This window comes from Pempheris klunzingeri, chromosome 23 (genome assembly GCF_042242105.1).
Source record: "Pempheris klunzingeri isolate RE-2024b chromosome 23, fPemKlu1.hap1, whole genome shotgun sequence".
NCBI lineage: Eukaryota > Metazoa > Chordata > Actinopteri > Acropomatiformes > Pempheridae > Pempheris > Pempheris klunzingeri.
This window is the reverse complement of record NC_092034.1, coordinates 5,610,944-5,732,524: the sequence shown is the minus strand read 5'-3', so window position 1 is coordinate 5,732,524 and position 121,581 is coordinate 5,610,944. Positions and strand designations below refer to the sequence as shown.

Here is a 121,581-nt window from a genome sequence, read left to right as displayed (position 1 = left end):
ACCTCATTTCCAGTTGCAACAAAGCTCTGGTAAAGTAAACCCAGTGCGCTCTAACTGTGCAGCACCAAATGGGGGATTAGTGACAAGCTGGTGAACACATTATGGCAGGTAAAGAGTCAGGTATTATCCCCGGGAGTCCAAAAAGACCAGAACAGAGCTAACAGAAAGTAAATATTTGACTTGCCAGAACCATGACAGTAAATGAATGATGAATTGCTCTGTATGTGCAAATAAGCACCTGTTTCCTAACATGTCAGCTGAAAACATAATGTGTGTTTACAGCTTGTCCTGCTGCCCCTAAGTGGACAAAAAGTCAATTAAAGGTCCCATCTTCTGCTCAAGTTCATACCTGTATTTGGGGGTCTTCATGATTTAATATTCACACTCTGTCTTGTCTGAATGCTCCGTTTTAGAAAAGATTTGCACACTTTCCTCTTCGACATGTTCGTGTTACCGGAAGCTGGCGTTAGTGAGGTAACGGATCGTTCGTATTGTTGGGCCATCTCGCTTCCTTTTAGCCCTAAAATGATTTAATTGTGCTGCTCTTCTACACTTCCCAAATACTCTCAGACCAAATGGATCAAATTCTGAAGGTCATTTTGCTGCGGCTGTGACTCTCTGTGTGTCTTCTGATCTACAGCCGTCTCTTTCACAGACTCAGTTTATGGAAAAGAGTCTTTTTCCAACGCCGTTGTTGTAATTACACGGTTTTCTCCAAAGCCTGGCGCACTTCCTGGAGGCATGGTGTGTTGAGGTGCTGTAGGAGGTCACATGATCAACAGATCCCTCTGTGACATCACAAAGAGAGCCAAATATAAACGGAGTGTTTTCACACACATTTACTGAAAGCTGGAGCAGAAACAGGGAGAGGACAGTCTTTACTCATAGTTTGGCGGCCTGTGGGCACACAGGGGACACATTTATGTTTTAAAAAAAAGACATTAGGAAGTGCATTTTGCATAATATGGGAGCTCTAATGCAGCTTTAAAGCTGGGTGAGGACAGAACAGATATAGCAGCCTGTGAAAACAACATAATGATGGTGATAATTATATATTAACCACCTGCTCAGAGGGCAAATTAAATTAAATTTCCCTCAGTTGCCCCGAGGGCCGCCACTTTGGAGAGTTTACATGAATGCCACTACATTTTTAGCTATTTTAAATTAGATTTAATGGCATAAATTCTTGTCTTTGCAGCCGTTTATTAACCCACCTGCTCTGGCGGAGCAGCCCAGCCGATGTTTCCACCCAGAGGATCCGGAGTCTCCGCCACATAGCGGACGAGCAGCAGCGGTGGGAGGAGGATGATGGAGATGCCGCAGAACTAGCTAACAACAAAAAAAAACATCCACTCCGGTGTCTCCCACCAAACGGGCAATGATGTGAGTATGAAAAGTTGGATTTATCGGCGGGGAAATTGAGCATTTGCTCGGTTTTAGTCGACGTGTAGCAGCTAACGTCGACGCTGAGTTGGCCGTTGGCTGGACCGCTGGAGGCGACGTTAACGTTAGTGCATTTCCCGGCGTTAATCCGGTGCCTTAAACGCCTCTTTATCGATAATTTAACCGCAGTATTATCTGTAGTAATGTTTACCAACAGTGGCTGCACGTTAAATGTGATCTTGTGTCGATAAAATGAACGGGTGAGCTCACAGCCGCTGGTGAAACACTTCGCAGGGACACTTTTCTGGAACGGTCCCGTGATATACCAACCACCGTCCAGCACATAGCCGGATCCCACGCCCTTGTTATTTGATGTCTAGCGTCTAAATACCACAGTTAAGGCGACGAAATCCTCACAACACTGTGTGTATATGTCGCTGGTTTATACAGCAAATATCCACACGGCGTTACAAGGTCTTATTTGATTCACATTAGGTTGGTAACGATGCCGTCTTCGTGGGCTTTAGCCTTATGTTAGGCAATGAGCGAACTAGGAAATAGACGTAGCCCAGTCCTACCGGGCTCCGTTATGTTGTAGTGTGGCTTTGTGTTTATGTTAATTTGTCCCATAGGTGCTGCTTTAACACATGAGGAAGCTATTTGTCTAAACGAGAGGCTACAAATGACTCCTGTCTACGTGAATTCATTATATTTTCAGTGATTTTCGTGTGATGCAGCCGTGGACACATTAGCTAGATTAAACTTGACTAAAGGCTGATGTCTAATTATGAATAAACATGAATAAAATCAGTGTATAAGATCAGTTTTTTTGCAGGGCTGAGTGAGATTAGGTGTGTGAAAGCTACTTTTTACACATAAAGATAATAGGCAGCAGCTCTAGCAGTGTTTGTTATTATTATTATACAAAACTGAGAAAAAGCAAAGAGCTTTAGGTGTTTGTGAAGTTGCATTGATCAGATTGGTAGTATTCTTGCTTGATAATTAACTAAATCAGGATTGAAATCAGACGACTAAAGCTCTATGTAACAATAGTATTCATTAAGTGAGGATTATTCTGATCTCTGTGAAATAAACAGCCTCCTTATCAGTTTATTTCAGTCTTGTACAGGTTCATGTTGCTCTGTCCTGCTCTGTCTCTGATGAAAACATGCCAATGAGACTTTCTTGTTTTCCAGTGACATGTTTCAAGCCACAGAGCTGAATACCAAATTGCCTTCTTCTATCAAGAGATAGCCAGTCTGCTGGATGGAGACCCAGGAGGAATGACAGAGTCTTTTCCCCCTTGGGTGACACACCGACAGTCTGAGAAAATGCACTGGGCTGGTGGCTACGTTTCTCTGGTCCTGGTGTCCCTTATCGCCTCTCGCACCGCCGGGGCCTTATCAGTGGACACGGATGGAAACCGTACGGAAAACGGCACTGTGACAGACGGCGGATTTGTCCCAGTTGTGTTCACTAAAGTGAGCCAGATAATTGCCCGGGAGGGGAGCTGTGCGCTGATTGATTGCAATGTCACCGGAGACCCGTTCCCCAGTGTTCAGTGGTTCAACTCCCATGGAGACCGCCTGGACATGGAGACGAATGGTGAGGCAGATCCTACTGTTACTTTAAACCTGGTTTCCTGTTCTCTTTGTCACTCGCTCTGCACGTCACCCAATTATTAATTAATTAGCAGCAAATGCAGCAGGGTGTAAGATTTGTTATTCTGTACGTATAAGGCTTCTGAAAGTAGACAAGTAGACATTTAGGGGAATTTCCTCATCAGTACTTCTACGCTAACATACACACGATAGGGGTTTCCTCAGGAAATGACGTAGCAGACGTAGATTCTTTATTTAGTGAATGATGGTCTAAACAATTGCCAGACCTCTTAAATATATGGCATTTGGCTTGTGAAACGACAGCTTGTGTTAGTGGAGCTGGTCGTTAAGGCGGTAAAACACAGAGGAAGACTTTGCACTATAACCCACATACTGTAAATAAGCAGATTCAAGATACTCTTCCTCATTATGCTGTCAAATATCGCCCCCAGGTCCAGAAGCCCCCCTCGGTCAGCTGTCAAAATGTAAAGCGTTAGCTGGGAGGCAGTTCTAGGAAGTGGGTACACTTTATAAAGATAGTCACATCTATATTATCCACCCCTAAAGTCCTAAAGCAAATGGGTGAGAAGACTTGAAGCTTTTCTCAGTGACATTTCCAGTTAGCATAGATAGAGTCAACAGTTTGTGCTGCAGAAATGAACCTTGGACCCTCTAGTTTTAGGGAAGGCTTGCAGAATCTGCTCACTCCTCAATATTTAGTACTTTACAGATAGACATAGAAGAAAGTTAAAGGTTGAGAGGCTATTCATGGATAAAATAATCAGACTGGATTAGGTCATTTTAACAAATCCAGTGAATTAAATAACTGACAAATAAAGAAACTTCATCAAAATTATGCAAAATCTAACATTGCCATAAAGCAGTGCTGCTTAGGCAGTTGCTCCTAACGACTAAATACACCTAGAAATATTAAAAAGAAAGCTACCACAGTATAAACTGTATGTCCAGATCTGACAGCAGACACACTGCACACACACGAGTACAGTTTACAGGATGTTTTGATTTAAGGACCAGATGTGAAAAAATGCTGCGTTTCTGGAGCATTTACATGCTTTTGACACTGGACAGTGGTTCATCCTGATGCTTTGAAGCACATGAAAGCAGAGCCAGTGTGTGAGCTTACATAGAAAACAATAGTCGCAGGTGTTTTAATGCATGTTGGCCCTCAGTTACACAGAGCACCAGCACTCCTCCTAACCAGTGATATCTGCCTCTTTTAGGACAAAGAAGAAATGTTAGAGCTGCAGTTACAGTGTTCAGGATTATCATTACAAAACAGAGACTGATACTGTTGGTCAGCACATAGAAGCTGACTCTCCAGCTCATAACGAGTGTGTTCAAGGGCATTTGGATGTTGGATAATAATGGAAGTTAACACTCCCAACAAGAAACTGAAGACCTTGTGTAACGTACAGTGTTGATTATAAGTCCGGTTCCAGTCGGACATTTCTCCTTGAATCTTTAATCGGAGTCAAACCTGACCTCTGAACACGAGGACTGGACGGCCTTGGGGGAAATCTGGCTTAATTATTGCACATTTTGTGCAGCAGCAGTGATCATTTTCTTGTTGTGATGGCCGGCGTTTGCCAGATTAGATTCAGGAAATCATTTAGAAAGTAATATTTATTCCAAATGATTTCCATTCAAGCCGAGCTCCCTTCACCACAGAAGGAATGCAGACTCGTTGTTTTGACGCCTCTCCTGTGTCGACCTGTTAAAACCTGCCGCCAGAGAAGAGCCTGAACCACCACAGAGCATTTTTCCTGGGTTACACACAGGGACATAATGAGGCTGTAGTTCACTCAGTAATAAACAACAGCTCCTTACAGCAGTGTAACTAACCTCACTAGTTTCCCCTGTTGTCTGTCAGAACATCAATCACACCTCATGATCCGGTGGTGGAGGTAAAATTAGAAATGTTGCTCTTGCATGAAAAGGCGGATGGGCGGGAGGTTGTTGTGGGCCAGGCTACATTTCCTGATCCTCCATTCATGTCCTCCAGAGGATACCAGAGTGGGAATCTGATCGTGTTAGCAGTGTAGAAGGCAGCAAAGGTGTTTTTGTGGGCTCTTCCAGACTTCAGACTGCAGATGTACAGAAACCTTCTGCAATATCTGTCCGTCTTTACTCCCACACAGGAGAGACAGAGAGTAGTTAAGGAGGAGTTGCAGTTGAATTCATTAAAATGTTCTGCTTGTGGATGAATCGCCCTTGAAGGGCCAGTTTGGGGCTTGTTTGGAGTAATTTCCAGCCAGAGGTGGAAAATATTAACTGCTGACAGAGATGAATGTCGATTTAAGACAGGCTGCACTTTTGGTTTTAACAGGTAGTTTTTCGTTGCTTTGAGCACAATACATTTAATTGCATCCATGCTAGCTGTCCTTGTTTCCAGTCTTTGTGCTAAGAAAAGTGGCTGCTGGCCTCGGCTTTATATTCAACAGACAGACAAGAGAGTGGTATTTATCTTCTTATCTAACTCACCGACAGAAAGCAAATAAGCATATTTCACAAAATGTCAAACTGTTCCTTTCTGCAAATCAGCTACAGCTTGACATCCTACATACTTTGCATCAGCCCGCTTTTGTTTTTTAAGTAACATTGCATATATGTGTCGTCCGTGTCAAATAGGTAAAGTCAAATAAAATAAACCACACAAAGGCTGTCATCATCATCGTGCCGGCTGATCAGCTATCGGTTTAAACAGCTATCCTGTCTGCTTGATAAGAACTGATAACCAAAGCAAATAATGAGGGCAAACACACTACAGACAGGCTGCACACGCACACATAAACTGTACACATACTCGGATTGGTACATCTGAAGCTGTTCAAACAATAAATGAATGCAATCGACTATAAAGCACTTATAGTCACTCATAAAGCACAATCATAGACTTACTTACCTCCAGTATTCTCCTGATTTTACCTTTTATTAAAAACATTTTCCAAAGATCTGGTTGTTAAAGCAGAACTCTGGTATTTATTTGTACTTATTTGTAGCCTACATGTTTTGGAGTATGATTCATGAATAAGTGCAAATGCAATCCTCTAACGTAATCCTTTAGGGCAACTGCACCCATAGGTCCACTAAAAGTGCTTGTTTTTGCCACTGACAGGCTCAGAGTGGTGTTTCAAGTGTCTGACAACATTATGGAAAGGATCCCTGGAGAACCAGACCTGTAAGATCGTTTTTGTTTAACCAGAAAGAGCCGCTATACCACTCTCTTCAAAGACACCAGACTCTAGTAATTTTACCTCATAGAACATGGGACCTTGTGGGACTCTGGTGTCTTTAAGGGTTTTTGTAATGTTGTCAGACACATAGAATAACAATCTGAGCCTGCCAGTGGCAAAAACAAGCTCTTTCAGTGGGCGTACTTTGATGGGTGCAGTTGCCCCAAAAGATTACATTGCAGCCAACTGAGGTGATCTACTGGACCAACGCCAAGACTCTGTGCACCTTCTGCATCAGTCATTTAGACACCAAAATATGAACAAATAGGACCCATGTTTAAAAATACTAGAATTCTCCTTTAATGGACGAACGTTGTTGGCTAACTCACTTTGCAACAACAGCCTTTGTCTGAACGTTATACTGCGCTTATTACTTCCACTAGGTGATCTGAAATGATGTGTTTTACCGTCTGTGAACTTTATTAATATTCTGTAAATGTGATCACCCCTCTGTTTGATTTCCATGTGGATGCCAAAACTAATGAGTATCGACAGAATCACTCCCTTTATGACGAGCATCAATGGCCGCTGAGTGGGAAAACAAACTGGCCCTTTAAGAGTCTTAAACCTCATGATTTTTTTTCGGATTTTTCCACATTTGACTCCAATCATGAAAATCAAAGTGTTTGATTTAACATTGGAGTTTGTAATTTTGGTGATCTGACCTTTTCGTCGTGTTTTAGATGCTTGTTTAACTTAACCAGTCATGCAACATGCAAATAGACTCAAATGTCAGCACGCAGAGCAGTTACGCCACCTGTTTAAATATTAAAGGCATGGCAGGATTACCAAGGTCCTGTCTGAGTCCACAAACGCAGATGAAAACCATGTTCCCTTTGAAAACCAGCTGTTTTTATCTGATATCAAACATACAGTAGTATAGTGGCCAAAGGCCGAGATAAGCACAGATGTACGCTGCTGCTTTAAGGACTTCCATTAACAAATTGCTGGCAGGCTTTGAGGCATTTGTTTTCTTTTATTGAATATGTGTGCCAAAACAGTGTGTTCTCTTGAGCTGTCAAACTCCACAGAGAGAGAGAAAAAAAAAAAAAAGTCGGAAGCACAACGTAAGCAAAACCGAGTGAGCAAGTTCCTTTTTGGAAAGCAGCAAACATCAGCTGAAATGACGCTGCAGAGGAGAGTTCACTGCAGAGAAACACACGCATTAAGAGGATTTTCAGGGTTTAGACTTGGACCTCAGAGCGAGCTAATGGGCACGCTGCATATTTAGTGGGTTATTTGGTGTCAGTGAGTAATCATGTTGTTAAGAGCAGGTCAGCATGGTCCCATTTTTATACTGCAATTTATCACAACGTATGAATTGAAAGGTGTGTTAGTACTGCTTGATCACACAGATTCTGACTACTTGTTGAGTAGTAGTGGTTACCTCCTGTACTAAGGAGGAATAAAAGTGGCTCATCACAGCTTGGGTTTCATTTTCATAGCTTTTGCTTTCCTTTGTGAAAACACTGTATTCACTGTAGTAATTGCTAAAATCTTAGAATGTGACAGCAGAGAAAAAACTAGGGACAGGCCATGACTTAAGAATATTTGAATGGTTGTTCAGCGAAACGAACAATTTATGCATCTTGTACATTTTCTTTTGTTTTTAGCGGCACCTGGTGGGCAGGAGCACAAGATTGATGGAGCCGTTGGGCTGAGGCCAGGTCTCTGTAGACAAACAGGCACAAACAGTCTCTGATTTTTCGTCCCATTTCATCCAGCTGATCTTCCCGCGATCTGACATTAGCTTGAAGCAGCCTTAGGTACAAGCTGCTTTAAGATGAGGTAAAATAAAGAAGTAGGACATTCAATAAAACAAGAAATACTAAACTAGTGGACAGTGATATAAACAACATCTAAAAGGTATTGCACCTTAAAGTGAGGTTCTTCTGAATAAAGAATATTGTACAGTTCTGCCATAAGTAACACGTGTTTCAGCAATAAAGGTGAAAAAACTGGCAGATAATTGATTAAAAAAACGCCGTTAGACCAGGAGGTGAACATGACTAGACGGTGGTTTGCGTGTCCATAACTTGTCTCCGTCTCCGTCTGTAGGTGGGAAGTGGTGCCTGCTGGACTCTGGCGTCCTCAACATCACCAGCATCGAGTTTGCAGATCGTGGAAAGTACACCTGCATGGCGTCCAACGTGCACGGCAGCTCCAACTGCACCGTGACGCTGCGTGTGGTCTTCACCAACGGCGACATGGGCGTGTACTACATGGTGGTGTGTCTGGTCACCTTCACCATCATCATGGCCCTGAACGTCACGCGCCTCTGCATGATGAGCAGCCACCTGAAGAAGACCGAGAAAGCCATCAACGAATTCTTCCGCACCGAGGGCGCAGAGAAGCTGCAGAAGGCGTTTGAGATCGCCAAGCGAATTCCCATCATCACCTCCGCCAAGACGCTGGAGCTGGCCAAGGTGACGCAGTTCAAGACCATGGAGTTTGCGCGGTACATCGAGGAGCTGGCCCGCAGCATCCCGCTGCCGCCGCTCATCATGAACTGCCGCACCTTCATGGAGGAGATCCTGGAGGTGGTGGGGGTTGAGGAGATGAGGCACACCTTCGTCAGACAAGCTCCCGAGGGGTGCCGCGAGCCAACGGGCAGGGTCGCCTCCATCGCGGCGAGAGATGTCTTCACCATCCTGCAGGAGAGGGAGAGAGAGCGTGGGCGGGAGAGGGAGAGGGAGCGCAGCGAATCCCCCGCCGCCGACTCAGACAACTCCTCAGTTCACGATCAGCCGCAGCACATCGCCATCCAGGTGTCGGTCCATCCGCAGCTCGCCATCGGCGGTTACTGCAGCATCGAGGCTCCACCTCAGCCAGAGGCCCCACCCTCCTCCTGTTCGCCTCCCCCGTCCTCGCCCCCACCGCCCGACCCTCTTCATCACAAGGAGCCGCCTGAGGCGGAGGGAGAGCAGGACGCCGACCACGCCGCGCCCGATCCGACAGACGAAAATAAGACGCCTCCCTGCCAGGTGTTCTACGAGAGCCACGTGTGACGAAGCAAACCAACCCTGGAGGGGCGACGAGGCCTCCTGCTATGCATTTCCACTTGAAGACAAAAAAAAAGGTCAAAACTACATTTTTAATTTCACATTTTTAGAGAAACAATCACGTTTTTATTTATCTTTTCTGAACAGAACAATCTCCTGAAGCCTTCGGAGGCTCTGCGACTGAGAATAAATCCCGAGGTTTTTAGACACTTGAGCGTTTTTTTTCTCACTCTGGACTTTCATGCTTGAATGTACACAGGGGGGGTGTATGGGGGGGTAATCAATATTATTATTAATGTAATAAGCAGCGAATTGTAAAGGGACATTTCCTGTGTTGAGGTTTTCATAACTCAGACTATTATTTAAAGAATAAGGGTACTTCACTCCGGGGGAGGGGGATGGTTTTTCAGTCTTTAGGGTTTTTATTATGACTAACTCCAGAAATCTGCCTCAAGCTGCTCTTCATGCCGTTTTTTTCCAAACCATGAAAGCTAAGCTTCCTTCATCCGCTCAAGAATTCACATCCAGCTACGGTTACAGCTGATCCGCGGTCATTGTACAACGTCCTGCTCACCTAGAGATGCATGCTGGACTGAAAAAAGAATTGAGTTTGGTCACCATTTCACGATTGTATGGCCTACTGTATTTCTACAAAAAAACAAAGTAAGTAAGCCAGGTTAATCTGTGTGTACAGTATATTTCCTGATTGAGTCACATACCGCTGGGTAGAGTTTTTGTCAGTTTCCTTTGAAATGATTTTAAGAGTATTATTATTATTATTATTATTATTATTATTACTACCCATTGTGGTGTGATTTTGTTTCTCAGCTAGTTTTTCAAACAAGTCTTTTGTCATCTTTCTCCTCAGTAGAGAAGAGTAGCTTCTTTCCCTCCGCCATGTGCTGTTCCAGATTTTATTTTAATTTTCATTTCTGACCTGATCTCAGCATCGACTTGCTTCTGCAGAGGCTCTACAGTACAGTTGCGTTTCTGCTGCATGTGAAAGTGGACAGTGGAGAAGTTCGACATCTCTCTCTGGGTCTCTGGGACTAAACTGACTCTTTCTTCCTTCCGTTGCTTGGCTAACGGTCCAGTGCGTGGCGGAGATGAACTGGATGCTGTTTTGCTTTTACTGGTGCTCTTGAGATGCCTCTTTTTGTAGTGGAATAAAATGGAAGTGCTGTGTAAAAAAAAAAAAAAAGGTTTCCAGTTTGTTTTTTATCCATCATGTCTCATCATTAAACTACTTTTTCCTCTAATCAGCTAATGTCTCTTTTTAAAATCCCCGTCTGACTCTAAACACTGAAAACACTTTCTGAGTATATCATTAAACCTGTTTGGCCACGACACCACTCAGAAATCACACCAAGAAGACTTTGCTTATCACATTTTTAAGCTCCCTTCACTATTAAAGGATTATGGCGGCCTGTACAGACATGACTACATCACAGACAGGACCTGCTAACAGACTTTTATTGTCGCCGCTTTGCCAAAATGTAAACAAATAAAGGCTACTTGTTAGCTCACAGTTAACTCCATGGCAACATTTTACTTCTTGTATTCCACTTTCAAACCTTTCAAGGACACATTTCCCTCATGGCAGTCGCCATGGTTACGAGCCTTTCTCCTCAGATGTGTCACAAAGGTGGCGGAGAAACAGATCTGAGCTGGAAACCTTTAGCCAGCTGTCTCAGAGCGAAGGAGCTCGACAGGAGCAAAAGAGTGAAAAGGACAGAAATGTCTGATAAATGTCCTAAAATTGTAAACTGCTAAAAGTCATGTTGGATACAACATTAACTGGCGGCAGTGCTGGAGGAAGTATTCAGATCCTTTTAAGTAATCACTTCAATAAAAATACTAATACTACACTATACTTTATACTATACTTGTAACTCCTGAAGTAAAAAGTACAATATTTATGTAGCAGAACAGAGGTGGAACGTGTCATGAAAACACAAGTAAAATACAAATACCTCAAACTGGTATTGACGTACTTGAATAAAAGTAAGTTTCCACCTCTGCCTGATAACATCTGTGGCACCATAATGTCCACAGACAGTTTACACCCTGTTGGTGGATTATAAGAAAAGATTTGAAAAGTAAACGTTAATCTAAAAGCACCAGTTTCACCAAGACTTTGAATTCAGTGAATTTGGTGTAGAAATATTGTTTTTTAAGTGGAGGCTGCAGGTGAATTAAAATAAAACAACTGAAAAGGCGTCAGGTTGGTGACCAGCAGCCATGAATCATTGATATTCTGTAACAGGACTCGAGGAGAAGACGGAGAGCAAAGACCACACAGTGCACACGAGTACAGAAGGTGGAGACGACTCTTCCTTAATGTGCAGTATTTCCTTTTTAACAGGATGTCCGGCCAGCGAACAACACAATGAGGACTCTTTATTTGGGCTGTGTGCTAAAACTTAGAGCACAGACTAATAGTACCAACTGTGACGGATAAACTCATCTTCAAGCATAAAATTGTCTTTAAAACCTTGAAACTGTTTTAGGTAACAACTAAACTGGGTTTTTAGCGTAGAATCACTTTTATTTATTCTTCTGATCAAATGTTTGCCGATTTAAAATCATAATTTTGCTCATTTTTACTACATTTCTTTGAGCAAAGTTTGTGTGCGGCTGCTAAGAAGTTTTTATTTTGATTAATAGAAAATTTTATAAAAAACACGGGTTTAATGAGCCTTAGCAACAGCTGTTGACCATCTCCACTCCGGATCCACTTAATGGTTTCTTCTGGAGCTTTTGACCCTCACATGGTATGACATTTCTGTCCTTGAGCTTAGAAACAGCAGCAAGTGAAGCGAACTTTCTCTGCTGATGAAGATAAAGTCAAAAGCTCCGGAAAAAGCAAGCAGACCTTCACTGGAAACTGTTTTGAGATAAGAAAATTTATATTCCATAACATAAAAAAAGGCTAATTTTGGTGTAGTTATATTAAACTGTAACGTGTAACTGCGGAGAAACGATCTGTAAAAATCCCCAATCAAGCATCAAGAGTCGTCTTCTGCAATTTGAATCTTTTTTTTCCTTTTAATTTAAAACAAAATTTAATCTTTACATGTTTTGTTTTAAATGTACAATCAAACAATCAATGTAATCATACATAAAATTCTTCATAATAATGCACAACTCTATCGACACTACCCATAAATTAAAAAAAAAAAAAAAGAAGAAAAAAACAAAAAAGAAAAAAGGAGAAAACATTGAGATCAGTATGAAACACAATGTTAGGCAACACCACTGGTTAACACAGACGACGCCCTGCAGGAGCAGTCACTGCAACGGAAACACGTACACAGGGTCAGCTGACCTTCCTCACACACACACACACACACACTGCCGCCACTCAACAGGTAAGGTGCTACTGTTCGTCGGCCGTCTCTTCATCACTTCATCTCCCTTCATCCTTTGCACTGAACATGTTCTGAGGACGAAGAGGGGAAGTTGAAGAAGATGCAGGTGTTTGTTTTTGGGGTAAAAACGTGGCTGTGAAACGCATAAAAACCTTCGCCAGGCACTTGGCAGACGTAGCAGGACTGAAGCCGTGAGTTTGTTTTACACTGTGAGAGACTAACGGGATGGAACGTGGGAAATAAAAAGGAATGAACTCATTTTGAGTTTGACCTTAGAAACAGCAGTTCTCCACATCAAGGTCGTGTTACTCACTAATCTTTCAACAACATACTGACAACAACATCAGTATTTAATTGTTCTCAGCTCAGTAATGACCTGAGGGTTCATGTAGGCGCTGCTTTGTTTACAGAAGTCTGGTCTAATTGATCAGGTTTAATTCCAAATCTGTGCTGGTGGGTCTCCAGTTTGGAAGAAAGTTTAAGCTCCTCAGTGCCGAAATGATTCATCATTTATGAAAAGATGCCAAACATGAGCTGAACTGTCCTTCACGCTGGTTTATGTCATTATGTTTGTGTTCTGGCCTCAAACAAAACAAGAAATTTAGAGACGTTAACTTTGGCTGCTTTAACCCTAAGTGGGGTTATAATTGTAAACATTTTTCATATTAAAACTATTGTACAACTTTTTAAATCCCAGTATGTTTAAACATTTAATGATCCTTTGTGTTGGTTTTTGTTCAAATCTCGACTGTCTGATGGCGAAACTCCCACCCGGCTGGGACACAATGTAGGTTAAATCAAACACCATCAACTGTTGGGGAATAATATTTCTTCTCAGTTGAGATGTGCCAAACAGATCAACAGAAAAAGAGCTTATTGATTAATTATCAACTACTGAATGAATCGCCAGCTACTTTAAAATTCAGATAATCAGTTTGATTAATTTTTTAAGAAAGAAAAGTCAAAATTCTCTGATTACAGCTTTTAAAATGTGAATATGTTCTGGTTTACTGGCTCCTCTAACAATAAACCGTGTCTTTGGGGTTGTGGACAAACGAGACATTTGAGAACGTCGTTTCTGGCTTCAGGAAACACTGATCGAAGTTTTTTAGAAATTTACCAAACAATCAATCGATTAATCAAAAGAAATAAATCAACGGATTGATCAACCGTAACAAATAACCGTTAGTTGCAGCCTTAGTTTGAAATGGTTTCTTTTTAGAGTCTTTGCTCAGTTTCTTGTGTAAATTCAGAGGGTTGGAGTGTTGAACAGTATCTGGAGAGAAGACGCCCGCTCTGCCTTTCCTCTGATAAACTCGACAAAGAGAAACTGTTGTGTGAAAATATAAGACGGAAATCCCAAAGAGAAATAAAGGAAGAAGTCACCGCCAACGCCGTCCTCCTCCACCTTTAACCGACCACTTAGAAACAGCTCCAGTTTTTCTTTTGCTTCAAGCCGTGAAAAGTTAAGCCGAGGTCGAACTTCTAAAAGTAGCAAGAGTAATAGTTTGAGAGGAGTTTTTCTTAATTTACGTACACACTCAACCTGCCTCCACATCGAGTGAATCGACAGGAGTCACACACACACACACACACACGCAGCTCAAGCTGGCTCAGAAATTAAAACACACACTCACTCAGTTGCTTTTTCACTTTTTTCTTTCCTAAAGGGAACATTTTTGTTCTTGAAATACAGTACCCATCTTTGTCTTTACCTCCCTCTCACCCTCTCCCTCTCTATCTCTCTCCCTCTCACACACACACACACACACACACACACACACACACACACACACACACACACACAGTCATCTCATTCAGACAAACGTGCACCCAGGGGAGCAGCCATGTGCCATGCGATCATGAAATGCTGCCACGTTTGGGGGTGAGGAGCAGGAGCGTGTCCTCTTACTTCCCATGGTAACCTGGCTGGAATGTAGTGGCGCTAGACACACACACACACACACACACACACACACACACACACACACACTTAATTCACAGGTAAACAATGTGTTTCTCTGAAGGACGGACAGGTGTGGTGTGTGTGTGTGTGTGTGTGCAGGGTGGGGGTGAGGAAAGTGAGTTCATTTTAACAGAAGCCTGGAGGTTTTCAAGGTCCCTCATCGCGTCCCTCATCGGCGGTTCATTCTGACCTTTGACCCCTGCCAGGCGACGTCTACCACGACCTCAGCGGAGACGGGACAAAGGTGAGGCACGTGAAGAGTGCAAATGGGTGTGTCTTTACAGGTCAGGGGGTCGTATGTGTGTGAGGAGAGAGAGCATGCATGTTTGAGGTGTCTGCAAGTGCAAAAGTATGTGTGTGTGTGTTCTTTTGTGATTTTGTATGTGTTTGTGTAAAAAGTGCATTCCTCATGTGTGTGTTCCTCCAACCCGTCACCTCCTTGTGTCCTCAGCAGCCAGAATATAACAAAGTCTTATATGGTGTCTTTTCCCTCTCATGGCCGGTAAGTCTCTGGGGGCCACAGTCAGTCGAGGCTCAGGGTCTAACAAAGCTGAAAACTAAAACAAACCAAAAAAAAAAAGGGTCCAAATGTCAGAGGTTGGAGCCGTCCAGGAGGTGCACCTCCTCCTCCTCGCTGTCGTCTCCCCCTCCCCCCCGGCCGTCCTGGAAGGAGCGGATCAGTTGAACATGATGGACTCGGGGTCTTGGTTTGCCATTTGAGCCATGTGACGAAGGATATCTTTTTTTGTGATAATACCAAGAAGCCGCCTGCAGAGGGAGACAAAGCAGAGGAGGAGAGGGAGGGAAGAGGAGGAGGTTTAGAAAGGTGAGGAGGTGCTGGTGGTTTGTAGCCAAGAGAAGGACAGAAAACATCTTCATGTTTTTGTTGGCGGGTTTAAATAGCTAGAAAGGCTTCAATCAGGGAGGAGGACATGATTTAAACTGGATTCAATTTTGGTTTACTGGACACGAATCATAAGAATCAATGTGTGGCCACAGATTGGAAAAGCCAACAAAAACACAAGGTCCTGAGGAAGGAAAAGTCAGCAGGAGGAGAGGAAAGGGTCGAGCAACCAGAGGAAAAATGGATGCCAGCAGGTCTGAAACGGCACCCAGCTACCAGAGAGCGGGGCGTCATGTCAGGTGCCGCCTCAGCCGATTTATGTTATCGGTCCAAAAAGCTGGTGAGAAGGAAAAACTGGATCCTACGAGGACACAGGAGGTAGTGACCAGGACGAGGAGAAGAGTTAGAACGTCTGAGAGGGAGAGGAGGGGACGTCCTCGTCACAGGAGTCCCAAATCATTTAAGAGGCCCCACTTTTAATTCAAAGGGAACTTAATCAGTTTTCTAGATTCTTTTAATCTGCGTGAAACACACTGTGTGTAAATGTTTTTTTACAAGCTCTCTCATACAAATTTGTATTTCATTCATTTTCTGGTAAAATGTATGTAAAGTACAGAGTCTGTTTCATATCACAGGACATTTTCCCTTCATTAAATGTTAGTGTACATTAAACTTTGCTGTGGGAATAAACATCTACGTCTCACCTGCTTACATTAATGGCAAACCAGTGAAAGACCAGTAACATCAGCCCTGATGGGACAATGAGAGACATTTCTGACACCTGTGACGGCGCTGCCTCCTCCTCCTCTTCTCCCTCTACTACAAAGCACACTTACCTGATCGACCCAACTAACAACTAACCAACTAACCGACTTAGTAACAAGCTAGTCAGGATTACTCCTGCTGATTCAAGAGCACATTGCAGTCCGAGGTGATTGTGGTTATTTCTAATGTTTCGACAGCTGAAAAAAAATCAAAGCTATTTTACAAAGTATTGATGCTTGTGCTCTTGAATGCAGCCGTGAATGTAGTCTGAGGTCAAGTGAAGAGAAGCATCCGAAGCCGAACTAGCTGTGAGAAGAAGCTGTCGGTCTGTTACAGAGCTAGAGGAAAGCAGAGCTGGGTCCAAAAAAGAGCTCAGAGGCGCTTTGTTTAAATACAGTCAGAAGTGTTGGTGTTAGAAGATGTTCAGCTTCATTTGAACCCTGGAGAGGCGAATAAAGTGCAACCAAAATGAGTGAAGACACACATTTGAACCCAGGTCTGAGTGAAAGGAGTTGAGATGACCTGTCGGGGGGGGGGGGGTTTAGAGCTGCAGCTACTGAGCGGCAGGAGGCATGAAACGCTGGTGAGACGTCACGCAGATCAGTCCCGGGTCTCCCCAACAGCTGCTGAGATCTACGACTGGTCATTTTAAAACCAGTGACATAAACACAGACAGTCGTGGAGGCGTGGGGTACCGGGTACAGATCAGAGTGCGTGAAGGGTCGGGGGTGGGGGGGGGGGGGTGATGGCAACGCTCCCTGTAAGCCAGCTGTGTCCGGTGCTGTATCACCCCTCTATGGAAGAGGATTAGGGCCACAAAGAAAATTTATTTCAGTTCTGACTTTAAAGTCACAATTCTGATTTTAATGAGGTTCTCAGAATAATAATAATAATAATAATAATAATAATAATAATAATAATAATATCAGATTAAAGATCAGATCAGATCAAAGTCAGAACTCTGGCTTTTCACGTGGCCCTACCCCTCTTCCAAACCCCTCATTCATTTTAGACATTTTAAAAAATATTCAAAGTGCAAAAGTCAACTTCTACTGCAGCTAAAGCTTTGCTACATAAGTGGTTGAATGTCTGTATGTGTGAGTTGAGAGCAACAGTGTTTTGCCTTTTGATTGTGGCACACAAGTGAAAATTTAAAAAAAGTTTGTTATGTTTTAGATCAGTTTGACAAATATCACCTTTTTTCTGGTGAAACCATGATGAAAGTTTGGTTTTTGTTGTTTTAATGCATCTTTATCTTTTAAATAATTTGCATTGTTATATGAGGCAAAGACGTACTTCAGTTTTTTTAAAGAACATCAGTGTGTTTGCTCTGTTGTGAAGAGGACAGGACACAGCTGGCTGAGAGGAGACACTGGCGGGTTAAAGCATGGGATTAGTAATTACTTCATCAGGGGGTCGTCATCACACACTAACTAGCTCGGTCACTATTAGCACCAATCAGCACAACAACATCACTCCACCACAGCATTCACTACCTCTACAGAATGAGGGGACGTATGGGAATGAATCATATCACTAGAGATCTTTTCCCTCCCGTCTACTAACAATACCACCCTCTAAGAATATTAAAGTCCGCTTTCCCAAAGCGGCTAGCTACTCGCCAAGTGGTTGTTAAGGCGACGGGTCAGATGTCGTCGATCTGTGGAGACCCAGGGCGAAACGGTGCGGTCGGGAGGGGAGGGGTTTAAAAAACAAAACAAAAAACAGGAAAAAGAAGTTAATGAAGGTAGAAAACTGAGAGTGGGTGAATTCTGAATGTGAAGTGACTGACTACTGCTGTGAGAGAGGAAGATGGGAAACACAACAGGCATCATGGTTACATGACTGCAGACATGCTGAGAACTTAGACCTACTGTTGAATCTCTGACTGATTATACAGAATATAATCTGAATTACATCAAGCACATCCAAGCTATGAGCGACTATAAAATCAGAGAACAAAAAAAACATGTGAGAACATAAAGTCTTATTAAGGTGCTAGCGTGATGCAGGTGACACAACACTAAGCAGAGCTACAGCAAATGCAGTTCAATGGTGATGAGTGGCAAAGCTGCACTCTGGGAATCTACCGAGTCCCTTTCAGACATGGAAACAGTAAAACTGCTGGCAAGGAAAACCTAAATCACAGTCCCCTCTCATTCCCAAACGTGTCTGGCTTATTGTTACTTCAGTTGGAGGTCTGAGCTCAAGATGTGCAGAGTTTGACTCTAGTTTCTCTGTGCGCATCTTAAATCTGAGTTTAATGCGTCTAAGTACGAGCTAGGTTTGTGACATCACACACAGTTTGGATCCGATCCGGTAGGTGTGAGAGGAAAACTTGACACCTATGATGTACAGTGATAATTACAGATTTAATAACACACAAGCGCATTAGAGCCAAGCATAAGAGAATAAAATGAGAAGGTTATTTTCATATTTTTGCATATTGAAAATGAAGTCAAAATGAATGAGAATAAAGTCGACATGTAGAGTGTGTCAACTTATTATTCATTGCGATTTCGATGCCTAGTTGTTATGAGGGAGCAGTGAGTTGGACAACAATTATATGACAGCAGAAAAGCTCTCTTACCAGCAACATCAATGATTTATTCAAAAAGGCCATTAATCTATGTGGTCTAATTAATAACCATCGTTAACACAATGGATGTGCGGATTCTCACAAGTCCTATTAAACCAGATTTCCATTTACATTTTATCATCCGTGTCATCATTTATCAGACAAAATAAATTATTCAGCAGCCTATTTTTCTACAAAGTGACTCAAGCATATTAACAATGACAAAATGTGGGATTATGCTCACGTGCTGTACGTAAACCTTTTTACTGGATTCTGACACTGGAAGCAGTCGGCATGAAGTCAAGTTGAAAATGTTGAAAACTTTTTTGCCACATATTTTTCTTAAATGCTCCAACAATTATACTATTAAACTAACTAAATCACACATAAAATTTAGATTTTAAAAATATTCAAGGTGCAAAAATGAACTTCTAATCAACATTTTTTACTATTTTCTGGACCAAACAACTAATAAATGAGCAATAGATTAATCAATGACAAAAAGAATAGTTGCAGCCCTATGTGAAGGCATTCAATTGAGACCTGAGCTGTGTTAGAAACATTACAGGAACTTTTTGAGGTCCTAGTAATAACATCAACATGTTAATTGCCAGCACATTTACGTAACGAAGCTCATGTCTGAAAGGGGCTCTCGGCTGATGTGGGTGACAGTTCCCATACAGGTCCAACATTACAAGACCCAGAAAACATGACAAAGCTTTTCTATACGATGACTCCAAATCTGCAACTGCTACCAGCGATGAAGATGAGGCCAGAGAACGTCTATCTGCAGATGTTTCTCTAAGATGAACAACTTCATTAAAAAGGTGAATCCACACCAAACCAACTGACAAACACCAGAGTAAGTGAAAGTAAGAGAAGAAAAGGGAGGCTTAATGTTTAGCCGGGAACTGTCAACAGTTTTTCACACCAAGTTTCATGCATCCCTCTTAAGAGGCCGAGCCTAAGAGACAAGTGCGAGAGTGGGGAGGGGGGGTCACATGTGTAAAGGGGCGGGGCTAGTCACCAGGGGCTCCGTGTGCTGCTTGAGCTCCTCCAGATGCTCTAATATATTCTTCTTTGTGATGATGCCCAACACAATCCTGAAACACACACCTGTTACTCGGTAAACTGCCCAAAAACAACAACAGCAACAACAAATAAACAAAAACAACAAACAGAGGAGAGACAGAGAGAGAACAGACAGCAGAAGTACAAAACATACAGAACAGGTGCAACTTAAAATACTGAACAGATAACTCAACGTCAACAGAAAACAGAACTCAAAACTACACAACTCAATTAACAAAGACAACAGAACTTGATCAAACTTAATGTTATAAATTAATTTCACTCATGTGCAACTCGTCCAACTCACTGTTATGTAATCATGAGGTTTACAGTTTGAGGTCATTTTGTCATGTCCTCTTCTTCTGTCATTTTTCTGTTCAATGGCTCTTAACTGGAGAATTAACATTATCAACTGTTTATCTTGACGCGCCCGACTTTTAATATTCACATAACATTAACGGCCGTGGGTGTAAACACATGATCATTTGCATTTAATTTAGCTATTTGTTATAAAGTTGGATTGAAGCTCTTGGCAACTGTTAAAAATAAGTGATATCTTGTTTTTTTAATGTTAAATACAGCGTGTTCCTCTGTGCCACAGGCTCCATTTGTTTTCCAAAAACACATCCTTGAGGCACACTGGGCGACAACTGGCATCATTATAATAAACATCAGGCACTGTAGTTTATTTTAAGTTGCTCACATAAACTATCTTGCTGCTGTAAACCCTCACTAGTGCACTAAATGTGTATTAATCCACCAGAAAATAGTCCCTACTGTATAAAACACAGTGCCCAGCTGTTTTAGGAAATCTATACATTTATTTGATTCACTTCTCCAGTTGAACAGGGTGGAGGAGTTGGAAAGAACAGAGACAAACTTATAAATATAGAGTAACTTTCCATCCAAATGATTTAAATAAAAATAATTAAAAGTAAAGATGTAAATAAAAGTAAGCACTGCTGCACAGCTCCTCTCGGTGATTGTCACAGCAAACTGAGTGCAGTGATCTGTAAATATCCGCTACGAAGCACAATCTGTCTTGTAGTTCCTACATCACACCAGCAGGCGTCTCTCCACAAAACCAGAATCTGTAAAACCTGGACCAGACCTCTGGAGTCTGTCATGAGACATTTATTTTACCTTACTGGAAAATGAGCATCACAGTCATTGCTCTAAATCAAATCACCTCAAAGGGGGAAAACCTCAAATGTTCAGATTTTCTTTACCAATAAGCTTCTTTTCACTTCTCCATTTTCAGACCACACATTAATTGATTTTGTTGACAAACCGCATTTCCCAACGTGATACCTGTTATGATGGTTAGTTTCAGCAGCTCTGTCTCTCCTACTGAGGAGGCCATCTGTTATTGCTCAGGAGGGGGGGTAAAGGAAGTGCAGCACAGCGGTTAGGCCAGGCCATGCAGATTACAGGGTAAAATCCACGGATCTGAGAGTCCATGCAACACCAGACAGTGTGTACATGTTCCTGTGCGATGTTTGCCGACCTCAGACGGATTAGTCAATCTTAACGACACCAGAAAGAAGGATGCGAGAAGGATTCGCCTTGTGTTCGCACGGCACATCCTTCCAGATACGACTTACCCGTTGTGAGTGACGAGGCACTGGCGCAGCCCCAGCTTTCTGAAGATGTCCACCACGATCTCCATGGGGGTGTGGTCGGTGACGGTGAAGGGGCTCATGTCCAGGATGGAGCGAAGTTTGAGGGGCCGAGGGCTGTCGGCCGGCAGGGTGGGTGCATGCTGGGTGAAGTACACCCTGGAGTTCAACATGATGCCCTCCTGCTTCCGGCGAGCATTTTCTGTTGAGAAAAGAACAAGAAAACATTCACTTGGCAGAAGCTTTAGTCCAAAGTGAAACAAGTCAAAATTCAAAAGCTTAAATGAGTCTAACCCCCCCAGGGCCGTGTGGAAGAATATATTTTATGGAAAGTGTCCCGTTACCTATAGCGATAGTGATGTCCCTGCGCAGAGCAAAGCCCACCAGCCTCTGGGACTCCTTGGACACTATCACAGGGAAACCATTATAACTGGTTTCATTGATGGAGCTCTGCAGCTCCTCCACGGTCATGTCGTCCTGCGTCAGCACTGCTAATGGCGGGTCGCTCCGTCGAGGCCTCATCACCTCCCGGGCCAGCGTGGTGTGTGTGAATTCCTCCTTGGCGTCCAGGAAAGGGTATCCATTCAGACGGATGTGGGCCTCATAGATTCCCTCGCGGCCGAACGCGTCGCCCACCCATTTGCTGGTCATGACGGCAGCCATGAGGGGGACGATGTACTCCAACCCCCCGGTTAGCTCGAAAACTATGACGACCAGAGAGACGGTCATACGGGTAACACCACCTGAAGAGACGGGGGAGAGAGAAATTTAAGTTTTAGATTTACCAGAATCAACATTAAGACATTAAAAAGTCAGAGAGTCAAATACCAAACATGTGGTGGCTATAATGGTCATGCTTGGGTGCAGTGCAAAATCATCTTTGTACAGGTCTATAATATATAAATAATCTTCTTTAGCCAAATCATGTCATCACTGCAGTGACGTAACTTAACTTGTTTGTTCAAAAACGAGACATTTGTCAGTATTTTTCTTTGTTAAACTTTCTAGAAAATTGTGCTTTGGAAACCAAGTGAATGATTGTAATCAATAGTTAATTTGATCTTTTATGTTTATTCTGCAGTGATACACCTTAATTTTATATGTCAATAGTGATAAGTATCATAGTAAAAAAAACCTGTTATTGCTAAAAAATAACCTGATGAGGATGACATTTAGTCAGTGGAGTGAATTAAATACTTGCGAAAACAAGGTAATTTATCAACAAATTACTTTAAAAATATTGCTGTAAACCCGTCCTGCCAGATATTAAAAGAATAGCATATAAACAGCAAAGAAAGATATGTCAGGGTTAATGTATCTTTACTGTCTCACGTATCGTCCTCTCTTTGGCACCGACACATCTGGAAAAATAAATGAGCACTGACACAAACTGGTCACTTTGTTTTCTGCTGACTCACCCAGACATGCCGCAGCCCCCACCATGGCGTAGAGCCCTGGAGTGATGCAGTCGGCTCCCACCTCGCACCACTCTTTGAACAAGAACCAGTCGTGGTGATAGTAGGCCAGCTGCTCCATGGCGATGCCAACGATTCGCCCTGCGATCGCCCCGATGGCCATGCTGGGGATGAACAAACCCGACGGTACCTGAGGATGAGAAACAAGAACTGGTTTTAGGGTTGATGAGAACATGCGGAGTGAAACATTCGCCCCGTTAGGTGAAAACATCCTGGGATCACCTTGAGCCCAAAAGTGAATATGGTCATGATGATTTTAAAGATGAGCGCCAGGCAGAGCTGCCACATGGCGGCGTAGACGCCGGGCCCCGCCGGCCGGTTGGGGTTGTCGCTGAAGGCCTTGCTGCCGTTCATCTGGCTGCGGTACTGGCAGAGCTGCGAGGACTCCAGCGGGCCGCAGTCGGTGAACAGCTCCTTTATCAGCTCACTGGTGTTCTGACGCGTGTACGGGTTCGGGAAAGCGACCACAGCTGTGATGGCCGCCACCAGGATCACTTCCAGCACCGGGTACTTCCCTGAAGAGACGGTGCAACATGTCAGACTGTGGGAGCCCCTAACCAGGATCATTTGTAGACACTTACTTTGATGTAATGTCGTCTTTTTATTACTGTGTATTGTTTTTTTTACCTTTTACCCGTTTCTTTTTTATTACTGCTTTTGTATATATATGATATTTTATTGTCTTTTTCCTCCTCTAACATCTGTGCTTCTTTTCTCCTGCATCTGTGTTTTTTTCCTTATTTCTTCTGGTTTTAACTTTATGTCAAGAGTACTTGCCGAAACGCGTCGACTTGCGTCGCCGGCACCAAGCGATGTTGGCTCGGATGAAGAAGGCGCCCCACAGTCCTCCGAACACTCCCAGGAGGATGAAAGGGATGAGCTCAAACAGGTACCACGGCGTGTGGTACTCCACGTAGAACAGCACCAGGCGGCTGTTACCAAACGGGTTGATGGAGCGCAAGACGAAGGCCGCCACCAGGGCCGCGAAGAAGGAGCGCCACAACGTCTTGAGAGGGAAGTAGTAGCTCACCTGGACAAGAGGGAGTTCAGTTTACAAGATTATCTGTGATTTGAAAGTTTAATCCTTTACTCTTCCATTTCCAGTAAGCAGTACGTTGTGATTTTGTGCCCTACCTCCTCCAAGCTGAAGAGCACTCCTCCAATCGGGGCTCCAAAAGCAACGGACACTCCAGCCGCCGACGCAGCAGAGAGAACCTGAGACAGCAAAATTAACAGCTCAGCTGATGTGACAGGATCACAAACAACTACACTGACTCTAACACACATTCACATCTCATAATAACAGACCACTAGAGATAAATGGAAACACTTCCTGTTGCTGTTACACTGACTAGTATTTCCTCTCTCTCACCTCTCGTTTCTTGGCCTCGTTCTTGCTGTACTTGGGGAAGAGGTAGGAGAAGATGTTCCCACAGCAGCAGGCAACGTGGACCAGGGGGCCCTCCTTCCCCAGGCTGAGGCCGGACGCCACAGCCAGCACCAGAGTGATGGTTTTGATCATCAGGGTCCACTTGCCCAGGTAGCCCCGGATGATAAACCCACTCAGGATGGTCTTGATCTGAGGAGAGAGGGGGTGGGCACAGAGGAGGAGGATGAGGGAGAAGATAAGACTGAAGTCGAGCCACCAGGGCAGGTTTGATTCACACTAAGACACCAGAACCTAGTGTCTGAGGCAATGTCTTTAAATTGTTTTGTTCGGCAGTCCAGCAAATAAAAGACATTAAATTTACTGTGACATGAAAAAGAAAAAAAAACCTGCAGTAAATGCTCACAACTTAAAGGCTGGAAGCAGCAAACATACTGCGTTTCTGTTCATCAGACGACTCAAACAATTATCAAAGTACCTGCCAATTAAATTATTAATTGTAGAAAGCTCCTGGAACTTGTGAATAAGTTTTATGTCTTTACTAGATAGTAGACAGCTGACAGACAGACAGACAGACAGACAGACAGCTTAACAATGCAGTTCTAGCTCTCCTGTTCCCATGGCAACAAAAAGGGACTTATTTTCACAGCACGGTCAAACCTGTCGTATCCCTCTTCTGCCCACTGAATTAACTATTTGAATCCACTTCAGGACATTAAAAGGAAACCCTTGAGCGTGGAAACACACTGTGTGGGTGCTAGAACGTACGAATAGCTAAATCAGACCACTTTCATGGAGAGTTAAAGGCAGCTGCAGAGATTTGTAGACTTTCTGTTTCATGTGCTAAATGGCGTTTCAATGCTACATGGAGTTTCTCACACCCAGGGAAAATTGATCAGGCGTGAGAGAACGAGGGAACCGAGAGATAAAAAACAGCATCAACCCTACAGAAGCTCCTTCACACACCCTGAAACAATGACACAAATAGAGATAGGCTGCTAAAAATATTAGTTTGATTAAACTGATATCTTCTGCGGCTTACTGAACAAAGATATGTCCACCAGAGATTATTTACTGAATGAATATTTGTGAAAAAACTCTTAAAATGAAGCGCTGCAGCATGAAACTCTCAAGTCCACAAGAACTTCAATGCAACACCAAGTTTGAAAACGGTCCCTGCGGGCCTGAAAGGGTTTTGTAAAAAGCTAAATTTTCCTCACCTCAGGGATCCCCGAGCCACAGGCGTAGGGAGCGAACACCTTGACCAGACAGACAGCCAGGAAGGCGAAGGACAGAGCCCAGTAGATGTACATGAAGTAGTTCATGATGTACGAGCCGGGGCCCTGCAGAGAGGTGAGGAAATAAAGAGTCAACACCTTGAAATCATACATCATAGTAGTAATTACTTCTATACATACACATCTTTTTCTACTATAATGAGTTATTCTCACTTTAATCCTGTCACTTCCACAGAAGCCTCATTTGGACATATTGTACTGCATTATTGTGAATGATTATCTTAATTTTTTCTGGCACTTTCCTTTATTTGGTGTACTTCTGAAATAATTACTCAAAAATGTGTTACTGTACATTTTTTAGGGGAAAAAGCCAGTGTTCAAATAATAGCAGGTCACTATTTAAAAGGCCAAATAAAAATATTGATAGGGAATAGAATTACCTATAAAATACATCCCCACAGCACTAATTACATTCACACAAAAGCAGAGTCATTCAAATCAAAAGCATACCAGGAAAGGGAGGGATTATGACCTCTCTGCTGCTTTTAATGTGCAACACACAGTTTTGAGTTTTACTAGCGACAGCATGATAGCAATTGAGCAGCAGGAGCAAATTAGAAAATATGGAGGCTAAATTTTAATAAAATATACTCAAAACAGTGGGGATTGGGAATAAAGGCCCATCTCCATGTTAAGCCATTAATTAAATGTAATTAAAATGTTGTTGCAGCGGCTGATGTCCTCAGCATGCGCCTCTGTTAGTCTACCTCGGCCTGCCCGAGTATTAGCTCAGCCCAGCTCTTCCACTGAGGACACTTGTCCCGCTCAGCAAAGGTGGTCTCATTGGACGTCCAGCAGCACTGCTCGTGGTTGAACCACATGGCGCTCAGACACACGCCCTCCTTCAGGTCGTTCATCCAATCAGCAGCAATGTCAATCAGGCCAGCCAAAGCACCTGGCAGGAGTAGGGAACCAGGAAGGAGAAAGAGGGGCAAAGAGGTGAAGGCAGAGAGGAGAGAGGAGGAAGAAAAAGAACATGAAAATAGGCAGGGGCAGTTAGCTTGCTAGTCATCCCACCAGGTTTTACATTAGCCTGTTATCTATTTAGAACAGAGAAAGAATAGAAAAGTCTTTAAATGTTGATATATCAAAAGAAAATACAAAATGAACAAAGTTGTGCTCATGCTGCAAACTGAACTCAACTGCTGTATTCTGCCTTTTGTGATCTGGTTCTTGGAGAAGTTTTCCTACAAAAAAACAGTATTTACCAGCCACTTAATTTTGACCTGACAAGGTGGGACAAAGGCTTCTGTTGGTAGTCATAGAAATATAAATATTTTGTGCAGATTATGCTGCTTTGAGGACTGAATTCTGTCTGGTGAGGCTCCCGCAGGTGAAAGAAAATGCTTTTATTTGTTTTGTTTTTTTGAGCGAGTGGTTAGGTGAGAGCAATAGAGAAAGACTGAGCGTGAGCTTCCTGAGGCGAAGCATGTGAGAGTCAGCAGCAGGAGACATAACGGCTGCGTGGTGTGTGTGTGTGTGTGTGTGTTACCTGAGGCCAAGCCGGTGAGCGTCACCACCAGCCACCCAGACCAAGCATCGTACAGGCTCTTTGTGAACTCCCATGCTGACTCCTTCTTCTTACTGTTAATCTAAAAAAAACACACCGAAAATACAAATGTAAAATTAAAAGCATAACTATTAAAAACACAAAACTAAATTAATGTGTTAAAAATGTTATTAGATGAACAACGATCAAGTAGGTCAAAGGTTTACAACTACTCCCCAGTGCTGAGTAAGTTCAGTTATCTACTCTGGTGGCAGGATTTCCATCTTCGACAGCTTCAATAAAACAGGACCAATAAAAACGATGTTTGAGAATATGAATGTTGAGGTCAGAGTTGTGGTTTTCAGGAGTCCCGCGCTAAATCACTTCTGGAAAGCAGCTGTAAAGTTGTGTCAATATTTGGATAACAGTGTTGACAAAGAGAGGTTGTATCAGTGACGGGGAGATGTAGTTCAGGAAGCCAGCAGTTTATTGTTGGTCCATTCATTCATGTCCTCTGTACAGTGAGATTTCTACCTGCCTTCGTCTTGGTCTCCGACTGCTTGTGAAGACTGTGAGATGTAGTTGAGAGCTCTAAAACAAGCTACTCAGAGGGCCACGGCCATTTATTTCTTGTCAGACTAGATTTCTGCAACAGGAGACCATCTTACAAGTAATGACCGTCATTGTGAAAAATCTAAAATGTTTTTGGTAAGAACAAAACAAACAAGAACAAATCTTTCCTTGGATTTTCATGTGATGAAGTTTTGCCTTCTGTCGGTGGGTTTGCCCTTTTTTTCCTTTTCCATTGAAGCTAAAAGTGCTGATCCTAACTATCCACTTCTTCTTTGGTGTGATCAAAATAAGCTGTTCTACAGGAAGCGCGCAACACATCACTTCCTGTGGAGCAGAGGATTTTTTGCTGACACCAGCAAATGTGGAGAAGCTGTATGAACTGGAAATATGTTGAATTACACCGAGGATACTTGTGAGAGCTAACCGAGCACCAATTTAAAACATTTCAAATGAGCTTGTTTGAAGCATACCGAGACCTTTAGGTTGCATGTTTTGGACATCTTTATGCTGAGATCACACTAAAAGATTGTAGCCCTGATTTTGCACATGCTGACAGTTTTTGGAGATCGCTGACTAAAGCCAAGATCCCACTCCCCAGCGCTCACTCCTGTCAGCGATGACTGCTATGTGTGAACTGTTACAGATGCCATCAGAGAGCTCCACATTGCCGCACCAATGCCTCGCTGATCCCCAAAAGATATAAAGTAAGCTATATATCTGCTCATGTCAGGGATAAGATGGGGAGCAATGCAACAAGTTGCAGCCAATGAGCGCAGACATGGGCTGGGGGAGCGGAGGAGTTGAGAAAGAGACAGCAGAGCACCGGAGCAGCAGCTGTGAAGACCTTTCATGACCAAACGAAGGGGCTTCCTCCTGGTGAAATATCTCGTAATGTGTGACTTCCCGTCGCTAATCAGTCATGAAGTGTGCAAACCACAACGACTTCAAGATTCTCGATTACAAGACACGAAGTGGTGTGGTGTGATCGAGCTTTCAGTCTCCCCACCTTCCGGTGCCTCTCGCGGTCCTTGCACTTCTCACGGACCCAGTCGATGGTGTGGAAGTCGTCGTAGGTCCCCACACCAGGGATGGGCTCCTCAAGGAAGTCCAACAGGTGGGTGGTGCTGCTGGGTGCCCCGCCCCCGTTAGACATGGCGTAGTTAGACCCTGAGGAGGGAAGACAGGAGGAGAAAGGTGTGAGTGTGATTACAGCACTGTAAACAAACACTACATTATCCTTCAGAGCCAGAGAGAGCCTTCTAACTCTGTTTGGCAAGTCATGCACCATCACAAGCACCATCAAATATTTTTACGACGTTACAACAAAAAAAAAAAAGAAACGCTTGTGTGCCGTCCATCTAATCCTAATATTCTCCTGAAAAGAAAAGAGATCCATCACAGTGCTGCCTGCTGCACATTACAGCTACACCTCCTCCATTATCCGGCTCATCAGGAACACCGCAGAGCGAAACACACAGTCACCACTGAGATAAAATGAGACTGTCAGAAACACAGCCGCACTGAGAAAACCATTTTAAGCCTGCAGTCCATCAGCTAATCTGGTGCAGAAACAATAAAGGGAGTGGAGATTTACCGGCACCGTGGAAACATTTGGATGAGTAAGCTCCACTCAAATACCAGGAAGACATCTTTTCTCCACCTTTATAAAACACACAGTCACACCTTGACAGAGCAGTTCTTGTTCATTTTCTCTCCTGCTGCTCTGAGATGCAGATCACTTTGTCTAGGTGGATGTATGCATCTGCTTTTGTTTTACATTTTGGCCGGCTTCAACTAAAACCTGTCTGTAAAAGGCAGAATGACTAAATTACATTTTAATTGTATTTAAAACCTTTAACAGATGCCTTGAAGGCTTTTTCTTTCTTTTCCTTTTGAGCGTAACAACGTCTAGCAGTCTCATTAGCACTGGTCTGATTGTATCGCTGTACAAATGTGACTTCTTATGGGCCCAATGATCATATAGTCTGATCAGTAACAACTTCAACATGACTATGATTAGTTACAGCAATAAATTAATGATTTAACAACAAAAAACACAAAGCAAGCGCTGTCCACTGTCCATTAGAAGATCGTGCCGATACTATAAATAGAGGGATGCAGAGACTTTGCTTATTACAATGATGTCAGACGTTAATTCTCACTGGTTAGGTTTGATGTGTTCTAGTTTGCCGAACAGATTCAACATAAGAAGGGACAGCAAAACATATCGGCTCCCATCAGTGCACATGCATCATAATAGGGCGAGGAGAAGCGGCTGAAGGGCTAATTCTGTCTGCCTCTTATCTGGAAAACATCAGGATGTGCATGGCTGCCATTTCTCGGCTGAGGAGGCTGCACGATGAGGAATTTCTAATGTAGAAGATAATATTTCGAAAATATTTTGTAGTGTAGTCCTCATAATTCAGTAAGTTCATTCCAATATTCAGGTGTAAGAGGCCCATTTCATCGATTTTAAAGTCACATGTTTCATCTGGCAAAAAGTGTGTTTGATAAATCAGGGACAACCCGTCCTTCCACATTTGAAATCGTCTGAGGAGCTGAACCTAATCCTCCCACTTGTGACAACACAAATGTGTGAGGCTTCTTCATCAGCGCCACAAAGGCAGTTCAGTGTGTGACAAGGACAAAAGGGAGTCACAAAGCAACAGTTAACGCCTCTGTTTAGAAAAATGTGAGCCATTAATAGCCACAATAATGATGTGATGCATCACAAGTACCACCTGTTTCTCCCGTCAGTGTACATTCAGCAATGTCTCATTATCTCATTTTAAAAAACGAGTGTAATTACTGTGTGTGTTAAGATTTACAATGTCACCAAAACCTAAAGTGATTTCAGCGTATCCTTCATGATGGGACCTAAATGCACTTAGTATAATGCACTTAGTATAACAGTATAATGTTTAAATCTGCTGCATCAAGTCTCAAAAGGTCCAAATGTGCAGCTGCCACATTAGAAATAAACAGGAGGCAGTGAGAGTCACTGAGTGGTAAAATAAATATACTAACTTATTCGGTCAGTTAATAACAGTTAATAATGCCCTCTGATTGGGGTTTTAGGGTTTTGTCCAGCCAGCTAACACAAAGAAAGCCTGGCTATATCGAGCTTGCTTCGTATTACACCCCGCTGGTTGAAAGATTCAAGGAACACTGCTGGGTGTTGTGGCTCAGTTCAGTTTTTCCCCTCACTGACTGAACATTTGTCCTTTGGAAATAACCTGGAAGATAAACTCACCTCTTATATGCATGTGGCATCATACTGAGGCTACATGAATGCTGTTACACGGTTAGTTTGTTACGGTTTATCTCTACATCCCCAGCCATGATTATTCAATTATTCATATATTCATTCATTCAGCGCCATGTGGTCAGTCACACATCAGTCAGGCTTGCTGCAGAATTTTCCAGCACCCTGTGATAGACGGGTGGCAGCGCAGGATGCTACTGAGGGTAGAAAACCCCTTCAGCCAGAGTCTGACAGATCCCCGACTACAAGAACTAATTCAGTTATTTTACCAGATAAATTCAACTGAAAAAATGAATAATCAAATGAAAGGCAAAAAGGCACTTAGACTGCACAAACAAAACAAATGTTCATTTCTCACATGCCATTTCTTGACAGGCGTGATCTGTAACAATATGGTCCAAAAGTACCTCGACATAAAAGTGCGAATGCATGTAAATGTGGGCGAGAGTTTTCACCGTTTTTTCGATTGGAATGACTGAGGCAGGAAATCTTGAGGCTATTCGAACTGCAAACACACATTCCAGCCCACAATACACATTTCCCTCTACATTTTTAATCTCCTGAGCATAACTACAACTGGGGCAGGGTCACGAATGTCAAACAAGGCCTCATTCATAGCCGATAAGTCTCTGTGATCTGCATTAAAATCCTTAGATGGCCTTAAAAACAGATCATAAAATAGCATCAAGGCACCTGCATCCTTTCCAAGCATTACTACACTGGTACTGCTATAACAATAACCAGGTATCACCATACTATAAATGAGCTACACAACTCAAAGCACTGAAAAAATTAAGCCACAACACGTGAGAAAGATTATAAAGCAGTAGAAGTCACATACTGTTTTGAATGTAATGGCATACATCTCAGTTAGGAATAAAAGGTCCTGCACACTAGCGACATTTTTATCCCCAACAACTGAGATAAAATACTGAACAGAAAATAAAACCCATTTCCAAAACAGTTCCCACATCATGGATGTGGGCCACGACACGACTTGGAAAGTGCAGCTCATTAGCTCGAATCTTTGACGCTTGATGGGACGTGTGAATGGAGGAATAAGTCGGAAACCCTTCAGTGAGAATTTCTGCAGGAAGAGGGGACAAAATGGCAAAAGTGTAGCTTCTATCTGAGCAGCTGCTACAGATCCTGTATGGAGAGGAAGGAGGAAGCTGTTGTGGAGTCAGCAGCAGTAAGAATGTCAGGCTTGGCAGAAAGACGCATACTATCATTCTCCATTTTGATTTCAGAGTGACGACTACAGTCTGGACTGACCTGTGTGTGTGTGTGTGTGTAAGTGAAGGCGAGGTGGGATGAAGATGACTCAGTTGCTGACTGAACAAAAGCAGTTTGATATGAATGTCTCTGTTTTATAAGGGCTGAGCTCTGTCCTTTCTGACTGGACATAAGAAAAAAAAAAATTAGAGCTGTGTTCCATTTTAAACAATATTTCTACATGGTTATACGATCGACTTTCCTTTGAGTCATCAATTTCTATGTCCCCGAAGTAAACACGAGAGAGTGAGCCGTTTCAGTCAAACCCACAACCCTTAAGAAACATGAGACATGTCTTGTGGCTGCTTTATTATTTTTTATATGTTTTTTGTTATTAACATGAGATGCAATCCAAAATCATTATATATATATATATATACCTGCAGCCAAACTAGTTTTGCACCAACAAATATCACATTCATTTCTTATGTTTAAAATGCCAATTACTAGCTGGTTTTCTCAGTACTTCCATGAAAACCCCCGTTTCAACCTTAATTAATGGGAGTGTGTTTAACCGGATAGTTTTGTATCTACACAGACAGCGAGAGCAGAAGGGATTAACTTGTGTTAGTGAGGAACTTCATTAGAAAGCATGATGATCTTGTACATCCAGCTGCTGGGAGGGTCTTTAAGTCTGAAGCCCAAAAAAGATGTAAACTATAAAATTGAGTTTGTTTGAGCTGCAGTTACTTTGCTCTACTCTAAATGAAATTCCTTAATGGACCAATTTAAATCACTATCTACTTCATATAAAGCATCTTAATGCCGACTTCTGATAAATGTGAATGTGTATAATACTAAACCACATTGTATTAGACCTAAAGAAACTTCAACCTGACGTCAAGTTATCAGATGTCCAATTATCTGTGGCCTTCAAACAAAAATGCATTAACAGTCAACAAAATGGGTTCACAGCTTCATTTTGTAACGACAGTCAGAAAACAACACACGCTTTGTGCTGAATGTTGTAAAGCATTTTTGTTCAGACTCCCAAACTGAAGACAAAAAAATGCAAAATATCCATGACTCAGTGGGATTAATGTCCCTCACAGGCCACTGTAGGGGATTCATGATTGACAAAAACCAACAGCATATTCACAAAGGAGCACAAGAACATTCCCATCACATACAGTAGAGAAAACTGTACAAAAATAAGACTTCAGCAAAGTCTGCCAGTGCAGAGCAATGAAAAAACAGTTTAACATATCTTAAAAACTCAGTGCTTAATGGTTCCAAAGAATAATTTCTTCATTGCAAAACATTTGCACCTGAAAGAGTAAAATATCGACGAAGGGAGAAAACGATGTTCTGAACCCAGCAATGTCAGTCTGAGAAGACAACAGAACTAAAAGATCAGACTGCGGCTCTACACTGCAGCAACAACCGCAACATTTCCATCACACAAGTAGGAACAGAAAGGATGTAAATTAGAAAGGGACATTTTCATTTTCAACTATGAGATAAATCAGACAAGCTCGTACTGACGATGCTGCACAACTGCCACCCATCAGTCAGATAAGGAGCGTGGAGCCAAGCGAGGGTGACGCCACAGAAAAACAGAAGCCGAAGGAGACAGCATGCCAGCAGGTCGCCAGCACCCGCTCTGACGTATCAGCAGCCACGCAGACAAAGACACACACATAAATACGAGGCTTCAGTTTGTTTCTCCTGTGCATTAGTGCGGTGACGTGGCGATTCTGCTCAGCCTGCATCAGGACTAAACTCCACGTCGGCTGCTGACTGTCACTTCTCTAAATGAAGTGTTTGACATCACCTTCCTATGAAACCATCAGCTGACTGCTTGTCCAGACGTTTCTGTGTCCAACAGGTGAAGGAATCCCACGTTTACTTCAGTCTAACGACCACCCCTGCATTCCCCTGCATTAGGCCTACTCTACTACTGTTGAGTAAATCAGATCAGAGGGGTTTAGAGGCAGCTGGCTAGGACACTGTGGGTCAGCCGGGTTGGAGTAGGGTTAGTCTGCTCAGCCACCATGTGATCAGCATCATAAACTGGCCCTGACAACCTCCTTACAGCCTGAGGAGCCCTTGCTGGTGGCTGACACCAGCCTGATGTGCCCCCCCCACCCTGCAGTCGCACACAAGTCTGATGATGATAAATGGATCAAAGTCTGAAAACCTTGAGGACTTAAATGCCCCTTGCACACAATTTTCCTTTGGGTGTTTACACAGGACACGTTGGTTTCGGGTAGTTGAGACGAGGCCACGGTGTGTAAGGTAAGTGACCTTAGGGTGGTTTGTTTTTGCAAAAATAGTAGCGCACACACACGATATATCCAGTTTCACAGGCTATTAAAGCAAATGAACTTATCTTGATTACAAAGTCTGTAGCAATAACATGGAAAACAGGCAGATGATTCATTAAGCTGTCTGTTAAAATAGGAAGAGACTGATGGACGTGCCATTAAATGTGGTCATCTAGAGACCGAAGAATTCAAGAGAAGAGCTGGACGGAAAACTTTGCATCTGCAAGGAGAGAGGAAACACAAGCGTGAATGTAGGGACGTCCCTTTGCACAAAGTAGATGCAAGCAGCGGTAGATCTCTCCTCAACTCACTGGGGGCCTTTTGTCACTGCTCGCTCACCGAAAATAATGTAACAAGGCCTGGAGGAGCCAACTCACGCACACGCAACTGAAAGGAAAAGCTCCCTCTGGGCCACACAGGAAAGACAAGCAAGGATACAGTGTAAGAAAAAGAAGTGATAATTTGGCACAATCCTCACCCCGAGGAGTCTTACGTGTGATGTGATGTAAGGTGGCGTCTTAAATCTGGCCAACAGGTGTCCTCACACTGCAGGAACATTGTGAAACGCTTTAACAACACAAGGCCCTGATCTATGAACATCCAGCTCACACATGTATCAGCCCAAACCCTGACTGTGCCTCACTGTGGGGAAATTAAAATGGATGCCCATGATGCTGTCATCAGTCGCTGCTTCTTACAGGCCCAAACACAAGCCTTCATACCGAATCAGCCCTCTTTTGTCATCTAACTGTGTCTAACCAACGTGCACACACACAGTGCAGGTTAATCATCCACAGAGGTGAGGGCTGAATGGAGAAGCCCAGGAAGCTGTTTTTACTTCCACAGAACATGCAGCGTTGCAGAGCAATGGCAGCCTCTAATCCATAGTAGCACTCCCGATTTCCAGCCTCGCCAGCAGCAGATGAGGCAGCGTTTGCTTCACCTGCACCATGTCTGCCTGCCATATGGCTAAGTCACAAACACCAACTGTACATGAAGAAGAGGAGGATGGCCTCTGTCATCGTAACGGCGTGAGGAGACGATGGAAGCGGGAACAGAGACTAGGGAGAGGACATAAAAAGAAGACTGGGATGTGGCGTACCTCTTTTGGGGATCTCCTGCAGGGGGATGGTGTCCCCTCCCCCGTCGTAGGGCAAATAGGGGTCGGCCGCCGCGTCCTCCTCCTCCATGTTGACAGTTGAGACGAGGCTAAGCTAAGCTAAGCTAAAATAGGCTTCACTACGCACTGCTCGCTGCGTGTGTCGGCCGCTGCCATGTTTACCAGAGGAAGACAAGCAGGCCTGTGTGTGTGTGTGTGTGTGTTCAAGTGAATATGTCTACGGTGTGTATATGTGTGTACAGTCCTCCCTCCCTCCCCCCTTTTCTCCCTTTTCTCTCTCTCTCTCTCTCTCTCTCCACTGCAGCAGCTGACTGTTAGAGCGGATGATGTCATCACGCACGCACGTACGCACACACTCATGTTGGTTGCTAGGGGATATCAGCGAGCCTAGCCTGTATGGGAGAGACCATGGTGCCGGGTCACAGGGGTGTGCGTCTGAACTGGGATATTCCATTCTGAGCAAGTGTGGGGGGAGTTAAAGTAAAGGTAAAGGGCTGAGGAGCTTATTGACAGGTGGATATTGATCGCACACGTTAAAGTATTAGTCAGTTAGTTGATTGGCAAAACATTTTCGCGCAAAAATTTTGTTAAAAACTGAATTAAAAGCCATTTTAAGCTAAAACTTAACTCTTTCCTACCCCTGACACACAAAGGCAAACTGAACATTTTTGTTTTTTCCACAATCATTTGACATCTTGTAGAGTGAAATGATCGATCAACAGTATATACTGCAGATTAATCAGTATATAACAGTGTTTTGTTACCACCCAAATGCTGGTAAAATATAAAAATGTCTAGTAGATTTTAGACATAAAATAATGATCTACTATTGAGTGGCTGGTGAATTCGAACAATTATCTGCCTGCAGACGTTGACATGTTCACATTTTAAAAAGTTCATTTTCCAGCCTGGTGGATATGCATTGATCCAATCCACTGGATGGAATTGGGGCAGATATTTAACTTGCTAAGCACTTCCCTTATCAGCCAGATGTGACCGATCCATAAGCGAGACATAAAAGTTTCTACTATATGATATATTTGAAAACTCAGCAAAACAGCGATCACAGTCAACTCAGTTTTCAGTGCCACAGTAATCCTTGGCCTCATGTTACCTTGCATAAAAAGTGAGTCTGGTTAGTGAGGCATACAGATTTTAAATCTGGGAAAAAGAAAGCTCAAGTATATCAGACTGTTACTCTTCAAATAAAATCAAAATCAACTCGTCTATTCAGTGGTGAAATGAAAGAAAGCACTGTGGTTTAAAATTAAATAATTGAATGTCCATGCAAGTTATTTGCCAATTTGCCTTGTTATTTTGGCCTTTTTCCTTCGGTATGCAAAGAGAAAATTAAATATTTTGTGATTGTAAGAGAAACTGCTGTAAGAGAGAACAAGAAAAAAGAGAACAGCAGTTGCTCAATCTGGTCAATCTTGTGCTCACCCTGCAGGGAGGATATGAAACATGAGATATCATCTGGACGTCTCGTAGCATCTGTGTCATAATGCGACACAGACTTAAATGACCCTAATGTGGAAGGACCCCCCCCCTCTACACGCCTACTTCTCACCACTCTGAACTGAGGTGGATTTAATGGGTAAAAATCCAAAAGGGGTCACAGAGTCACCGTATTTCAAGCCAGAAGATGTTTGGTGAACTCAGTGTAATGGCGTGTTATTATATGAAACAGTGCAGCTGTAGTTCCCAGGCCCGAACAATGGGACCCTGACATTTCACACACTGTAATTTTGTCATCACTAGGATTTAAAAACAGCCTCTCGTGCTGCAGCGGGCCTCTTACCTCTCAGCAGGGCTCCTGTTGGGAGGCACTGACACAGGTGTTGTCTGCCATAGTTTGCACCCTCCCTGCTCAACGAGTCCCAGCCGGGGCGTCAAAGCAGCGGAAAAACATGAAGTTTGAGACAGAAAAATCTCTCAAGTCTCTGTAATCCAGTGAGTTAAAAGGAAACAGGGTAAATCCTTTTCAGTTCAAGGACCCACATTTTCCACAGCATTACTCCACTTATCTCCTTTTGCGTCTGCCAAGCAAACAAAAGGTTTCAGCAGAAAGTCTCCACGGGGCGACCGACTGTGCCACTTGTTCACACTGCAGACATAACCCAGAGGAGGGCTCTCCGCTGAACCCACCCCTCACAACTACGTAAAAATAGCACAGGGAGGCAGCACACCAACTTCAAAGAAGAGCATTGAGCCAGAGATTTCCTGAAACGCTTGCTCACACCGGCTGGCAGCCAAACTGGTTCATGGGAATGCCGCTCCATGTCTGGGTGTCGCACACAAATCAGGACTGGGAGGTGGAGCCCCCGCATACACAGGCGGACATTACTGTGGACAAACCAAGGAGTTGTTCTAAATGACTGTTTGCCTTTTAATGACCTGGTTAATGCAACAAGAGAAGAATCTCACTGTTGCAGTGACAGTGTAAGAGTTGGTGGGTTACGGTTCATCTGTGCTTTCACCTTTAGTAGTGAAGTGTCCAGAGTTTCACAGACAAAGAATAAGAAGCTAATCAGAAGGCTGGAGACACTGAAATGCAAATCAATCCTTCTCACTTATTCACAGACACAGAACGCAAACACATCCTCCACTACCTCTGTAGCTAAAGTGATTTGGTAAAAAGTAGATTTGTACACTATAAAATGTCCAGCTCAGGAGGTATATTGGTCACAATAAAAAAAAAAATAACATCAAGACACATCTAAAGAGATCTTTGTCAGGATTTTTTGTTTATGTGTGTTGAAATATATCAGTATTTTTTTGCTGTTTTTTTTTTTCTTAACTCCCAAATATCAATATCAACCTCAAAAATCCTCTACTGGTCTGAATCTAATGAGCTAACATGCTCAATATCACATTATGTACTAAATAACATGTTCAGGAGCTAACGCTAACATGTTAAAATGTTAAATGTGATGCTAAACCCAGCAACCAGTAGTTAATATACATGTTAACATGCTAACTGTCTGTAAACCTTTGAGCTGAATGCTAATGCTAGCCTGCTGGAATACTAATGATAGCATTCAGCTTAAAACACAGCTGACAACACCGATTCAGGTAACAGCACGACCTCCAGGCCAGACCTGCATCACAATCCCACTTTTGTCTGCCGCGCTGTACACAGTCGCCTATACAGCCGGACTGTGTGTGTCCTGGTCACCCACGGCACCCTTTTTCAATAATGAATAAGCTGAGTCTAGACTGCAGAGTCGTTACATCACTGCCTCGATACACCTAGAAATCATACAACTGAAGTCAGTAGCCAATCAACTGAGATGCAGCCAGCCTTCAGACGACCACTATAATATGAAATTCAAGGTCTCCATCTATCGCTGTTGCTGTGAGTAGTGTTTCTACAAAGCTGGTGTTACTGCAAATGTTGTTTGAATTCGATAATGGAAGAAGATCATACTCATTCCAAGTTTCAAGACACTAAATTCCTACAAAAAAAAATACAAGCGTATGGTGGTCAAACAGCATGTTTACGTGTTAAGATGACTTGTCGCTGAAAGTGTGAAAGCAGAAGTGCTGCGGGGAAGGAAAAGCACAACAGAAATCGTTCAACATGTCATGTGAATCACAGCTTTTTCCATCAGACCATTAGTGTAGACCGTAACCTTTGCCGCGTTTTAGAGTATTGTACGTGCCGGCCTTTTGAGGATCACAGCAACCTTCCCACAGAGCTGTGAGCTTTTATATACTGTATGTGCAACACTGAACACTTGACTTCTGAGCAGCAGATGTTCACTTTAAAGAAATATTACAGTTTCTGTTATACAGCACATTAGACTGTAGAAACACATAATGCTTCATACTGAGGGCTGCAGGGAAAGTGTCTGTGTTCTCTACATGAAAGTAGTCCAGTTCACTTTCACCAAACTCCAAACACATGTGCACTTAATTCTTTATTCTAAGCCTGTCTGCAACCCAAAACACTTCAAACTGACTGAAATAGAGGCAGCTAATCCTAATTATCCAATTCAAATGAACAGGAAATAACTTATCTGAGATTTAACAGAACATAGTGTCTTTATCTCTTTATGACCAATGTGGATGCTTTCTGATTAAAAAAACAGAACAAAAAACGGTGTTCATAAAAGGAGACTCAGGCTCAGCAGACACGTCTGACACAACCCCTCAGCGTGTGTGTTTTCTGTTCGATCAACTGCAAGTTAAAACCAAAGAAAAGGGGGAAACAAGAGAGGAATTGGCAACTTTGCTCAACAAGGAAGAGCAAAGCGGATGCAGCAGATCGGATGTGGATGGGACACCAGATACACCAGTCAGTCAGAGTGCCACCGAGCTTCTGATTCAATGTGAGAAATGTGGCTGCACCGAAACGACTGGTACGACTGTAATAATGTAGCATGGCAGCCAAATAAGAAGCAGCATGGCAGAGATCACTTCTGGCAGACCGTCTACGACTGAGGTAATGAAAAGTAATATTCAGCAGAAACACGTTGGTGCAACACATCCTCTAAAAAGTGCATAATAAATACATCACTGAGCTTTTTTAATAAGCTAAAATCACTGCGAACACCACGCTCCTTCTAAGCGCCTCTATATTTAGCCAGCTGATGACGCACTTGTGATAAAAAAAAAAAACTGCAACGTGCCCGTATTATAACTACCACCTATCCTTTCATCAGCACCTAACAGGAAAAATCGATTTATTCAAGCCAAGAGACCGAGAGAGGAAGAACGAGCAAGGTAAAAGCACACATAGAAGTGAGACCAGAAAATAAACAGCAGCAAACAGGAAGCAAGGTGACCAGGTCAAGATGGAGAACACGGAGCAAGAAAAACCATGAAATCCTGGTACAAGAACAGTCATACTTACATACACACACATCCATACATACATACACACACACACATACACATACATACATACATACATACATACATACATACATACATACATATATACATATATACATATATACACACACACACACACACTCATTTAAAATGATGATCAAAGAAACTAAATTCCTCAGAGAGCCTGACAAACCATTATAAAGCAATTCATTAGTTGTTAGTAAAACGCTAAAATTGTAAATAATTAATACATTGGAAATAAGTTAACAGCTAAAGAAATTGGGAAACTTTAAATCAATTTGATGGTTCAACTGAACTCACAAATAATTTCAACACAATAGAGCTGCAACAATTAATCTATTGATCAATTAGTTGTCAACTAGCAAATTAATCGCCACCTGTTTTTATAAATCGATTCATTATTGTGAGTAGTCTTCAAAATTCAGAATTGTCCCATTCCAGTTTCTTAAATGTGAATATTTTCCAGGTTATTTACTCCTCTGTGACAGTAAACTGAATATCTTCAGGTTGTGGACAAAACAAAACATTTGAGGACGTCGTTCTCGGCTTCAGAAAACACTGATCGACATTTTAAACAACTTTTTTTTATATTTTATAGAGCAATGTGAAACTGATTGATTAAAAAGAACAAGGGCAAATAAAGTCATCAACATATTAATTGACAATGAAAGTAAGCGTTAGTTGCGATTAGTTACAACGCAGGTGTATTTTTTTTTCTTTGCTGCTCCCCAATTTATTTTTCTATTTATTAAATAAATAGAAAAAATAAATCTCATTAGTTACTCAGTCACTGAACCAGTTCCATTTGCTGATGAGGACCATGAGATTTGGTTGAAAGGTCTGAAAAAGGAGTAGTACAGTGTGTTACCTTGAGTGCTCAAAAACTCTAATTTGGCTACTATCCCCTCAACTTGTTACCACATGACTTCAGGGTAAGTAGACTTCTGAGCTCAGATCATTTTGTTATCAGCAGGTTACAAAGACAAGACTTTCTTTTCCATTTAAAAGGCCCCAAATTCTGCTGTTTTTCAATGTCATGCTTGTATTTGCAGGTTTAATGTTCAAAAACACAGCAGACGTGGCTGCTGCAGCTGTTTTCAGTTTCTTTCTGCACGCTCTGTTTTATGAGAACGGAACAACCTGCGTGCTTCACTCTCGCCTTCTACATGTTCGTGTTGCTGGGAACTGGCATTAGTGAGGAAAACAACAATGGTGGACAGCGAGGTTTTCAGTGGGCGGAGCCAGTCAGCCTGCAGGTCACATGTTCAACAGAGAATATGACGGTCTTTTCTCATAATTTGGGTCTGTAGGCACATCGGGGACACATTTATTTTTAAAGGACATTAAAAAGCTCATTTTGCATAATATGGGGCTTTTAAATATCTGTCAATAGTTTTCTAAGCATTTTTCAGTCAAAACGGGTGGTAGGATTATGACGGCAGGAGTCTGTAGGGTGTGACAGGACAGCATGTGGAGCAGCTGATGGGTGTGGATGGAGGATGAGGAGGGGGCAGATGGCAGAGCGTCACAGGAGAGCAACACATGCTTGAAGTGCGCAGAGGGGTGACACACAAACACAGCAGCTTGTCTGGAAAACCGAACCAGGAGATAAACTCTGATTTTGGGCTCGAAGGCCTAAGAAAGACTGCGGTGCGATGGGAAGCTCACTGGGAATTCAAGGAGAGGTCCTATCTGATTGGAGAGTGAGGGTCAAGGGTCGTCAAGCCTGGGTCATGGAGGGGAAGCTCAAAAGGACCAATCATACGGCTGCGGGAGACATTTGGAGGTATCCTGTACTCCCTACCTGGGGAGGCAGCGTCCCCATCCAGCAGGTTGTCGTCCTCGGTGGTGTGGAAGTCCATGATGACGCCGGCTCCATCAAGCAGCTCCTCGTCGCTGCTGGCGCTGGCGATGCTGTTGTAGCTGTTCCTGCAGTAACCTCTGTGGTACAGCTGCTCCGACTCCATTTAGCAACGCGCCGGTGCCCTGGATGATAAAGGGGGGAGGGAGGGAAGGATGGGAGTGGTGGAGATAGACACACCGTGCTGTGAGGAGGATGCTACATTACAGAGTCTACGAGGTGAAGTGAGCCTGTCGGGTTGCACAGATGAGTACGGGTGAGCTGCTAGCGTGCAGGCAAAGACAGACGGACTCAAAGTGACGGACTCATGGAGATATTTCACTCACACATACATTCAAAAGTCAACTTTGTCATTTTGACAGCAAGAAACACAACCAGCTTCTTCTCAGAGCACAAACAACAAAAGCCCGAGCAGAGAGACAATCATCTGGTGTCTTTATCCATCATTACATTTCAGTCCGGTTCTATCTGGATAATAAGGTAACTGGTGTCTTCGCTGGCAAACCACAAGTGACCGCGGTGACCTTTGATTATTTTCCAAAGAATTCAACCTTCCTCTTTCTTTCTCCTTCACGCATCACTCAGTCATCATTTTTCAAACACACCCTATGTGCTTTGGATCACATTTCTCCAAGACTCTCACAGACCTACTTTAACAAGTCCTTCATTTCAGTCCAGCTACATTTCCCCTTCACGTCCAAATGTCCCAAATACAACTACATTTTCATAGTGCAGAAAACCTTGATAGATTAGAGAGACAGTCTGACAGAAACATTGTGAGCGCTGGAGCGAGCGGTGAAGATGATGGGAGAAGTAAAACAAAGAGGGAATGAGGTGTGGAGGGAGGGAACGAGAGGACTTCCAGTGGAGTATAAGATGACTGCGGACCGTCAGGGGGCCTGAGATGGAGAGGAAGATGATGATGATGATGATGATGATGAGATAAAGTGAACTAATGAGCCTCGTCGTTCCATCTTCCATGGGACAGCTTTGAGTATATCTTGGCCAGAGATGTGAGGAGGAAGAGAAAGAGGAGAAGGAGAAGTACTAATTATGGAGCGTTGAAATAACGTAGTTAAAGTTACCGTGGGGAAAGCCAGAGATGGAAAAATGAAAAACATTTCTACAGGCAAGCTTACAATTAAACATTTATGGAGAATAAAGTTTCGGGCAGAGCTCCAACGATTAATCAATTAGTTGTCAACTACTAGATTAATCACCAACTATTACAATAACTTATTCATCGTTTTGAGTATTTTCTTATGAAAAACAAAAACTAAAAACTAAATTCTCTGAGCTCGGCTTCTACAATGTGAATATAGTTCCTCACTCCTCTATGAGAGTAAAGTGAGTGTCTTTGGGTTGCGGACAAAACAAGATACTTTTTCACCACTTTCTGGCATTTTATGGTCCAAACATCTAATCAGTGAATCAAGAAAATAATCAACAGATTAATCAATGATGAAAACAACCATTAGTTGCAGCCCAAGTTTCTAATGATAAACAAATAGGGGAAAAAAATGTATTTGGCTTAAAGGGAGATTTTCTCTCTCACCTTCAGTATAATTTGTACCAAATCACTTCATTTATGAAAAACTTGCTATGAAATAAACCATTAGCTTCTATTACTTTAATATTCAGATGTTAAAACTTTTTAGATGTGCAAATGTCTGTCATCTTCTTTGTGATATTCTTTGAATTAATTTTGACGTTTTGAAGGAAGATCAGTGAACAATAACGTAAAACTAAATGTTGTTGAGTTACATTCAGTCATTAAAAGAGAATAAAACCTGAAAACACAATGTTTGCTTCCTTCAGACAATATTTAGATAGATATTCGGCAGTGACGTTAAGAGCCGAGTGGTGTATTTATAGACTGTGAGATTAAAGCGACACATGGACGTCCTCCCTACAATGACAGGATGATAATAATGATAGTGCTGGATCACAGAGAGCAGAGCCGTGTCAACATACAGCACCACACCGTCGCTCAAACCTCGCCCTCCTGTGGAAACGGTGGAAACTACACCAGGATCTGGACCCACAAACATGACTCACATGCAGAGACGGAGGTGAACCAAAATGATCCCACCTGGCCGAGCGCAGCGACTGATTAAATAGAACCTGAAGATAAGAGCATCAGCCTCGAGGTGTGATGAGTCACAAAGTAATAAAGAAAAAGAGGGGAAGACAGTTCAGGAGAAAAATAGATACATTTAATGGGGCCTGCTTTCCACTAATCCTTCACGGTCTGATAGGCGACTCCATATTCCTACATATTCCTCAGTGAAAAAGAAGATTTGTGAGCTCCCTTCATATCTAGCTGACTGGATTCCATTTCCTGTCTAATGTGGATCTTTTGTCTTCATTCTTCTTTCCTGCAGTGTGCTATAGACTCTAAAAAGCGACACTCAATAAAAGGAAAGTGAAGAGTTGGAGCCTGATTGATTTAGCAAGTGGATTTCTCAGAACGGGTGAAAAATACTTTTGTTTCTATCCGGCGCATACAGGTAATTTGATTTTTAAAAAAGTGGGTGCCAAGGCAAGAGAAGGTTAACTGTGTTTTCAGTTTTCAAGGACGTCCTGCTCGAGTAAATATCAGGGCGAACCAGACTTTGTTTTTAACTTGTAGAAAGCAGAAAATCTCTACGTGCTGAGCTGTTTTCTGAAGAACGTGTTGCTCTTCATCGCTGACTGAGGTGTGGCCACAAGTGCACATGAATTGCGTTTGTATTGAGGACATAATCTTTTATATTTTCCATATGGGTGCACAATAAAGCACTTTATTTCCTAAGGGATGTGTTTAGATGTAGTTATCAAATACCCTGGAGCTCGTTAAAGTTTTATCACCGGTAAATGGGGAAGATGTTTGTCCTCAAAGCTCATTTGCATGAAATGTAACCTTGTTAACTTCCCCATGTTGCACTGCTGGATGACTTTAGAGTATATGATGAGTCATGGGTGGTGGATACAGCATGTTTTCTTTAGGTTCTGTAAAAAAAAGGAACACCCGGAGCATCCTGTCATGTCTCCAGTGTGTGACTCTACTGCGCCAGGTTTCTGCCAATCGACCACAAAAACAAACATCACACAAAGATAGTACCGTCCATCCATGATCTATACTGCTCATCCAGAGAAGTACCATTTTACCATAATGAAAAAAGCTTTTCTAAAGACTCAATGAACTTTTGTATCACAATATTCTGACCAATACTGGATTTATTGAGGCCGACAGCATTGGTAAAGTTTGAAAGTTTAAAAAGTCAGATAAATACACATCAGCCAAAATTCACTGTTTTACATAAAAACATGAAATAGCATATGAAAACGTCCACTAATGCGATAGAGAGGGGCAGCAATACGCTGATAGCTGATTAACTGGCTGATATCATCAAGTGATGCCACGCTTTGGAGAGAAAGCTCGGCCCCCGCTAACTGACGAACGTCCCCACTAGCACTGAGGAAGCTTTTTAATCATGATGTCACGATGGTAGAAAATGATGGTAAACCTAATTTTCAGTAAGCTAATATTGGCCCATATATCAGCACGGCCATTTTATTGGTCAGGCTCTAATTCAGATTTATTTTACATATAAAAACGGCTTTCAACAGCGGCGAACGTTTCCCTTTAGATGTTTGGTGTTGCAGTGAAGCTCACTCGCCTCTGACAAATAACTCTGGACACTTTGTTGTGATAGTAACACCACATCACAGCACGAGCTATCGCCAACAAAAGCCCTCTGCAAACAGCAGCAGTGAAACTGAAGACCGTTAATCCTCTCTGGCACAACCTCTATGATGTGAGGCAGAGAGGAAAGAGAAACTTTCCCTGCGCCAACAACCACACTGATTCACCACCAGACTGAACTTCCCTTTGAGCTAAATCGAATCAGTGTGGCCAGGAAATTCAATTCAGCTTGTTTTCAGAGTCAGCGCCGAGGCACAGATCTTCTAGGTGAAGTCATGGGGGTGTCTCAGTGACGCTCTTTGACCTCCAGTCAAAGGAGTTGGTCCAGAACGACCAGAAATCCAAACCATCCCGCTTAATCCCACCAAACTCTCTTCGCTTCTTCGACTCATTTCATGTTTTCGTGGAAGTTGTGGGATTTAAAGAGAGCACACACTTTACCACAGCGGGGTGCAGCCTTGCTAACCAGGACAAATTAGAGTGAGCGTGTATAGTGCACGTTAAAGATGTGCAATTATCTTTTCAGACAGACAGTTCCCATATCTAACGAACTGTGCTGCTGAGCCTCTTTACTGTGGTCTGCTTCAATTAGACTTGTCATTTTGCCTCCTATTTCTCTCTGCCGCTGACATTTGAAGCTATAATTATATAATTATGACAGTCAGCTGTCAGCTTGTTCACGTTTCTCCTTGTTCTTTGCAACTGTAATCAAAACAGTAATTACGCCGGGGGGGACTGGAGGGTGTTGATTATTGAGGAGCTGCTGCCCTACGAGTCAGACTTCATTTTGCTGTTTGAGGACGTGGATAAGTTCAGGACAGGGAGGAGTGTGTGAGTGTGTGTGTGTGTGTGTGTGTGTGTGAGATGGTTGATAACAGCATAATCAACAGCGAGGGAACAAAACGTTGCAGGTTCTGCTGATGTTACACAACTTATCATCCTCCTGCTGGTCACTATGGAGGTGTTGCCCAGGCGACTGTTGCTGGGATGTGACTCAGCGTTTTGCCCTCCCTCTAACCGACAGGCTCACACCTCCTCCATAGATATGTTGACACATATCCCTCAAAAGGCGGTCGATATATGGATCGCTTGGTAGCAAAACATCCAGCGTGCAGAGGCTCCGACACAACAGTGAGCTCACAATTAACAGCACTTCAACAACATGGAGCCCGGCAGAGGACAACTGCACTGACGGAGTCCCCACTGATGCGTCAGTTTGAGAAAATAATACACACACTTACAGTTAATGGAGGAAAACATGCAAACAGCATGAACAAAACCTCTTTCTTCAGGATTCATGTCAGATACTAGAAGTTGTAATTACAGCTTTCCGTGAATTTAACTAACGATAATTACATCATCACTTAATCTATTTAACTTTTTATTAAATAATTCAATTTAACAAATTATGACACATGTGACTATTAAAATCCCTTGTTTTGTCTAGCCGGGTCAAAAAAGAAAGTAAGTTTAACTCCAGAAAATGTTCTTTAAACAATAAAGCAACTTATCAAATAAGCGTCTAACTAACCGTCAGTCGTCTAGTTGATTAAATGAATATTAAAGTTGGAAAAAAAAATACATCCTCGTTTCTTTTGGCTAAAAGATAAAGAAACAGTAGGAGCTTCTAGATCACTGACCAGGAAAACAAATAAATGATACAGAAATGCAGAAAGCAAAGGGACACTTACTGTCTTATATTAAACACTAAAAAAACTATTGCACTTAATGATTATTTCTAGAAGGTTGTGCACAAAACACGGCATAAAAGTGTCCTGCAGGCATATAATGAAGATCAGCTGAAGTCTTATGCTGCTCTAATGCTGCTAATAATGGGCTAGTGAATCAGTCAATCATACCACATACTAGCTAATCACGGATTAATCAGTATTGGCATATGGGTCGCCCAGAGTCTTACGCAGACCTGGAATCCACATCATGTAAATTACAGTGTGGGTCAATAATACGCCGCTGTGTCCACGGGGAGACACAACAGGCCCGAATGAATACAGAGGAAGTTCTTCCATTTTCAAAATGAATGGTGAAACATGAATAATGCATGTCCGTCCTGGCCTGCAGCAAAAGTAGAAGAGATGCAGCCATTGAAGAAATGCTTCAGAGTGTTTGTGCTATCAATGAGGCTTTGTCAGCTATCAGTTTCTCCCGGCCTACGCCAGTCTGAGAATATTATTTTACACTTGGGAGACAGCAGCGGATGCATCGTAGAATAAAAGGAGTCCAATTAATATCCACCAGACGAGTGAGAATATCCATTCTGGGGTGAAATCATTAAGGTATCTGGATATGCTGTAATTATGTGCTACTAATCATTTGGGCACTTTTATTCTTAAGATGTAAAGTCCAGGTTGATGTTTTCACCTCAGACAGAAGAATAAGTGAAACAGTGATTTTAGCAAGATTGAAACACATTTTTCATATTTCCTGCAAAAAACTTCCACTTGCAGACGAACAATATAGCAAGAAACCGCCTGCCATCTTACAGACCGGGTCATGTGCTACATTAGTGAAGGGAGACGTCACAACCGTCTGACTGTGAATGAAACTCTGAGGCCACGCTTAATAGGATGAAGTCAAACACTCCAGACGGACATAACGCAATCAGGAGCGCTGATTAAACCAGCAAATCAAATAAGGAGTAGTGCCTTTGGTATGACCTGTCTGGAACCGCCGGGTGGGACAAGCAAAGCTGCCACAGGCTGTTGATGCTGCTGGGGGACGGCCGGTTAATCATAAATCATGAACACACAACTGAAGACGTGAAGAGCGACAGAGTGAAAAGATAACTTGGGTTTAACATTAACTCTACTTTTAATATCACATCTTGTCGACGTGTACGGGCTTGGTTAGTTGGCGGAGATGTGCTGTGTGAAATGGAATGAAATAAAATGAATATCAGAGCGGGTGTCGGTCATGATCAGCATCACAACTGCTCGCACTGACACCAAGATCTTTGTGTCTTTATCTTATCTATTTGATCAAATTTGAGATATTTATGAATGTATGTATAAATAAATATCAATATCAGAAACATACTAGGGCTTCTTCAACAATTTACAACAATATTGTTAAAGAAAAGTATTTTGCAGGCTCTCAGGAGATGCCAAGTGCATCACGTGAAAAACGGCATTGTTGTAATTGTAATTACTTATTATTTGATTACGCCACTATGTCAGATTGGCCTTAAAGCCTGGTGCACTTCCTGGTGGCTTGATGGAGCCTGTAGTTCTTCCTGGTCAGCAATGACTCAAATGACAGCGCTGGTGACCAGGAAGTACAGCACATTTTAAAGGAGAGCTCAGTTTTCTAGGTCCACGTAGCACAGACTGAGGTATTTCTTGCTTAAATTGATAACATTTACCACCAACAATGATTGGACAGCTACATAAAAAGTGCCAAGACTTCCTTTTAAACGTTCAATCTATAAAATGTTCAAAAATGGTGAGAAGAATATGAACTCAAGTTGACGTACTTATCCAACAAAAGGTCCAAAACCAAATGATGTCCAGTTTGCTGTCATAGAAGACTAAAAAAAAAAAACACATATTCACTTTTAAGAAGCTATAAACAGCGATTTGGGCCATTTTTTTTTTTACCTCAAAAGGGACTTAAATGGTTAATCAGTTTTCAAATACTGCTGAATAATTTATCATATATATATCATAGTTCTACATTAAATGTCACTGGACTACATGATGACAGAAAGCCATTATGTCTCATTTTCAGCTGGAATTCACACATTTCGCCCTTTAAAACTACGTGTAATGTTAATTTACACAAGAAAAACCTACTTTCTGCACTCTGTAGCTGCTTTGACGGCAAGTTTCAGTGCTCACACGGAAAATTACAGCCTGTAAATGGAGTTGGAGGTTCAGCTGAGGAAATGGAGAGGGGAGCCAAGCTTCACAGGCTCTGGACTGATGTGGTAATGGTGAGACACAACCATGACACGGCCAGCATGGCACTGATGAGCCTCACAGACAGACAGACAGACCCTGAGCTGTTAAGCCTGCATGCACTGACGTTACATCTGCATTACATGGTGGAAATGTGCAGGACAAAAAAAAAACAAAAAAAAAAAAACAGCAGTGAAAAATGAGGAGGCTGAGGGAGTGTTTGCATGCAGCCGCTGGGTTGTGCAGCTTCAACCTGAGGGCCTGAAGCGCTGAATAAACCTGCACGGTGCGTTCAGGCACGAGCTAACGGTGGATCTCCATCGAGTCCGAGCAGGATGGCACCTGTTCGGCTGCAAGGAGGGGAGAGAAGTCAGCCTGAGAGCTCGCACTAATGGCCAGCGACAGGAGGATGGATGGATGGATGGATGGCCTCGGATGGTGAGACACACACACACACACACACACACACACACACTAACACACACACAGCACAGCTAACACTGACCGCCGATGAGAACCAGAGCAGCGTTAGCATTACCTTCCTGATGCCTCGATGCCAGCTGGGACACGACAGTTCATCCTTTTGTTTTCCTGAGCTGAGTCCGGGATTTGGTTTCCTACACGACTGGATTTGACATTCCCCTCATCCTGGTGGTGTTTTCTGTTTTCGGTCCCATTCCTGTGTCAGTCTGACGTTCACTTCCTGTTTCCATCCCAGCAGCAGCAGCAGCAGCACCACCACCACCACCCACAGCCTCTGTGGCAGTAACACAGGCAGAGCAGCTCTTCATCCACTCACTGCAATCAAGAAGGAAAAAAAAACAACCTCTCTGCAAATCCAGTGTTCATCAGGCAAAAAAAGAGAAAGGAAAGAAACCTGAGGCTCAACTTAGACTCTTACTATTTTCACATGTGCAGCTTAGATGCTTCCAAATTTACAGTTCATCATAAATGTGCAATTTCTTTTTTTCTTAAATTCAATGAACAAAACAAACACAAAAAAAGAGAGATATGACAAACAGGTTGGGTGCTGCACACGTTTATGTACGTTCAATAAAATAAAAGCTGTAAATCCCTGCAGCCGGGTTCCAAAATCTGGTGGAGAGCCTGAAACCAGAGTAGTAGAGGCTAAATACATGTTTCCTGTGTCTCTATATCTCTGCCCAGGTCTTCTACGCCTACATTAGTCCTTAAGTCCCTGAATAAGGTGCACCTGGCTCAGGAAGGGAGGGTAAAGACTCAAGACTGCATTTATGGTGGAGGTTTCTGGTGTAGGATTGGTGGTCCTGCTGCCTTTAGGGATTTTTTTCATTTAGTGTCTCTGTCTTTTGACTGTTTGTGGTTGATTTCAGTGTTCTGGTGGTTTCTGTTATCTATAAATCTTATAGCTTGGGCCTTTTGGAGTCCAGATTGTGATTTTAGGCTACATGTATATTGAGAAATGACTCAGACTTTGAGAAAAGACTGTTCTCTCTCCCAAATGTGTGGAAATGCTCTGTTTGGATAAAGCTCTCTTTATGTTGATCATGTGACCTCCTTCAGCCCTTCCTGAGGCCACCTGCCGTGCCCCGTTGTTGTTTTTTCCCCTAATGCCAGCTCCCGGTTACACGAAGATGTCAAAGGTGAGAGCAGATTGTTTTTTCCTTCTAAAATGAAAGCGTGCAGACAGAGGCTGAAACAGCTGCAGCAGCCATGTCTGCTATGAGAACATAAAATACAATCATGAACCTGGAAATGAGCAGAATATGAGACCTTTAAACATTTCTGATTTCTTCACCGTTTCATCCATATCATCATATCGAGCCTCAGAGACAGATGAGTTACTATCAAGCAAAAGGAAGAACTGTGTACTAGTATTAGAAACAGAAGACAAACCAAGTGAGGGGGGTGGACAGGAGTTGGAAAATAAGCATTAGCTATAAACTTTCATGTATTTCATGTATTGGAACTATGTTGAATTGCATCGTCCCCATCAAACAACATATAAAGTTATTTAATCACAGAAAAGTTACAGGTGAATTTGTTCATATCCATTCAGCACCACACATTAATAAAAACACAATATTCTTCTGTATGTTTTTGCCATTTTTTCCTCCTGTTTCTTGTATTGTTGCTACCATCTACAGACCAGTGTGAGGAACATCATCACAGACTCATTTGGTCTGGGCTGATTTTCTTGATCAGAAAAAACAAAAAGCTGGAAATGAGATCATCTCCTGCAGCGATGACAGGATGGCTCAAACACTTAACCAGAGAAGCTGATGAATCAGAGATGGCTGATGTTTCCCTGATAAATATTCATTAAAGGCTTCATTTGACAAGAGCATATGCTTATTTCCTCGCACAGTAAACTAATGTTTCCACCGTCCCACCCTGCTGTTTCTAGTTAACCAAGCTGGGAATTATATCTCTTTTGATTTCACATTGATCAAATCACTTGGAGCTCATGATGGAGCTTGTGTCCTGTAAGATATTAATGAGAGTTTATTTTGTTTCCAGTGTGCAGACCGTCCTCTAAGCTCGTCCCTAGTGGTCAAGTCTTCTCCAGGCTGTGATAGAAACCAGTGTCTCGGCGGTGCTGCTGGACCGGCATGTTCCTCCTGGTGCTGCTCACTTTCTCCAGGTCGATCTCCACCAGCACCATGCCCGGCCTCTCCCCTCCGCAGTCACCCAGCACCTCACCCCAGGGGTCCACCACCAGGGCGTGGCCGTACGACGAGCGCTTCCCGTGGTGCTGGCCGACCTGCGCCGCTGCGAAGACGAAACACTGGGTCTCGATTGCTCGTGCACGGAGTAAAACCTGAGAATAAATACACAAGGTCTGTGTTTGCTTGGGTTTGTAATCTTAGCGTAGCCTGAGCGACCAAATAAAACAGTGTCGTGTCTGATCAGGACTCATCCCACCTCCCAGTGAGCCGCTCCTGTTGCTACAGTGAAGGCTGATGGGTACGTCAGAATCTCGGCTCCATGCCTTTGCAGAGCCAGCGATAACTCAGGGAACCTCAGATCATAGCAGATACCCAAGCCAACCTGTGGTAACAATATAGAAATCAGTCAGAGCAAAAGAAAACAGAGCACAAACAGATCTGCATTTGTTATTAGCTCAGAACTTGCCAGAACTTGCCAGAACTTTTATGCCAGAACTTTTATTTCCATGAAATTCCACAATATAAAAAATTATTAGAGCAAGAAAATTGTTTCTCCAAATTATAAAATCTTCCTGCATCCTACAGACAAAACTAAACTGTAGACTGTGTCTTCTTTTAAATGCCAAATTAACAACACTTGAGTGTTTGGAAATACCTCAAACATTTCCAGGCCTTTACATCACTTTAAATAAACCATGTGCATTCACTGGTCTACTTGATGATGGTGATAATTATCTTATAAAATGGCACCTTGCCGATGGGAGTTTGGACTGGAGACACGAGGGACGGTCCAGGGATGGTGAAGGCACTTTCTTTGAGAGAAACGCCTTTTTCTGGAAGCTCCACATCAAACAAATGAGACTTCCTGTAGACTGAAACGACGTCACCTGTGGGTGTAACGACAACTGGTCAGCATGAGTATTTGTGTACCAAGAGGAGTCACCAAGTGGAAAACACAGACTGCGGGCCTTTAAAAAAGCAATAAACAAGCCTTTGAATTAGTTTTTGGTGAGTGGTGTTCAGTGGACGACACCTTTCTCATTAATTATGATGTGGCTGTTGTAGATTCGTCTCTCAGACTCCCAGTCGTGTCCTCGCTCATGAAATCCTCCAAGAGACAGCCACACTTCCAACTTCCTGGAAGAAAGAGACATTCAAGCACCCGTAGAAACTCTTAACATTTTCCTCATATTACACTCAAGACAACAGTTAGTTAACATTTCACCAACCAGTCTAGCTTGGCTGCTAAATACATATTTTCACTACAATAGAATAAAGTTACTGTGCCCAGGCCAACTCCCTACCTCCAATTCATACAGCGCACAAGGTCTCTTTCTTTAAAACAGAGTAAAACACCAAAAACTAGGGCTGAACAGTATGGGCATCTCTGCAGCACCAGAATGCTTCAATTGTGTTCAGTTCAATTGTGTGTTCTGTACTCAGCCACTCTTTAAACAGAGAAAAAAGTTGGATGTCAGTCATGTTTCCTGGGGACAGTAATTAAAACCTGCTGGTCTACCTGGCCAGCTGAGAGTATCTTGAGATTGTGTCTCCTGTCAGGCTCTCGGACAGCGACAGTGTCTCCTCTCGGCTGGAGCCGATGTAGTCGAAGCCCTCAGGCAGGAACACCATGCTGGCCCCTCGCTCCTTGGCCTCCTCCACCAGCTGCCTGCAGGCGGAGAAGTTGGCCTCTTTGTCCGGGGTGGCTGTCACCTGACACAGAGCGGCCAGTGGGCGAGCTGAAGTTGACATCCTGCAGGGAGAACAGCTTGGCATCATATCCAGTGCACACAGTGTCCAACCACGGCTGATCATTAACCGCACAGTTACTCTGTAATTCATTTATTTATGGTATAATACTAAACAGCTTTGCACCCAAAAACTCTAAACAATTAATTCATGCTCTGATTTCCACCGTATTCATGTACAATATGCTTTCTGATATCAACCTCATTGTCCAAACTTATTGAAAGAACACAAAATAAATGTTTTTTATCATAAGTTCCTTGTTTAGAGGGCTAGCTGTCAGATATCAAAACAATATGTTCCCCTCGTCAGAACAGTAAACATACCTGTTTTGCAGCTTAATCTGTTGCCTCCAAGCTGGAAAGGAGCTCAAATACTTTGCAGATGTTCCCAGAATGCACCTGACAGTGAACATTGGTCCAAGTGACCCAGAGAGCGTGTCACTCTCCCTCTTCAGTCCATGTTAGCAGCACAGTAATAACTTTGGTTCAGGGTGTTCACAGTGCAGCAGGAAGGATCAGTGGGCTTCTTTCTTCTTCTCTGGTCTTTATCAGAGGAGAGAAACCAGCAGTGCGCACAACACCTCCACCTGCTGGAGAGCCTTGAGTGAGATACATGTTTTTAAATCATAAAATATATGCAGGTATGGTAACAAGGACGAAAATGAACAATATACCAGGGGTTTACATGAATAATAACTACTAAATAACGCAAAGCAAATGGTTCAGAAATAATTATCTTGAGTCTGTAGGGTCGGCAGAGTGGTTTGGATTGGATGTACTTGACAATTTATAAACAATCTGGACATTGTAGGAGTTAATTAACTCCAGAGGATGGCAGTAATGCAACGCCGGGGATAAAAACTGCTGATACACATCGAAGAAGAAGAGGAGGACCCGTCCTCCCAAACTGGACTGTATTTTCAAACAGGCGCTCACATGAGTCAGCCCCTCACGTCCAGCCTGGGGTCCTTCTCAGCAACACCCTTCCAAGATGGCAGCCAACAGTAGCAGCACGGGTAGCAAACCCAGCAACAGCACCGGCGGAAAACAGTCCGGTCCGTCTGCCGAGCAGGTACCGTCACCTCCACCTCGGGCTGCTTCAGTCCGCACTCTCACCGTCGTGGTTACTCGGTCCGGTCAGGTGAAGCTACAGCCGCCAATCTGACTCCCGCAGCTAGCCGAGGCTAACGTTAGCTTCCCCATCGCCACCATCCGGCCATCGTTTCTGCTTTCTCACCACAAAACGTTACAACTGAAGGAGGACATGAACATTATCCGCCTTTATTAAGCCTTTGTCGCTGGTTTGTGCTTCTGATAAACAGCTTCAGGTGTAATTAATTTCACTCACTAATGGGACGGTGTGATTTAGCGAATAGGTCCTTTTAAAGACAGTGGGAGCAGCTATTTTTATCACTGAAGACCACCAAACCATGTTTCACTGAAGTCAAAGCACAGCAAGTCCTACAAGTACTCAGATCCTGTATGCAAAAGTAGTAATACCACTGTGCAATACACAATAATACAAAGGCACTGTATTTAAAGTGCTGTTTTTGTAAAAGTAGAGTTACTGTCAGGGAAATATACTGAAAACAGGGCTGCAATTGGCAAATATTTCACTTTATCATTAGTCTGCTTATTATTTTACTGATTGATCAATTAATTTGGTCTCGAAAATGTTAAAAAATACTGAAAAAGGCCCATCACAATTTCTAACAACTATCACTGATAAATTAATTTGTCTTGTGTAAATAATGCTAATATATTCAACCTACAGTGACATAAAATGGAGAAAAGTGGTAAATTACTAACATTTTAAAGAATGGAACTGGTAAATATTATGCTGTATTATGATATAAATATAATTTGGGGGAGCAATCAGTTATCAAGATTGTTGCTGATTTTAATAAATTTTTTGTCAACTAACTAATAAATGTATTCGTGTCATTTCAGCTCTTAAAGTATCATAAATTACTCATGCAGTCACAGTCTAATATTACACTACTGAGTCATTATTACTGATGCCTTAACATTTACGTTATTACTACTGAGTAGATGCATTTTAAAATAATTCATCATGTTATGTGAGATCACACGTTTAATATGTAAAATCTTCATCTGCAAAGTAAATGTAGCAGAGTCAAATGTGAAATAGTTGTCTCTAAAATGTATATGTATTCTGTGACTTACTCAGAAACAAATTAATAATGAGTGACATTGTTTAATTGATCAGATCACTGAACTCAGATTAATACACGTGGTACAACTTCTTGTGTCTGTGTCGCTGCTGATGGATGTATGTGTGTATATTTGTGTGACAGGTGGTGGCAACATTTCAGAAGATGCGCCAGGAACAGCGCAGTATGGCGTCTAAAGCTGCAGAGTTTGAGATGGAGATCAATGAGCACAGGTTGGTAGCAGATGCTTCCATCTCCAGAGAGACATTTCCTAAAACAATCTCTCCTGCTGACTCAGCCACCACAGATCTGACATTGACAAAAATCTGTCCTAGCTTTGATATCTTGTTGAAGTAGAACTCTAGTATTTTTAGACATCTCAGCATATTTTGGGATCAAATCACTAGTAGGTCCAGTAGATCACCTCAGCTGGCAGCTGCAAACCAGCTTCACTGACTTCAATTGCTTTGGCCTTCAAAGGACATCCACTAAAAGTGCTTGTTTTTGCCACTGAGGGGTCAGATTGTTATTAAAAATGTCTGACAGCATTACAGAAATGAATCCTACAGAGAGAGACCTGTAAGATCCTTTTTGTTTAACCAGAAACGGCCACAGTTATAATCACTCAGTTCAAAACAATCCAGACTCCACTGACAAAAACAGTAATTTTACCTCACAGAGCAGGAGAGTTGCATGTTCAGTTTCTGTTACTTTAGTGTTTTAACATGTTAGTTTGGATCCGAACTAACTCTTTAAAACACCAAAGTCATGCAACGACACCAACTAATGAACTAACCAAGCCAGCAGTAGACCAGCAACTCCCGTGTTCTATCAGGAAAAATTACTGTTTTTGTCAATGGAGTCTGGTGGCTCTGAAAAGAGCTCTTTCTGGATAAGCAAAAAGGATCTTACAGGTCTGTCCCTCCATAATATAACTTATTGTCACCAGTCATTTCGAACCTAAAATCTGAGTTATCCTTTAACTCCAGTGTCTAAATGGAGTCACTTTCAGTCTTTGACGTCACTTTGTTTCCCTCATCCAGCTTAGTAATTGACACCCTGAGGGAAGTGGATCCTTCGAGGAAATGCTATCGTCTAGTCGGAGGAGTGCTTGTGGAGAGGACGGTAAAAGAAGTTCTACCAGCCTTGGAAACCAACAAAGAACAGGTGATGGATGGGAAAGGGAAAAACAAATGTGCTCGTACATTACCTTCAAATGTCAGGAGCAAAACGAGGCTATTAGTGCAGGAACACTTTCTTCTAATGGCTGCATAAATTTGGCCTTTTAATCCACTAATACTTTTTCTCTTTTCCCTTTCACCCACTCCCCGCAGATCTCCAAAATTATCGAGTCCATCAACACACAGATGCAGTCGAAAGGACGGGAGCTGACAGAGTACAGGGAACGCTACAACATCCGGTTGGTGGGCGAGGGCGAAGCAGAGGGCCAGTCACCAGCGTCTTCCAGGGACAGCGAAGGAGGCGGCTCTAAAAGTGGAGCCGGCGTTTTAGTGTCGTAGTTTGTAGCAACAGGGGGCGACGGTAGGGCCTTGTGATTTCTGCAGTGCTGAAAATATAACTTGAGTCACAAAATCTAGGTTAAACAAATTTGGACTTTTCACAGGATAACTTTGGTTTTGGAGATTGAAATTTCTGCTGAACAATAATGCACTCAGTATTGAGGTACTCTGACACACAAACAGTACACACAGTGCTCTGTTTATGTATGTTCAGTGTGAACACTAGTGGGTGTAAAAAGTAAACTTGTTTGTCTTACATTTGCCTTTCAGTGACTCTTTTTTTTTAAATATTGTCATAAATTAAACTAAATTCAAGTACTTGTTTTAGTCTTGCACTCATTTACACATGAGACATAATTTTCCAGGGTGCTGGGGTAAAATTTCAAACTCAAAGAATAATCTCTAGAACATACAAGACGGTTTAGAAATCCAAACTACATCATAGTGAATTTTTAATAAACATGCTTTTTGTAAATTAGCAACTTAAAAATTAGGGAAAATAACAGCTAATTTCATGGGGCCCTAAAGTAGGTTGAGCTTTGCAAACACGTCACCCTTTGCCAAGGCAGCACAGGTCCTGGAAGGCGTTTTGACAACATGTGTTATGAGCATGAACAAGAGATTATACTGTAAACGTGTCGCTGTGGATCAAAATGAATCTGTCGGCTTTGTTCGCCCTCCATCTGTGAAACGTTTTATTCGGGCCTTATAAATTTGTCCTCACATGTAAGCCACACGCGGCCCAGCTGCTGGTTTGTGTTCATAAAGCAGATGTGGGGTCAGGTAATATTCAGCGGTTACTAAAGTGTATGCTACGACGTTACGAGGACTCAGTGCAGCCGCCACACCTAAATAATAACTCCCCGTCACTGAAAACACACAAAACATCTTCTGATCTGTAGCACATGCTTTAGCTTGGATTGGTTACATTAATTTGTTATGAAATGCCGTCTAGGACCTGATGTGCGCTGCCCACGCTGTTTCTGTAGTTGTAACGACAAAAATGTTTTTGTTAATGGTCATGAATTAAAGTGTCACAATTGTGCTTTTTGTGTGGTGTCTTGAATCCTTGTTACGATGTGGACTATGAAGACCTTACGACACATCTGCTGTTTCCAATCTAAAATCACCTCTGTAATACAGTGTAATCAGTTTTGGGGTTTCCATCTTCCTCCCAGATTTGTCTGTCTGCACTGGGGGATGAAAATTAAGGTCTAATTTATATTTTCATGGGACCACAGCCTTTGCTTTGTCTACACATAATCTCTCCATACAGGCAAAATTCAAATTCATTATTCTCTTGGGGATTAGGGCAAAGCAAATGAAGGCATCTATCCTGAAGATTTTTTAAGACTTATCTCCTTTTACTGTGTGTTTTTGGGTAAGATGAAGATGCTAAAAATGCGTGAAATGTGTTTTTGCATTGATAGGTGCAGTAATTGTACCTTGAGCAAGGCACATTTACCACTCAGGCTATTAATGAATTAGTTAATGCAGGACCTGACTAGACAGTCCCTTTGGTTAAATCTATTCCTTATGATGGGAATGTGATGAAGTGAAGCTTTGCACTTCCGCTGTGTTCAGCTGCAGTGTTGCCTTTTGTTACTCTGGCATGTTTTCTTAATTGTTTTAGTTTTGTCTCATTTTCATATCAACTATGAATAGAAAACTGTACGCCAATACTGCGCATCATAAATATCTATTGCTTCTATTCTAGATAATTTAAGATAAAAACTTTATCAATCCTGAATGAAATTCTTTGGCCAGATATTGCTCAAAATTACAAGAATACAAAACAATAGAGTACTAAATGTAAAGTGTAAAGGAGTAAACTGTAACACCAGTACCAACTAAGATAAAAGATACATTTGGAAAAACAGGCAATAACTGAATATGGTATTTACCCAGTGAACAGAGCCAATAAGATTGAGTATTCAGAGTATTTGTCACAACTATGTAAATATAAGAGGAAACTTTTAGGAAAAGAAAATGTTTGCCGACGAGGATGGGATTCGAACCCACGCGTGCAGAGCACAATGGATTAGCAGTCCATCGCCTTAACCACTCGGCCACCTCGTCTTATGGAGTCACTCACACTGGCAGCTACTATTTTATAAAAAAAAGTCTCCACAATTGGTGTATTTACTTATTTTTCACGCCTTTACTCACATGTGAACTGACGAAGTGGTGAAAATGGCCCTTTACTCTCACCCGTGACTGTCAGCGCCAGTCCAGCTAACAGCTAGCAGCCTCCATGCTAACAGCTACCAGGAGCGGATTCGGTGCCGCCATTACTCCAGACATTACGGTTATTACGCATCTACATGCGCCGCTGTCGCAGCAGCAGCAGTGCAGGATGTTAACAACTGTGAGGGGCTTTGATGGAGATCACAGACACTGGGTTGGTTGCGTTATTTTATTCGTGCTGTCGAGAGCCGAGTGAACATCTGGGCGACTAACCAGCGAAATATGCGATCGAGTATCGGCGGCATTTCCAGCCTAGTTGGCTGCGGTGTTAGCATTGTGATAGCAGCGTAGGTAGCGTTGAGGCTAGCTGGGACAGAAATAGCCAGCCCTCAAGGAAAACTGCTGCTCCGGTGTGTGGACCTGCTTTGAGTACAGAAACTGTCCGGTTTGTAGCTTCTCTGGAATGCATCTCTCTAAGAAATGTTCCGTCTTCAAGGTGGTGCTGAGTGCTCTGCTGATCGTGGCGCTCCTGCAGCTCATTTACCTGTCCTTCTTGTCCAAGTTTCACGGTAAGCAGCAGCGGTACCGGTACTCTGAGCTCTTTGGAGGCTCTGGGACCAAGAAAAATGCGCACCCCGAGAAGAACTCTCGGAAGGAGCGCCTGAGGTACTCGCTGTCTACTGGTGGGATCTTTGACAACAGCGGTCAGTACCGGGTGTACAAGAACTTGATCAAAAGCGACTTCACCACTAATCACAAACCAGGATCCGACCCCAGCTCCAACGTCCTGGCTTTAGCCACACACACAACCATCAACAACCTGCACTACCTGGAGTCTCTCCTGGAAAGGTGGCAAAACCCAGTCTCTGTTGCCATATTCGCACATGGGCAAGATGTCAAGTTTGCCACAGCTCTGGTCTACGCTCTCAGCTTCTTCTGCCCTCAGATTCAATCCCTGGTGGACTTCCACCTGGTCTGCCTCTCCGGGGAGATGGCCAGTTTCCCAGAGCAGGACCGTGAGCACTTTGCAGGGCTTGAGGACTGTGCCTCAGTGTTCTCCAGACTGGAGACCCACAGGGACAAAGACAAGAACTATGCCATCAGTGGAAACGTCTCCTACCCCAACAACCTTCTTCGTAATGTTGCCCGAGGTGGCACCGAGTCCTCCTACGTCCTGGTCATCGACATGGACATGATGCCGAGCGCTGACCTGCACCAGCAGTTCCTGGCGTTGATCACAAAGCGTGAGCCAGTGAGTGACGAGGTGTTTGTCTTACCCGCCTTTGAGATCCGCCATGCCAGGAAGATGCCTGCCACCAAGGCGGAGTTGGTCCAGCTCTACCAGGTGGGTGAAGTCCGGCCGTTTTATGAAGAGCTGTGTCCTCGCTGTCAAGCCCCCACCAACTACTCACAGTGGGTGAACAGCCACGTCAGAGGGACGGGCACCCTGGAAGTTGCCTACACGCTCACCTGGACGGACCCCTGGGAGCCTTTCTACATCGGGCCTCACACTGTGCCCCTCTATGATGAGAACTTCAAGCAATACGGCTTCAACCGCATCAGCCAGGTTTGTGCTGTTACAAACAATTATGTGTGAAAGTTCACTCTAACCCAAGTCTGATAAAACCAAATCCAACTCCAGTCCACAAGTTGAAGACCAAGAGATGTGGGTGAAAGCTCTGGCAAAAGCTAGAGACTGGGACGGGAATGTGAAAGAAGCCAATAAGTTTTAATCAAAAAAGCAACATTTCAGTCGTATCTACTCTCTTTTGCAGGATTAACAGGACAGTAACAGATGGTATCTTACCTCAAAATAAACATTCTTTTATTGTCTCCTCTTTTCCCAAAGCCATTTGAAACGTGAAATGCAGAACCAGTAAGTCACTGAGCTCCAGTACAACAGGAAAAAAAAATGGAATCAGATAAATGTTCATGCTGTTTGGAGCCATAAAGTAATGGTGCCGTTATTTACCGTATAGTTTGGAAGGAGGTTGATTTACCAAGCAAGGAAGGTCAAAGAGTATGAAAGACACTATTGAGTTGCATTATAAGAAGTGTAGGATTTAATGCTTTTGGTGTTTGGTCCATACTAAGGAATCAGGAGATCCACCTCCACGTCCGCATTCTCATCATGTCTTTCCCTCTCCCTCCAGGCTTGTGAGCTCCACGTGGCCGGATACAGGTTCTCGGTGCTGAGCTCAGCCTTTGTGGTGCACCGGGGATTCAAGATCCAGGGGGAGTTCCACGCCAGAAAGGACGAGGAGAACAAACGCAACCGGGTCCTGTTTCGCAGCTTCAAAGAGGGCCTGAAAACCAAATACCCATCCTCCAGCCGACGGTGCTGAAGGAAGATGCTGAAATCCGTCTTCTGCAGCAGTGATGGACGTACATTTGTCTCATTTTAACCAGATTTAGCCTCCCTCGCTGCCCAAAACATCCTAGTTTGGCTGATTTCTTCTGATGATGGCACAGAAAGAGTTTATCTAATCCAACTCGTGGGTTTATTTCTAGACCCTCTGAAAGTGAGCAGCAGGGAACTGTTCTCTGGGGATTTCTCAGAGCGTCCTGCTAGTTGGGACTGAAAGGAAGAAATGATTCAAGATGGGAGAGCTGGCCAGCAACTCATGAGATTACTGTTTTTTTTTTAATAATTGCATATTTGAAATCTTGACAGCATTTGAACAACGTTAATGTTAAGGCACGAGTCGCGTTTTCTATTTAAAGACATTTTTCAGCTCGTTTAGATACAAAAATAGACTCAAACATGTCCCAAACTCTGTCCCATGAGACAGAGTCTCTACATATTCACTCAGAGAGAAAGATCCTTATTTCAGTCTATGTAACACGAAGTTTAAGGTTTTACATTTTCATGACAGCTGATCAAAGATTGCCTTGCTCTTAAAAGCCACATTTAGCTTTCTATCCCAAAGATAGAACCGTGAGATTACAGCTTTACGCAAATGTAGTTTAAAATGAAATGATACCGGCTGTAGCAGGGGGAAGAAAAATGCAATTAATGTTGCTCATTTAAATTCTGGTTCCACACATTTCTGTAGGATATTTTCAGCTATTCGACTACAATAATGCAGTGAAACAAACTAGCGTGTCCTTTTAAATGTTGTGCTCCGGCCACCAGATGGCAGCAGGCACCCGAGGGTTGGGTGCAGCTCTGCAGTTCATTGTTAAGAGTGCCGTAGTTGTGGAAACACTACAGCAGAACACAGGGATTACACAACACTGATGTTGTTTGGCGCTCCGGGGGATGTGAATCCACTCTGCGCCACAACTGTCAGAACATTTCAGAGGTTTTCAGAAGCCTACGAGTGCTTGATCCTGCCGCAAACTGTCTGAAGAGATCATACCGACATTTCACAAAGACAACAAAGCACTGGGAAACTTTATGTATGACACTATAATTTCGCCAAGACTGTGGAAAACTACTGCATCATAACACTGAGGATCTGATGCTGTTAGAATATCTAGAGTTGGAGTTTTTACCTCGTTTAGTTGAGTATAAAATTGGGCCAGGGGGCCACAGGTACTACTGTAGCATACTCAGTGTGTGGATAAGATAAAAAATATGGCACAATCAAAATGTAAACCACGAACAAAAGCAGCCTGTGGACATGTTTCTCTCATGTACAACACGTTACTCTGTAACCTACTGCTACCTACAGTATTAAACCTTGACTAGCACTCTCCTCATGTCTGTTCAGTGCAAATGAATATAAACAGCATATTTACTGCAAAGTTTGCATCTACAAAAATGTTTGAAGTGTTAAGTTGTTATGTAATTGTTGATTTTTAGAGAAATTTCAAGAAGTTTTCCTTTCTCACTTGTAGTGTTTATGATATTTATTGTGAAAATGTTTTCCCATAACTGGATATTGGTTGAACTGTTTTTTTTTACCCCTAATGACCCCAAGCAGGAAAACTGTAGCACGAAAATGTGTTTGGTGCGAAAAATGAACATTTTTTGTTTTAGAACCACTACAAAATATCTTTTATTGCTATTTTTGGAGCAAGGTCAGTTTCAACAGATGTGATGACGTGGTGTGGTGCTTTATTTCTCATGTGTGTTTTCCTTACTTGAAAATACATTGCCTTTTGTATTTATTATTTTCTTTTGTGTTCACGAAATATAATGCCTGATTTGTATTGTTGTAATTTCTATTAAAACCAACTGGATGACTTTTATTTGACCCATTACTGTCGCTCATTGAACAACGTCCTCATGTCCTCATGTCCTCATGTCTCAACGTATCACTTAGTAGGAGGAGAAGCTGAGGACAGGATAAGACAAGAATAACAGCTCTTAATGTCAATGAAGGATGTTCCTAACAAACCTAATACAGCAGAGTTCACTCATTCGGGCTTAAACTGTGAAGTTATGCAAGACTTTGTGGGGTTTTTCCATTCGCAGTGAGAAAACCTACAAGATATCAGTGGGAGTATCGCTCACCAAGCACTTGACACAGTTGACATTAACCTGTGGTGTAACATGGATTAAGATGGGGGTTTAAAGGCATCCCTGCTCCAACAGCATGTGATGGGTGATTAAAGGGTGAGTCGGGCCAGCATCCAATTAAAAGCTCCTATTAAGTAAATAAGATCTGTATTAAAGGAGTTCTCAGTGAGGCTCCAGTTTGATATGGACCAAATGACTGACTCCTGCAGTTGCAAACCAACAGCTACACCATCCGAGTGACCCACTAATATCCAATGTAACAGTCAGAAATATCTTTTAAATCACTTCTCAAAACTAAAGTAAAGAAGCCTTTTTTAACACTGTTTTATTGCCTTATGTCGTATGTTACTGAATATAATCCTTGAAAACGTTTGGATTTTCAACATAACCTGGTGTTTCACCTACACAGTCACTCATGTAAACCAAAAATATTCTAATATTTGAGGTGAAATGACCCTGTCGTCACATTTGTCTCAGGCTGGACACCCAGTGGAGCGGGCTGCAGCTAGATTGACTGACATGGGCGCAAAAATGAAAAGGGGGCGGTTTTCTGTTCCACTCTATGTCTGGTGTAAACCCGCCATCATGAAGGCGACCATCATCATATCCTATTAAATATGATAAAGGCCAGTTGTTGAAAGTTGATGTCGAAAATCAAAAACAATATGTTTGTGTAGTGTTGAACAGTGAGCCGGCCACCTATTAATAAAGTGGAGCACGTGTGACACTCAGCACTTGATAACTTGTCTGAGGCCCTGTGGCATTTTGTGGCTAAGCCTTCATTACCTGGTTCAGTGATGAACCTGGCACACGAGAGCAGCTCTATGCTCTGGCTTCAGATCGGTTTCCACGGGGCACACCGAATCATCTTCCACCGAATCAAATATCTGGTACTTTTGCTTTTTGCTCAACTTATCACTCCTTTCTTTTCAAAGATGTGCTCGTAAACGATATTTCTTTGAGGAAGATAATGCATCCAAAAAACTGTTAGGGTTATTAAAGTTTTTTTCCACTCTGTCGAGCTACGTGAGGATAAATAATGATAAATAAATATACAAAAATCAAAAATAAGATTTTTTGTATTTTCCTGCGACATACAACAGCATGTTTCGTCTACCCATGGAGGTCAATTCCTTCTCCCCTTCGGCCCGAGTCCTGGGTGTTAATAATGTGGCAGAAGGTGCAGAAATGTTAGGAGGGGGGTGGCTTGTGTGGATCAGGAGAGTCAGGTTTGGTGAGGTAAAGTGGGGTTTATATCGACAGCTTTGGGGAGTGGAGGCTTATCTGGGTCAGAGAGCTTTACGACATAAGCAATTAGGGCTGCCCTCTCTTGTGTAGGCTAGCAGGAGGGAGGCCTCCCGCCATCTAGATTAGCTGCCCTGCTAAGGCCAGGAGAGCTCCGCGGCTTCTGGACGGTGGAAGGAACCAGCTGGAGGTCGAGATGAGCAGGCGGTGGGGGGGGTTCCTTCGAAATGAGGGGGAGGAAAGGGTGAGGGTAACGAGAGCAAGGGGTCAAAACACAGGCGCTGTAGACCTACAGGCCGTTCTGGGTCAGTGAATGGATGAGCCAACGACCCACACTGAAGAAAGGAATTAACAAATAGAAATGTGGTTGTTTGTCCACTGTAGCATGTTTAACAGCAGTCTGAAGGGAAAAGGACTAAAGATGTTTATGCCACTCAGCTTAACATCAGTGATTTCTTCTAATGAGCCACTTGACTGGAAGGATTTACAAATGATTAGGCCGAGTGCTTCAGAGGAATGGTTGAGGAGGTCTTTACAATTATTGAACAAATGATTTGTTGACTCAAGTGTCACAAAAGGGATTTAGAATTAAATCAGAACACTAATTTAGAAATAGACTACAATAACACAATATTGTACTTATAATTAGTTCCAGCAGGTCTGTAACAACTCTGTCACGCAAAAATTAAAATATAAGTCAGTGTGAACAGAGGGAAATGTAACAAATGCCAAAATCTTTAGACAACAATACAAATGGACAATTTACCACTATGTGCTGATCTTTACTGATGAGCTAAAACACCACCTCCCATGCAGGCTGAAACAAATGTTGGGACAAGTTAAAGGCTGTAACTACTAGTTTTTTGTTCTCGATTAATCAATAAATTGCTTGCTCTACTGAATGTAAAAAAAAACCCAGAAAAATAGTTGTTCAAACGAACATGATACAAAATTACACTTTATAATGATATAAAACAGGGACACACAGAAAATAGTGATGTGTTCATGTCTGATAACAAATGATTTAATCAATGATCAATGATTAAAACATATGATCATAACAGTTAACTGTTTCAGCATTAGAAGAGTTGCAAGATAAAGATCATCTCTGTTCATCATGTTCATATCAATAAAATGACAAAGTGTGAGTAAAGCAGCTTCTTATTTTACTGACACTGTGACGGTTTAAGCAACGATTATTTCATTATTGGTTCAGCTTTATTATTTTTATTGGATTTTATTGGATGGAATCACAAAATAGTAACTAAAATGCCTTTAAAAATTTCCCAGAGCCTGGTTTGACACATGCAAATGCCAAAGAACTGCTAAATCTATAATATGTGGAGATATAAATAGATATAAACTAGACAGAAGCAGCAAATCGTCATATTGCTTGAATCATACAAGGTTTGGCATTTTAAGTAGAAAAATTAATGATAAAACAGCTTCGGGTAAAATGCCCCTATACATGTAGTTTTACATGTTAAGCACATGCAGGCGTGTTAGCTGGGAGCTGATGGACACAGTTGTTCTCGTTGAGACAATCCCAACAACAGACTGTAGCCACACACTGAGCATGTCTCTCTCTGAGATACAGCCATCCGTTTCACTTAAACAAGTGAAGGCTTAACTGCCATCAATGCCAGCTTTGGGAGAAGTTACCTGTCTGCTTACTGAAGAAAAAGCCTCTCAGGCAGAGGGCACGTATATCACTCTGCCTCTAAACCTGGAGTTCTTGGATGACCAGGCTGCCCGCATTTTAAATGTATCCCGTAAAGCCAGACTATCCAGGCTGGAGGACAGAAGTAATGAGACGTGACACTGCCCGGGGGAAAGAAAAGGAGGCCTAACAGATAAAGGTAATCCTTCTCACCAAGCTAACGCCTCTTAGCCTCCCACCCCTGCTGTCACACGAACCCAGCGGGAAAACACACACTGGAAACCCACATAAAGACAGAAACACACTCACACAGGTGAGAAATCGTTAAAAGTCATCATGCTTGCAATTAAGCTACGACATGCTGTGCTGTGGGGAATTCACACACGTTGAAGTGCTGAAGCATGTCAATCATCAGCACACACACACACACACACACACACGCGTGCATTAATTCTGCTACGATCGATGCACTAATACAAGGCTCATTTATCAGTAATTCAGTAGCAGATGATGGAAGCTATGATACAATTACCCCAGTGTTTACACAACAAGGACTGGGTGATTGCCAACAACGTCTCAAAGATCAGTGTGAGGATTTCACTGATATTATCATACCTTGATCCTGCTGTGACAGAGAACGTATCAAATACATTAAACTGGTTTAAAAAGATCTGTTAAAAGCAGCACTAAAGTTTCAAGTTAACTTATTTTACTATAAAGAAGGAACTGTCTTGATACCTACAAACCCGGCTGACCACTTACTCTGTTTAATATAGCAGCTGTAGTACAGGAGATTAAGTGGGATTTTAATGACAGATTAAATTTTAGTTGAGCTGTCGGCCCCTGTATCAAAGGATCGCACGATGTGACTTTGAACAAAATCAATATAAGCTAGTAGTGAGGGTGAGGTTTTAAGTTATCACTGTTTGAGAGTTTTCCTCTGGTTAAACCAGGTTTGATGCCATCAAAGTCAATGGGAGAATTGGTGAATAGTATCTTAACATTAATAGTAACAGCATGAGGTGTCCCTGCCAGCAGACTAATTCAACTATTAGTCTACTGACTACTAACACTCTAGTGACTACGAACACTCGGCTGGCGTCCCATTTCCACTAATTCAAAGCAGGTTTTGAGTTAAGGCGAAGGCTGTATGCGTGCTAATACTTTTCGTGTGAGTTGATGATGGACACTAATGTCCCATAATGCAAGGTGCAAAGGAAAGGGAGGAGCTGCTCAAAGCTGCCAAAGAAAATTAAAAGAAATCCCCAAGTTTCAATACGGTTTCACTTCTTGTTAGTACAAAAATACAAAGAGTTTCTTGAAATCTTGTATAGTAACTGTGAAAAAGTATTGTATTCAACAACATTCAGGCTCTGATCAATACTGAGTACAAAACTATAACTCATTAAATGCATTACTGTTTGTTTTAGATATTACTCAATCAACAAAAAAAAATGTATTTACATTTCTTATTCTTATTCAGTATCACCAAAGTGCGGTCGAGTGTCTGATGTCGGACTGCATGACCACAATGTGTACATGTTTTGGTTCATGAGCGAGATGATCCTCTCATCAGTTAGTGCGGCTCAGGGGTGACACATGTTGACAGATGTCACCATAAACAAGGGGCTCCATCCCCCATGTTTTTACACATCATACAAAGTGACCATGGCGGTACGTATCTCTCCCTCAGCACGCCCCCTCGTAACAGAGGGGTCACCAACGGGCACGTTTGATTATCTGTGCTCCAACATGACCTGGCAGTGTTAAAAAACCCTGAAAATCATAATTATGACGCAGTGTCACTTATTGTAATGGTGCACATACTCACATACTCAGTTGTGGGGCTTAGTAATTGCTTTACTGTGGATATGTGACTATATGATCGCTATAACGCTATGATGTTTCTTCATGTTTGCCTAGTTTTGTAATAAAGTTAGACCAAAACAGACACATTTATTGTTACTTGCTGACAATACAATGTGTTTTCTTTGTAAATGTTTGACGTCCTTAATTTTCACAGCCAGATTCGCTGAACATGAGCCGCTGTTTACGCCTGCTTTTCAAAATAAAAGAATTTAATCTTGTTTACTTTTGCAATATGTGGATGACTACCTTGTGTTTGTTGCTCATATTGAGGTTTTTGTGATTTATAACCACACACAGTATGGCCCAAATGTTTTATATTACAAACTGCGTCATCCTTCAACATTATGAATGCTGGTCGTCATGAGGTTGGAATCCAGGATTTCTAGAGGGGCTTAGTGCAAGAAGTAAATGGCCTTGATCATTCATTCCTACCAGAGTGCCCCAATGCCCTGCCCACAATCACTGCACATGATATTAAAAAGGAAACACACTCCTCCGATGCACCACCACCATATCAGTGACACGCCCATGCAGACACACAATCCCAGTTTCCCTCTAAAACACATCACATCCTCTCAAAGCTTCGTCCCACCTGACAGCTGAGCGGTCTTCCTGTTGAGGTCCTGAAACCGTCAGCACTGCAGAGGGCGAGGATGGGCCGGGCTGGGCCGGGCCAACCAACCAGAGAGGATCAGGGGGACGTAAGTCACCAAAGCAGGAATTAATGAGCATTATAGTATTAGGTAAGAATAAGTCCCACCTTAAATCCCTCAGGATTCCTAAACAACTTGAGTAACACCTGTTACATACGATGATTGAGGGAAGCAGAGGAAGAGGAGGTTTATATGATGAAGCAAGACAGGTGGTTTGATACGAGTACTGGGCAATATATTCAAGCAAAAGATGGTTATGTGCTTCATTTCATATATGAAATTACAGATAAACCCTTGTAGGTTGTTTTCCAACTCTTACATACATCTCATACATTTCACTGTTTTTTGTGTTTTTTCATTATTATTGCAAACTCACACATAGTTTGAAATAAAGTGTATACGGCATGTGAGCGCCTCCTTGGTTGTGTTGTTTTGTGTTAGAAAGTCAAGTTTAACTAAAAAGCACAGCAGTGAAAGCCTTATGGGAAAAATAAATGTATGAGAGCAGCAGAGGACAATAAAAGAGCAGATAATGAGTAACAAACTGGGTACAAAAGAGAGTTTGTGAAACAAATTTTCATTTTCACATGAAGAAAGACTACATAAGATAAACTCTGCAGTTCCATCACTCAAAATAAATGTCAGTTTTTAGTTAAGTTGCCCTACAGTGGCCTGAGAGAGAGTTCAACTTATTTAACACATATTGAACATGATCAACAAACTTGAGAAACACGTAAAAGTCACTTGGGCCAAATAATAAAAAACAACTCACAACAAAACAGTAACACTACATTTCTATAATTTCACCTCATCGGATTCCTTAAAAAGCCGCCAAAAAATTGTCGAAAAATAGTCAATTTCTACTCTTCTATTGTTACATCACTTCCACTATTCAAAGCTCTGGGACCACAATCAGCAAACAACAAAACAAATAATCCAGAGCGAGCAGTGATTCGCAGAGCTATTTTTTTAAAGGCTTAAATTAGGGTTTGCCAGCTAACCGTGAGCTTGTAGTAAGCTGATCCGTCAAACAGCGAACATGATACTGTCTGGGGGTGGTTCATTGTACTGGAAGGGACAACAATCCACAGGCTAAAGGTACCTGGAAAGAACATCTCATTACACAAATAACCTTCAGACAGCTTTTCATTTCACACCTCCAAGTGCAAAGGAGCTTGTTGCTCTGACTCGCTTATTAGATCACGCAGTTGGGAATTCCCCTGGAAATGCCGTAATGGCACAGTGACACAGCACTACACGAGAGAAGTGTATCAAGTCACATGCAAACAAGATCTGTGACTTTTAACAATCATCTTCAGAGTTCCTCATACTCTATGAAAGCCTTTAAAAAGAAAGCCGATCTCTTTAATGTGCTTGACATTATCAACTGATCTAAGTTGAATACAATAGACCAGGGTGTGAAAAAACAACAACCTGGTCACAGAAAAGATTCCTCAAGTACCCTTCTGCAGAGCGAGTACTTTGAGGACAAAAATATTGACCAGCTTCGACCTCTTCATCACTTTTTCTTGATATTGATACTTGCATGATGTGTGTCTATTTCTTTACTTTATATTTCTACTTTACATTTAAATACATTTGTCACATTTAAATGAGATCTGATTTAAACCTCTATTTGCATTTCAGGTTTTAATGAAATCCCCTATCAGTGTTTGCTGAAGATACAGTTCACATTTACTTTATGTCACCTGTGTCTATTGAATCAAGAGCTCTACCTCTCTCTCTCATCCTCTCACCCCACAGCGACGGACGGCAAAGCGGTTTCTGTCGTTTGTTTGGTGAGTGGCCCCGCGTGGGTTGAGAGGTAAAGCTAACATACAGTATGTTGGGGACGAGGGGAGGGGAGGACACAGGGGGATAGACCTGTCTGAGAGGATACTGCTATTGAGTTGCAAATGAGCTTGTAATTAGCCCTTACACATTTGCCTGGGGGGGAATTAGTGTGTGTGTGTGTGTGTGTCTGTGTGTGTGTGTGTGTCATTGTGGGTTTTTTAACCCATTTTCCTTAGAATAGGGGTTGATGGTGGTGCTAAGCAGATAATACTAATTACTTCTCCTCCCAATTGCTTGTTAATTGTGCTTGGTGTGGATTTATACAGCATGGTAATACCCCCCATTCCACACACACACACACACACACACAGATGCATGCCCCCCGCTTTGCCTGTTGGCAAAATCAACAGGTCATTTTTTAAGCAGGAGGCTTCTGTTTAAGCCACTAATTAATTATGCCAAGTGGGGTTCCACCACCAGCCAATGAGACTGTGTGTGTGTGTGTGTGTGTGTGTGTGTGTGTGTGTGTGTGTGTGTGAGCACATTCATTTGCAGTTGCTAGTAAATCTAACATATTCTGCAGTCTGTTATTGGATTAAAACACAATACAGAGACCAAACAAAAAGATGATCCATGAAATTACAGGTTTATATCGACTGAAAACAAAACATCTTTCTGACAGGTTATAATTAACATTACATTATAGTGAAATTGGAAGCTTGATTCTATAAAAATGTCACCATGTGAGCCACAGGACAACTTATCCAGCCAATTCCTTCACCGCACGTATCCTGATCAGAGTTGCGGAATGACAGGAAGCTAAAGCCTGTGCCAGTACATGTTTGTCAAGAGGACACGGTGCACCCTAAACAGGTTCAGAGACTCTCATAGGGTTAACACTCTTTGTCCCAGTTCAGGGCATGAACAGGGCTTGTCCAGTGTCAGATTCTCGTACAAAGCCAGTTGAGAACCCAACCACTGCAGCCCTCAGTGTCTTGTAATGCATTCATTGATTCTCGTTAATATCACACAAACTTGTCGTGTTAACCATGTTTTTTTTTTGTCTTCAATGGAATGTACAAAAAGTTTTGGAATTGGTCCAGTAGATCGCCTACGCAGGCAGTGTCTGACAGCATTATGGAAAGAATCCCTACAGATACAGACGTGTAAGATCCTTTTTGTTCAGACGCCCGTGGTATTGCTCTTCAAACCCACCAGATTCCACTGTCAAAAACAGTAATTTTATCTTGCAGAGCACAGGAGCTGCTGGTCTACCTCTGCCTTAACTCTTTTGCTCTGTGAGATAAAATTACTGTTTTTGTCAATGGAATCTGGTGGATTTTACGACAGCGATATAATGCGGAATCTGACAGGGATGGTATCTGGTCTGTGGGGATCCGTTCGGTAACGTTGTCAGACACTTCAAATAGCAATCTGAGCCTGCCAAGCACTTTTATTGGATGTACTCTGAGCGGCGCAGTTGCCCCAAAGTATTACATTTATAGCCACTGCAGCCTATTCGCAGCTGCCGGCTGAGGCAATCTACTAGACTAAATCCAAAACTTTTTGTACCTTCCAGTCATTTTGAACACAAGGTCAACTTGTGTTCCAAATGTCTGGAACTCATTCAGGTGTGGCATGTCCTCTGGATGATTCATCACCTGAATTAGCACACAGAAACAGACCATCTGACGGTAACCTCAGGGAACATGTAAACTCCATAGAGAAATGCTTGAAACCTTGGAGAGTTTACCAAAACACTATGTAGGCTGGAGATAAAGTTGAAAATCCGAAGTGCTTTAAGAGAGACGCCGCATAAAAATGTTTTCTAGTAGCTATTTAACATTCACTTGGGATTTAAATAAATCTGTTTGAAAACATGTGTAATTCTACTTGAAAGTACAATAGTTAATTTTCAGTATTGATTTCAAAATAAAAGTCTGCCTGAGATTACTGCAAAGCAGGGGTTAAATTATCTATAATAATTAAATAAAGATATACAGTATAATTAACCCTATCTGACACCCCCTCCACCCTCCTACTAACACATTAATCATCTGTTCATCCCATCACCATCTTATCATTCATCCTGTTCTAACGGCTTGGGAGCGCTTAAGCAGATTTTGGTTCAGTCTGCCCTCAAAGTGTTAAACAGATTGGGTTGGGGGATTTCTTGTAATGAAGGTGAGTGTGTGTGTGTGTGTGTGTGTGTGTGTGTGTGGTGGTCAGTGGCGCGAAGTGTCTGAAACTTGGAAGGGTTAGATTAACTGTGAGCATGATCTTCACTGAGCCCATTTCTCCCCTTCTGTGCCAAAGATTGTGACACACACACACACACACACACCTACCCCCCTTTCCATTGGCCCACCAATCCCACCTGGTATTTTAATCTAGATTTACGATCTAACACGTATCAAATGATTGCCCACTGATTATAAAGTAATTCTATACGCTTTCTATACTCTAAACTCCACTGAACAGCCCCTCAGGAGCAGCTTTGGAAAGCTTCCTCCATGACTGCTGCTGAAAGGATTAGTCCACTAGCTGACTGGCAGAACATGAACATATCTGACAATTGTCAAATTAATTGTGTAAAGTTATTAATCTAGAAAATATTTGCTAATTTTAGATGCTCAAATGTTTTCTGCCTTTGTCTGTCTTAATAATAATTTAAATATCTTTGGGTTTTGGGCAGTTGGTTGGAAAGTTGTTTCTGTTTTTAAATGTTGTAACTTGTTGTGGATTTTACTGTTTGTCAGGAAAAAAAGATAGACATGTTATAAACTAAACAATGAGTATAATCGTTCAATAAAAAAAAGTTGCAACATGATGAAAAATAACTATTAGTTAGTTTATACAAAACTGAGCCTATAAATTCAGATTTTTAAGCAAATATTAAATAAAAACGAATTTTCATAGCTGTAACTGCTTCTTTAAAAAACTGTGGCATTAACAAAATGTCATGATTGATGATAATGCAAAAGGCCATAATTACGATACAAAGAAAAAAATTTAAATTTGCTTTATGAAACTGAATAAACATTTTAATTGTTGAAATAATTTTGTTATTATCATTATTATTAATAATCATAACAAATAACTATTATTAAAAATGAGAAAACATTTTATCCTGACACAGACAAAAGGTGTAGAAGTAAAAGTCTTAAAATTTAAATATAACTTTTTCAAATTATTGAACAAAACAAATTTATAGTCCACATTTAATGAATTTTCAATAATTCTATGTTTGCATCTAGAATCGATTGATCCAACTTTTAAGTACATTATACTTTAAAGTGCATTACTTCTGATAATGCAAACTTGATATGAAACTTAATTTTAAGTGTATTGTTATTTCTATTGGAAGGACTATTCCTAAACTAACTAATGGTCTCGATCAGTTGATCAAAAACAGACTGGGACTCCTGATGTTCCTGATCACAATCTGTGTCTGGCCGGCTCATATCTGTATGCTTTGTAGACAGATTTGAACATGGATTTTCCGCCCCTTCACCTTATTTTAAACCAGATGATCCTTCACCTGACTGCAACCTTTATGCAAAGCCTCATATTCACTCCAGGCATTAATCTGTGTCTGCCCGCAGGGGCGTCTATTGTAAGCATGAAATTGTAAATCAAACGTCTATAACTTAACATTCTTTATTCAGGATTTAGTCCACTGATGCTTGGGACATGATGTGGAAATGAAATGTAATATGTTTGTATGATAGTTGACAGATGCTTCCGGGGTCCTTCACCTCACTAATAAGAAAATGATCCTCTGACTGAGATCAGAGGGATTGAACCAATGAGCAGATCATTAATTCCTTGTCCTGGAGTTACTCCATCATACATCGATGTCTGGAGGCGTTTTCATTATGTCTTGACCTGGCAAGAGGTCGCTGAGGGTAACCTATATGTGCGACCATCATGTCTGTTGTAATTACATGGGTATTAGCTGGTCTGGGATCGCCACAGCTTTGTGTGCCGACGTGCCCTCTTGGCCAAATGTCGAGCCACATGTGATACCGGTTTTCATGACCAAGGGCGGCACGATTTAAGTGTGCCGCAGAGTAGCTGTGACTTATTAAGGCTTTTCAAAGAGGGCCCAGTTTCTCAGCATTTTATTTTCTGTATGAGCAACCTCTCACTGCACATTTCCTTCCCTCATCTCCTCCTGAGGCTCCATCTCCACCAGATCCGACCTATTAAATAACCTGTCCTGCCTTGTTTGCTCACTGCAGTCATCCTGGCAGTCAATATATCCTAAGGCTAAGCCAAACAAGCTGATCAGCCGGTCACCTCTGTACACACTACCCCCCACTAAGAGGCTAATGGCCGGGACATATAATCCTTCTCAAAACAACTACAGAGATGCTAATTGTATCTAGCTATAAATACAGTTTGACTCCTTGTCCTCTTTCTTTATTTGGCTCCACACTGGAAACCTGGAGCAGCAGTGGTCGATGCGCTCCGGCTTTTCTGTAACATTTGACCAAATACCAGGAAAGACTTAGTGACATAAGAGGCAGCAGATAGATGCTGAAAGTGGCAATATACTTCCCATCCTGTCAAAAAAAGAAAACGCCGCGGGCGCACGGAGCTTTACGCGCGGCTGGATACATCATTTCATGCGCTTTTTGAGCATTTCCTAACTTTTTAACGAGCTACCGAGAGGCAACAAGCCGAGATGTTCCCCCTGCCGATGTTCACACCGGACCAGGTCGCTCGGGTTTGCGAAAATTTGGAGGAGACCGGGGACATCGAGCGCCTCGGCAGGTTCCTCTGGTCCCTGCCGGCCGCCGTCCCTGGCTCCGCCGGCGAGGCGCTGAACCGACACGAGTCCGTGATGCGAGCGAGAGCGCTGGTCGCCTTTCACGGCGGAAACTTCGAGGCTCTTTACCAGATCCTCCAGAGCCACCGGTTTACCCGCGAGTCCCACGCAAAACTTCAGGACCTGTGGCTGGACGCGCACTACCGAGAGGCGGAGCGGCTCCGAGGACGACCGCTGGGACCCGTGGAGAAGTACCGGATCCGCAAGAAGTTCCCGCTGCCCCGCACCATCTGGGACGGAGAGCAGAAGACGCACTGCTTTAAGGTAAAAACATTTTCTAGTGATATCATTTAACCCACATGGCTGCTGGCAATGCACTGGGACCCACGTGAGAATTGAATTCATAGCGCAGTGATGTCAGAAGACACCCCCCCCTTTATGGCACCATGTTATAACTTTTAGATTTTATGACTCATCATCTTGACATTGGAAACTTGGCCATCAGATGCTCTCCTGTACAGGTGCTTTTTGACCTGAAGCAGCTGTGAGAAGCAGCCAGGCCTTTGAGCTCTTAAGATGATAATGGTCAGAGCCCTGGTTATCCCTCTGCCTTCTGCCGTGAAGTCCCTTAAACTGCTTTAGACAAACGGGCCTGTGGCAAGATCAGAGATCTCATATCCATTTTCTGACCAGGATACTTGTGCAGGTCAAACTGATTATTACTCCCAGAGATGCTACAACTAGTACTTTTATCACCAATACTTGTGCAACTAAATGGAAATACATGATGTTAATACTTATGTCACTCTCATATGTGTCTAATATGTTTTACATCACTTATATTTGTAATTCTTTAATAATCTTGCACGAGTGAGCCTAAGTTATGATCTTTGTCTTTTTACAATTCTGTTTTCTTTGCTGTAATATTCAATCAGCTGAAAAGGTCAGATGTCCCTGCAGGGTTCACTCAAGTTTAATCTGATCTTTAATTAGCAGCCAACTCCTCTAAAATATGAACACCGCTTTAACTTGTTATCAGCACAGACCTGCAGGAATCTACACGCAGCACCTATCTGCTAATAATCAGACACTAATGTTTGAGAGCTACATCCCCTGCAGACTCCTCCTGTTGAACCACCAGTGGTGTCCTTACTAATAAGAACTAATAACCTGTACTGTCCTTACAGAAACATTTTCCTTTTTTGTGTCATGAGATCATTAGTGGTTCTTTTGGAAGCAAATAGATTGTATTTTTTCATTTAAAGTTCTGGTAACACCAGTTATTATATTAACTACATTATTATAGCTACAGGATTGAAAGATCAAGTTTGTAAAAAAGTTTATGCTAAAAAGCACAGAAACATTCACCTTGTCTCTTGGGTGTGTGTTTATGTGCATGACCTCCCTCAAGTGGCAGGATGAAGTATTGTTCATAAGTGCAGTTAATCTTTAATTCCAAACCTCAGGAAGGATAGGCTCTCCAGCAGCCTATTAAGCCCCTTAACATGATCCCATTTAGTGGATGTACATTGTTATTTATACACCTAACGTAGATTGTAATCATCTATTTATTAATCCAGTCTAATACGATTATACTGAGCATCATATGAGAGTGATACGATTATTGTGGTTTAACAGGATGATATCAAAACGCCATATGGCGTCTTTTCAGAGTGTTATGATTCAATTTGCAGGAAAAAATACAGCTTTAATGCTCATAATCTGCAATTCCATGCTAGTAATGTGTACTTTGTATTGCCTACTTCACACTTCTATGCATTAAGCAGTCTTGTTGATATATTTCTATGCGTCCTCCAGGAAAGAACTCGCAGTTTGTTGAGAGAGTGGTACCTCCAAGACCCCTACCCCAACCCGTCCAGGAAACGCCACTTGGCCCAGGCTACGGGACTCACACCCACACAGGTCGGCAACTGGTTCAAGAACCGCCGCCAAAGGGACCGCGCTGCATCCGCGAAGAACAGGTAACTCTAAAATGACATATGACTATATGGATAATGAATGAAAAGGAGACAAAAAAAAGGCTTATGGCGACTTAAGTTTGCTGTTTAAGCGATTAAGAGGCAAACAACTGATATTATGAGGCAAAATAATGAGGAAAAACGCCAAGAGCACGTACTGTTAAATACAAACTGCTAAAAAACTTTGATGTGGGGCATGACTCTCATCTCTCTCATCTCTCCCTTCACCCAGACTGCAGCAGGATCCTTCACTCATGCCCTCTGAGAGCTCACCTGAGAGCTCCCATCAGGAGCGCCGCCATCACCCCCACTTGTTGCCTACGTCCCCTCGCCACCTGGGCAGCCCGGAGGCCAGCGACTGTAGCACGGAGACCGAGCGCAGAGGAACGGGAGCCTCCACCCCGGAGATCTCCGTAAGCAGCGACAGCGAGTACGAGTCTTGAGATGGTGGGACTCTTTTCGTGGACTCGTTTCCCTGCCGACGCGAGAGCGGCGTCTGTCGTTAGACTCAGACATGTATGTTGAAGACACACTGGACTGTTCCTGTGGCTGTGGACACGCTGGAGGTGTTCTCAGTGGGAGCAGAGTTGACGTGGCTGATGTGAGTGGACATTGTAAGGGAATAATATGCAAAAACAACATGCACTTAAAAAAAGCACCATGGCGCATGACCTTGACTGTTACATGAATTAGTTTGCTGCTGATCGTGACTCAGCACTGTTGATAGACAAACATAGAACAGGTACTTCTACATGAACAACAGAGTTTTGTCAACGCTCAGACAAAGTATTTATAGAGATAATGCCAATGGTCTTTAGATAATGTGAATATTAATATTTTAAGTTTTGATAACTGGTTTCAGTGAATATTTTTCAATAGATCATTTCCTATTAGTTATTATCTAAGATGCATAATTCAACTGTATGGAAATTGCGAGGACACACTGAACAATGCCTTGAGTAGGCTATTAATATATCACTACATTTACATGCACATTATTAACTTAATTGTATTCACATTACAGCAGTAGGCCAACTGTTGAACGTGTCATACAAACATCTTATTTCAAACACATAAGGCCTATGCATTAAATTAATTATGAGCATAAATATGAGCTAGATTTTGGCTCAATCATTCCATTTATTTGATCGTGTAAATGTTTGCCCATGCTGCCCATTATTATTCCCTTAATTATTCACAGTAATCATGTTATAATGTGAATGTAGTCATAGTGACTGACCAATTTAACACATTTCACTGCCTTAAGAGGGAACTGAGGACATCACTCTTTTACAATGCAACGCAAATAACAGCATAGGTTTAGACAGACTTTACCTTGTGTAACCAATGATGTGGATGACATGTGCTGCTAAAATACAAAGCATTTCTTTACTAACTGTGTTTTACCTGTTCACTCCTCTGTTGGGTTACTGTTACTGAAATATGTCTGGCTTTTTGTAAACGCTCCTGAGCTGCTCTGGTGATCCTGCAGGAGCTGAAACAGAAAAGATGAAACAGCGAGAATGTAAAGCACTAATCGGTCTTAACTCAGTGTGCCTACTACATTTGAGAACAGTGAGACCTGGTCAGATATGATTGTGTCCTCTAATCACAATGACACACTCAAGGGCCCACTGTTTGCTGTCTTTCTTACAGCCACCATTTCTCAAAACGCATTTCAATGAAAAGATGTATTTTGTAAATGTTTTATGTGAATAAATGAACCTATTTTTATCCAAAGCTATACTGACTCAGTGTGTTGGACAAAGGCTTCAGGATTCACTCCTCCCTTTTTGCCCCCTCCAAGCAAAAAACACAATCACGCAACATGAATATATCCAACAATCCTCTTTTGGATTGGGTTGGATTTGGATCAGAATTTGGAAATGTTTCAAATCTCATCAATACAACCTAATTTGGGTGCACCCACTTGCCAAACAACATTTAATGCATTTTTGTAGGTCAGTATCATTGAAAAAAAAGTCCTTAAATTGTTGTGTTTCACTAGAAAAGAGTGTTTTAACATAGGTTCGGAGATTCTTACATTTAACATACAGTATACATATGTTATAATATAATGTATTTGCTGAAAACCAAAAGGATTTTGTACAAAATATTGTTGCTAAATTCACTGAAGGTAAGGACGACTGCAAGGGAACAGAACATTAATGTGTTAACTGAGAACAAAATGAAGCCCTGGACTATGGCTGATTTACTATTCAGGTCTCATAATGCAGAACTCAACAACTTATTTAAAACTGAGGCACAAAAATCTTTCACAAAGGCTGAATGATTTTCTTTGTCTCATCTAAGTATATTCTACCTCATCACCTTGTCAGTTAGTAATAGTAGTCTTTGTTAAGTTTTTGAGGATTGAAATAGGAGCTATGCCTTAGCTTAGCACTTAATTTGAAGGCATGTTTTCAGAGATCTGTAGTTCTCACAGGGCAGTGACATATATGATGACGATCAATAGACCATGATGCATTGCTGTAGATTAAACACTATTAAGTAATCAAAACTAGCACAATGTTATACATCTACAGCAGTAAAATTAAAAATTAAAAGTAGATTTTACCAGTAATACTTACATATTTTCACTTATGTGCGTGTTTTAATGCAGGACTTTTACTTGTAATCAGGTATTTTTACTGTGTGGTATTGTTACTTTTACTTAAATAGAAAACCTGAACACTTCCTCTATCACTGATTATAAAGGACTAATTTTGATGCTGGTTGCAGCTGAGTTAACAAGTCAAATGTCTACAGTGAAAAGCTCTGTTCAGTTTAGGTTTGTTGATGTGGCTCATATGTTTGCTAACTATTTGCACATCCAACAGACACAGCATTCAGTTTTTGGCCAAACAACTGAATGTACGTCCAATATTCACAACTCTTTAGCTCTGTTTTAGTTTATCTAACCTACATTTAACCACAGCTATAAATGATTGTGTACTATGTTCAATTAGTTTTAATGGTCTTAAAGTAAAGTCTAACTTGTTATCTTTCTAACCATGTATCTTTTTAACCTTTGACTTTGGCTCCATCTTTACCAGAGTCAACAAAATGATGCTAACTCTGTTAATACTTTAGCACAGATGATTAGCATTACTGTGAAGCTACTAGCATGTTTTCCTGAAGATTAAACACACGCCAAGCCAGTTTAGTTTGTTTGTTAACACTCACCAACGTGTTGTGGACTGAACCAAAACATTCTTCTACCCAGCTTGGATGAAAAAGTTGTTTCTGCTGCACAATGGAAACGATTTTTTTAGCACTGTTGATGAGTTCTTCGTTAAAGTAAACAAAGATGGCGACCGGAAGTGACATATCGTCTGTCTCGGTGTTAACGGTAAAAACAATTTCTGACTGTAATTCTATTTTTCCTCCTTTTAAAACCTTATAAAATAATACAAGGCTAAATGTTTTGTGAATCTAACCACAAAAGTTTCAATTTGTTTTACCCAAGAAGACGCTTTTCTCTCCATCACTGGCAATTTGGGTGAAAATCAGAAATGTCAACCACTGATAGATCACATTTATATATATTTATATATTTTTTAAAGAAACAATTCAAAATACAATGTCAAAAATGTAAAGGTGCATGGTTAATTAAAAAAAACTTTAAATAAGAATGAGAATGAGCAAATATAAGAAACTATTCTGTTTATTGTCTTGCTGTTAGTCCCACCTGAAGCTATGAGACTAAATGTTAAAGGGCTGTAACAGGGGAGTCCCATTTAATCTGGTTGCTCCAGGGTTTCCCCTAAGCCGGTGCATAATATAGCCTATGCACATAGAAATAAGATGAAATATTGGAGTACATTTTATAATGGCATCACATCAAATGAATAGTATGAATATACTTGAATATACATTGTGCTTTTGTTAATTTTTCACGATGCTTTTGTTTATAGTTTATTTATTCTTAATTTTGTGCTATCTCATGTGGAAATGATCTTTCTGACAACAAAGATCCTTGAATCCTTGAGTACATTTATACATGTCATTTTAATTTTTAGGAATGTTTCTAGGTTTTTCAACTATATCGAGGAAGAACTTGAGCAAAATGCACTCACTCACGGGTTTTTATCAAAAATACATGCATCAACACTCCCAAAATATGAAAAATTTCTTCTTTTTTTTACCCCAAACAGTCTGATTTAGCTTGGATTGGAATCTAAATATCTTGACTTGTGAATATAGAACTGTCCAAAAAGGCACAAAAGTTTCATAATCTGTCAGACTAAATATGATTAAATCCCATAAAAAGTTTAGGAGAAAGCAGTGACCATGAGTATAAAAATGTAGACCAAATATTATGACATGAGCCATCTGAGGAAAAGTCAACTTTAAAAATGATTGGTTTATGCCTAATTCAAAAGAAAACTACCTAGTTCCCTCAAAAACAGGGTAGTGTAGGTCTTCTTCCTCCCAGGCCACAGAAAATGGGCGTCCCCACATTCAGTAATCCCGCCCTCTGTGGAAGGAGCAGCCAGAGGACTTCTGCTTACCTGTCAGTTGTAGTCACTGCTAAATTCATGTGAAACAGGTCCTTGTCAGTCAGACCCCTGTCCTGACAGGAGGGAGTATCTGGAGGTGTTTGTAGCATTTGTGAAAGCATGGACAGCGAGGGGAGAAAAGTGGTGGTCTGTGACAATGGGACAGGGGTAAGTCAAATAGTCCAAAGTGTCTATGTTGTGCCATAAAGTAGCTCTACAGCCGAAAAATAGCACTGATTATTGTCTTTCTTCTTCTCCAGTAGATGTTAGCTTGTACTCACATACCCCAGGTGTGTTAAATACCTGTGTTTTATTCTAAAGCTGTTCTTTTAAAAAGGCAAAGTCTCTGGATCATATGGTTTGAAGGGTGTGTGCATACTGCAGCCTGATTCCACATCTGTCTGGACTTGTCACTCTGCCTGTAATGTGCACACAAAGCCATACATGGTTGCGATGCTTTGAACTGAGCAACAATTGGATGAAAAGCAGGAAGAGAGATCTGAGGTATAAAATCATTGGGAGGGGCTCTTCAGTACAGTATTGTGGCACTTAATTGTTGATTTCCAGGCATTGAAGGTAAGATAAATGTGTTATGAAGCGTACCTGCAGTCAGTTATCCTGTTCTGCCTCTGGTTGGAATGCACTGCATCCCTGCAGGCTAAGGAATGTCTCTGTGGCCACAAAGACATGTTGAGACACCACAGTTTGAGGTGCAGTCATGACAGAAGCAGATGGGCTGGAGGGAATCTCAGGCCATTTAAAAGCAACATATTTATAATTTATAATTTATAATTTATTTGAATGAATTATTCCAGATGCATTGTCTGATAAATAAGAAGCAATCTGGCAAATCCTTCATTATAATATAATCAGGTTTCATGGATATATTTTAGTGCCAGATTAAACTGAATTAAGCTAATTTACCGAGGTTTTGTGCAAGAGTACAATTAGTGTGCAGCATCGATTCAAGGCCACACAAACAAACTTTCAGTTTCAGTCAACATATAAAAAAAATCTCACCATATGTTAATTCTCACATCCCTCCCCAGTTTGTCAAGTGTGGCTTTGCTGGATCCAACTTCCCCGACCACATCTTCCCCGCCATGGTGGGACGACCCATCATACGATCAACCACCAAAGTGGGCAACATTGAGATCAAGGTGAGGTCACTTGAACACGAAAAGAAAACAAAAAAAGACACAACTCCTATAAATACAGAAAAGAAAAAAACTGTTAATAGATTAATGTAATTATATTATATTGATATAACCTTCTTCAGTTGGAATCAATTTTCAAAATAAAACACGAACATTTTCAAAAATAAAACATGGAAATCCTAAAAGGTTTTCTTCTTCTTTTCTCTTTCCCATCCAATCTACTGTAACTGTGACATGAGATAAGCAACAACAGCAACAGGAGGATAATAAAAGTGGTGAATAAAGGGGTTGAAACTATCTGTCACTTACTGAAACCCAGATTTACTAACAGTCTCCATCTTTCATACGGCCTCTCATAGTAAAAGGTGTAGCTGTGTTCTGATTGAAGTAAAGTGAATGACTGTCTGCCAAGTTTAATGTAAGACTCGTTCAGCTCATTAGATGCCTGACCTACCTCCTCTCCTCCATGTCTTCTTACTTCTCGGCTTCCTAATTACTCAGATCTGTAGATCTTGTAGAGCAGGAGTGCGAAGGCCATTTGAACATAACTGTGGAGTAAGCACTCAAAAATACAGAACAAGACAAAAACAGAGAGAGATGGTTCAAGCTCTCTCCTCTCCATGAGGAAAAACATTTCCAGTCCTAATCCTGTTTATACAAAGATCTTGACTCCTCCTGCTCTCTCACACCAGGACCTGATGGTGGGTGATGAGGCCAGCGAGTGTCGCTCCATGCTGGAGGTGTCTTACCCCATGGAGAACGGCATGGTGCGCTGTTGGGACGACATGGTCCACCTGTGGGACTACACCTTCAGCCCTGACCGCCTCAACATCGACCCGTCACAGTGCAAGGTGGAGCACAGCGGGGCAGATGTTGTGCTGTTTGCCTTTTTTGAAAAGGATCAGATGTGTTTTGTTGAGTGCACAGTGCCAACCTTTCAAAATAAAGCGTAGTAACATATTTAACTACTTTATTTATTTATTTATTTAATAATGCGTTTTAGTCTGTCTCTTCTTCATATATCCTTTTATTTTATTTTTCATTTCTTGGTTTGTTTTTCTTTTATTTTATTTCTAGTTGTACTCACTTAAATACATCTCTTCTCTTTTATTTTTGTAATATTTTATCTTGTGCTCTTAACTTTCCATTTAAAACTTACACTATTGGAGTGCCTGCCTCTGGTGAGATTTATGATGGCATTTCTTTTTTTGAGTGCTGTTATTTTTGCAAGCTTTATTAACTACAAAGTCAGTTAATTCTTTATATGTAAAGTTATTATGTGTATGTTTTAACAAATTCACTCAGTTTGTATTCACTTTTTATTCCTTTAAGATCCTGCTGACTGAGCCGCCCATGAATCCCACCAAGAACCGGGAGAAGATCACAGAGGTCATGTTTGAGAAGTACCAGTTTCACGGCATTTATGTGGCGATTCAGGCTGTGCTCACTCTGTACGCTCAGGGTAAGACATCAAAACTGTGGTGATTTACTATGCAATGGATAAAAGCCTTTTTTCATTTTGTCTTTTTGGTCTTGAGGTGTTGTTACTGACAGCAAAGTGTAATAATGGTGAGTCAAAAACACAAGAGATCCTGTTCAGTCCGGTCTGACCTTCAGGATAGATTCACTGATTGTTGGAAAATATTTTATGAAATACTCTTCTGGGAATCAATCCTGTCCACAGGCCTGCTAACCGGCGTGGTCGTCGACTCTGGGGACGGTGTCACCCACATCTGTCCAGTGTACGAGGGCTTTTCTTTACCCCACCTCACACGCAGGCTGGACATTGCAGGACGTGATATCACACGCTACCTCATCAAGGTGAGCCGGGCGACGCTCAGCTGAGCATTGGGATGATGATGTTATCTGAGTATTGCACATGAAGAAGAACAACTGGTCAGAGTAAGATCTGACAAAGAAACCTGCATCTGCTTGTCACTTTTTATCCTCCCACCATCAGCTCCTGCTCCTCCGCGGCTACGCCTTCAACCACACGGCTGACTTTGAGACTGTGCGCATGTTGAAGGAGAAGCTCTGCTATGTGGGCTACAACATCGAGCAGGAGCAGCGTCTGGCCACAGAGACCACCTACCTGGTGGAGACTTACATGGTGAGTAGAGGAACAAAATCCCCGGAGAGCATTTTTAGTTTTAGTCTACTTTGAGGAGGAATGATAGCACACTAGTGTCTGCATGGTGAGCATTTTTTTCCTAGGATGGAGTAGCCATCCCCACCCATGCTCCGCTTCAGACTGGCTCTGATCTCTGGCTCCAAGATTAAAGATGTTCCAATTCTCCTCGAACTGTCTCGTGTCTGTGGTGCAGCTCCCTGACGGCCGACACGTGAAGGTGGGTGGAGAGAGGTTTGGGGCCCCTGAAGCGCTCTTCCAGCCTCATCTCATCAACGTGGAGGGAGCAGGAGTGGCTGAGCTGCTGTTTAACACCATCCAAGCTGCAGACATTGACCTCAGGTCTGAGACTCCTCGCTGCTGCCAGTGCTAGCGCCCTACAGCTACTGTATTTACATCAAGGCAGAAAAGCAAATTCAGACAAATGAAGCGTGGATTTTTTCCATCTGCTGTCTGTTTTTGTGTGCAGGGCAGACTTCTATAAGCACATTGTCCTGTCAGGAGGGACCACCATGTACCCCGGTCTTCCATCCAGGCTAGAAAGAGAGATCAAGCAGCTCTACCTGGAGAGGGTGCTGGACGGAGACGCTAAGAAACTATCAGTAAGAACCAGTGGACGCTAAGTTCATTTACTCAAGTACTTTTAAGTACAGATTTGCGGTGCTTGCAGTTCATTTGAGTATTTTCTTTGCATGCCTAGCTGTGTACTATATCTGAACTATTAACTTATTAGATTACAATCTACAATTTTCTCATTATTGTAAATCCAAACCTAATATATAAAAGTTTCAGTGATGAACTTTTTTACAGTGATGGAGGATATATATTTTCTTAATAAGCGTATTGTGATGTTATTTCAAAATAAGGTTTTCCACTGAAGTGGTGGCAGCAGAAAAGAGGGACTACACTGTATTCAGAGCGCCGTGTTTCAGTGACCTCTCCTCTCTGTTCCCTTCACCTGTGTAGAAGTTTAAGATCCGCATCGAGGACCCTCCCAGGCGTAAACACATGGTGTTCCTGGGCGGAGCGGTGCTGGCCAACATCATGAAAGACAAGGACTCCTTCTGGCTGAGCAGGGCAGAGTACGAGGAGAAAGGCCTGGGAGTGCTGCAAAAACTGACAGGTGGAGTCAGATAGAAATTAAATTTACAAAGGAAAACTACGTCACCCAGACATCTCGACTGCTTATCATAAAGGGAACATCTTTGGGTTTTTGACTGTTTTGGATGAAACAAGCGATTTGAAGACATTTTTCACTATTTTAAACACCTGATTCATTGCAAACATATTTCACAGATGAACTGATATCACAAATAATTGTCAGTCGCAGCCTTAATCCTGCTGAGGCGAAGCATTTCACCCTCAAAAAACCTTCTGACTACTATAGTCTGTCTCAGGTTTCCATTCATTTGTTTGTCACACTCCAAGCTGAAGAACAGACACAGCATACAGATACCTCAAACCTGACTAAATCAGCTTCAGTTGTTTTTCTATCTGTTAAATCGGGTCTCAATTCAACGTCCTGCAAAGCTCACGAGGTTCTGGGTGACACCATTTATAACATTTGGGTTAAAAACCCGTGATGTTGCCTGTAAAAAGCTACTGGAAACAATGAGAAAGTTGGAACATGATGGAACATAGTAGTTTTCTGTTTAATTGTTATTTCTCAAAAGATTATAGAGAATTCTTTGTTTAGACATATTTTTTTTTGCAAGTGGGCAATATCATTCAAAGTATTCTATTGGTCAAATGTCTGAGATTCTTCTTTGACAATGTCATGTTTTAATTAAACTTGTGTAAAGAGAGAGTGGTGCTGTCTTTGATTCGTCATTAACTGAAATAGAGATCAAAAACATCAACTCTCATTAGAATAAACCCACTTGAGGATACTGGTGGTTTACAGGCCAGACAGGAGTGAAAGAATGTTGGTATTTGCTGCCCCCTGGTGGTTCAGTTTCTTCAAGACATAAAATCACAACATTGACAATCCCACCACAATACAAAAGTGGATTTAACAACATTGTGAACAGATATTGCAATTTTTATTGCGATACTGAGTTACCTGACATAATACAGTAATGTGTTTTCACACTGAAAAGAAATAGTGAGCTCTCACAATGAACACATGCTTCACGCACGCACACACACCACATTCGCAGAACCTTCACGTTAAAATGAAAAAGCATGCAATAATGTCCAAAACACATCATAGTTCTCGAAATGAACCTCCTCAGCTGCTTTTAAAAACTCCGGATATGTTGAAAATCCATACTTAGGTTTGATATCTACCCAACAAATTGAACAGTTAAAAGTTAGTTTTAAATACACAATATGATAATTGATAGTGACACTGAGGTGAACAGTCAGTTGATAGTGATGACTTGCAGCAGGAGTCGCCAGAAGCTGGTGACTTTTACATTTACATTCGACCAGTCGCCGCAGGGTCCTGGTTTATTGGTCAGACTGTCCTCTCAGGTTGTAACGCAGTGTTATTTTACAGTACGGCCAAGAGAAACAGTAGAACTCAAAAGCAGTGAATCGAAACATGAAATGAATGCAGTTGGGAAAGGATTAAAGTCCAACACGCAAAAAAGATTTTAATACATTCGCAAGTCATTCAGTAAATCTGTTGCAGGTTGTCTCGGCGTGTCGATGTGATGTTTTTTGCCTTTTTTTTTTCTCTTTTTTTTTTTCTCACATGGTTTTACAAACAGAGAGCTGATGCTTCTCCATCACTTCCCTCCTACTCGCTCATTACTCCACCTGCCAAAAATACTTAATAGAATAGGAGGAAGGTCTGCGCTTTTTCTTAAAAAGCAAAAATAAGATTGTCTCTGTGGGTGATTCTAAAAATAAACAGCTGATTTAAAGCTTCCCTCGAGCTTGTAAACCTGATTTCTTCGAACACCTGTTGTATTACAAAATGGCCTCTCTTTATGTGTGTGTTTTTTTTGTCACTTTGGTATTGAGGTTTGGTCTTGGCTATTACACATCTCACCTTTTTGTCAAACTGTATTCCAGGGGGCACAGAAAGATTTGCATCCCCAAACCATTTTATAACATAGTCCCATCCGAAGATCTGCGGACTTTTACACATAAAAGTGAAGTAATAAAACATCCAAGTGTCTTTTAGATTTTGCCCAGAACTATACTGTGAAAGGGTTACATCACCACAGCGGACAATTTGCCTTCTCGTGTACGTACGGGAAGTGATTTTGTTTCCAGGCAACAGTAGTCTCACAGAATTTGTCTTTGGATTTGAGCCTCCTCACGTTTTAATGATGTAATCCCCTCATGGTATAACTCTGGGCTCTCATGTTTCAAATAACAACCAAATCCATTTATTACACATTTTCCATGTCACAAATAGTACACTCCTTTACACCAGCAGCGACACTGAGTGGTACATAGTACGACTTTTGGCAACAGTCCCTATGTTGGTCCTGCTCTGCTCTGCATGTTGGTCCATTTAGGGAAGAGTTTACCGTTAAAGGTCTGCTCCTAGCCTGGAGAAGGGCTGTAGTTTTTCACAACAAGTCCTGACCCACGACGAGACACAACACAGCGCCGGAGAGAAAGAGACAGAACAAGAGAGAGAAAGAGAGAGAAAGCGAGAGCAACCATCCATCTCCTCCTCCTCCTCCTCCCTCCTTCCCCCATTCCTCCCACTCACTCCTCACACACCGACTCGCTCAGGTCCACGGCACCACCTCTGGTGAGCCGCCGCATCTTGCTGAAGTCGTGGTCGGTCCTCAGGTAGGAGAGCGAGGGGCCTCCCTCGCTGTGGCTGGCCAGGTCCTGGGGCTGGGCCTGAGGCGGCAGGGCCCTCATCTCGCCTCCGCTGCGCCAGTACAGGGTGTATTGTTGCGGGTCGGACACTCCAAAGGTGGCGGCACACAGCTGCGCCAGGGCCTGGCTGGTCTCCCCGGCTCTCCACTGCAACGTCCGCACGGCGCTTTGCTCCCCGTCCTGGAACAGTATCCTAACGCACCTCTGGAGGGAGGAAGGGAGGGAGGGATGGAGGCAGGAGAGATAAAGAGAAAAAAAGGAGTGAATATATACTGTATTCATGCGAAACAGAGGTCAAGAGGCTTATGGAGTGAGGGCAAAAGAGTGGGAGGAGAGAGAGATGGAGCCAGAGGAGGAGTGAGAGCGGTGCGAGCACACAGCCTCATAATCCACTACAATAAATGAACCACAATGATGTCCATAATAATAAATTCTCTCTGAAACAAAGCTTCTACTTCCCACACACACACACACACACACTCACACACACAACCAGTAAGTCCGAGAGCTTTACATGAAAATCATCCTCATCGGGGAAATTGCTCTTTTCTCTGCAGCTTCATTGACAAACTCCCAGTTTTAATCCACTAGAGAATGTCCACGTCCAAACTGATCAAATATATAATCCATTAAGCTCGCTCTACCTTGGTGTTCGGCTGAAGTTTTCCCTCTGCGCTTTAATCCAAGCAGAAACTTTTTGACATTTTTGAAACAAGGAAAAGCGATCAAACAAACAACTAACGAGTCTGTCTCAACAATTGCCACTCTTCAAACACTTACCGCCAATTGTGCTGTACCTAAGCTTTTATATAATGTCAGATTCCACCTACAGACGCCCTCACAACTCTCTTTAAAACACACACACACACACACACACACACACAGTGAAAACATACTGAACATAATCCTTTTACCAAACATCCATCCTTGAGAAACCAGTGAGAACCTGCCACACACAGACACACACACACACACACACACGCACGTGCGCGCACACACACACACACACACACACACCACATCCTACCTGCACACAGCTACCACCCCGACGCACATACACAAATACAAATGCACAGGTGGCCAAATATGCTCTACAAAAAAAGAAAAACACACACCAGCAATCACAATCAATCAACAGGTCTGCCATCATCAAAACTTACAGAGTCACTGAGCTCCTCGCTGTCCGTGTGCATATTGTGTTTGCCTGCTTCGATGGGTAGATGCAGCTCAATAAATTTCATGTTATCTGACCGCCCACTTCTTCATAGCACTTGGCTCACTGATCCCCGCCTGTGTCAGTGGAAAATCTGGCTGCCGGGTGAGTTAGATCGGCTATTTGAAGCCAGGAGAGGCACCACGTGACGAGACAGAAACGTTGTGGATGACAATGCCTTTTTTCCATGGCATCTGGTGGACTGTTTTACCAATCTGGGCCCGGGAGAGTGATAATAAGAGAGTGTAGGTAAACACCACCGTGTGTGTGTGTGTGTGTGTGTGTCTCTGTGTGTGTGTGCATTAGTGCATGCCCTCTGTAAGCTGGTGGTCCCAGATCAGCGGATTACTTCTAAAAATGTCTAAAAACTAATCCCCTGAAATGAATTTGAAACATGTTTGCACGCAATAAGGGGGGATTCTAGGTGTGTTGATGGATGGCCTACTGTTCCACTGAAAATCGTCACCTTTTGCTTGACCTCTAAAAAATGTAGGTTATTTATTTTTTTTTTTTAAACGTCCCCTGAGCTCAACACTGAGTCAAACAACTGTCACATCTGTAGGATAATCTGATGCTGCTCAACCGGCGTCGCCATCAGTGTAATTAATGTAAAGCCTGACCACGATCTCATTGTTTTTTCCTGCTGCATGTGTCTTTTTCTGCCATTTGACAGACATAAAACGTGATTTGTGAAATTCTCGATGATTCTTAGTGTCTATTTGAAACTCCTTTAAGTACCAGGTTAGTTTGGGACCAGGATATTAGACAGACAAGTACTCCAAAACCAGGAAGACTTTTAAAAGCCAAGCTGTGTAAAACCTCATCAAAGCTTTTTACAACTGTGACCTGGACTGATCCATCAGACAACGAGACAATCCATCTACACACTATATCATACAGTAACTGATGTTTGTATTCCCTGTCTGTTGGGTTTTATGTATTTAAACTGTAACTGTTGTGGTGTCTGTGCCTGGTCTCCCTTTGGAAAAAAAGAGATTTCAATCTAAAGGAACTTCCTTTAAATAAATGAATCTTTCTTACTGTACATACAGAGACAAGTTTCACCGGAGTCAAATTCCTTGTTTGCTTGTACAAACTTGGCCAATAAAGTTGATTCTGATTCTGATGAATTAATAGGTCATGTCCAAAGCACATATTCTAAAAAAAAAACCCAACAGAAGTCGATATGGTGACAGACTGAACTTTTCGGTGCTTTTCATATTGCCTTATGGTGGAAAGTAACTAAGTACATTTACTCAAGTACCAGTGCTGTACTTACTTGAGGTACTTGGACTTTACTTGAGTGTTTCCCCCTTGTGCTACTTTATACTTCCACTCCACATTACAGATGCAAATATTTTTACTCCACTACATTTATTAGACAGCTTTAGTTATTAGTTACTTATGAGGTTCAGATTGATGATACAAATTATACAATGAATAAATCGTGATGTAATATTATAGGCAAATATTAAAAAAAACAACAACTCAGCAGAATATAAATATAGCTCCACCTTTACCAGCTGCATAATCTAAGTGATGAGTGTTTATAACTAAATTCAATAATATAACATACATTATTCTGAAATGGGACATTTTAGTATAATGACTTACTTTACTTTTAGTGCTTTAAGTACAGTTTGATGCTTATACATGTTTACTTTTAATTGTAACAGAGTATTGTTACTTTTACTTCTGTGAAAGATCTAAAAGTACTTCTTCCACCGCTGCCCTCAGCCAACCTCCATCCAAATCAGCCCCACAACCCCAGCAGTTGTTGCCATGGTAACAATTAATGGGGATCCAAATAATCAATAAACGACAACTTAAGATGGTCAGATATTCGGCCCAAATTCGGTATTTTACAACAACCCATTCATCATAAGCATCGACAGTTATCCAAAGAAAAAATAAATGGTAAATTATTTCATATAAAACTTCAATTTGTTTTTCTTAAGTTGAATCTTTCTGTACAGTCAATCATGGACTGGAGGATATTCCATAGAAATGTTTCTCTGCATAATAAGCAGGAGTTCCTATTGTGTGCACATCAATCAGCTCTTCACACAGGGCAGCTGTGTGTGACAGCTACAAAGTACATTACTGTATCAACCCACACATACTGCAACACTGCCAGTGTTTACGTGGTGCACCACCTCCATCGTAACACCTGGAACCTACCTGGCTCTGCTGGTTCTCCTTTTGTCTCTGGGCCTCTCGGCTCCGTCTGCTGCTCCACTCCTTCAGAGCCTCCTGGGCCTCCGGCGTCAGGCAGCCTGAGAGCGGCTGCTCCCTGTCCAGGCTCTGGATCAGACACAGGCTGGCATACACGCTGGTCAGGTAGTACCCACCTGGAGAGAAAAAACAGAGGCTGCAGAATGACAAAGAGGTAAAAACCTCACTAACCCTTGCAATACAGACTACTTACCCCCGAGCAGCTATACATAACAAACAACCTATGACTTGTGATTAATGAACAGGTATCACTATTACTACTACTACAAGTACTACAAGTAGCAACAGTCATAAAAGTATAACATACTCATTAAAAACTGACTTTAAACATTTAGCTAATTAATTAACATGTAGATGGACAGAAAATTAATCACCGATTAGTCACTGATTCATATTTTAGAAAAAAAATTGCTAAACTTTCACTGGTTGTGGCTTCTCAAATCTGGATATCTCCTGCTTTTTCTTAGTCTTGCGTGTTAGTCAAATCAAAAATTAATCAATGAATGCAATAAATAATTGACTTACTGATAAGAAAATGATTACTAATCGTAGCCCTAATTACATCATTGACAACTAAGTGGTAGTAAAGTTACTTCTGGGTATTATAATGTATTTTGACCAAACAATCCTCTTTCTTCCGCCGACAAACAACACGATCTGTTATCTGTTTCACTAATTAAAAGATATTTGACCTAAAGAGTTTAGGTCGTACCCTCTCCTCCGAGCCAGGAGGGCTCCAGCAGCTCCATCATGTACTCCACATCTATCAGGATGCGAGGCCTGTTACACTCCACAATCACGTAAGACAACGACGGCAGGAAGTCGTCCCAGCTCACTTCCTGTCCTGGAAAGAAGATAACAAGACAGTAATCAGGGAAAGCTATCATCTTAAATTTCCAAAATATCACACGTTACTGACGTGATACACTAATGTGATACACTAACCTGCTGCCACCAGCAGCAGCAGGTTGTGATGGAAAGCAGGCAGGTCGTGCTACAGCTCACACAGACACTGAATGTTCGAGGTGAAGAGCTTTCAGAAGTCAGAAGATTCTTGCCTTTGTAAAGATTAGTGACCTTCAGCCCTTTTACAGGGAAGCTTTCAAGCAGCAAAGTATGTTTAACCTCTTAAGACCCGAGCTCTTGTTTGATATGCATTTTTTATTTCTCCTTGCTATTTGGGCTTATTGGATCCTGATAAGTATAAAACCTAAAGCATCATCTTTTTACATGGTGTAGTTTTAGAGAAACATTATGTCCACATATGTGGACAATCGGTCTTAATTTCCAGAAAACACAATAAAGTCACCTTTGTGCAAAACTCTTTATTTCCACCCTGAACATAGCAGTTTTTTTTCCTGACTGCTTTTGCATGTATTTATAACACATACAACACATATTTTGAACATGTTTTGAAAATCACGGTGCAAAAAACAATATGAAATATCAAAAATTTTGCCCACATACATGTCCATACGGCCCCAGCTAAGCAGAATTAACTACTATGGTAATATAACCCAAAATGTGATGTCCACGCATGTGTACGCCAGGTCTTTAGAGGTTAAAATGTTACAGCAAGTGAAATATTTCCAGTTTTATGTGATTACAGAAACTTAAAATCAGTGTATTTCTATTACTAAGGACTATTCTTAATAAAGTTGTTTTGAAAGTTATAGTAAAGCCTTAAAATCCAATGAAATAATGCATCTGTTCTCACCATGTAAGGACCCCATGGCCTTGTGGACGCACTTGCACACTTGCAGCAGCATCAGCACCTTGTCGATGGGCGAGTGCGTCCTCTGCATCAGGACCAGCTTCTGCTTCACCCTCTCCACCTCGCGGCTGTCGGGGACGCCCGTCCGCACACCGAGCCGCTCCATGGCGGCGTCCCCCTTCAGGCGCAGCAGGTTTTGGGTGAGGCGCTGGCTGCTGCCGTCCTGATTGTGCAGCTCAACCAGAGCTTTTTCAAGGTGGGACCTCAGAGGCCTGAGCACACAGGAGAACATGGCTCGCTCCAGCGCAAGGTCTGAGGGCAGAGGGAGGGGTTCATTGTTTGGCAGACATTTTAGTACATAGAATTGCCTGGGTTTTGCTCTGTGTTTTGCTTATTTCATCATTTGCGAGTAGAGAAATGTGTCTGCATATCTAGAGGCACTGGCAAGAGGCCCAGAAAGGTATGCTGATCATTGCAATGGATTTGTTAGGGTGAATGAAGGGTCAAAATGACGCGTGGAAGTAAAAACATTAAAAATCTATCAAAAAGCGCAATAAAACACAAGTTATAGCCTTAAATCAACACATTCTGACACATACTTGACAAATGTTACCATTCTAACTTGCCCAAAAGGTAGACTTTATTGCAGGGATGCTGCACTGGGTTGCATCAGATTGTACAGGAGTTCATGTTTTTTGTCCACCTTGCGTAAAGTCAAGAAAGTGTGTTTTTAAATCTGGGAATCACACAGTATGAAAATCCAACAGGACTCTTCATACACTGTGATTCACCCCATATTCACCTCCATGCACGGCTGGATTAACCTGCTGGTTCTAAGCAGCTGTTTCTCCCCCTTCCCGTGCAATATTTATACCTCCTCTATGCCGACGCATCTCTTACTCTCTTACTCTATGATAATTTGATTAAGCATGTTAATTGTTGGAAAGCTAAGTGCTGTCAGCTAAGACGCATCAGTTAATAGTTAGATATTAGCTGAGTGTCAATTAAAAGCCAGCTGTCAGCTATGTAGCACTTAAGTTCAATTCAATTCAATTTATTTGTATAGCCCAATATCACAACAGTGCTTTACAAAGTTCACTGAAATAAACAAGTGTAAGCGTAAGGTGTAATGTAAATTATTGTGCTTATTACATGGCTTCATACTAAAGAAATCATTTGACATGAAATATTGACTTAAAATGACTTAGGCAGCTGTAAGCTACGTGCCAGCTAAAAGTCATCAAGTTCAGCGTGTTGGCATATGTTTTTGTACTTTGTTTCCCAATAAATAGTTCTATATAATTAAATGAATATATTATGGATAGCTCAGCAAACTAGGCTAATTGCCTCTTAGCTCTTGCCGAAGACTTAACACGCCGATATGAGAGTGATATCGGTCATCTGACTCTTTATATAATAACTGTATTTCCCTATCAAAACGTGCTCTGTCATCAAGCTTAAACGAGACCATTTGTCTTCGCACCTGAAAAGCTAATATTGTGAAGGCGCACATTGTTTTTTTTTTGCCTGACAACAGTGAAATGTCATCCACACACTCGTGGCCATGCTACACATGCGCGCGTGCTCTAACACGCGGAAGCACACACCCTCTGTGGTCCTCCTGCTGTCAGTGGGCAGTCCTGACTGAGGGGGTATCAATCCTCCGGCACACACTGTTTTCCACTAATCATAAACATCCTCCTCTCCATCCTCCTCATCCTTCATGTATCCCTCATATATAATCCCCCAACACCCCCCATCCTCTCTACCTTACTATATCACCCTCCTTGTGATTTATCATTCACACCCTCCATCCTCTGTTTCTCTTCCTCCCTCTCAGCATCCCTCTCCTTAACCACCTCTGGAGACTAACAGATTACATGTAATGTGATTACAGCCTTTCTAGTTACTGGTTACTGTATTTTATTTTCTGTTATAACTCAGAGATGTGTAATTGATTACATTTTCAAAGTATCCTGCCTATTTCTATCCCTCCCTCCCACCCTCCCCTGAATCGTGCTGCTCTTCAAGTGAGCGTGGGACTGTGATATCTTTTTATGATAAACGAGGGGGAGAAAAAAAAAAAATGTAAATGCCTCCCACCAACGCAATGCGAGATAAATCAGAGTGCACGAAGGAAGGACGGGAGGAAGGAAGGCAGCGGCCGACCGCTCTCCCCTGAAGCCTCTGCACTGCCAGGCAACCATCCATCATCACACATTTACACACACAAACACACCTGCGCACACGCACACACACACACACACACACACACACACGCTCAGCTGCACACAAAGGAGTCCAAAAAAGACAAAACCTACGCACAGGACTGTGTCAAAAGATCTAACTCGAATCCTTCCAAAGTAACACCCTGCAGTGTCTTTACATTAATGAGAAGAATCACACTTTGAAAGCGATGGATGTGAGTGCAGGCGCGTCGGGCAGGGCTTTCCTAATGCTGTTTTCTAAATACCAGAGACAATATGAGCTCCGCTGAATGAGGCTCTACCCCCCCACGCAAACTACTTTGTGTTGACAGTGCCTTTCACTGGAGCCTGGGCAGCCCACCATTTATCAGAAAACAGTGTCTGTTTCCATAAACCTGCGTCCTCTGGCACTGCGCTCTATTGAATCAGTGATTTCTAATAGTACAGTTTTTTTTCCTCCATATTTTTCTCTCCTCCACCTCCCTGCTGCACTCACCGTCTCCTCATCTTGTTACGCTGAACTAATCATGCATATGTGAAATTCACAAGGTTGAGAGGCTCAAAATGTAATCCAGCACTGTCAGCTAAATTTAAATAGATTATTCACTCAGTGACTTACTTTGCCGATAAAAATCAAAAGAATTCAGAGTAAAATGACTCTTATGTGTATGGTTCCACAATGGAAATATGTTTTTTTTACTTAATTTCTAAATTGGAAACCCATTGAAATGAGGCGTACTTTATGAGAGATGTGTGTCTAAACTTTTGACTGGCACTGTGCATCATTTATTTATTATTTTCACATCTTTGGCTGGTGTGTATTATCTTCTATCATAACTTTGTTTGGCTTTTTATCTGGTTCAGTTAAAGATCAGATAGAGTAAGTGTTCTAACTGTCCATCCTCATTGATTAGAAAGAAAGATAAAAGGACAAAGGCAGGAGCAGACTGTCGATGGTTGGGTTAAACCTCAGTGGGAGACAGTTTTTCCAAGTTCAGTAAATCTAGGACTGGGCTCCAAAGAAAAAAGAGAATTATTCTACTTCTGCTACTTAATGAAGAAGTAAAAACTTGACTTATTAATTTCTGCTATCTTTTACTGAAAAAATTGAAAGATTAGCAGAACTGAGCAACTCGAGTGTGAATATTGTTCAAAAGAAACGGACTCACTCGTGCATGAGCTGCATTACTTTAATTTGAGCAGTAAAGTGTGTCTGTTCCTTCTCCTGGGAGTCCAAAAGCCATTTGAAGGTCATCAGTCTGTATTTCAAAGACATATTCGTGGTTTTACTGTGTTTTACGTTGATGTGAGTAGTTGGGTGTTTTGACACATGAACCACTTGACACATTGGTGTTTGTTTACCTTTCTCGTTTTCTGGCACCAGGGTTTCAATGGGAGGCTCCAGCTCTCCGCTGTCCACCAGGCAGCACTTGGCCTGGGACAGAAAGAGGCGCAGACCCTGCAGGAGCTGCACGGAGGTCACACGTGACGAGGAAGAGGACGACGATGAGGAAGAGGAAGCCAGGGATTTGAGCGCCTCTCTCTGCTCCAGCAGGAAGTCCTGAACCATGCCCCCGAAGGTGGAGCGCCTGTCTCTGGACAGCTCCTCCACCAGTCGTGTCAGCCGCTTGTCCGGAGCAAAGAAACACACAAACGCCTCGCTCATCCGGTGCAGCCCACCACGGCCTCGAGAGCGCATGAGCGGCGGGCGCTGGTAGATGTGAGTCTGGGCTTGGGCCATGCTCTCTAGATCTGAATCCGAGTCATTGTCCTCGTCCATGCTGCTGAAGGAGCTGCTGCTGTCGAGCTCGGCCAGGGACGGAGCCGGGCGGCGCTCCAGGGCCAGAACCGCCACCTCGATGCTTGGCTCCTCGGCTCGGGCGGCCTGCTGGGGCTTTGGAGGCTCCTCCACTTTTTCAGATGTCTTGAGCAGGACAGAATTGATCATTTTAGAGCACAAACCAAATTACTGAATGAATCAAACATAAATATAAGCCAAAGAGAGGTTAACAATGCTTTTCCATGTGGGTTCAGTCAAAAGACTCACTGAGGGCTTGCATGTATCTGCTAATGCCCCTTACTTGTGGCACAAAGGCAGACATCATGTCCTCTTCATCCGCAGAGCCAGGTGATACAGCAGGGGTTCTCCTCAGGACACCCGCCCCGGGGTGAACTCTTCTCTGTGGGTTGGCGCCGGACTTCTGCAGCCTCTCTGACCCGTTGGAATGCTCACCTGATGAGGAAGGTGAGTACGAGCCGACCCCCTCGAGGGACAGGTTCATGGAGGATTCGGAGAGCCGGAGCCGCATGCTGCGCTTGAAGCGGTGCCGTTTGTTGGAGGCACTGTGGTTTACGAGTTGTGGCTGCTGTAGAAGAGATGGATTCAGTTGGATTTTTCAAATGCACAAGCTATTATATTAGCAATCATAGAGGAGGATGGATCTACAGCACTTGTAATGCAAGTTACTTTTAAAAATGTGAGCTTTTCAAAAACTAAACAAAACCTGACTGACTTTTTTTTAAAACACATTTTCAACTACTTTTCACTGATCTTGCTAAACAATGCTCTGGCATCATATTATGGACAATGTGAAGTTTCAATTAAGGTAAAATGCAAGAAAAATCACCAAAACTGAGTCCTTAAACCGTGTCAGAGAACACCAGCATAACCACACCACCTTCGCTACTAACCTTGCTGACCTCCAGCTGTAGGAAGAGCGGGTTGATGAAGCAGAGTTTGCCTTGTCTCCCCCGGGTCAGCAGGGGGCATCGGTCCTGGGTCGCCGCCGTCTGACCCCGGCTGCTGCTGGTTGACGCACCTGCGTCCACCGGCCCGTTTTGTAGCTCTGCAGCAGACGGAGCGCTCCAGAAGTCTAGTGGGAGATCCAGGAAGAAGTTTGGATACCAAAGTTTCGCGGTTACACATTAATAATTTCAAATGTTGGAAGATTTTGCAAAAAATAGCAATCAAACAAAACATACACAAGCAGCATTATGTGCTGTATAACGGAAGCTTCTCTACTGCAGTCTGACTGGAGCGGACTGATTTTGCAGAGTCGAGGTGTTTTTGTCTTTGAGCTGCAGTCAGTGACACATACTGTATCTTGTGTAGTTTTTAGCCTTCTTGAAGTCACACCTCGCTCTCTGCTGCACCGCACCAGTACGCTACCATGTTAAAACAGATGCAAGCTGACAGTCACTACTTCAGTTATTCGTTCACTTTCTCACATTTCCAATAAGCCGCTAAAGAGAAGCCGTTACAGAGGAGCATTTGCTAAGTAGCACCAAACACAAAAAACAAGTGCAGCTGATGAATGTCATTAGTTTTGCTGGTGTTTGGTTAATGTTAACAAATTAACATTTTGACTTTGAGATGAAAAGTGAAGTGTTCATCAAAGTTATTACAGTTAACCCTGGAGGAATAATTTAAATGTAATATAAAATAAATTTGCTGAGATATTGCAGTTTAGAGCAGCGATGGACTGATCGGCGGACAGCCATCATGCTAGTGTGGCTGAAGGGATAATCTATCATTATTTGGGGAAAGTGACGAAGTACAGTTTCAGTTGAGTTTGAAGCTCCTCAGTCATTGTACCTTGTCCCATGTGTGAGATGGCCTCCAGCTGCCTGTGTGTCGAGGCCTTAGCGATGACATCTGGTAGCTGCAGTGGGAAGGGCAGCACATCTCTGCAGAAAAAAAGAAACATCAAAACCAAAATTAAATTACAACCTGAGCATGTGTGTGAGCAGGAGTTTTCCTGAGAGTCTTGGCTTAGTGACATCAAGTACAATGCATGGCCAAAAGTATGTGGACCAAGGGCATTAATCTCCTACTGTAAGAGCCTCCACTCTTCTGCCAGGCTGATGAGATCAGATCCCAAACTAAAGGGCGACCATGAAAAAAAAACCCAGAAGAAAGAGTATCAGGGACAGGACATAGACTATATATAAAAAGTGGATGTAGACACCATGACGTCAACCACTGGTTTATTTGAAGCTTTAAGTTTGGCTTTATGGGTGATACCATCTTGGTTTCATAGCCGTCGCCATCTTGGTTTTTTGGAGCCAAAAGTGACATTGGGCGTTTCTCAATATGCGTTCTTGTGAAACGTCATCACTCGCAGCCCAAGTACTGTTCCAATTCAAAGTTCAAAGGTCAAAATGCCCGGATGTGTGCTTGCTCCGCCCATTTTACCGAGGATGCGTCGGGTGGTGACGTGTGGACTTCTGACAGTTAAGTATCCCAGAATACTTTTCGTACCAACCAGCGGCAACAGTGGAAATGGCGGACAACACAATTGTAGCAAAACACTACAATTGTTATGTTACGGGATGTAGTTTTAAGACTTTTATGCACGTTTATAGTTTTTAAATTTCAAATCTATGGTCGATTTGACTACATACACCCTACTTGAAGATTTAAAAAAAAAAACGTTTTAAATGTTAGTGCAGTTTTTAAAGCGGAAACAAACGAGGCAGCGTTGTGTTTAATACTATGTTTGGTTTTGTTGTAAATGTGTCTTTTAATGGCGATAAAAGGAGTAGATACGTATTGATCGCTGAGGTGATGACGTCATCAAGTCCGCTGCCGTTCCCTGCGTCCTCCGGAGACTTCCGAGTGAGTCCGAACGTCCAAGTACGCCAAGTTCGGACTTGCGTACTTGGACGTTCGGACCATAAACTCATTAGGAAAATGTTTACAGAGGTAATAAATCAAGTGAGAAGTCGGGACATTTTCTAATAGACTTCGATACAATAGGACTTCTTTTCCAACCAGCAGAGTCGCCCCCTGCTGGCCATTAGAAAGAATGCTGGTTTAAGGCACTTCAGCATTGGCTCCAATTTTCAGACCCGGAAGCTACGTTCACTTCTTCATATAGTCTACAGGATGTCCACATGCTTTTGGCCACAGTGTGTCAATTAAAATAATGCATCACCTGCTGATACAGTAGAAGGCCACCAGTCGACACAGGTCAGGGAAGCTGAGCGCTGAGCTCTCCAAGGCGAAAGCTGGTTACAGAACAGTGAAAAAGAGTTTCACTGACAGCTGTGAGGGCATTTAAATTGTTTAAAATTAATAGGAAATATGGCAGCTGCAAGTCCTTCAGTGGATCCATCCTCTTTGTCCCACACTCCTTCACGCACTGTGAAGTGTATGAACTGCACTGCACTACAAACTTTAAGCGGAGAAAAGTGTATTGCCATAGCTGCAGGTGGATAACACATGCTAATCTAGCGTGTTTTATACTCACTGGAGTCCTCCTCGCAGATGAAGCACTCCTTAACAGACGAAGCGCTTTTGTCTGCTGCCACTCTAAAACACAGCACCTTCCTCTGGCTGGAGCTGCATTTACGCACCAGAAAGGTCTGTGAACAGGAGCAAGAATAAAGAACAGGGATGTTAATGTCTTTTAAGATCTATATTCTTTCCTCATGTCTTTCAGGCCAAGGCACAGATGGTCTAAGGTACAGTATTAATAGCTTCTTTACGGGACAGCTCTTCTTGTTCATGTGCATTTAATGGCAATCGTCGTGATTTTCAGTCAAACTGTTAAGAAACTGTTTAAGTGTGTGGAAGCTGCTTCTATAAGATCCAACTGATCAGTGTTTCACAATCCTGGTCCTGGAGGCCTGCATGTTTTAGACTTTTCTCTGCTCCAACACACGATTCAAATGATCAGCTCATCATCAAGCTCTGCGGATGCCTGATGGCGCCCCATTCGTTTGAATCAGGAGTGCTGGAGCAGGGAAACAACTAAAGAACTAGTAAACTTCAGATTTCTTTGTGCATTCGAAGTTTATCACTGTATTCCTCCATTCTTCTAACTGATGAGGCCATATGAGTGAGCTGTCCGTACCCCGACAGGCTCTCTGAGCAGGATGTAGAGGGCAGAGTCCTGGTTGAGTGACAGCTGCAGCCACACAGGATGAGTGAGCAGCAGACGATCCAGGATGCTGAAGGCCCGCTGGGATCCTCGCTGGGTACTGCCCACCTCCTGCATCTGAAACACATAACACAATGTTATTATATAACAACCATCAGGTGAGTTATTCCTCTCAATTATAGCAGCTCAGGGGTGACCGGCTTTAAGAACGTAATATTTTATTCTCTTTTGTTTGCCCTTTTTAGAGGATTAGCTTTGTAATGTCTGTATTTCACACCGACTTAATCATTCACCTTTATGCCACACCTATAGATTTTCTTTATGTGACAAAAAGATTGTCAATGAGTCCTTAGGCTGCAACAAGTAAAATACACTGTATTAGAGTTTGTATTTTAGCAGATTTCCTAAAAGGAAATGAAACCTACACAATGCACAAGTGTAACCACAGAGTAAAAAGTTGTGTGTGTAAAGGTGAGCATACACACATTCACACTGCAAGCATTTAATGTTGAGATCGATACAGATTTTCTTTTTAAAGTCAAATGGATGCTACTTGTTATATAATATTACTGGGAAATTATGAAAAAAATAAAGAAATATATAAATTAAAAATGAGCAGGTAAAGTCCAGTGTTTGACTTCCAGCTAGGAACGAGTCATAGCCCTCTGCTCCCAGTGCTTTCTCTACACTGACAAGGCAAAAAGCCTGAAAAATAGACGAGGATGCAAAAACAATTTTTTGATTTGTTTCTAATAAAGCGTGACTGATCTCTGCTTTCCTCCACCTTACTGTCAGCACCGATCACAATAACTATATAATATTGTTGTGACTTAAAAGTTCAGGAAATCCAATCAGACTGTGATGATGTTACCATAAATCAGATTTCTGCCAGATTTGGGGCTTCAAACCAGAAATAACAAATAAAAATGTCAGATATCTTGTTTATCTGGCAGACAAATGCTGATTTTAGGCAACATACATTTGTATATCTTGTGCCTTTATTATGTAGCCATAGTAAAGAGGTGACAGGAAAAGAGGCTGAGAGAGATGCAATAAAGGCTTCCGGCTGGATTCAAACCAGTGACGTTGTGGTTCAAGGTTTACCTGCTTTAAGCAACAAATCCTTCACCAAAATTCACTTCAAAGTTTCTCAGGATTTTACAGCAGCTTTACATCCTTCTGTTCATTCTGTAATCTATAATAAGTGTTGCTAAATTCACTGTGTTGCTCTCAATGCTGTACACCTCTCCTCCATCTGTCTTCACTATGACGACAGCAGAGTCAACATATTTCTAAGGAATTAGTGAGTTTCAACTGGGGGGGAAAAAAAAAAGCACCTTTACATGCACTTAAAACTTGAACTTTGTGAACTTGAACTTTCCTTATTTTGGGGGCTTTCGTGTTAATATTACATGATAAATTTACTTTCTCTCCCTCTCTCTCTCTCTCTCTCTCTCTCAGATTGGATTGCTGCTGGATGTCACACTGTGTGGGCTGCTGGCGAACGCTTGTGAGCGTAGCAGCAGATGGTTGCCATAGCAACCTGGGCCTACACATCCTACCAGGCATTCCCACTCAGTGAAACACCCTTTCTCTGACAGGTTGGATATGCGCGTGCACGCACCAGCACGCAAACACACACGCGCAGGCACGCTCAAACACTAACACACGCACACAGATATCTTAAAGGCTTTCCGGGGTGCAGAGGTGTTTTATTTCTAGGGAGCTTTCTTTCTTTTTTTTTTTTGGAGAAAAAAAGAATACATAACAAATAATAAAACAAAAAAAAGGATTCCATTAATAATCAGTATTTCTTCCGTCTCTTCCTCCCTCACTTCATAGCACCAAAGTTCATTTCTCAGCAACCTGTTTCAGTGGCGTTACAGGAAGCTTTATGAATACTGGTTTCATTCAGTAACACATTTGAATTTTTCACATTTTTAATCATCTCCTGCCACTTATTACATAACTGTCCCCTCCTCCCAGGGAAACCAGTTATCCGTGTGCCAATCTGTACTGTGTAGGACCATTAACTGTTCATGGTAAATAGCATTACAGGGGCTAGGAATCAAGTACAGCTATCATTAATCAAAGGAGGGGGTCGGTGTTATGTAATAATCATAGGTTTGTTCTGACGAGACTGTTGGAGAAACTTCTGCAGAACTTCACTTGGATTCTGTTTAATTAGATGAAAGGAATCATCGGTTTGATAATCCAAAGACCTAAGCAGCAAACATTAGCATGCCCAGCTAACTGGCTTGCTACTGACCCCCAGCTTGTGCCTCAAGCATACATTTGGTGTCTCTAAAAGCTAAGAGCTAATAGTAACGCAGCGTTTGCTCCAATCAACAATACAAGTTTAGAGGAAGGACAGCGACTCCATCCTGATCTTTATTCGGTTTGTTGAAGTTTAAACACTCCAGCAGCTCCAGCCAAACTTATTCCTCAGTGAGCCATACTGTAAAGCATAAATCTAATCACTGCTGCTTGTCCAATTCTGTTTTGTCTGTAATAAACAACTCATCCGTTCCAACATTATGTCAGAGCAAATAAAGTTTTCAATTACATTAATAGTTGGGCCAACTAGCTCTACTCTAAAATACATGAACAATGCTATTTCCACACTGACTTTTCGCCTTGAACATATCATTTCTAGCCTCAGTGCTCAGTATTTCATGATAATTTATGCATTAAAAGTGCATATTTAAAAGCCCTTTGTAGGTTTTTATTTAAAATCTGTGAGCTGGAAACAACACAAGACTGAGTGGACTGCTGGAGGTTTTGCGTAAGCGGAGGCTAGTTAGCTGTAGTCGATAAAATCTGCTCGCCAAATGGTCAGCCGACCAAATCTATGATCACTGGCCAGAAACAAGGAGTTTGGTTTTGGTCACTTTGCAAATAAATTTTTAATTTAATTGTTCAAAGATTCACCTCATATGTTCCTTACTTCAAAACAGACACACTTTACATCAACACCACAAGTCCATAAGCATCATCATCTTCAATTTAGGAGTCAAATATTTATTATTACAAGGCGCACTTTAACAAAAAGGTGTGAGTATGACTCTGAGTGGGCCTGCTCAGTCACCCCATCGCATATCTGGAGCCAACCACCACGCAGATCCGCAGTCCGATGACCCAACCACACACACAACCACACAAGGCTACAAGACATGTAGAGAGAAAGAGAGAAAAAAAAAACAGAGAGCAAGACCCTAGTGTTTCGCTAGCCACTTCCAGGTCCGCCTTACATAAAATGCAACGCTGCCCACACACACGCAGAAAGACTTATGTAATTCCCTCAGAGAAAGAGAGACACAGAGAGGGAGAAACAGAAGAGAAAGATAAAAGATAAAATGATGAAAGGAGAAGAGAAAAGCCGGCACTGAAAATTAAAGCTGGGGTAAGGGAGCCACAACTTCAGTGTGCCTGCAGCGCTGCAGCTCCAGCTTGCAGACTGGAAATGTAATAAGCAGTGGGAGACGTATACTGTATATCTGACAAGGTGTTTTGGCACCTGAGGGCAGCAGCAGCAGCAGCAGCCGGGAACCCAGCGGGATAGACGGCAAAGTCTGATGCTGCTGAATGTGCCGAGCACTTAACTAGTAGACGAAGAAGCAGTTAGGGCAAGACTTGTCTGAAGAGGGATGGAGAGAGTGGAGGGAGGAAAAGGAGTGCCGAGCCAAGTAGTGGGAATCTGTTGGGAGCTGTAGAGGAAAGTGGAGTTTCGGTAAACCTTAAATTACATTTCCCTCTTCTGGGAGTCAGACTCAGTATAGGGGGGACAGGCTTGTATAGGCAGTGAGCACTTAAAGGGGCAAAAATCTGCTGCTAATGGGGTTTTTTTTAAAGGGAACATCAGATTTTATTGTGCAAATGTTGACTGATTGCGAGAGAAAACCTGAGTCGTTTACACCTTTTTGCAGAGGAGATGAGGAATTTGGACTGAAAAGAGAAGGGACAGAAGGACTGAAAGACATGTTGGCTGAGCGAATGATGACGGAGTGATGGAGTGACTCAAACACTTACAGAAGACAATTTTCTGAGCAGATCTGACAAAGCATTGCAGGTGCTGTAGGTACCGGCGTTGAACTACATTTACCCGTAGATTTTCAAGGTGTTGATGCAAATAAAACATTTTGTAAGTAAAGGTGTGATTTACACAAAACATCACTAGCCGTCACTATTTGCACCACACTGTCATGACTGTGTTAATCAGATATACAACCAATTTTTAATCCATGATCAGATTCAAGACACAAAAGAGGGCTCACCGGGCCGGAGGTGAAGTGGAAGTTAACCTGACCTCAATGAAGCTGATATATGATGATAAAAACACAGGATTTAAATGATCTTAACAGTGTAGGATGAGAGAGATCACTGACAGTGAGCAGCTGCTCAGTGAAAAGCTCAGTCTGGTGCAGATGGACAACATCATGGTTTCCAGATTTGTCCACCTCCAGAACAGCGAGTGCTCCATCAGGTTACAGAGAAGCACAGAGGGCCCACCCCCCCACCTCACACCCCCAATGGGATGAATGGTTTCAAGCTTATTTGAACAATCTCAGTGCTTTGTGACACCCTCAGCTGGTTTTAAAGATGACAGCTTTGTCATGTTATGCAGCAGTGACGCAGACGCATGGGAAAGCACGAGTGCGGCGAAGAGCTTTGTCAGGAGAATCACATGCCGCTCAGTGTCTGCAAGGTGGAGGAGAGTTCAGCAGATTCTCTGTGGAGCAGAAACTGAAGTGGAGCCGTCCAGAGTGAAGTGGTGAATGAAGTGGAGTGGGAGCTTCTCATACTTGCAAAGTGCGCAAAAGGAAATCAGTCTTAAAGAATTACTTTCAGCGGCGTCCACGCGCACATCAACTCGTATTCAGCTAAATATTTTGTGTAGGGGGGTATATAGGGGTAGTAAGAGCCAGCTTGCAGTGACGAAAAACTGGTTTTACACTTAAAGCAACACATTTTGCAGCTGCATTGCATTTAAATCAAAATCAGGAATCAAGGAATTTGCCTTGGTATATTGGTGCATAATCAAGAAACATAAAAAATATGTACAATGCAGAATATGGGAAACTATAGTCATAAGAATATGTCCAATATACCTGTTTTCTGGTATCTTAATTAGTATATCTGGCTTTTCTGGGAGTATTTCTAATCATTAGTCCAAAATATCGAGGCTAAAAGTGATGCTGAGTTTAACGGTTCTCATAAACTCTGTTTTAGCTGCAATGGATGGTGATAAATCATCTGCAGGAAGAAGAGAAACAACACAAAATAAGTCCAGAGAAAGCAGCAGAGGGAGGACGAGGAGGAAACCGAATCCTCCACATCAACATCTCCCACCCCCTCGACACCGAGCTGATGCAGCTGCAGTCCATCTCCAGCCTCCGAGGTGCATCATGGAGCCTTCACAACATTTTTCTCCGCGGATGTAACCTCCAGCCGACAAACCTGAGATGACGGTGATACTGACAACAGACAGCGATGTCGTGCACTTTGCTCACTGTCGCATCCTACATATGGTATTTCCATCTGGAGATTTTGATAAGCAGGCACAGAACCGGCCACTGTACATTCACACATTTGTTTTTATCATCTCATTTAATGTACACTTTGATAAACCCTGGTTCTCTGATAGATTTTAGATTTTTTATTTATTTTTTTTGTCTTTTTCGTCGTATATTTCAGAGCTCTTGCACATCCACACTATTACTGTAAACCACACTGCATTCATACTTTTCATCCAACATGAAAACATGTTGAATGAAAAGTGATGTTTACGGTACTATTTACCTCAGCAAAGTCAACAGTCTCTCTCATTTTTAAGAGGTTTTACTTTATTGTTGTGTGTACTTTCCTCATTCATCACTTTTGTGCGTTAAATCCAGAAAGATACAAGCTTAAGTTTAATTAGACTGAATGAAATGACAAATGTTGAGTTCATATTCAAATAGTCTGTCATACAATGAGAAACCTAAACACATATGCAGACACCTCACCCCTTATTATGACAGAGAGGAACAACAGGCACTTCCAGCAGAAAGGAAAACTCAAACTTTACTAAAACTTTTGCCGTTCGGTCATAAAATAAAGTGTCTATACACTCTGTCAACGCTTGAGACTGTAACTCTGTGCGAACTGTCACTCTCTGCAGAGGCAACACAATGGCAGAGTAGGTGCAGAAGCCTTGTGTTGGTTCAAATTAGCAATTAAAATACTTGAGTTTATGCTTCTGCATTTTCAGCCGTGACAGGTGCATCCTAACAAGCTGATCGACAGTTCTCATTAGTGGGTATGGAGACCCTCCAACTACGGTAATTATGCCAGTTTTTGTGTTTTATAATTATCCACCACAGAGAGCTCCTGCTGCCTTTCCAGGTTCACCTCGGATATTCTAGCGTCTGTAACTTAATGGGTTTTCTCAAAGAGGGTTTCTTTAGTCCTTTTATACAAGTAATCTGTTAAAGTGGAGGCCTTTTGGTATTTTAACACAGTTCTGGATGTAAACAAAACACACAACATACACGTCACTAATGTTTTTGTGTTAAATGTTGCTGAGCATTGTATTAGCATTAAATAACTAGCTAGTGAATAAGCCATACCTATAGGAAAGATATGGAGGTGTTGAACCTGATCCTGATCATCATCATCCTTTGGCATCTGTAGGAGACACTAACGGGGAATAAAGTGTTTAGCAGCAGGGAAAAGTCCACAGATGGATGTGGACAGGTGGTTGGATGGAACCGAACTTTGACCGAGTTTGTGTCCGAGTTTGTGTCCGGTGTGAAACAGAGTGAAACTTAAATAAGAAATGTCCTAAGTTTAACCCAAACCATCATCTTTTCCCTGAAACTAACCAGGTAGTTTTAGAAAAAAATGAAGCCAACCAACACCTCTACAGCTTGTCAACATGTTGTATCTTGTCATGAATGTAGAAATAACCATTTGTGACTTTACTGGGAGTTATGAGCTGGATGCTGCGACTTCCTGGAGTTTTGAAGTCACTGTGAGGTTGCTGGGCAACCAGCAGAGATGCCACACAGTACTTGGTCGATGGATAAACTTCGGTTCGTCTAGAAATAACATTGGCCAACATTGAACTCTTGAGAAGAAAGAGAATAAGCCAACTTCTAAAATTATCAAATCAGTCAAAAGTAACTATGAGAGGACTGAACTTTAAAAAAAAAAAAACAGTTGACCAAACAATAATAAGCAGTGTTTCCTCACCAGCAAACTGGAAACTTTGTCAAAAACTCATATCAAAACAACAATTATGCTCATTATTATTCATCTCTATTCATCGTGTTTGACGCCATCCACGAGCATCAATCTGTAAAATCTCTCATTTGCACACAAGTGACCATGACGGTGGCTAAGTATAGCCGGCGGCCCATCACTGCATGCGTAGGATGACTAATGGAACAACATAATTGCAGTGGGCTATAAGTATCCGCAGGGGGCAACAGTGGGCACAGGGGCCTGCTGACTGATGACAGGTGTCCATTTTGATGCCTGCTGCAAAAGCGCCGTAGCGATGGCACTCAGGGCCAGTGACAAGGAAGTGAGAGCTGTGTGTGTCTGCGTGTGTGTGTGTGCGTGTGTGTGACGAAGTTGTACAAAGGCATTAGTATGAGTCAGAAGTAACACTGGGGCTGTATGAGAGAAGAACGACTGTTAGCATAACTGTGAATATTCATAATTTTAGAAACATATCGGTTAACTGCTGCAGTGATTCAGAAGGGGCATTAATAGTTCTGTCAGACTAGTGTGTGTGTTCGCTATAAGTATCCATCATGATGTCATGAAATCTTTAAACTGTCACATATTTCTCCATGAATGGTCAACAGCGAACACGAGGAGCCCCCACGAGTAGAGGAACTAGTGTGAGGCCCTCAGTGAGTAACAGACAATATGGTTGTAATCATTATCACTTTTTTTTATTATTTTCTTATTTTGATATATGCTCTACCAAGGCAAAAATGCTCAATTTTTTTTACAATAATATTGAGTTATGGCACAGCCTGAGTTCATTTTCAATTAGATTATATTTTTTGCAATTTTTTTCTTTTTTTTTTTCATTTTTGTATGACGTGTCACTCATAGTGTGAACACTGTTCAGAAGTCGATCTATTCAGCCATGATGAGTGAAAACACCTGTTGGGGTGGACTACAGGTGCACAATGTTCATGTTCAGATTGGTCACTGAATAAAGTTTGAAGTTTGTTTTAATCAACAGCAATGACTTATGAATATTAATCAGAGTCTTGTTTTTCTCACCACATTTTTGAGCTTTTAGAAGGCTGCACTTGGCTTGCAATGCCAACTTCATCCATCTGAACAGGTCATCCAATCTAGCATTGAGTTTCGAAATGTAATTTTTTTTTTTTTCATAATAAACTGAACTGGACAAACTTGCCAGAATAACAATCTAGTTCCAGTCTTTTTTCTTGTCTCCTGTGAAAACTAAAAAAACAACTTTTTCCAAGATGCTGTCACTTGTTACTGTCAAAGCACAAAACAACTGGGATAATCTCACCATGCTGTCCAGGTTTTCACACTTGTCTTAATGACAGCAAGATTGGACTCTGAACACCAGCCTCAACTGCTTGGAAACCTTCACATTTTTAAGAACAAAACTAAATAAGTGACAGAGGAATGTAAATATTGTTTAGGACTTGAGCGAAAGCTGCGTGTGATTAAAGAAATCCCAATTTTTGTTAGGGGGAGGCAGGTTCTGTGCACTTAAAAAGGCCTTTTAGCGTCAAATATCCAACTTTTTTCTGGTTTGTTTTGACCTCTGGCTGACTGTGTGATTCACAGTGTGAGTAATGACGGATCGGCATGAGGAGCACTTCATACAAAATGTTATTTTTGTAACGGACTGTTAGGTAATGTCGAAGGTTTTCGATAAGTGAGTGTGAATAATACTGAGTGCTTTTTAAACTTGTTAGGGATGTTTCAAGTAGGTATTCTGCAAAATCAGGGGCAGCAAAGGTGTCCAAGACTTTAAGGAGATTTCCAGTCAAACTGCCAATAATATCTTTGGAGTCTGGGGTTTATTTTCTATAAAGCAGATAAGATTACTTTAAAGAAAATGACCACAGAAATCCACCCAAAAAAATGGTGATAACAGATGACAGGACGGGTTAACAGATAAAATATTTAGCATTTCTGGATGTAAAAACTTTTGTGCATCTTTCCAAATGCCAAACATTTGGACATCATTTCATTTCCCTGGCCTATTGAGTCTTTCTACACCCTCGTATGAATCCTCCGAACATAGTTTGGACAGTGACGACGAGGGATGACTTTCATCCTCTAATTTCAGGTTGTGTTAGAGTGACCACAAGAGGACAAAAGCCTGCATTAATGCTGTGCTCTCTGCAGCGGCCGGGGAGAGAGGACGTCATCTCACACCTCTTCCCTTTTAAGTCCTGCTCTATTATCAACTCTTTTAAAATGTTTAAACCTTTCTCCAAGCTTTTCACAACTCCATTCACAGCCAGGCGTGTTGGGTATGGCCAATCATGTGCCTTTTTGACTCAGCTGACACATTTACAGAGTTATTATGTTGAGGAAAGAGCCTTTACTCTTTTCAATTAAGAACACCAAATCATAATGTTTAGATTCTATACCGTGGCGCTGATTCATCGTAGCTACAATCGAAATCTGTCTTGGAGCATTTGGCCACCAGACTTTCTTAAGAAAAACACGACAATAAGCTTTGGAAACACACCGCTCCACTGTCCTCCATATAAAACAGAGAGTTTTTTAATGTAAATTTACTGATTAAAGACACACTTCCTGATTTAGTCCCCAAACATGGTCGTATGGGAAGTAAAAAATGAATTCTGTTAAGCTACAGAACATCAATAGTGAGCTGGGAAGAGATGTGGGGATTTAGGGATGCTAACGTGGGCCAAATGGCAACAACTTTATCGAATATATCCATATGTTGACAATAAGGCTAACTTTGGCTCAGTCCAAGCACAATGAAGGCAAAATATTTATTCACCCATTATAGTGCTATCATGTCTTATCTATGCTCAGGCTTCGTTGTTGATATTTTACATTTACTCTCTGTAGTGGCAGGATGGTTGGAGCGTTTGAGGTGAGCAGTGAGTCACAGTGTGGAATATGAACAGAAATCTAATTTTGCAGGTGCCTAATTCCCTGATAGTTTTCTTTTGTAACATGCAACTTTATAATTGTGAGAATGTTTTTCATTCAACTTATATTTACACAGGGTGCTGTGTGAGCAGTTTGCTATCTTTTTCCTGGGCGCCCTGCGCACACAGGACAATGAAAGCGGCGCTTAGACAAACATAAAACTGTAAATAAAGGATAAGGATTAAATTGAGATGGGGGTAAACACAATAATATGGGATAAAAACCAAGTTAACCTTAAATTACCCAGAAAGGCCAATGGAGTTTGGTGCCAATTACGAGGAAAATTGAGAAAGTGTTACTGAGGTTCTTCACAATTATGCAACTGAGTGACGTCCACGACCTCAGCTGCATATCTGCAAGTTACACTGAAAACATAAAGTTTTCTGCACATTAAAATATTATGCTGCTTCTTAAATCCTCTGTAAATTGGTGAGTATCTACCAACTGTTCCACCTCAACAGTTTCTCTATTTTCCAAATACTACCAAATTACATAACAGAGTTAACAGTTACGTGCTCGGTCTGAGTCAGGACATCACATCACACCACGGCGTCCTGGGAATTAGTGGGAAAGAAGCGCACCAGTTAAATACAGTGCTTATATTTTTTGTAGCTCTCTTGAATTGGTCTTGGGATCTATTGAACAGGTAAGATAAGATAAGATAAGAGGTAGTTTTCTATAATGAAATAATGTGACATTACTTAACCATATGTAGGCTTTTTTCTTGCATGTTAGCCATCATTTTATAAGAGTAGCTGCCACATTGTTCAAAATGGTGGAGCTTTACTTCAGGGATTTAAGAAACTCACTTTCATTCCTGTTTCCCATGTAGCGGTGCACGGTGATGACACAGTTCCTGAGCGGTGATGGGGGAAGCCTGCCATATACATGAGTCAGGTTACAGTAACGTGTCTGTCTGCGCACCACTTCCAGCACCGAGGACAGACCGCTCAGCAAAGGACTGAACTCTGTCCAACAGCTCTGAGCGTCATGCTCGGGCACACTGCGATCACACTCCTCCTACACACCACAGGGCAGAATGCAGCCCCCCTACACACACACACACATAAATATATACACACATTTGGTCATGCCACCTTCAAAATTAACATGTCACTGCACACTCAACAAGCACAGACTTCATGTAGGTAGGCTACATAATCACATTGAGGATTTGGAAAGCAATCAGTCCTGCGGGGCCTCGTCTGCATCAAAAAAACAAAACAAAACACAATTTAAAAAAAAAAAAAGAACCAAATCAGCTGCAGTAATGTTAAGTCACAAAACGCCACTTACAGTAATGTGCCTCTCAGAATTAACGAGCAAAACAACAGCAAGGAAGTGGGAACATCACATCTACTCCTACGCAGGCAGGATGGCACTTCAGTTTTAAAGTTATGTAACAGTCCAATGGTGTGAGATTACATTCACTTTGCCCTCGGAGGGGAGACAAGAGATCAAGATACTTGAAAAATAAAAGTCTGAGTGGCTAATTGAACATTGTTGAGGCTGATGGAGGCGCAGCCTAAACTCACCTCAGTTCCCATCTAAAGCTGATTTTAGTTATAAGGAATATTTCTCATTTCTCAACAACAAATCAGACTTTAAGGTTGTTGGGGTTTTTTTTTTTTTTTTTTTTTTTTTTAAAGCACCCAAAACTCATCACTAAAACTTAAAAAGAGAGGAGCTGTCAGTCCTTGCAGTGAAAACAACCACTCCTGTGACAGCCTGAGCACAAACCTGTGGCTGCCAGTGCAACAACACCTACACTTCACGTCCTCGGTGCCAATCTGATGCAATTTAAAAAAAAAAAAACACAAACACCTCTAATTTCTGCTCTCTGAAAGCTGAAAACTTCTCTCTGAATCTAACGAAGACACTGCTTTTGGCTTTGGGCTGCAGGCTCCACCGGACGCGTAATTGCCCTGATCACTAATTGATTAATTGGCAGAGCTTGAATGTCACACATGCATGAATCACACAGCAGCATTGTTTACCAAGACGTCCCCTGGTGACCGGAAACTACGTTAAACAACAAACGCCAACGCGCTTTGAACTTGGGAAGAGAAAAACACCTTCAAAGGGAGGAGAAAATATTAATACAGATCCTGTAGCCTGCAGCCAGCCCCGCTTGTGCCAACTCTCCAGGAACTCCCGCTGCATTTTTACTTCAAGGAGACTATTTTTTTTTTGGTGCGTGTCTTTTTTCTTTTTTTGTTCTTAACGCAAATCCCGCTTCAAAAATAAACTTACCTTCTCTGTGAAGGTGGGAACAGGTGCTGCGCGGCGCTGTGTGTGGTCTGCGGTCTAATTAGGCGTCCGAGAGACTTTAATGGTTATGCATGAAGACAGTGCCGAGCCTCTGAGTCCGAGCACCATGCTGTGGGAACACGGGCTTGTCAAGAAAATGCGCGCAACACTGGTGACAAGGCGGAGGAGCGCATTTTTAATTCTGTCTGAGCATCTGAAGTGATACACAGTCACAGCAGAGACACTGTGTGTGTGTGTGTGTGTGTGTGTGTGTGTGTGTGTGTGTGTGTGTGCGCCCCCCCCTACCGCCTCCCTGAATCTGACACACACTCACACACACCAAACCACATTATGCTACTGAAAAATCATACTTTACTCAGTAAGACCACTGTTGTCCATTAGATAAATGATAGAAGAGGTACATTAATCCTGCAATACCATTTAAAAGAACGCCACACAGATCTCTTAAGTCCCTCAGGGATATTATAGTGATACCATAAAGTCTAAAAACTCCCAAAAAACACCAATAATATTAATATTTTATATTTTATGTCTTAATATTTACATTAGATTAATACAGCTACTATAAAATCAAATATTAACGAGCTAATATGATAGAAAATAGCACATAAACATGAGAAAGATGCCATAAGAGAACTCCATAAAGTGTTTAAAACCCACCCAATCATCCTTTTTTTGTCTAAATATCCTCCATTACATAAAATACATGTGTATACAACACCGCGTTAGGTGGGAGAAAACAGCTGATGGTCTTTAAATGCTAATTAAATCATTTTGCATTTCTCCAGAGAGGCTCACAAATGAGAAACATCACAATCCTCCAACACTGCGGCCACGTGAAAGCTGTTAAAACGCGTCATTATAACCGGAACTGGACTTTGACGCACGGTACACTTTTTTTTTTTGAGAGCTATTTCTGGACTGCTGCATCTAGCTTTTTTTTTTTTTTTCCTTTTTTTCTTTTTACAGGTGAGGGTTTGTGGTTCCGCCTCCAGTCGCTGGAGGGCGCCACAGGCCGCGTTTAGTTTTGCAAACGAGGCCAAAATCACCACTGTGTGAAATATCCTGGCTCAATATGAAGGACAATAAGGGAATGTTTGGTGCAGCTCTGTTTTAATTATGGGCATGGAGCAGACTGATTTTGAACAAACTTTATTCATAATGTCTCATTTCATTGAAGGAAATCACACAAAAATGGTGATATGACGTATTTTTCTGTACTTTTGGTCTGATTTTTGTGGTTTAGGTTCAGCCTCTTAGCTCCAGTGAGGGTAAATATGGCGGCGATGTATTCAACAGCAGTAATTTTCTACCTTTGTGTCAACCCTCTCCTGGTCCAACGTGCCCAGATAAACATGGAAATGCTTTTCCCAGCTCCCCTCAATTTCACAGGTCATCTTCTTTGCTCCAGCTGCAAGCTTGTTTAAAATACTGCAGCTCGACTTCTCCTCCTCTTCTGCCAGAGCTGCGTAGAATTGATTTTTAAACCTTGCTGTTCCTCACTCCAGACTGGAGAGAAAGAAGGGATCATACATTTACTCCTGTGGCTCTTTTATGATTATGGAACAGCCTCCTTCTTTTTTATCAGGCGTGCCCCCACTACTGAAACCTTTACTCATGCCTCGTTGGCATTTGTACCTGAATAACTATTCCTATGCCTCTAATGCGTGTGTGTGTGTGTGTGTGTGTGTTCTACATCTGTGTTTCTTGTTCGTGCACAGCCGACTCTTGCAGCTGAGGAGAGCAAATTCCTGCAGCCAGGTTTAGAAATCTTGTGGAAATCCCTCCACAAGAATGAATGGACACTGTTATAGCAGCAGCTTAGCGGTTTTGGAAAGAAAAGGTGGAACATTTGAGTGTCCACATACTTTTGGCCATAAGGGTATTATATTTTAGCATTGTGGTCAGATTTAATTCTTCCGTTCTGTTCTTATCCTAATCTTGTGCCCCATTATCATATTTCCGATCAGATTAAGTCTGAAATGTGATAATGTCCCTGCTCATACGGACATTCCTCATTATTAATTTTTCTAATTGCAGTGTTTGCTGGTGCTCTGCCAGCTCCAGATGCTGTTTGATGTCTGGCTGTGGATCATTATTCTCTGGGCCTCTGCCATGCATCTCATGACCACAATCATTCCTCTGCACGCTGTTTAATCCAATCAGGTTTGTTTTCTTGTTCCCAGTATGACTTGTTTTCTTGTCGTTTTCATGCCTCTCTGCAGTCATCCTTGCAGATGATGAGTGTAACTGTGAAATCCTGCCTTTTTGAAAATGATGACAATGACACTTACAAGCTGATTGCAGGCATGAGTGACTGAGTTAACAGTTTCTCAGCATCATAATGTTAAAAAAAAAAAAAATGCACTTATAATTTCTATGTTTCAGAAACGCTGATGTCATGAGTCAAAATCATGAGAAAGTCGTATTTTTCACATTTTATTTGTTCAATTAACCGCTTCTTTTTATTATCTAACAGGAGCAGTTATTCCTCTGGCAGTCAACAACTGTTCACACAAGCAATTGAACTTAAACTAACTTTGTCTCTGTTTTCCCTGTAATGGTGCCAGTTTACATAATTGTTTCCAGAAACTTTTTCAGAAAACAACAGCCCCATTAAATGAAGTGTGAAATACCGAGTAAAGATAAAATAGAGCATGAGATGCAGTTGAAAGCTCAAAAAAAAAAGCTAGTAAGTGGACATTATGTTCCGGTTATTTAAAGAATTTGAAGGATTACTGCTTCATTTCCCAAATAAAGGTGTAACTACTGTTTCAAAGTCAGTATTCTGAGTCTTTTATTAGGCTCCCTGCACCCCCAGGTTTGTCTTACTGTGACCAGGATCATGGTAAAACTACAGGCCCCATTCTCAGGAAGCTTGGCGGAAGTGTGTAACATGGGGAACAAGGAAGAACGCACTCAATTTTGGTGATGACTCATGAACAAGTACCACGGTTCTGGACTATTCTTCTTGGCAGAGGTCTGCGCTTGTCCATGCATTCATTTATTGTTTTTTTATTGTCCACAAATAATTAAATTCAAATAGACTTCAAGTATAAGCCAAGAGACTAACTGTATAACGTAAACTTTGGTCGTCATTAAAACTCCAAATTCCCTCTGAAGCTGTTATTAGTCAAAGCTAAATGCTAACATTAGCATGTAAACATGCTGACATTTAGTAGGCATTGTTTTTACCATGCTAATGTGATAACCAGCACTAAATAGAAACTACAGCTGAGGATGAGGAGGATGAGGAGGATGAGGAGGATTCGCGGGTTAGTATTGCCAGTATTTAGTCAGAATCCAGTGCCGGAGTCAGCAGCATCACCAAAGTCATTAGGATTCATCCTCTGGGAACCGTGAATGTCTGAGCAAGATTTCATGGCAATCCAGTAGTTGTTGAGATATTTCGGCCTGGACCAACGTGGACAGACAGACGGTGTCATCTGAAGAGCCAACAAGCCTAAAAATACAGACGTGACCTCAGTGTCACCAGTGACAGCTGACTCTGTCTGTATGTTGAGGCTATATTACAAAATTGTAGTCTCAATATTACACAGTACAGCCCTTGTCTGCAACGAGGGAAATGTGGATATCTCAATTAGCAAAACGAATGTACTGTAACCTTCCCCATTATCCAGTGGGTGCTTAAAGTAACCATACTCAGAAATATATATATATATATATATATATATATATATATGTATATAGATAGCTGCATTTGATGTCTTGGCTAATATGAATAACTCAAATCTGACCACACTGGCACATGAAACAGTATCATTCCAAGGTCAGGGTGTGTGATGTGTTTTTTTTTTTTAACATCCCATTTTGTCAAGCTGCGGTCTGCTCAATGCCTTCAGGGGGGGAAACTCAGCTTCAGATGTTGTGTGGCTGTCTGTGTTTCACTGCTGTGTGTTTGCCGTGTTAGGACAGCTCCCTCTCTCAGGAGCGTATATACTCTCAGGGCCCTGTGCTCCCCGTCTCGATATCCTCTTTATATGACACATTAAGGAGAAGTTTCAAAGAGTTTTACGCTGTCAGCAATGTCGTTTCCCCTGGTCAAATGTTCAATGTATGTCCATTTGGATCAGTGTGTTGACATCACCCACCTAAAGCCTTCTGATGTTACACACCATTAAACCTACAGCCTCAAATTTGTGGGCAAGATGCTTTTCTTGACTTTAGACATTGATAACTCTGGAAGGATGCTTTCATTTTTATCATATATATATTATTTGTATGTATTTTCATATAATTCTAGTGCTATTTTAGTCACACATGTCCATGCTAAGAAATGGCATGATTGTTTGAGGTAACTGAATTGAATTGGACAGCAGAGCTTTGACAGAGACAACTGACAACTCCAGTTTGTTAAAGTTAGTTCATGTGTTTTGTATTTCAACTTTTCCTTCGCGTTTCAGGTTCCCTTGACTTCCTGCACTTGTGCGTTTCCTCCTCCTGTGGTTATTTCCACCTGCGCCCCCCCCTTCCCTGGTGTATGTGTTGTCTGTGCTTTCTTGTCTTGTGGCCTCAAGTCGAGCGTTCCGGCAATCTAAGTCAGCATCAGTATCTTGTTGAGAGCTTCTGAGTCAAGTATTTTTGGTCGTGTCTGTTTGTTGGTGCCTCGTCTTTGTTGTACTTGTACAATAATAACCTGCACCTTTTTACCATCCGTTTGCCTCCCATTTGATTCCATCTTCTCGTGTGTGCTTCTGGTCGCAACAACAACTTTATTAATCCACAGAACACAGACTGTGCAGAGACCGATAATGATGAGAGCATTTGAAAAGTCAGATATTTAACCCTTTCATGCATAGAGGTCACTACAGTGTGCAGCTATTCAAAAGCTGTTTTCTTGTATATGCATGAGTTTTGGTGGCATAGTTGCACATTAGCCACTAGAGTGGAAGCTACTGCATCATCTCATCCACTCAGAGTGAAGCCAAGATGGCCGACAGACAGCCAGAAACACCAAGTTGCTCATTTTTTTTCTGTTTAAACCTTCTATAAAAAGAAAAATATGGTGACATCAAGTAACATCTAAGGAGTCATGCAATTGCTACATTTTCCAAGTATTGATTTTATATTGGGAGGAAATGATGATTAATCACATGTCCACTGAGGTGTACATCATGCATCACTAGCTATATTTCAACTACTGGACATGTAAATATATCTTTGTAAAATTTGGGTTTCAAATCTTGTTTTTCATGCCTAAAGATGAATAAAGACACTTAGTAAAAAAAATCCTGACTGAGGTAAGGATCATAATTCATGCATGAAAGGGTTAAATGTGTGAGTGTAGCTGGCCAAATTGTCCACCTAGACAGCAGACTGCATCTTTACGTAGAAGAACAAAGATTTTTAATCAATAATCACATCTTTTTTTTTGTTAATATTTGAAATCACTATGAAGACAGATATAAAGTCTTATGTGTTATAATAAGGAAATACAGAGCCTGTGAACATAAGGATGACCCCATCTCTCTCCAGCGTCTTTCACAGATCACTGTGGGCCAGTTCCTCCGTCCACCGAGTGGAAAAATCACTAGTGTGGCAATCTGCAGCCACTCGGAAATCAACAGCGCCGACCTAATGCTAATTAATTGGAACACACAGACATATGCACATGAGTTATCCCTCTTTCCTTTTTGCC

General features: G+C 42.0%; 8 protein-coding genes and 1 non-coding gene across 9 annotated transcripts; 5 read left to right on the top strand and 4 right to left on the bottom strand.

Annotated features, from left to right (window-relative positions):
- Positions 1-1,282: 1,282 nt before the first annotated feature.
- On the top strand, positions 1,283-10,493 carry mfap3l (microfibril associated protein 3 like). The gene is made up of 3 exons (XM_070855086.1): positions 1,283-1,383; positions 2,580-2,988; positions 8,297-10,493. The coding sequence occupies exons 2-3, from the start codon at positions 2,667-2,669 to the stop codon at positions 9,244-9,246; spliced, it is 1,272 nt and encodes a 423-aa protein (XP_070711187.1). The 5' UTR covers positions 1,283-1,383; positions 2,580-2,666; the 3' UTR covers positions 9,247-10,493.
- Positions 10,494-12,321: 1,828 nt separating this feature from the next.
- On the bottom strand, positions 12,322-50,607 carry clcn3 (chloride channel 3). The gene is made up of 15 exons (XM_070854799.1): positions 50,465-50,607; positions 42,268-42,449; positions 28,683-28,843; positions 27,107-27,206; positions 26,322-26,509; positions 25,537-25,659; positions 24,302-24,508; positions 24,064-24,144; positions 23,707-23,959; positions 23,152-23,444; positions 22,873-23,059; positions 21,799-22,197; positions 21,440-21,656; positions 19,792-19,867; positions 12,322-15,345 (listed from the first exon to the last, which is right to left on the bottom strand). Exons 2-15 carry the CDS (start codon positions 42,428-42,430, stop codon positions 15,169-15,171), a joined length of 2,625 nt encoding a protein of 874 aa, XP_070710900.1. The 5' UTR covers positions 42,431-42,449; positions 50,465-50,607; the 3' UTR covers positions 12,322-15,168.
- Positions 50,608-51,841: 1,234 nt separating this feature from the next.
- nit1 (nitrilase 1) lies at positions 51,842-54,816 on the bottom strand. Its single transcript, XM_070854798.1, has 6 exons — positions 54,647-54,816; positions 54,094-54,327; positions 53,608-53,711; positions 53,325-53,461; positions 52,831-52,956; positions 51,842-52,726 (listed from the first exon to the last, which is right to left on the bottom strand). Exons 1-6 carry the CDS (start codon positions 54,733-54,735, stop codon positions 52,460-52,462), a joined length of 957 nt encoding a protein of 318 aa, XP_070710899.1. The 5' UTR covers positions 54,736-54,816; the 3' UTR covers positions 51,842-52,459.
- A 466-nt stretch (positions 54,817-55,282) lies between these two features.
- Positions 55,283-59,061, top strand: pfdn2 (prefoldin subunit 2). Its single transcript, XM_070854611.1, has 4 exons — positions 55,283-55,394; positions 56,641-56,729; positions 57,540-57,663; positions 57,831-59,061. Exons 1-4 carry the CDS (start codon positions 55,314-55,316, stop codon positions 58,014-58,016), a joined length of 480 nt encoding a protein of 159 aa, XP_070710712.1. The 5' UTR covers positions 55,283-55,313; the 3' UTR covers positions 58,017-59,061.
- Positions 59,062-60,013: 952 nt separating this feature from the next.
- Positions 60,014-60,095, bottom strand: trnas-gcu (transfer RNA serine (anticodon GCU)). The gene has a single exon. It is a non-coding gene; the product is annotated as a tRNA-Ser (tRNA).
- A 340-nt stretch (positions 60,096-60,435) lies between these two features.
- On the top strand, positions 60,436-62,799 carry b4gat1 (beta-1,4-glucuronyltransferase 1). The gene is made up of 2 exons (XM_070854957.1): positions 60,436-61,770; positions 62,357-62,799. Exons 1-2 carry the CDS (start codon positions 60,667-60,669, stop codon positions 62,546-62,548), a joined length of 1,296 nt encoding a protein of 431 aa, XP_070711058.1. The 5' UTR covers positions 60,436-60,666; the 3' UTR covers positions 62,549-62,799.
- Positions 62,800-76,582: 13,783 nt separating this feature from the next.
- six7 (SIX homeobox 7) lies at positions 76,583-79,088 on the top strand. Its single transcript, XM_070854768.1, has 3 exons — positions 76,583-76,990; positions 78,485-78,648; positions 78,878-79,088. Exons 1-3 carry the CDS (start codon positions 76,583-76,585, stop codon positions 79,086-79,088), a joined length of 783 nt encoding a protein of 260 aa, XP_070710869.1.
- A 4,077-nt stretch (positions 79,089-83,165) lies between these two features.
- Positions 83,166-88,226, top strand: LOC139222806 (actin-related protein 2). Its single transcript, XM_070854677.1, has 9 exons — positions 83,166-83,315; positions 84,197-84,307; positions 84,997-85,155; positions 85,637-85,766; positions 85,989-86,125; positions 86,265-86,414; positions 86,629-86,774; positions 86,902-87,034; positions 87,399-88,226. The coding sequence occupies exons 1-9, from the start codon at positions 83,268-83,270 to the stop codon at positions 87,567-87,569; spliced, it is 1,185 nt and encodes a 394-aa protein (XP_070710778.1). The 5' UTR covers positions 83,166-83,267; the 3' UTR covers positions 87,570-88,226.
- A 1,875-nt stretch (positions 88,227-90,101) lies between these two features.
- Positions 90,102-103,592, bottom strand: rin1b (Ras and Rab interactor 1b). The gene is made up of 11 exons (XM_070855100.1): positions 103,449-103,592; positions 102,843-102,957; positions 102,528-102,600; positions 101,186-101,277; positions 100,282-100,463; positions 99,672-99,953; positions 98,953-99,514; positions 95,387-95,695; positions 94,382-94,513; positions 93,616-93,785; positions 90,102-90,425 (listed from the first exon to the last, which is right to left on the bottom strand). Exons 1-11 carry the CDS (start codon positions 103,590-103,592, stop codon positions 90,102-90,104), a joined length of 2,385 nt encoding a protein of 794 aa, XP_070711201.1.
- Between the last annotated feature and the right edge of the window lie 17,989 nt (positions 103,593-121,581).

Coding starts and splice junctions, on each gene's coding strand:
- clcn3 (XM_070854799.1), bottom strand. CDS start 42,430: ATGGAGTCGGAGCAGCTGTACCACAGAGGTTACTGCAGGAACAGCTAC. Junction 19,868..21,439: donor TGCCTCGTCACTCACAACGG/GTAAGTCGTATC, acceptor TGTGTGTTTCAG/GATTGTGTTGGGCATCATCA. Junction 15,346..19,791: donor AGCAGCACACGGAGCCCCTG/GTGACTAGCCCC, acceptor CTCCCTCTGCAG/GCGGCTTCTTGGTATTATCA.
- rin1b (XM_070855100.1), bottom strand. CDS start 103,592: ATGCAGGAGGTGGGCAGTACCCAGCGAGGATCCCAGCGGGCCTTCAGC. Junction 93,786..94,381: donor CTCCTGGCTCGGAGGAGAGG/GTACGACCTAAA, acceptor TTTTCTCTCCAG/GTGGGTACTACCTGACCAGC. Junction 90,426..93,615: donor AGGAGAACCAGCAGAGCCAG/GTAGGTTCCAGG, acceptor TCCTCCCTCCAG/AGGTGCGTTAGGATACTGTT.
- b4gat1 (XM_070854957.1), top strand. CDS start 60,667: ATGCATCTCTCTAAGAAATGTTCCGTCTTCAAGGTGGTGCTGAGTGCT. Junction 61,771..62,356: donor GCTTCAACCGCATCAGCCAG/GTTTGTGCTGTT, acceptor CTCTCCCTCCAG/GCTTGTGAGCTCCACGTGGC.
- pfdn2 (XM_070854611.1), top strand. CDS start 55,314: ATGGCAGCCAACAGTAGCAGCACGGGTAGCAAACCCAGCAACAGCACC. Junction 55,395..56,640: donor CCGGTCCGTCTGCCGAGCAG/GTACCGTCACCT, acceptor TTTGTGTGACAG/GTGGTGGCAACATTTCAGAA. Junction 57,664..57,830: donor TGGAAACCAACAAAGAACAG/GTGATGGATGGG, acceptor CACTCCCCGCAG/ATCTCCAAAATTATCGAGTC.
- LOC139222806 (XM_070854677.1), top strand. CDS start 83,268: ATGGACAGCGAGGGGAGAAAAGTGGTGGTCTGTGACAATGGGACAGGG. Junction 83,316..84,196: donor TCTGTGACAATGGGACAGGG/GTAAGTCAAATA, acceptor ATCCCTCCCCAG/TTTGTCAAGTGTGGCTTTGC. Junction 84,308..84,996: donor TGGGCAACATTGAGATCAAG/GTGAGGTCACTT, acceptor CTCTCACACCAG/GACCTGATGGTGGGTGATGA.
- nit1 (XM_070854798.1), bottom strand. CDS start 54,735: ATGTTCACTGTCAGGTGCATTCTGGGAACATCTGCAAAGTATTTGAGC. Junction 52,957..53,324: donor TCCAAACTCCCATCGGCAAG/GTGCCATTTTAT, acceptor TTGTTACCACAG/GTTGGCTTGGGTATCTGCTA. Junction 52,727..52,830: donor CAGGAGCGGCTCACTGGGAG/GTGGGATGAGTC, acceptor ATTTATTCTCAG/GTTTTACTCCGTGCACGAGC.
- mfap3l (XM_070855086.1), top strand. CDS start 2,667: ATGACAGAGTCTTTTCCCCCTTGGGTGACACACCGACAGTCTGAGAAA. Junction 2,989..8,296: donor CCTGGACATGGAGACGAATG/GTGAGGCAGATC, acceptor CTCCGTCTGTAG/GTGGGAAGTGGTGCCTGCTG.
- six7 (XM_070854768.1), top strand. CDS start 76,583: ATGTTCCCCCTGCCGATGTTCACACCGGACCAGGTCGCTCGGGTTTGC. Junction 76,991..78,484: donor AGAAGACGCACTGCTTTAAG/GTAAAAACATTT, acceptor TGCGTCCTCCAG/GAAAGAACTCGCAGTTTGTT. Junction 78,649..78,877: donor GCTGCATCCGCGAAGAACAG/GTAACTCTAAAA, acceptor CCCTTCACCCAG/ACTGCAGCAGGATCCTTCAC.